This window comes from Aegilops tauschii, chromosome 5 (assembly GCF_002575655.3).
Source record: "Aegilops tauschii subsp. strangulata cultivar AL8/78 chromosome 5, Aet v6.0, whole genome shotgun sequence".
NCBI classification, from domain to species: Eukaryota; Viridiplantae; Streptophyta; class Magnoliopsida; order Poales; family Poaceae; genus Aegilops; species Aegilops tauschii.
The window spans coordinates 544,789,530-544,933,708 of record NC_053039.3 but is presented as its reverse complement, the minus strand read 5'-3'; the positions used below and the strand labels follow the sequence as shown (position 1 = coordinate 544,933,708).

General features: G+C 43.6%; 6 protein-coding genes, 1 long non-coding RNA gene and 1 pseudogene across 7 annotated transcripts; 5 read left to right on the top strand and 3 right to left on the bottom strand.

The window, feature by feature from the left end:
* Positions 1 to 56,141: 56,141 nt before the first annotated feature.
* LOC109767536 (uncharacterized) lies at positions 56,142 to 58,999 on the bottom strand. Its single transcript, XM_020326296.4, has 4 exons — positions 58,653 to 58,999; positions 58,222 to 58,332; positions 57,083 to 57,600; positions 56,142 to 56,803 (listed from the first exon to the last, which is right to left on the bottom strand). Exons 1-4 carry the CDS (start codon positions 58,932 to 58,934, stop codon positions 56,407 to 56,409), a joined length of 1,308 nt encoding a protein of 435 aa, XP_020181885.2. The 5' UTR covers positions 58,935 to 58,999; the 3' UTR covers positions 56,142 to 56,406.
* A 1,938-nt stretch (positions 59,000 to 60,937) lies between these two features.
* On the top strand, positions 60,938 to 64,207 carry LOC141022191 (uncharacterized; annotated as a pseudogene).
* A 2,536-nt stretch (positions 64,208 to 66,743) lies between these two features.
* LOC109767527 (alpha-mannosidase At3g26720) lies at positions 66,744 to 76,955 on the bottom strand. The gene is made up of 29 exons (XM_020326281.4): positions 76,430 to 76,955; positions 76,177 to 76,260; positions 75,755 to 75,843; positions 75,478 to 75,652; positions 74,427 to 74,546; positions 74,031 to 74,117; positions 73,878 to 73,949; positions 73,285 to 73,398; positions 72,666 to 72,766; positions 72,479 to 72,572; positions 72,196 to 72,363; positions 72,020 to 72,109; positions 71,875 to 71,940; positions 71,684 to 71,740; positions 71,293 to 71,512; positions 71,066 to 71,199; positions 70,791 to 70,859; positions 70,642 to 70,701; positions 70,467 to 70,538; positions 69,742 to 69,789; positions 69,485 to 69,604; positions 69,169 to 69,234; positions 68,427 to 68,539; positions 68,235 to 68,319; positions 67,956 to 68,066; positions 67,777 to 67,872; positions 67,445 to 67,492; positions 67,285 to 67,353; positions 66,744 to 67,196 (listed from the first exon to the last, which is right to left on the bottom strand). The coding sequence occupies exons 1-29, from the start codon at positions 76,649 to 76,651 to the stop codon at positions 66,978 to 66,980; spliced, it is 3,069 nt and encodes a 1,022-aa protein (XP_020181870.1). The 5' UTR covers positions 76,652 to 76,955; the 3' UTR covers positions 66,744 to 66,977.
* Positions 76,956 to 91,757: 14,802 nt separating this feature from the next.
* On the top strand, positions 91,758 to 96,452 carry LOC109767528 (uncharacterized). The gene is made up of 10 exons (XM_020326284.3): positions 91,758 to 92,092; positions 92,181 to 92,390; positions 92,478 to 92,544; positions 93,065 to 93,123; positions 93,573 to 93,651; positions 94,071 to 94,189; positions 94,265 to 94,344; positions 95,301 to 95,370; positions 95,628 to 95,705; positions 95,780 to 96,452. The coding sequence occupies exons 1-10, from the start codon at positions 91,829 to 91,831 to the stop codon at positions 95,843 to 95,845; spliced, it is 1,092 nt and encodes a 363-aa protein (XP_020181873.1). The 5' UTR covers positions 91,758 to 91,828; the 3' UTR covers positions 95,846 to 96,452.
* A 2,715-nt stretch (positions 96,453 to 99,167) lies between these two features.
* Positions 99,168 to 105,632, top strand: LOC109767534 (WAT1-related protein At5g64700). The gene is made up of 7 exons (XM_020326294.3): positions 99,168 to 100,631; positions 100,711 to 100,773; positions 101,425 to 101,541; positions 102,443 to 102,683; positions 102,796 to 102,954; positions 103,051 to 103,199; positions 103,286 to 105,632. Exons 1-7 carry the CDS (start codon positions 100,459 to 100,461, stop codon positions 103,476 to 103,478), a joined length of 1,095 nt encoding a protein of 364 aa, XP_020181883.1. The 5' UTR covers positions 99,168 to 100,458; the 3' UTR covers positions 103,479 to 105,632.
* A 314-nt stretch (positions 105,633 to 105,946) lies between these two features.
* LOC109767529 (pentatricopeptide repeat-containing protein At1g59720, chloroplastic/mitochondrial) lies at positions 105,947 to 108,026 on the bottom strand. The gene has a single exon (XM_020326285.4). It carries the CDS (start codon positions 107,905 to 107,907, stop codon positions 106,273 to 106,275), a length of 1,635 nt encoding a protein of 544 aa, XP_020181874.3. The 5' UTR covers positions 107,908 to 108,026; the 3' UTR covers positions 105,947 to 106,272.
* Positions 108,027 to 110,893: 2,867 nt separating this feature from the next.
* Positions 110,894 to 111,672, top strand: LOC109767530 (uncharacterized). Its single transcript, XR_012183786.1, has 2 exons — positions 110,894 to 111,307; positions 111,415 to 111,672. It is a non-coding gene; the product is annotated as an uncharacterized lncRNA (long non-coding RNA).
* A 10,510-nt stretch (positions 111,673 to 122,182) lies between these two features.
* On the top strand, positions 122,183 to 123,155 carry LOC109767531 (photosystem I reaction center subunit IV, chloroplastic). Its single transcript, XM_020326287.4, has 3 exons — positions 122,183 to 122,652; positions 122,731 to 122,796; positions 122,880 to 123,155. The coding sequence occupies exons 1-3, from the start codon at positions 122,380 to 122,382 to the stop codon at positions 122,985 to 122,987; spliced, it is 447 nt and encodes a 148-aa protein (XP_020181876.1). The 5' UTR covers positions 122,183 to 122,379; the 3' UTR covers positions 122,988 to 123,155.
* Positions 123,156 to 144,179: the final 21,024 nt, after the last annotated feature.

Sequence of the window (144,179 nt, the reverse complement as noted above, 5' to 3'; positions counted from 1 at the left end):
TTTCGGAACACCATTGGTCCACCCGAATGGGAGTGCGAGGCCATGGGTTCCGTGGTTTGGGTACAATGTGCTAACCTCTGTGGAGTGTCTATTCAATTTATCGATAGCCGCGCCCGCGGATAAGGTCCCAGTTCGTAGTTGGTCACACTATGGGTCAATGGTAATAATAATAATAATAATGTGCTTAATAACAACCCTGGTTCGACGATGAGAAAGAGGTTGATTGTGATCGTGAGATGATCACCGTGGTATCGAGGATACCGAGTTGTTGGATATTTGTGGTGTTATGCGAAAGTCAAGGGTTAAAGTCAAGCTCCTTGTGGTCATTAATGATTACTACGGTATGATAATACCAAGCTTGATTGGATCCTGAGACGATCGTATGATGTCCGTGATGGTAAGCTTATGCATGTGATGGTTATGAGGTAACCCGAGCAGAGTAAGTTGGTGCATGATAGCGTTATCATGTCGCATGCTAGTATCATCATGTTCATATGTTCATGCCATGATCATATTGTTCTAGCCGAATCATGTTCATCTTGTTCATGCTATGATTAATCTGATAGTATCATGTTAATCCTTGTTAACCTGTAATTGCCATGTTGTTGTTTGTCTTGATTGCTTTGGTTGCTGTGAGCTTGCAAGTACATTGAATGTACTGACCTGGCGTGTCATGCCAGTTTCCAGGTCATGCCAGATTAGATTGCTTGTTTGCCGTGGATTCCTTATTTGCGAGCTAGGATAAGCTTTCTAGCCAGAGTCCCTGCGGAGTGGAGTTCACCACCGTCGTCGTTGTTCCGCTGCTTTGTGTTGTTCTGGTGCTTTCATGGAGCAACCGTGGCAGGCGTAGTTTCGTCGTGCCGATGTAATCCCCTTGTACCCATATAGATTGTAATAAAGAGCTGATTTGTTCTATGCTAAGCAGTGCCGTATTCCAGAAGACTTCTCCTCGATATCTGGGCTGGAATACGGGGCATTCCGGTTTCTCTAAGCCGGGGTGCCACAGGCTTGGTATCAGAGCAAGTCTGGCTGTAGGATGCCCTAGCCTGCGCGAGCATTAGAAAGTGGTAGTGTAGAGCCCAGTTGGTTTGTTGCACTTGATTGCTGCATTTGTTTGTTGCATAGCATGCATATAGATTAGTATCGGATCGCTAATAGTAATCTTGCGTCTGTAGGTTGTATCGGTTTCAATCCACTACCTGCACCCTTCGTCTTTGCATACCCGCTCTTCGGTGTTTGGCGTCACCTCTGTCCCAGCAGACGGATGCCCTGGTACTGAGTGTTCCAGACACCATTTACAGGAGTTATGCCCGAATATCGCATCGATATCTTTCCATCATCCACCCATATTGTTTCGGTGGTAGACTTGCCTCTAGCCCGAATCGTGCCCTTCATCTCGTCCCTTTGGCAACCCTGTTTGATCTTTGTTATCAGAAAAGGGCAATGCCAGCAAGCCCGGCTTTCCACCATGATCTTGCCCTGTCATCCAATTCTTTGGACGTGTATGGTTCCCTTCCATACGCTTGATGATGATGTGGTCATGACCTTTGTGTCTCGCTACATGATCACCATGTCCGTCCTCCTTTCCACCGTGACCTCCGTATCCGTCCAGTTGCAACCGGTTTTCAGCCAGCGCTTGGTGTAGCCTTGGTTACGCCGACTCCTTCCACACATGGATTCACTTTCGTGCACACCGCCACAACATATTAGACCGCAATACCGGAGGTTCCGTGAGATTTTTGTGCTTAGGTATGCATGCATATTATTGTTGTGAGTAGCGGTAATATGTGATGTTGCTTGATTAATTCTATTATTTGTATGCTTTTGGTGCTTTTGTTTTTAGTCGTTTCTTTTGCTTCTTTCTTTGGGCCTTCGGTGTTACATATTTCCCCTTATTAAAGTTGCTCACCAACCGACACTGACCCAAAGAATCAGCAAGGAGTTCAAAATATTTGGAAACTCAGCAAAAACAGAATGGAATTCTCAGCCGACTGCAATGAAATGGGGAATATCTGATCTTGATGCTGATAATCAAGTTTACATCAGTGTGCCCTCCTCACAATAGTACAGATAATCAAGTCTCCCTTAGTGTGCACTCAACATAGCAGTACTGATCAAATCTGCAAGAAGATATATGGTGTGCACTATCGATAGTATATTATCAGTCAAAGGTATGGTTCAGATGCAAGGTTTGATTCTTCGTTGAGGATGATTTTGAAACACGAAATACCTGGAAGCAAGCGAGAATGTGCCATGTATTCAATACTCAGAAAGGAGGATAGTCCAGCAAACCCTGTTTCATGCAAGTAAACAACGGCAGAAATATTAAGATGGTATGCATATGTGGTAATCGGCCCGTATATCACAATGAGAAGTTGCTGGTGTAAGCAACCCAGTCTTCCCTCGCAAGCTACCAGAGAAGCTTCCAAGGAAAGATTCATCTATCTTCCCCAGTATGATACCTGGATGACTTCCCGTGCAAGATACTTTGTCTTCTTCAGTAAGCAATCGCAAAAGCTTCCGGCATAAGCATAAGCCATCCAATCGTCCTCAATACGGCATTGGTGCAAGATATTGCATTGTGAATTGACAGCAGATGGCAGTGCAAGAATCAGATCCGCAACAGTTGGCCAGAAGCAAGAATCAGTCAGAACACAAGTCTGCCTAGGAAATCAGATTCTCATATATATGCGGTAAGCATACCACCAAGGTCTTGCAAGTTACTTGAACAATGATGAATCTGAAAACCAGAGGAGTATTGCTAAAAGGAGGAAGCCAGATATACACCTTAGTGTGACAAAGGACTATGAAGATTGACGACAACAGTGAGCTTTGTACAAGTACCTGTGAACCTGGAATATGATCCTGATGACCCCTTGTCTACTTTTCTCCGGTAACGGCACCACGCCTATGTTCTAAGCTGTTTTTGGCCGACCGGGGTGGATGCCGACTTTATATTTCTCTATTCAACAATTCTCACGAGTTCTGAGCTGCTTTCCTGCCGTCTCGTACAGCTGTTGAGTTTGTTTTTGTCACAGTGGCCCTTTGCTCTGAGCTGCTTTTTGGCCGTCTTAGGGAACTGCCACGTTCTTCTTATCAACACGGTCTCATGCTCTGAGCTGCTTTTCGGCCAGCTTGAGCCGTGGTTGAGTTATTTCAGTGATGTCTCAGAGCTGAGTTGTAAAGGCCGTTCTGGTGGCTACTGATTTATTTGCCGATTTCCTGCAAGGGTTCAGATGGTCATTTCCCTACAGTTAAAACTTGAGAGATGATAAACCTGCCATTTAAAGGATGTTACCGTGTCAGGAGATGAGGATAAAAGTACCCCTGCCAGAATATTGCACCCGACAGTACCAATGGTCACACAAAGAAGCAATATGACCAAGCTCTTTCAGCAAAGGATCCATACAAAGAGAACAATAATGAAGGAGCAAGACCGGTGATGCGGGTATAAAAATTGTTGCATGAGCCACATGGTGTAGATACCCCGGACAGTCAGAGTCAGTATCGATCACCATGAATATTCACCTAAGGGGTTCTGCTCAATTTTGGTAAGGACCCCATATCCAGACAACCCGCTCAGTTAACAGTCTATGCTCAGATTTGACAGTATCAAATATCTGAGTCTGTCAAGTCCGACCAAGGGCCTATTCAACAATTGACCTCAGTGACCTTGGTACAGCATCACACGGCCTCCTATCCCCATGGACACACCGGCAGAATGAATAATAAAGATGATGAATAATAGTCTTGAGGCATGTGTCCTCACTTGTGAGAAGCATCAAAGGGTAGCCTGTCATGAACAAAATTCTTCTGTGAGAACCACCGTCAGTCAAGACTGCGGATACTATGCTGGCCACGACAGGAGGCAATCAAATATTTGGTACAGACCTGACACTCAAGACAGTGGAGCCAGTCAAGACGATTCAGAAATTCTGCGAGAAATCTGAACCAGTCAGAAGGACAGTTATGATCCACAGCACTGTTGTGAACCTGAATGACCTACAGTTAGTTTAGAAACCCAATGCAAGGAGTAAAAAGATTGGGTGTTCACCAGGAAAATCTATTCGCAACTTCATGAAAGGTTGTCAGTACTAGACGACACCTCCCTCGGAAATCACTCTCGGATTTGTGAGACGGACAGATATTTCAGTCATGATAACTTGTCACCTTCAGCTAAGTCGACAGATATGAAAAGAATTGGAGCCAGTAGAAGCATGAACATGTAAGGTAAGTTCTGTCAGGATGTGGATACAGTGAATCAAACCACCCTAGAGCCGGACAGTCTCGTCATATGAAGTTCAATGGGGAACATGTTGGGGAACGTAGTATTTGAACAAAAATCCTACGATCACGCAAGATCTATCTAGGAGAAGCATAGCAACGAGCGGGGAGAGTGTGTCCACGTACCCTCGTAGACCGAAAGCGGAAGCGTTTAGTAATGCCGTTGATGTAGTCGAACGTCTTCGCGATCCAATCGATCCAAGCACCGAACGTATGGCACCTCCGCGTTCAGCACACGTTCAGCTCGATGACGTCCCTCGAGCTCTTGATCCAGTTGAGGCCGAGGGAGATTTCCGTCAGCACGACGGCGTGGTGACGGTGATGATGAAGTTACCGGCGCGGGGCTTCGCCTAAGCACTACGACGATATGACCGAGGTGTGTAACTGTGGAGGGGGGCACCGCACACGGCTAAGACATTGTCTGTTGTGCTATTGGGGTGCCCCCTGGCCACGTATATAAAGGAGGGAGGGAGAGAGGAGGCCGGCCAGGTTGGGCGCGCCAAGGGGGGAGTCCTACTTGGACTCCTAGTCCAAGTAGGATTCGGCACCCCCTTTTCTTTTCTTCCACCGGAGGGAAAGGGAAGGGAGAGAGAGGGAGAAGGAAAGAGGGGGCCCAGCCCCCTCCCCTAGTTCAATTCGGTTTGGGCAAGGGGAGGGCGCGCCCCTCTCTTGTGGCCCTTTCTCGTCTCCTCCAATAAGGCCCACTAGGCCAAATACTTCTCCCTGGGGGTTCCGGTAACCTCCCGGTACTCCAAAAAATGCTCGAACCACTCGGAACCATTCCGATGTCCAAATGCAACCTTCCAATATATGAATCTTTATGTCTCGACCATTTCGAGACTCCTCATCATGTCCGTGATCTCATCCGGGATTCCGAACAAACTTCGGTCATCAAATCACATAACTCATAATACAAATCGTCATCGAACGTTAAGCGTGCGGACCCTACGGGTTCGAGAACTATGTAGACATGACCGAGACACATCTCCGGTCAATAACCAATAGCGGAACCTAGATGCTCATATTGTCTCCTACATATTCTATGAAGATCTTTATCGGTCAAACCGCATAACAACATACGTTGTTTCCTTTGTCGTCGGTATGTTACTTGCCCGAGATTCGATCGTCGGTATCATCATACCTAGTTCAATCTCGTTACCGGCAAGTCTCTTTACTCGTTCCGTAATGCATCATCCAGTGACTAACTCATTAGTCACATTGCTTGCAAGGCTTATAGTGATGTGCATTACCGAGAGGGCCCAGAGATACCTCTCCGATACACGGAGTGACAATCCTAATCTCGATCTATGCCAACCCAACAAATACCTTCCGAGACACCTGTAGAGCATATTTATAATCACCCAGTTACATTGTGACGTTTGATAGCACACTAAGTGTTCCTCCGGTATTCGGGAGTTGCATAATCTCATAGTCATAGGAACATGTATAAGTCATGAAGAAAGCAATAGCAATAAACTAAACGATCATAGTGCTAAGCTAACGGATGGGTCTTGTCCATCACATCATTCTCCTAATGATGTGATCCCGTTCATCAAATGACAACACATGTCTATGGTTAGGAAACATAACCATCTTTGATAAACGAGCTGGTCAAGTAGAGGCATACTAGGGATACTTATGTTTTGTCTATGTATTCACACATGTACTAAGTTTCCGGTTAATACAATTGTAGCATGAATAATAAACATTTATCATGATATAAGGAAATATAAATAACAACTTTATTATTGCCTCTAGGGCATATTTCCTTCGGTCTCCCACTTGCACTAGAGTCAATAATCTAGTTCACATCGCCATGTGATTTAACACCAATAGTTCACATCACCATGTGATTAGTTCACGTCGCCATGTGACTAATACCCAAAGGGTTTTACTAGAGTCAATAATCTAGTTCACATCGCTATGTGATTAACACCCAAAGAGTACTAAGGTGTGATCATGTTTTGCTTGTGAGAGAAGCTTAGTCAATGGGTCTGCCACATTCAGAGCCATATGTATTTTGCAAATTTTTCTATGTCTACAATGCTCTGCATGGAGCTACTCCAGCTAATTGCTCCCACTTTCAATATGTATCCAGATTGTGACTCAGAGTCATCCGGATCAGTGTAAAAGCTTGCATCGGCGTAACTCTTTACGACAAACTCTTTATCACATCCATAACCGAGAAATATCTCCTTAGTCTTCTAAGGATAATTTTGACCGCTGTCAAGTGATCCACTCCTGGATCAATATCGTACCCCCTTGCCAAACTCATGGCAAGGTACACAATAGATTTGGTACACGGCATAGCATACTTTATAGAACCTATGGCTGAGGCATAGGGAATGACTTTCATTCTCTTTCTATTTTGTGCCGTGGTGGTGTTTTGAGTCTTACTCAACTTTACACCTTGCAATACAGGCAAGAACTCCTTCTTTGACTGTTCCATATTGAACTACTACAAAAATCTTGTCAAGGTATGTACTCATTGAAAAATCTTATCAAGTGTCTTGATCTATCTCTATAGATCTTGATGCCCAATGTGTAATCAGCTTCACCGAGGTCTTTCTTTGAAAAACTCCTTTCAAACACTCCTTTATGCTTTCCAGAAAATTCTACATCATTTCCGATCAACAATACTTATCAGAAAGGTTGTAGTGCTCCCACTCACTTTCTTGTAAATACAGGCTTCACCGCAAGTCTGTATAAAACTATATGCTTTGATCAACTTATCAAAGCGTATATTAAAACTCCGAGATGCCTGCACCAGTCCATAGACGGATCGCTGGAGCTTGCACATTTTGTTAGCACCATTAGGATTGACAAAACCTTCTAGTTGTATCATATACAACTCTTCTTTAATAAATCCATTAAGGAATGCAGTTTTGATATCCATTTGTCAGATTTCATAAAATGTAGCAATTGCTAACATGACTCGGACAAACTTTAAGCATCGATACGAGTGAGAAAATCTCATCGTAGTCAACATCTTGGACTTGTCAAAAACCCTTTTCGACAAGTCGAGCTTTGTAGATAGTAACACTACTATCAGCGTTCGTCTTCCTCTTGAAGATACATTTATTCTCAATGGCTTGCCGATCATCGGGCAAGTCCACCAAAGTCCGCACTTTGTTCTCATACATGGATTCTATCTCAGATTTCATGGCCTCAAGCCATCTGTCGAAATCTGGGCTCATCATCGCTTCCTCATAGTTCGTAGGTTCATCATGGTCTAGTAACATGACTTCCAGAACATGATTACCATACCACTCTGGTGCGGATCATACTCTAGTTGACCTACGAGGTTTGGTAGTAACTTGATATGAAGTTTCATGATCATCAGCATTAACTTCCTCACTAATTGGTGTAGGCATCACTAGAACTGATTTTAGTGATGAGCTACTTTCCAATTTGAGAGAAGGTACAATTACCTCATCAAGTTCTACTTTCCTCCCACTCACTTCTTTCGAGAGAAACTCCTTCTCTAGAAAGGATCCACTCTTAGCAACAGAGATCTTGCCTTCGGATCTGTGATAGAAGGTGTACCCAATAGTTTCTTTTGGGTATCCTATGAAGACGCACTTCTCCAATTTGGGTTTGCGCTTATCAGGCTGAAAATTTTTCACATAAGCATCGCAACCCCAAACTTTAAGAAACGACAGCTTAGGTTTCTTGACAAACCATGGTTCATATGGTGTTGTCTCAACGGATTTAGATGGTGCCCTATTTAACGTGAATGCAACTGTCTCTAATGCATAACCCAAAATGATAGTGGTAAATCGGTAAGAGACATCATAGATCGCACCATATCTAGTAAAGTACGGTTATGACGTTCGGACACACCATTACGTTGTGGTGTTGCAGGTGGCGTGAGTTGCGAAACTATTCCACATTGTTTGAAATGAAGACCAAACTCGTAACTCAAATATTCGTCTCCGCGATCAGATTGTAGAAACTTTATTTTCTTGTTACGATAATTTTCCATTTCACTCTGAAATTCTTTGAACTTTTCAAATGTTTCAGACTTATATTTCATCAAGTAGATATACCCATATCTGCTCAAATCATCTGTGAAGGTCAGAAAATAATGATACTCATCGCGAGCCTCAACACTCATCGGATAGCATACATCAGTATGTTTTATTTCTAATAAGTCAGTTGCTCGCCCCATTGTTCCGGAGAACGGAGTCTTAGTCATCTTTCCCATGAGGCATGGTTCACAAGCATCAAGTGATTCCAAAAGCCCATCAACATGGAGTTTCTTCATGCGCTTTACACCAATATGACCTAAACGGCAGTGCCACAAATATGTTGCACTATCATTATCAACTTTGCATCTTTTGGCATCAATATTATGAATATGTGTATCACTACGATCGAGATTCCATAAACCATTCACCTTGGGTGTATGACCACAGAAGGTTTTATTCATGTAAACAAAATAACAATTATTCTTTGACTTAAATGAATAAGCGTATTGCAATAAACCTGATCCAATCATATTATGCTCAACGCAAACACCAAATAACATTTATTTTAGGTTCAACACTAATCCCGAAGGTAAAGGGAATGTGCGATGGTGATCTTATTAACCTTGGAATCAGCTCCAACACACATCGTCACCTTGCCCTCAACTAGTCTTTGTTCATTTTGTAACTCATGTTTCGAGTTACTAATCATAGCAACTGAACCAGTATCAAATACCCAGGGGCTACTATGAACACTAGTAAAGTACACATCAATAACATGTATATCATATATACTTTTGTTCACTTTGCCATCCTTCTTATCCGCCAAGTATTTGGGGTAGTTCCGCTTCCAGTGACCATTTCCTTCGTAGTAGAAGCACTCAGTTTCAGGCTTGGGTCTAGCTTTGGGCTTCTTCTTGGGAGTGGCAACTTGCTTGCCATTCTTCTTGAAGTTCCCTTTCTTTCCCTTGCCCTTTTACTTGAAACTAGTGGTCTTGTCAACCATCAACATTTGATGCTTTTCTTGATTTCTACCTTCGTCGATTTCAGCATCACGAAGAGCTCGGGAATCTTTCATCATCCCTTGCATATTATAGTTCATCACGAAGTTCCAGTAACTTGGTGATAGTGACTAGAGCACTCTGTCAATCACTATTTTATCTAGAAGATTAACTCCCACTTGATTCAAGCGATTGTCGTACTCAGACAATCTAAGCACATGCTCTCTGGTTGAGCTATTCTCCTCCATCTTGTAGGCAGAGTACTTGTCAGAGGTCTCATACCTCTTGACTCGGGCATGAGTCTGAAATACCAATTTCAGCTCTTCTAACATCTTATATGCTCCGTGGCGTTCAAAACATTGTTGAAGTCCCGGTTCTAAGCCGTAAAGCATGGCACACTAAACTATCAAGTAGTTATCACACCGAGCTTGCCAAACGTTCATAACGTCTATATCTGCTCCTGCAATAGGTCCGTCACCTAGCGGTGCATCAAGGACATAATTCTTCTATGCAGCAATGAGGATAATCCTCAGACCACGGACCTAGTCCGCATCATTGCTACTATCATCTTTCAACATAGTTTTTCTCTAGGAACATATCAAAAATAAACGGGGAGCTACATCGTGAGCTATTGATCTACAACATAGATATGCAAAAACTATCAGGACTAAGTTCATGATAAATTTATGTTCAATTAATCATATTACTTAAGAACTCCCACTTAGATAGACATCCCTCGAGTCATCTAAAGGATCACGTGATCCAAATCAACTAAACCATGTCCAATCATCACGTGAGATGGAGTAGTTTTCAATGGTGAACATCACTATGTTGATCATATCTACTATATGATTCACGCTCGACCTTTCGCTCAGTGTTCCGAGGCCATATCTACATATGCTAGGCTCGTCAAGTTTAACCCGAGTATTCCGCGTGTGCAAAACTGGCTTGCACCCGTTGTATGTGAACGTAGAGCTTATCACACCCGATCATCACATGGTGTCCAATTGACCTCAAACTTTTAGGACATATTTTCATGTCCATATCATTGCCTCATGCCAAAATTCAAATTAATTTGCCTAGTAAATATTCCTGAGCAATTTTTCATAGTTCCTGTCTGAGGGAATTCATTGTGAAGGAAGTACTAGCTAGGTTCAACCAATTGAGTTGGATTTTTGCATGGCCCTTCATATCATCAAATCATCACCCTCCTCAAGATTTGAGCTCATTCAATGCATCCATGTGAGCTTAGCATCAATTCTTTGTTTTTGTCCAAATTTTCAGTTAGTGAAGCAAGTATATTTTATCTTGCTCCATTATGGCTAAAAAAGTTTCCTAGGCCTTCTCCTACCCATTTAACCTCTCTCCACCTATTTTGGGACCAATTCATCAAGCCCTTATTTCACTAGAATTTTCCCAAGTTTCTGGACAGAGAGGATAGCTATGAAGGAAGTACCATTTTGGCAAGTCCAATTGGTATGAAATTTTACAGCCTCTTCATATGTCCAAATAACCCTGTCTTGCCACATTTCAGCTCAAGTGGCTTCATCATTTGAGTGCATCATCATAATCTCTTTTCTGGACCATTTTGGTCAGTTGCAAAGTAACTATATTAATTATTGGTCCATTTCTCCTCAAACTCCCCAGGATTGTAGTCCTTCCTTAGTTAAACCTCCTAGACAATAGCTTTGGCTCCAATCACTTTCCTGTTGATCACCAGTGCACAGCCAAGTTTGCAACAGCAAACTTCAGTGGAGTAATCCCATCGATCCAGCGCCTTCCTTGTTGATCTATCACCTCCTGTCTGCTCCCGGGAAAAGGGACTACACCTTAGACGGCGCTTGCCTGCCTCTCGAGTCTTCCCCATGCTATTCTGCGCGGTGACCACCGCCTTGGCATGCAGTGGGCGTGAGCTACCGTTGTTTTGCTCAGGCCCCTCCTCTGCTCAGTGTCTCAGCGAGCACGGGCATGTCTAGCAGCTCCCCCTCGCCGTCTTCTTCTCCCCGGACCCCTCTCCCCCTCCGATAGCTCGCTCGCTGGCGCTTGTCGCCGCACGCCCACGGGAAATGTGTAGCCGCCGTCGTCTTCCTCTATTGGCTTCTTCCCCCTCGTGAACTTTGGCCTTGCGTTGCTCCGTGAACCCCTCTAGACCTCTCTCATGTCGTCGTCCGAGCTTGGCCGCGAGCACACGCATACGCGGCCATGGACAAGCCACGGCCACACCTCCGCGGCCTTTCCCCTTGGACACGGCTATTTATAGCTACTCCCCTCGCCTCCCGAGCAATCCATCGCCCCCACCACACTCCACTAGCTACCCCGAGGTGCTCTCCTGCCCCTCCCATGGCCGAGCCATCCCCACTGGCCGCCACCTAAATTCGAGCTACCCCGAGCCCCTCCCTCTGTCCTACCACCTTCATTCCACTCATCCGACTCCGGCGGACCTCCCCAGTCCCTCTCCTCGACCGCTGAAGGCCTGCAGCCCTCTGCCTAGTAGCCAGCCGAAGCCCCGTCCGCCGCGGCGGAGGCTCTGCCATCTCCAACACTCTCCCGCGTGCGTGAAGCGTCCAGGCAGATGCGCCTCCCCACGCTGCTCATTCCGGTGGTCATGGTGTCGCCTGAGATGGCCCGAGTCGCCCGAACGAGCGTCGGCGCTGGCGACCCCCTTTGCTCTATCGCGGGCGTCGGGAGGGTAAAGAAAAGAAGGAAGGAGGAGAGAGAGATCCCGCGGGGCCCGCATGTCATCCTCTCAGCGTTGACTTGGCCCTGGGCCCGCGCCTGAGTAAGTGGAAGCGTACTCTGGGAAATACGCTTTCGCCTGAGAAAAGTGCAGTTTCTTTCTTCTTTAGCCCGAAGTACGTTTTCTCTGTTCTGAAAGTGTATTGTGTGAAATACGTTTTCTGTTTTTAGCTCAGGGACTTGTTTGTGATGATATTTTCGCAGAAAATTCCCTCTCCTTCATCACCTTATATCTCCGCGACCGTAACTCCGATTTAGGTGAAACCAACGCCCACTTCTTCATCTCATCGAGATCTTTCTGTTGGTACCATTTTCACTAGGTTGTCCCACTATGAATATGGCCATTTTACCCTTGCCCCTAATCAGCCCCCTCCGGGAGAAAAACTTTTCCGGCGATTCCTTCCGCGATCTTTCCGCACATCTTCCCGGTGGTTTATTCATCCCCGGGGAAGCCACAACACCCACTTGCATGATGGCCATGCAGTAGCCATGGTTTTCAACTTGAATATTTAATAAATGTCTGCTTGTTTTAATACGGTTATCGTTGTTTCGGTGGTGCTTATGGATTTGTGTTCACTTTCATGCTATGTTTTGATGCACCTAGTTATCATGTACTAGTTGCTAGTATTTCTGTTGTATGTCATGCTTGGTAGTAGTACATGTTGGTGTTGGTCAGGTTCTTCGGAGCATGACTATCGTCTGCTGCCGAGTACCATGACTACGCATGTTCCTTTGCATCTAGCTGGTTATATGCTTACTTGGTAGTATTCTTGATATATTCTTGCTTAGTATTTATTATTGATGCTAGCGGTCATGTTATGCTTTGAGTAGTGTTCTACTTATGATATACATGCTCGTCAGTATTTCGTGCTTATCTGGATAAATGTTTTAATGTTGTTGTTATGCTCGTTGATTATGTTGCAACCCCATGATTATGTTGATATCATGCTCATGCATTGTAGTTGCATCATGTTATTTTAATATGGCTCAACATCATTTGCATTCAAGTTTAACCGGACTTAAATGAACTTGAATAACTGTTGGTTGAGTCATGGTACCACCAAATCGAGCTGACAAGTGCAACCACATTTGCCTTTTATGGCGGGGGGTCCTAACTAGGTCTATTGTCATGCCTCTCGCTGGTGCCTCCAACGAGGGAAGGTTATGCGCGGGCGCTACCTTGGCCGGGTAGGATGGCATAATCCTGTGTGCCCGTTGCTGTGATTGGTATATATACCATTGTCCCCGTTTGGGACCGTTGGTAGTTTTGCCACGACGGTTGATATGTCTCAAACGTATCTATAATTTATGAAGTATTCATGCTCTTTTATTATTATTCTTGGACGTTTTAAAATCATTTTATAGCAACTTTATATCATTTTTTGGGACTAACCTATTGACCCGGTGCCCAGTGCCAGTTGTTGTTTTTTGCTTGTTTTTTACATCGCAGGAAATCAATATCAAACGGAGTCCAAACACTGCGAAACTTTTTGGAGATTTTTTATGGACCAGGACACCCAGGATGGGCCAGAGAAGCACCTCGGGGTGCCCCGAGGGGGCACAACCCACCAGGGCACGCCTGGGGGCCTAGGCGCGCCCAGGTGGGTTTTGCCCACCTCGGTGGCCTCCCGCACCCCCTCTTTACCCTATAAATTCCCAAATATTCTGAAAACCCTCAGGGTTAACCTAGGTCAGAAGTTCCGCCGCCGCAAGGCTCTGTAGCCACCGAAAACCAAGCTAGACCCTGTTTGGCACCCTGCCGGAGGGGGGAATCATCTCCGGTGGCCATCTTCATCATCCCGGCGGCCACCACGATGAGGAGGGAGTAGTCCACCCTCGGGGCTGAGGGTTTGTACCAGTAGCTATGTGTTTAATCTCTCTCTCTCTCGTGTTCTTGAGATGTCACGATCTTGATGTATCGCAGGATTTGTTAATATAGTCGGATCATATGGTGTTTTCCCCTCTCTATCTTGTTGTGATGAATTGAGTTTTTACCTTTGAGATTTCGTTGTTATCGGATTGAATACTTTAATGGATTTGAGAACACTTGATATATGTCTTGCAATTGAATACTCATGGTGACAATGGGGTATCGTATTGATTCACTTGATATATGTTTTGGCACTCAACTCACGGATTCCCAAGGTGACATTGGGGTAATCTATGCATAGGGGTTGATGCATGTTCTTTTCTTTGTTTCTCCGGTAGAAATCTTGGGGCACTCTTGAAGTTCTTTGTGTTGGGTTGAGTATTATGAATATGAATTTGCTTTGGTGTTATTTTAGTACGAACTCTAGGATAGATCAAACGGAAAGAATAGCTTTGTGTTATTTTAGTACGAACTCTTGAATAGATCGAACGGAAAGAATAGTTTGAGGTGGTTTCGTACCCTTCAAACAATTTATTCTTATGTTCTCTGCTAGATAGGAACTTTGGAGTGATTCTTCTTCGCACTTTGAGGGGTGGTTATATGATCCAATTATATTAGCATTATTGAGAGATTGCACTAGCAAAGTACGGACCCTAGGCCTCATTTTCAAGCATTGCAATACTATTTGTGCTCACTTTTGTTACTTGCTACCTTGCTGTTTTTTTATTGATCCTACTACAAAAATCAATATCTACTATCATTACTACACTTGTATCACCATCTCTTCGCCGAACTAGTGCACCTATACAAATTTCCATTGTATTTGGTGTGTTGGGGACACAAGAGACTTTTTATTATTTGGTTGCAGGGTTGTTTGAGAGAGACCATCTTCATCCTACGCCTCCCACGGATTGATAAACTTAGGTCATCGACTTGATGGAAAATTGCTGCTGTCCTACAAAACTCTGCGCTTGGAGGCCCAACACGTGTCTACAAGAATAAAGTTGAGCAGTAGACATCAAGCTCTTTTCTGGCGCCGTTGCCGACGAGGTGAGTGCATGAAGGTATATCTTTAGATCTTGCAATTGAATCTTTTAGTTTCTTGTTTTATCACTAGTTTGGTTTATAAAAGAAAACTAAAAAATGGAATTGAGGTTGCATCATATTATTGATCATCTTTGTAATATCTTTCTTGAAAATGATGGTTCGGAAAATTGTGCTCAATTGTTAGAAGAAGAAGTCAATGAAATGTTTGGCACAAAATATTTGAATGATGAGCATGATTGCAATGTTGTTAGTATGAATTCTTTGAATATCCATGATGCTAATGATATGCAAAGCCATAAGCTTGGGGATGCTATGTTTGATGAATATAATATTTTTAGTCCCCCAAGTTTTTATGAGAAAATTTATTATGATGATTGCATGCCTCCTATTTATGATGATTATAATGATGAAAGTGGATTCGAAGAGGTCATGACTTTATTTAGTGATGAATCCACCATTTTGGATGAGGCCTCAATTGACTATGATAACAAAGTTGCTATCTATGATGATCATGGTGATGACATGTATGCTATATTGAATAATGATAACCATGAAACTTGTCATCATGATATGAATTTCCAATCACATGATAGCTATTTTGTTGAGTTTGCTCCCACTACTATTCATGAGAATAAATTTGCATATGTGGTGAGTAATAAAAATTCTATGCTTGTGGATCATGAAAAGAATGCTTTATGTGATGGTTATATTGTTGAATTCATTCATGATGCTACTAAAAATTACTATGAGGGAGGAACATATGCTTCTACATATCTCAATATCATCAAGTTTCCTCTCTATGTGTTGAAAATCGTGAAGTTGTGCTTGTTTTGCCTTCCTATGCTAGTTGATTCTTGTTCCCATAAATTGTTTGATCACAAAATCCCTATGCATAGGAAGTGGGTTAGACTTAAATGTGATTTTCATGTGCTTCATGATGCTCTCTTTATGTTTCAATTCTTATCTTCTATGCAAGCATCTTTGAAATCATCATGCCTAGCTAAAAGGCATTAAAGAAAAGCGCTTGTTGGGAGACAACCCAACATTTTTACCTACTATTTTTGTGCGCTCACATGGTTATGCTACTGTAGTAATAATGTTTTATAGATTTTATCTCAATAAAGTGCCAAGTAAAGCCTTTGGGATAGTGTGGATGATAGTTGACTTGATTTTGTGCAAAAACAGAAACTTTTGCGTCCAGTGCAGAAATTCTTATATTTTACTGGAACGTGGAAAAAATCTGAAATTATTACAGTTGATGGGTATACAATTTTTTACATTGTCCTAATTTTTCAGAATTTTTGGAGTTAAAGAAGTATGACCTTAATTCAGATCTTTACAGACTATTCTGTTTTTGACAGATTCTGTTTTCAATGCATAGTTTGCTTGTTTTCTAGTTTCTATGGCTTATATTGCTCAATATAAATTGTAGAAATGATAGGGTACAATAAGCATTGTGTGGGAACAATTATGAATCTTGTCTTTGACAGTACCAAAGTGAATGATTTGTCTTTATCATACTAGCCCATCTTGTTGGGGAACGTAGTAATTTCAAAAAAATTCTACGCACACGCAAGATCATGGTGATGTATAGCAACGAGAGGGGAGAGTGTTGTCCACGTACCCTCGTAGACCAAATGCGGAAGCGTTAACACAACGCGGTTGATGTAGTCGTGCGTCTTCACGATCCGACCGATCAAGTACCGAACGCACGGCACCTCCGAGTTCAGCACACGTTCAGCTCGATGACGTCCCTCGAACTCCGATCCAGCCGAGTGTTGAGGGAGAGTTTCGTCAGCACGACGGCGTGGTGACGATGATGATGTTCTACCGACGCAGGGCTTCGCCTAAGCTCCGCTACGATATTATCGAGGTGTAATATGGTGGAGGGGGGCACCGCACACGGCTAAAAGATCGTTGATCAATTGTGTGTCCAGAGGTGCCCCCTTGCCCCCGTATATAAAGGTGCAAGGGGGAGGCCGCCGGCCTTGGAGGTAGAGGCGTGCCAGGAGGAGTCCTACTCCTACCGGGAGTAGGACTCCCGCCCTTTTCCATGTTGGACTAGGAGTGGAAGGGGGAAGAGGTAGAGGGGAGGAAGGAAGGGGGGCGCCGCCCCCCTCTCCGTGTCCTATTCGGACTGGGGGGAAGGGGGTGCGGCCCTGCCCTAGCCTCCTCTCCTCTCTTCCACCTAGGCCCATTAAGCTACCGGGGGGTTCCGGTAACCTTCCGGTACTCCGAAAAATCCTGATTTCACCCGGAACACTTCCGATGTCCAAACATAGGCTTCCAATATATCAATCTTTATGTCTCGACCATTTCGAGACTCCTCGTCATGTCCGTGATCACATCCGGGACTCCGAACAACCTTCAGTACATCAAAACATATAAACTCATAATATAACTGTCATCGTAACGTTAAGCGTGAGGACCCTACGGGTTCGAGAACTATGTAGACATGACCGAGACACCTCTCCGGTCAATAACCAATAGCGGAACCTGGATGCTCGTATTGGTTCCCACATATTCTACAAAGATATTTATCGGTTAGACCGCATAACAACATACGTTGTTCCCTTTGTCATCGGTATGTTACTTGCCCGAGATTCGATCGTCGGTATCTCGATACCTAGTTCAATCTCGTTACCGGCAAGTCTCTTTACTCGTTCCGTAATACACCATCCCGCAACTAACTCATTAGTTACAATGCTTGCAAGGCTTATAGTGATGTGCATTACCGAGTGGGCCCAGAGATACCTCTCCGACAATCGGAGTGACAAATCCTAATCTCGAAATACGCCAACCCAACAAGTACCTTTGGAGACACCTGTAGAGCACCTTTATAATCACCCAGTTACGTTGTGACGTTTGGTAGCACACAAAGTGTTCCTCCGGTAAACGGGAGTTGCATAATCTCATAGTCATAGGAACATGTATAAGTCATGAAGAAAGCAATAGCAACATACTAAACGATAGAGTGCTAAGCTAACGGAATGGGTCAAGTCAATCACGTCATTCTCCTAATGAAGTGATCCCGTTAATCAAATGACAACTCATGTCTATGGCTAGGAAACATAACCATCTTTGATTAACGAGCTAGTCAAGTAGAGGCATACTAGTGACACTCTGTTTGTCTATGTATTCACACATGTATTATGTTTCCGGTTAATACAATTCTAGTATGAATAATAAACATTTATCATGATATAAGGAAATAAATAATACTTTATTATTGCCTCTAGGGCATATTTCCTTCAGTCTCCCACTTGCACTAGAGTCAATAATCTAGATTACACAGTAATGATTCTTACACCCATGGAGTCTTGGTGCTGATCATGTTTTGCTCGTGGAAGAGGCTTAGTCAACGGGTCTGCAACATTCAGATCCGTATGTATCTTGCAAATTTCTATGTCTCCCACCTGGACTAAATCCCGGTTGGAATTGAAGCGTCTTTTGATGTGCTTGGTTCTCTTGTGAAATCTGGATTCCTTTGCTAAGGCAATTGCACGAGTATTGTCACAAAAGATTTTCATTTGTCCCGATGCACTAGGTATGACACCTAGATCAGATATGAACTCCTTCATCCAGACTCCTTCATTTGCTGCTTCCGAAGCAGCTATGTACTCCGCTTCACACATAGATCCCGCCACGACACTTTGCTTAGAACTGCACCAACTGACAGCTCCACCGTTCAATGTAAATACGTATCCGGTTTGCGATTTAGAATCGTCCGGATCAGTGTCAAAGCTTGCATCAACGTAACCATTTACGATGAGCTCTTTGTCACCTCCATAAACGAGAAACATATCCTTAGTCCTTTTCAGGTATTTCAGGATGTTCTTGACCGCTGTCCAGTGATCCACTCCTGGATTACTTTGGTACCTCCCTGCTAAACTTATAGCAAGGCACACATCAAGTCTGGTACACAGCATTGCATACATGATAGAGCCTATGGCTGAAGCATAGGGAACATCTTTCATCTTCTCTCTATCTTCTGCAGTGGTCGGTCATTGAGTCTTACTCAATCTCACACCTTGTAGTACAGGCAAGAACCCTTTCTTTGCTTGATCCATTTTGAACTTCTTCAAAACTTTGTCAAGGTATGTGCTTTGTGAAAGTCCAATTAAGCGTCTTGATCTATCTCTATAGATCTTGATGCCCAATATATATGCAGCTTCACCGAGGTCTTTCATTGAAAAACTCTTATTCAAGTATCCCTTTATGCTATCCAGAAATTCTATATCATTTCCAATCAGCAATATGTCATCCACATATAATATCAGAAATGCTACTGAGCTCCCACTCACTTTCTTGTAAATACAGGCTTCTCCAAAAGTCTGTATAATACCAAATGCTTTGATCACACTATCAAAGCGTTTATTCCAACTCCGAGAGGCTTGCACCAGTCCATAAATGGATCGCTGGAGCTTGCACACTTTGTTAGCTCCCTTTGGATCGACAAAACCTTCCGGTTGCATCATATACAACTCTTCTTCCAGAAATCCATTCAGGAATGCAGTTTTGACATCCATTTGCCAAATTTCATAATCATAAAATGCGGCAATTGCTAACATGATTCGGACAGACTTAAGCATCGCTACGGGTGAGAAGGTCTCATCGTAGTCAATCCCTTGAACTTGTCGAAAACCTTTCGCAACTAGTCGAGCTTTATAGACAGTAATATTACCGTCAGCGTCAGTCTTCTTCTTGAAGATCCATTTATTTTCAATGGCTTGCCGATCATCGGGCAAGTCAACCAAAGTCCATACTTTGTTCTCATACATGGATCCCATCTCGGATTTCATGGCCTCAAGCCATTTTGCGGAATCCGGGCTCACCATCGCTTCTTCATAGTTCGTAGGTTCGTCATGGTCTAGTAACATAACCTCCAGAACAGGATTACCGTACCACTCTGGTGCGGTTCTTGATCTGGTTGACCTACGAGGTTCAGTAATAACTTGATCTGAAGTTTCATGATCATTATCATTAACTTCCCCACTAATTGGTGTAGGTGTCGCAGAAACTGATTTCTGTGATGATCTACTTTCCAATAAGGGAGCAGGTAGAGTTACCTCATCAAGTTCTACTTTCCTCCCACTCACTTCTTTCGAGAGAAACTCCTTCTCTAGAAAGGATCCATTCTTAGCAACGAATGTCTTGCCTTCGGATCTGTGATAGAAGGTGTACCCAACAGTCTCCTTTGGGTATCCTATGAAGACATATTTCTTCGATTTAGGTTCGAGCTTATCAGGTTGAAGTTTCTTCACATAAGCATCGCAACCCCAAACTTTAAGATACGACAACTTTGGTTTCTTGCCAAACCATAGTTCATAAGGTGTCGTTTCAACGGATTTTGATGGTGCCCTATTTAGAGTGAATGCAGCCGTCTCTAAAGCATAACCCCAAAACGATAGCGGTAAATCAGTAAGAGACATCATAGATCGCACCATATCTAGTAAAGTACGATTACGACGTTCGGACACACCATTACGCTATGGTGTTCCGGGTGGCGTGAGTTGCGAAACTATTCCGCATTGTTTCAAATGTAGGCCAAACTCGTAACTCAAATATTCTCCTCCACGATCAGATCGTAGAAATTTTATTTTCTTGTTACAATGATTTTCAACTTCACTCTGAAATTCTTTGAACTTTTCAAATGTTTCAGACTTATGTTTCATTAAGTAGATATACCCATATCTGCTCAAATCATCTGTGAAGGTGAGAAAATAACGATATCCGCCACGAGCCTCAATATTCATCGGACCACATACATCTGTATGTATGATTTCCAATAAATCTGTTGCTCTCTCCATAGTTCCGGAGAACGGTGTTTTAGTCATTTTGCCCATGAGGCACGGTTCGCAAGTACCAAGTGATTCATAATCAAGTGATTCCAAAAGTCCATCAGTATGGAGTTTCTTCATGCGCTTTACACCGATATGACCTAAACGGCAGTGCCACAAATAAGTTGCACTGTCATTATCAACTCTGCATCTTTTGGCTTCGACATTATGAATATGTGTGTCACTACTATCGAGATTCATTAAAAATAGACCACTCTTCAAGGGTGCATGACCATAAAAGATATTATTCATATAAATAGAACAACCATTATTCTCTGATTTAAATGAATAACCGTCTCGCATTAAACAAGATCCAGATATAATGTTCATGCTTAACGCTGGCACCAAATAACAATTATTTAGGTCTAATACTAATCCCGAAGGTAGATGTAGAGGTAGCGTGCCGACCGCGATCACATCGACTTTGGAACCATTTCCCACGCGCATCGTCACCTTGTCCTTAGCCAATCTTCGCTTAATCCGTAGCCCCTGTTCCGAGTTGCAAATATTAGCAACAGAACCAGTATCAAATACCCAGGTGCTACTGCGAGCATTAGTAAGGTACACATCAATAACATGTATATCACATACACCTTTGTTAACCTTGCCATCCTTCTTATCCGCCAAATACTTGGGGCAGTTCCGCTTCCAGTGACCAGTCTGCTTGCAGTAGAAGCACTCAGTTTCAGGCTTAGGTCCAGACTTGGGTTTCTTCTCCTGAACAGCAACTTGCTTGCTGTTCTTCTTGAAGTTCCCCTTCTTCTTCCCTTTGCCCTTTTTCTTGAAACTAGTGGTCTTACTGACCATCAACACTTGATGCTCCTTTTTGATTTCTACCTCCGCTGCCTTTAGCATTGCGAAGAGCTCGGGAATTGTCTTATTCATCCCTTGCATGTTATAGTTCATCATGAAGCTCTTGTAGCTTGGTGGCAGTGATTGAAGAATTCTGTCAATGACGCTATCATCCGGAAGATTAACTCCCAGTTGAATCAAGTGATTATTATACCCAGACATTTTGAGTATATGCTCACTGACAGAACTATTCTCTTCCATCTTGCAGCTGCAGAACTTATTGGAGACTTCATATCTCTCAATCCGGGCATTTGCTTGAAATATTAACTTCAACTCCTGGAACATCTCATATGCTCCATGACGTTCAAAAGGTCGTTGAAGACCCGGTTCTAAGCCGTAAAGCATGGCACACTGAACTATCGAGTAGTCATCAGCTTTGCTCTGCCAGACGTTCATAACTTCTGGTGTTGCTCTTGCAGGAGGCCTGGCACCTAGCGGTGCTTCCAGGACGTAATTCTTCTGTGCAGCAATGAGGATAATCCTCAAGTTACGGACCCAGTCCGTGTAATTGCTACCATCATCTTTCAACTTTGCTTTCTCAAGGAACGCATTAAAATTCAATGGAACAACAGCACGGGCCATTTATCTACAATTAACATAGACAAGCAAGATACTATCAGGTACTAAGTTCATGATAAATTCAAGTTCAATTAATCATATTACTTAAGAACTCCCACTTAGATAGACATCCCTCTAATCATCTAAGTGATTACGTGATCCAAATCAACTAAACCATGTCCGATCATCATGTGAGATGGAGTAGTTTCAATGGTGAACATCACTATGTTGATCATATCTACTATATGATTCACGCTCGACCTTTCGGTCTCCGTGTTCCGAGGCCATATCTGCATATGCTAGGCTCGTCAAGTTTAACCTGAGTATTCCGCGTGTGCAACTGTTTTGCACCCGTTGTATTTGAACGTAGAGCCTATCACACCCGATCGTCATGTGGTGTCTCAGCACGAAGAACTTTCGCAATGGTGCATACTCAGGGAGAACACTTTTATCTTGAAATTTTAGTGAGAGATCATCTTATAATGCTACCATCAATCAAAGCAAGATAAGATGCATAAAAGATTAACATCACATGCAATCAATATAAGTGATATGATATGGCCATCATCATCTTGTGCTTGTGATCTCCATCTCCGAAGCACCGTCATGATCACCATCGTCACCGGCGCGACACCTTGATCTCCATCGTAGTATCGTTGTCATCTCGCCAACTATTGCTTTTACGACTATCGCTACCGCTTAGTGATAAAGTAAAACAATTACATGGTGATTGCATTGCATACAATAAAGCGACAACCATATGGCTCCTGCCAGTTGCCGATAACTCGGTTACAAAACATGATCATCTCATACAATAAAATATAGCATCATGTCTTGACCATATCACATCACAACATGCCCTGCAAAAAAAAGTTAGACGTCCTCTACTTTGTTGTTGCAAGTTTTACGTGGCTGCTACGGGCTTATCAAGAACCGTTCTTACCTACGCATCAAAACCACAACGATAGTTTGTCAAGTTGGTGCTGTTTTAACCATCGCAAGGACCGGGCGTAGCCACACTCGGTTCAACTAAAGTGAGAGAGACAGACACCCGCCAGTCACCTTTAAGCAACGAGTGCTCGCAACGGTGAAACCAGTCTCGCGTAAGCGTACGCGTAATGTCGGTCCGGACCGCTTCATCTCACAATACCGCCGAACCAAAGTATGACATGCTGGTAAGCAGTATGACTTATATCGCCCACAACTCACTTGTGTTCTACTCGTGCATAGCATCAACGCATAAAACCTGGCTCGGATGCCACTGTTGGGGAACGTAGTAATTTCAAAAAAATTCTACGCACACGCAAGATCATGGTGATGTATAGCAACGAGAGGGGAGAGTGTTGTCCACGTACCCTCGTAGACCGAAAGCGGAAGCGTTAACACAACGCGGTTGATGTAGTCGTACGTCTTCACGATCCGACCGATCAAGTACCGAACGCACGGCACCTTCGAGTTCAGCACACGTTCAGCTCGATGACGTCCCTCGAACTCCGATCCAGCCGAGTGTTGAGGGAGAGTTTCGTCAGCACGACGGCGTGGTGACGATGATGATGTTCTACCGATGCAGGGCTTCGCCTAAGCTCCGCTACGATATTATCGAGGTGTAATATGGTGGAGGGGGGCACCGCACACGGCTAAAAGATCGTTGATCAATTGTGTGTCCAGAGGTGCCCCCTTGCCCCCGTATATAAAGGTGCAAGGGGGAGGCCGCCAGCCTAGGAGGTAGAGGCGCGCCAGGAGGAGTCCTACTCCTACCGGGAGTAGGACTCCCCCCCCCCTTTTCCATGTTGGACTAGGAGTGGAAGGGGGAAGAGGTGGAGGGGAGGAAGGAAGGGGGGGGCGTCGCCCCCCTCTCCTTGTCCTATTCGGACTGGGGGGGAAGGGGGGCGCGGCCCTACCCTAGCCTCCTCTCCTCTCTTCCACCTAGGCCCAATAAGGCCCATTAAGCTACCGGGGGGTTCCGGTAACCTCCCGGTACTCCGGAAAAATCCCGATTTCACCCGGAACACTTCCGATGTCCAAACATAGGCTTCCAATATATCAATCTTTATGTCTCGACCATTTCGAGACTCCTCGTCATGTCCGTGATCACATCCGGGACTCCGAATAACCTTCGGTACATCAAAACATATAAACTCATAATATAACTGTCATCGTAACGTTAAGCGTGCGGACCCTACGGGTTCGAGAACTATGTAGACATGACCGAGACACCTCTCCGGTCAATAACCAATAGTGGAACCTGGATGCTCATATTGGTTCCCACATATTCTACGAAGATCTTTATCGGTCAGACCGCATAACAACATACGTTGTTCCCTTTGTCATCGGTATGTTACTTGCCCGAGATTCGATCGTCGGTATCTCGATACCTAGTTCAATCTCGTTACCGGCAAGTCTCTTTACTCATTCCGTAATACATCATCCCGCAACTAACTCATTACTTACAATGCTTGCAAGGCTTATAGTGATGTGCATTACCGAGTGGGCCCAGAGATACCTCTCCGACAATCGGAGTGACAAATCCTAATCTCGAAATACGCCAACCCAACAAGTACCTTTGGAGACACCTGTAGAGCACCTTTATAATCACCCAGTTACGTTGTGACGTTTGGTAGCACACAAAGTGTTCCTCCGGTAAACGGGAGTTGCATAATCTCATAGTCATAGGAACATGTATAAGTCATGAAGAAAGCAATAGCAACATACTAAACGATAGAGTGCTAAGCTAACGGAATGGGTCAAGTCAATCACGTCATTCTCCTAATGAAGTGATCACGTTAATCAAATGACAACTCATGTCTATGGCTAGGAAAGATAACCATCTTTGATTAACGAGCTAGTCAAGTAGAGGCATACTAGTGACACTCTGTTTGTCTGTGTTCACACATGTATTATGTTTCCGGTTAATACAATTCTAGCATGAATAATAAACATTTATCATGATATAAGGAAATAAATAATACTTTATTATTGCCTCTAGGGCATATTTCCTTCACATCTCACGAAGTTCCATTATGTTTTGTGTGATTGAGGTTTTCAAGTTTTGGGTGAGATATCGATATGAGGAGAATAAGGAGTGATAAGACCCTAAGCTTGAGGATGCCCAAGGCACCCCCAAGGTAATATTGAAGGAATATCCAAGCAACTAAGCTTGGGGATGCCTCGGAAGGCATCCCCTCTTTCGTCTCCAACATTATCGGTAACCTCACTTGGAGTTATGTTTTCATTCGTCACATGATATGTGTTTTGCTTGCAACGTCATATTATTTTACTAGGATTTTCTTGCTGTTATTTATAATAATGTTTTGCACCTTTTATGTCAATAAAAGTGGCAATGATAGCCTTTTCCATGCTTATTTTGCAAGTCTACATGTTGCTGTTTGAAAACAAAAAGTTTACCGCTGTTGCAAAAATTCCCTAGAAAAGTCAGAACGTGATAAAATTTTGAAACTTTTTGCACAATAAGATCTGATAAATTTTCTACAGTGTGTTAAATTTTCATAATTTTTGGAGTTAAATAAGTATTGATACTCTTGCATTCTTTACAGACTGTACTATTTTGGCAGATTGCTGTTATGTTTGCATTGTTTGCATATGTTTGCTTGTTTAATGATTCTATTTGAGGATAGGATTGTTAAATATGTAGAGGCATTTGGTAGGCAACATTTAGTATTAATTTTAAGTGACTTGCTCCAGTAGAGCATGATAAGGTTTTTGCATTGGTTTATACTAACTTATCTCACGAGTTCTTGTTGAGTTTTGTCTGGATGAAGCTTTTGAGATTTAGGAAAACCATGATATGAGAAGAATTAAGGAGACACAAAAGCTCAAGCTTGGGGATGCCCAAGGCACCCCAAGATAATATTTCAAGAAGTCACAAGCATCTAAGCTTGGGGATGCCCCAATAGGCATCCCACCTTTCTTCATCAACAATTATCGGTTAGTATCGGTTGAGCCTAAGTTTTTGCTTCTTCACATGAGTTGTGCTATTCTTAGAATGTCATTTTATTTTCATTTTCCGTGTTGTTTAATAAAATACTTAGATCTGAAAGTTTTTAAATAAAATAGAGTCCTCAAATAGTTGCCAGGGAGGCTAAGTAAGCGGCATTCACATCCCGTCAACGAAGCTCTTTTCTATGGAATTGCTCTTGTGCTTCACTTATATCCTATGAGTAAATTGTTGAATAAATTGAATGTCATGAAGTTGAAATCATATCATGCCTAGTGGTAGCTTCACATTGGGTTTAGAAAGTGAATCTTTTGAGGCTTGACAATCACAATATTGGTCATACAAGCAATTCACGAATAATTAGTATAAGGAAGAGAACTTTCACATGCAAATACACTATCTTGGAAATCCTTTGTGATTGTGAGACCCCATCAAAATATTATATGCCAAAATTGTTGATGTTGGACAAGGAAGACAACGTAATGGTTTATGTTTGTTCATATTCACATAGAAGTTATATTGTCATAGATCTTTCGACATGTGGTGCTTGCCCCCCATCTTTGCTAGCCAAAATTTCCGCACCAAGTACAGATACTACTTGTGCATCCAAAAACCCTTAAACCCAAATCTTATTTTCAAGAGTCCACCATACCTACCTAAGGATTGAATAAGATCCCTCAAGTAAGTTGTCATCGGTGCAATAAGGCAATAAAAATTGCTTCTAAAAGTGTTAGATCATTTAGTGTAAGAGAAAATTGAGCGTTGTACGAACTTGTGATGGCAAAGAATAAAAGCGACAGACTGAAAATAAATGTTGCTACCATAAGGGGCAATATAACGTGATGTTCTTTTGCACTAAGGGGTTTAGCATACAAACAAATAAGCGCATGGCAACCTCTGCTTCCCTCTGCGAAGGGCCTATCTTCTACTTTTCAGTATTTACTTTTATGCAAAGAGTCACAGTTTTTCTCTCTATTCCTTTTTATTTTTCTCTTCTGGCAAGCATAATGTGGCGAGGAAAGATCTAGGCACATATGTCCGAATATGGGTAGCATGAGTTATTATTGTTGACATCACCCTTGAGGTGAATACGTTGGAAGGCAAAACAATAAGCCCCTATCTTTCTATGTGTCCGGTTGAAACGTTTTGCTCCTATGTATGCGGTGAGTGTTAGCAACCATAGAAGACTATAAGATGTTGAATATGTGGAGCTCTTACTTAAACTCCGTTGAATAAGTTGAATTGCAATTTCTTGGTGACTAAGAACATAGGTTGTTGGGTTTCAAGAGAGTTCATTGTTTGAACCTTAACATGTGAATTGGTTGCTACTTTAACATGAGAAATAATTGTTGTTATGATGCTAGGAAAAGTGATTGAAATTATCATTGATCAAACTTATGCACTTTGCTAGCATTCACACTTCATAAATTATTTCTTTTATCATTTACCTACTCGAGGACGAGTAGGAATAAACCTTGGGGATGCTGATACATCTCCAACGTATCTATAATTTATGAAGTATTCATGCTGTTTTATTAAAATTCTTGGATGTTTTATAATAATTTTATAGCAACTTTATATCATTTTTTGGGACTAACCTATTGACCCAATGCCCAGTGCCCGTCGCTGTTTTTTGCTTGTTTTTTACATCGCAGGAAGTCAATATCAAGCAGAGTCCAAACACTGCGAAACTTTTTGGAGATTTTTTATGGACTAGAACACCTAGGATGGGCCAGAGAAGCACCTGGAGGGTGCCCCAAGGAGAGCACAACCCACCAGGGCGCGCCAGGGGGCGCGGGCGCGCCCAGGTGGATTGTGCCCACCTCGGTGGCCTCCCGCACCCCCTCTTTACCCTATAAATTCCCAAATATTCCGAAAACCCTCGGGGTTAGGTTAACCTAGATCAGAAGTTCCACCGCCGCAAGGCTCTGTAGCCACCGAAAACCAATCTAGACCCCGTTCTGGCACCCTGCCGAAGGGGGAAATCATCATCGGAGGCCATCTTCATCATCCTGGTGGCCTCCATGATGAGGAGGGAGTAGTCCACCCTCGGGGCTGAGGGATTGTACCAATAGCTATGTGTTTAATCTCTCTCTCTCTCTCGTGTTCTGGATTTGACACGATCTTGATGTATTGTGGGCTTTGTTAATATAGTTGGATCATATGGTGTTTTCCCCTTTCTATCTTGTTTTGATGAATTGAGTTTTTCCTTTGAGATTTCGTTATTACCGGATTGAATACTTTGTTGGATTTGAGAGCACTTGATATATGTCTTGGCACTCAACTCGCGAATTACCGAGGTGACATTGGGGTAATCTATGCATAGGGGTTGATGCACGTTCTTGTCTTTGTTTCTCCGGTAGAAATCTTGGGGCACTCTTGAATTTCTTTGTGTTGGATTGACTATTATGAATATGAATTTGTTTTGGTGTTATTTTAGTACGAACTCTAGGATAGATCGAACGGAAAGAATAGCTTTGTGTTATTTTAGTACGAACTCTTGAATAGATCGAACGGAAAGAATAGCTTTGAGGTGGTTTCGTACCCTACAAACAATTTATTCTTATGTTCTCGGCTAGATAGGAACTTTGGAGTGATTCTTCTTCGCACTTTGAGGGGTGGTTATATGATCCAATTATATTAGCATTGTTGAGAGATTGCACTAGCGAAAGTACGGACCCTAGGCCTCATTTTCAAGTATTGCAATACCGTTTGTGCTCACTTTTGTTACTTGCTACCTTGCTATTTTTTTATTGTTCCTACTACAAAAAACAATATCTACTATTATTACTACACTTGTATCACCATCTCTTCGCCGAACTAGTGCACCTATACAAATTTCCATTGTATTTGGTGTGCTGGGGACAAAAGAGACTTTTTATTATTTGGTTGCAGGGTTCTTTGAGAGAGACCATCTTCATCCTACGCCTCCCACGGATTGATAAACCTTAGGTCATCCACTTGAGGGCAAACTGCTACTGTCCTACAAAACTCTGCGCTTGGAGGCCCAACATGTGTCTACAAGAATAAAGTTGCATAGTAGACATCAACGGTGGTCGTTGATGCCTTTGGTAGGCACGGGGCCACCCATGACTCATCCCAGAGGGGAGTTCGTCGGAGTGGCCAGGAGAGTGTCATGGTAGTAGAGCGGTTTTGTCGGAACACCATTGGTCCACCCGAATGGGAGTGCGAGGCCATGGGTTTCGTGGTGTGGGTACAGTGTGCTAACCTCTGCAGAGTGTGTATTCAATCTATCGATAGCCGCGCCCACAGATAAGGGCCCAGTTCGTCGTTGGTCACACTATGGGTCAACAATAATAATAATAATAATAATAATAATAATAATAATAATAATAATAATAATAATGTGCTTAATAACAACCCTGGTTCGACGATGAGAAAGAGGTTGATTGTGATCGTGATATGATCACCGTGGTATCGAGGATACCGAGTTGTTGGATATTTGTGGTGTTATGCGAGAGTCAAGGGTTAAAGTCAAGCTCCTTGTGGTCATTAATGATTACTACGGTATGGTAATACCAAGCTTGATTGGATCCTGTGACGATCGTATGATGTCCGTGATGGTAAGCTTATGCATGTGATGGTTATGAGGTAACCCGAGCAGAGTAAGTTGGTGCATGATAGTATCATGTCGCATGCTAGTATCATCATGTTCATATGTTCATGCCATGCTCATATTGTTCTAGCCGAATCATGTTCATCTTGTTCATGCTATGATTAATCTGATAGTATCATGTTAATCCTTGTTAACATGTAATTACCATGCTGTTGTTTGTCTTGATTGCTTTGGTTGTTGTGAGCTTTCAAGTACATTCAATGTACTGACTGGCGTGTAATGCCAGTTTGCAGGTCATGCCGGATTTGATTGCTTGTTTGCCGTGGATTCCTTGTTTGCGAGCTAGGATAAGCGTCCTAACCAGAGTCCCTGTGGCGTGGAGCTCACCACCGTCGTCGTTGTTCCGCTGCTTCGTGTTATTCTGCCACTTGCATGGAGCAACCGTGGCAGGCGTAGTGTCGCCGTGCAGATGTAATCCCCTTGTACCCATACAGATTGTAATAAAGAGCTGATTTGTTCTATGCTAAGCAGTGACGTATTCCAGAAGACTTCTCCTTGATCTCTGGGCTGGAATACGGGGCGTTCCGGATTCTCTGAGCCGGGGTGCCACATTAATACTCTAGATGCATGCTGGATAGCGGTCGATGTGTGGAGTAATAGTAGTAGATGCAGAATCGTTTTGGTCTACTTGACACGGACGTGATGCCTATGTTCATGATCATTGCCTTAGCTATCGTCATAACTTTGCGCTCTTCTATCAATTGCTTGGCAGTAATTTGTTCACCCACCGTAATAAATTCTATCTTGAGAGAAGCCTCTAGTGAAACCTATGGCCCCTAGGTCTATTTTCCATCATATAAGTTTCTGATCTACAATCTTAGTTTCCAATTTACTTTCTTTGCAATCTTTTACTTTCCGTTCCATAAACCAAAAATACCAAAAATATTACTTTACTATTTATCATCTCAACCGTGAAGGGATTGACAACCCCTTTATCGTGTTGGGTGCAAGCTGGTGTTTGTTTGTGCAGGTATTCGGTGGCTTGTGCATTGTCTACTACTAGATTGATACCTTGGTTCTCAAAATTGAGGGAAATACTTACTCTACTTTGCTGCATCACCCTTTCCTCTTCAAGGGGAAAACCAACGCAAGCTCAAGAGGTAGCAGGGCACTCTTTGAGTTTCTTTGTGTTGGGTTGAGTATTATGAATCTGAAATTATTTGATGCATATCGCATAATCAACTCACGGATACTCGCGGTGACATTGGAGTATCTAGGTGACATTAGAGTTGGTTGATGTGTATCATATGGTGTTATTTTGGTATGAACTCTTGGATAGATCGGTTGGAAAGGATAACTTGGTGTTGTTTTAGTATGAACTCTTAGATAGATCGGTCGAAAAGGATAAATTTGAGGTGGTTTTGTACCCTACAAACAATTTCTTCTTATGTTCTCCGCTAGATAAGAACTTTGGAGTGATTCTTCATCGCACGTTGAGGAATGGTTATATGATCCAATTATATTAGCATTGTTGAGAGATTGCACTAGCGAAAGTACGGACCCTAGGCCTCATTTTCAAGCATTGCAATACCGTTTGTGCTCACTTTCGTTACTTGCTACCTTGCTGTTTTTTGTGTGTGACTATTATAAAAATCAATATCTACTATCATTACTACACTTGTATCACCATCTCTTCGCCGAACTAGTGCACCTATACAATTTATCATTGTATTTGGTGCGTTGGGGACACAAGAGACTCTTTGTTATTTGGTTGCAGGGTTGTTTGAGAGACCATCTTCATCCTACGACTCCCATAGATTGATAAACCTTAGGTCATCCACTTGAGGGAAAATTGCTATTGTCCCACAAAATGTGCGCTTGGAGGCCCAACACGAGTCTACAAGAACAAGTTGTGTAGTGGACATCAAGCTCTTTTCTGGCGCCGTTGCCGGGGAGGTGAGTGCTTGAAGGTACATCTTTAGACCTTGCAATTGAACCTTTCAGTTTTTTGTTTTATCACTAGTTTGGTTTATAAAAATAAAACTACAAAAACTGGAATTGAGGTGGCCTCATATTATTCGTCTTTATCATGTCTTTCTTGAAAATGATGGAAATGGAAATTGTGCTCAATTGATAGAAGAAGATTTCAATAAAATGTTTGGCATAAAATCTTTGTATGATGAGCATGATTGCAATGTAGCTATTATGAATTCTTTGAATATTCATGATGTTAATTATATGCAAAGCTACAAGCTTGGGGATGCTATGTTTGATGACGATGATATTTTAGTCCCCCAAGTTTTGATGAGAATATTTACTATGATGAAAGTATGCCTCCTATTTATGATGATTATATTGATGAAAGTGGATTTTGAGAGGTCTTGACTTTATTTAATGATGATTGCACTATTTTGGAAGAGGTTTCAATTGACTATGACAACAAAGTTGCTATCTATGATAATTATTGTGGTGACACTTATGATATAAAGAATAATGATCGCCATGAATCTTGTCATCATCATTTTAATGCTCAAATTGATTATGTCAATCAAGTATCACATGATAGCTCTTTTGTTGAGTTTGCTCCCACTACTATTCATCAGAATAAATTTGCTTATGTCGAGAGTAATAAAAATTTTATGTTTGTGGATCATGAAAAGAATGCTTTATGTGATAGCTAAATTGTTGAATTCATTCAAGATGCTACTGAAAAATTATTATGAGAGAGGAACATATGCTTTTACATATTGCAATAATATCAAGTTCCCTCTCTATGTGTTGAAAATCTTGAAGTTTTGCTTGTTTTGCCTTCCTATGTTAGTTGATTCTTGTTCCCATAAGTTGTTTGCTCACAAAATCACTATGCATAGGAAGTGGGTTAAACATAAATGTGATATTCATATGCTTCATGATGCTCCCGTTATGTTTCAATTCTTATCTTTTATGTGAGCATCATTGAAATCATCGTGCCTAGCTAAAAAGGCATTAAAGAAAAGTGCTTGTTGGGAGACAACCCAAGACTTATACATATTGTTTTTGTGTGTTCACATGATTAGGTTACTGTAGTAATCATGTTTTATAGCTTTTGTTTTAATAAAGTGCCAAGTAAAGCCTTTGGCATAGTGTGGATGATAGTTGACTTGATTATGTGCAAAAACAGAAACTTTTGGCACCCAGTAACAAAATTGTTAAAATTCACTGGAGCGTCGAAAAATTCTGATTTTTTTACAGTTCATGGGTATACAAATTTTCTACAATGTCCTAATGTTTCAGAATTTTTGGAGTTACAGAAGTATACTGGTTATTTAGATCTTTACAGACTATTCTGTTTTTGACAGATTCTGTTTTCAATGCATAGTTTGCTTGTTTTAGTGTTTCCATAGCTTATATTAAGTGATATAAATTGTGGAAATGATAAGGTACAATAGGTATTGTGAGATAACAATTATGAATCTTGTCCTTGACAGTACCAAAATGAATGATTTGCTTTATTACACTAACGCATCTCATGAAGTTCCGTTAAGTTTTGTGTGAATGAAGTTTTCAAGTTTTGGATGAGATATCGATATGAGGAGAATAAAGAGTGACAAGACTCTAAGATTGGGGATGCCCAAGGCACCCCCAAGGTAATATTCAAGGAAGATCCAAGCAAGGCATCCCCTCTTTCGTCTCCAACATTATCAGTAACATTACTTGGGGTTATATTTTTATTCGTCACAGGATATGTGTTTTGCTAGGATTTGCTTGCTGTTATTTAGATAATGTTTTATATCTTTTACTTCAGTAAAAATGTCAAGTATAACCTTTGCCATGCTTATTTTGCAAATCTATGTGTTGCTGTTTGAACAGAAAGTTGCACGCTAGTGCGTGAATTCTTGAGGAAAGTCAGAATGTGATAAAATGTTGAAATTTTCTTCACAATAAGTTATGATAAATTTTCTACAGTTTGGTAAATTTTCAAAAAAATTGGAGTTAGGGAAGTATGAGTATAATTGCACTCTTTACAGACTATCCTGTTTAGACTGATTACTATTATGTTTGCATATGTTTGCTTGTTTAATGATTCTATTTGAGGCTAGGAGTATTAAATATGCAGAGGAATTTAGTATGCAATGTTAAATAATAATTTTAGTGATTTTCTACAGTAGAGAATGATAAGGTTATGCATTGATCTATACCTAATAATATTAAAGGACGGAAGATTTCATAGTTCTCCTTCCGTCACCCCATCATATCTGTTGATTTTATGTTAATCATAAATATTAATGGTTGAGATTTTATAGATCCGCATAATATTTATGTCTATACCTAATATTAAAGGACGGAACATTTCATTTCTCCTTCTGTCACCCCATCATATCCATTGATTTTATGTTAATCATAAAAATTAATGGTTGAGATTTAATAGATCTGCATAATAGTTCAGACTCGAATAAGGACAAGATGGAGAACAGAACAAGCAGGGATCGATCAATGCGTTTTCTCCACATTGGACACGGACCCTAGATCTTATTGAAACTCACACGTCGCGTCTGCCTGCATCACGACGCCCCCATCACGATCGCACGATAAGCGCCTACGTGAGCCTCGCTCTCACGCCTGACCCGGACGCTCCGGCAAACCTCGTCGACCGGCGAGTCCAGGCTGCCACATCTGCCCCTCCATGCTCTTCTCTTTTTATCCCTCAAGCCCTCCTGGGTCGCCTTCCCGCCCACCATTCAGCCGCCGCGTCCGCCCACTCCCCTCGGCTGCCATGCAGCATGCTGCCCGTGGAAACCACTTGGACGACCGCTCCGACCGCCGCATGCCATCGCTATAGAGGAACTCGGGCTCCTGACCAGCCGCTCCGCTCATGGTGGTGGCATACCACGCCGGCGAGGCGTGGTTCAGCAATGGGTGGAGGCGTCATGGCAGGAGATGTTGGGTCATGGTCGTGGTCGCTCGCGCAACTTCCTCTCATCTTGAGCCCCGCTCGTTGTGGTGGTGGAGTACACCGGCGTGGCGTGGTGCAGCAATGGGTGTAACATCCCAAATTTTCAATTTGGAATGTTATACATAGATCATTCATGCATATCATATTTTATTGCATATTCGTTTCGCGATCCTGCAAATTCTAAGCAACTCAAGGACCCTTGGAGAGAGTTGGGGATTTCACTTTTTCATATTTGAATTTTATCAAATATCCAAACGAGGATCAATTTTTTTTTCTCTCCGAAAATATTTCATATAAAAAATATATGAGATGGGATAATATGACTTCCCCAAAAACAATGAAATATTGGAGGAAAAATACTAAAACAAATAAATATTTTATTAGGGATTTTATTGCTATTTTATTTGCATAGGAAAAATTCTCGTTTTCCAAAATTGCATTTTAGGCCCAAATAAATGTTCACCTTGTCCGGTAGATTTTTTAGAGGACGGGGAAAATTTATTTCGGGACTTTTGGCGTCCGTTTAGTATTTATTTTCGGTGTTTTTTTGCGCGGAATTTATTTTAAAAAAAAGTTTTTCCGCCGGACCGAACTGGGCCGAGGCCCAGTTGGCCAGCCGCGCCAGCCCACCCCTCGCCCCAACCGACTCCGACCGGAGTCCGGCCGGCGCACGCCGCCGCCGCCGAGTCCGGGGAGGACTCCTCCTCCCCCGGTCCCTTGCCCAAACCGCCGCCTCGCCCGGCCCTTTAAAGGCCGAGCCGGCCCCGCCTCGACCCCCACACCACCACCACCGCCGCCAGCCCCGCCGCCCCGAGCCGCAGCGCCGCCCCGCCGGCGCAGCTCCGCCCGCGCCGCCGCCGCGCCAGCCGACGCCGCCACCGCCGACTTCGCCGGAGCCGACGTCGTTTTTTTTTCTCTCGTCGGTTTATTTCGGTAAACCCTAGATCTAGATCCGGGTTTTTTAAAATTCTGGTTTATTCTTTTAGATCGGTTTTTCCCGTCGGTTTATTTATTTAGCGAACGCCTGTTCGTCCGTTCGTTTTAACGAACGGTTTTCACCCGTTACCCGCAGACAGCGAACTTTCGTTCGTTAGCCTGTTCGTCAGTTTTTCTTTTTCTCGGGTTTTTCGCGATTATTCTCGATCATGATTTCTGATACGATTTTCGTTTTAGTTTAACTTTTTGCTCCTTTGTCGGAATCAGGCGATTCAAGCGCCTAGATCTTCGTCTCGAAGCCCTCTTTCTGTTTAACCAACTTGAACAAGATTTTGGAACTGTAAAATTTGACTGTAGTCCAAATTAGCAAACGAATCTTGTTTCTTTCGCAGTTTGAGTTTCGTTGCTCCGTTTGATTTGATTCTTTTTGCAAACCGGAGTTCTTAAGTTGAACTTTCTGGTTAGATCTTCTTATTTGAGTTTTACCCATGCATCTTTGCTTGATTGCTTATGTATGCTATTGTTTGTTTGCGATAGAATTCCCGGAGTGCGAAGCGTGCTACTACGAGTCTCTATGTTTGGCGGATCATCAGCAAGGCAAGTAACACTTTGATCATATCCCATTATTACCCAGTTTTTATGCATTAGCTCCAATCCTCAAACACTGCATGATTAGGATGTGATTAGCTTGTGGGTATTGGGAAGTAGTTGATTAGGTAGAACCTATTGCCCTGTTATTATCAAACACTTGGGAGTTACTTCTACGTATTGCTTATATTGCTATGCTATGCTCGTAGACGTGGTTTGGGTGAGTGAATCCATGACAGATGTGAGATTGTTAACTAATGGTTCAACTTAAGGTGGCAACTTTAATACACATCTGGGTGGATTGCTTGTCGGGCACCTGGAGAATCCAGTCTTGTCCTAGGATATCCCGGAGTACCCGTGTGATAATCCTAAGGTCTGCCACCCAGGCTCAAAGGGAACTGAGATATTTCATGCTAGAAACTTCCGTGTGCAGCCACAAGCTATTATGGGCTCTAGCATAGTTGAGTAAGTTGCATGACCTCTTCCAGTGGTAGGCTAGCAGATGTAGAGGGATGTAGGTTGGTACTGTCTACCCGGGGTTAGAGTTAATGCTTCTGAAAGACTGTGTCTAGCTCATCCGTTTCTCAAACACCATGTAGTGCGAGAAATTAAACGGAGGCGATCGAGTCTTGTGGGGAAAAGTGCGCAAACCTCTGCAGAGTGTACAATCTAATCATGGTTAGTCGTGCCCCCGGTTATGGACATCTTGAGTATCTAGTACTTGGATTATCATATGTATCTCATCACTCTAATTTAATATTGTTGGCTTGATAATTACTTTAATTGGGATTGAGTTGGAGGAACCTTCTCAATGATGTTTCAACTACCATGATAGTTAAATAAAATTTATTCCTTTGTTGTAGGGAAAAATTGGCTTTTCGCAAAACTATAACCCTAGAGCTTTTCCACCAGCCAAATATGCATGTAGTGATAGCATTATTCTGTTCTTGCTCTACTGTGTTATATTGCCAGCATATTTAATGTGCTGACCCGTTATCGGGCTGCAACGTATTATGTTGCAGACTTTTCAGACGAGGAGTAAGGTTCGTTAGGTCGTTGCCGTGCAGCTCAGCTATGCCGTTGGAGTTGATGGACTCACTTTATCTCCAAGCCTTCCGTTGTTATCGTATTAGATGGCCTTAAGCCATATTTATTGTAATAAGTTCTCTTTTGAGACATTCGATGTAATAAGTGTGTGATTGCTACTCTGTTATAAATCCTTCGAGTACTGTGTGTGTCAGCATTACCGATCCAGGGATGACACAGAAGCACAGAGACTTGACCGTTTGAGGTCGGGTCGCTACAAGATGGTATCAGAGCACACGCTGAGTGTAGGACACGACCACTAAGATAAGCCATAGGTCATTCTTCTCTACTCATTTCTGACTCCTCTCCATTTTCTACTCTTAGGATGGCGGACTTGAGGAACAAGTTTGCACAACCGGATGAAGATGCACCCTTTGGACGACACTTGAAGGAAGTCACTAGGTACCTGAACATCGGAATACCAAGCTTCACTGGGACCTACAATGCCACTTTACCAGAAGAGGAGCGCTAGACGATTCGAGTTCAAGTTCCAGGAAGGACGTTCGCGCCAATCACTGAGCCCATAGAGTTTTCCTTTGATGCACCAACCTGGAGTCTAGGCAAGAGCATGGCAGCCCACATTGCCATGGGACGTATTGGAGAAGTCTACAGCAAGGATCTCAAGGACACTATCTACCAGATATGTGGACGCCGAGATGAGCAATGGGAGATGATCAGCACCAAGAAGGACAGATCCATTGCAGCTTTCATCCAGGAGTTAAACCAGCACATTCGACGCCAGGAGAATCAGATGTGCGCAGACATGATAGATTTGAAGAAGGCGAAGACAAGGATCACCGAGCTGGAAGAAGAACTCAAGTCTACACGTGATGGATATGAGGAGGAAATTGCAACACTATTGGAGAAGAATGACGACCTGATAAAGAAGATCGGAGTATTCATGGGAGACCCCGTGCCAGGAGGAGAGGACGACGATTCCACTTGCCCGGAGAACTACATCATCATCGACGACACCGACTCCGACCCAGTGAAGATGGCTTTGAAGACGAAGCTAGAGCACACATCATGGAGTCGTCCACCGATCAAAATTTCTAGATGACCACCAAATGATTAGTAGTATTTCCCCCATGTATATAGTAGTAGTTTGAGCACCTTTAACGATAGTTCTAGACCGTTTGTATGCCCTTGCTTGATTGATTGAGTGATATGATTGTGTTTGTCTCATGTGCATATGGGTAGTGCTTTCTCACTAGACCCCTTTTCTATTCTAATCTCTCCCTTCTAAACCCATCAGATGCCTCCAAGACGTGACACCGGATTTGTCTTCCCACCGGAGATCACCCAGTTGATCCAGCAGCAGAATGCCTTGATGCAGATATTAGTCCAGAACCAAGGCAACAACAACAACAACCCGCCTCCAGTTGACAACTTAGCTCGCTTTCTGAGGTTGCAGCCGCCGGTGTTTTCCAGTAGCACCGAGCCTATAGTTGCTGATGATTGGCGACGCCGTATTGGAAGGGAGTTGACCACTGCAGGTTGCACAGATGCTGAGAAGGTGCGCTTTGCCGCACATCAATTGGATGGACCAGCAGCCTCATGGTGGGAGAATTACAGGGCCACTTTCCCCATAGCCAACGTCACTTGGGATCAGTTTCAGCAAGCTTTCCGCACAGCCCATGTCTCAACTGGAGCTATGAGTATGAAGAAGCGTGAATTTCGCAACTTACGCCAGGGGAACCGTACTGTAGCTCAGTACGTGGATGAGTTTAGCAAGTTATCTCGCTATGCCCCTGATGATGTGGCCACAGATGCCGCGAATCAGGAGAAATTAATGGAAGGGCTGAACGATGAGATGAGCATGCAGTTGATGGTGGCAACATTCAACAACTACCAGGAGTTGGTAGATAAGGCTCTTATGATTGAAGGGAAGCAGCAGCAGATTGAGAACCGTAAGAGGAAGTATGGACAAGGAAGATACAACTCAGGAGCTCAGCAGAAGCCTCGTCTAACCCCGAACTCGAGAGGACTTGTTCATAACCATGGAGGTCATAACCACAACGGAGGAAGCTCGCATAACCACAATGGTTCCAAGAATGTGACTGGGAATGGAACAAGCAACAATCAGAACCGCTCCAATCCAGCCACACCCGCCAAGAGAGACCTAAGTCACATTACTTGCTTCAAGTGCGGGAAGACTGGACACTATGCCACGGAGTGCCCTGAAGCGAAGAATGGAAACGGTAATGGGAGTGCTAGGAAGAAGCCCAATCCATTCAACAAAGGACAAGTGAACCACGTTAACGTGGAGGAGGTTGAAGAGCAGCCAGACGCGGTTATCGGTAAGTTTTTGGTTAAGTCTTTTACCGCCCTTGTTCTTTTTGATACTGGTGCATCACATTCATACATATCAAGGGGATTCGTGGATAAGTTTAAACTACCAACTCAAGCCCTTAGGACCCCTCTGTTAGTAAGTTCACCTGGAGCAGAGTATATGGCTAGCTGATGGTGCGACCGGATACCCTTAACCATTGGTAGCCATGTCTTCCCGTCAGACCTAATAATTTTGGAGTCACAAGGATTGGATGTGATATTAGGCATGGACTGGATGTCAAAGTATGGAGGAAGCATTGACTGTGCTAGTAAGTCGATTTATCTCACCACCCCGGAGGGAAAAAGGATCAAGTATGTATCCAGGCATACGACAAGGAGAACTCAAGTAAATTCCCTCTCAGGAGTTGTTCAGGAGGAAGTGCCTGTTGTAAAGGATTACCCAGATGTATTTCCAGAGGAATTACCAGGCATGCCGCCAGATCGGGACATCGAGTTTTTGATAGAACTGTTGCCAGGCACCGGGCCTATATCGAAGAGACCATACCGGATGCCCGCAAATGATCTGGAGGAGATTAAGAAGCAGATCAAGGAGTTATTGGAGAAAGGTTACATCCGACGAAGTTCATCACTGTGGGGAGCCCGGTGCTCTTGGTTGAGAAGAAGGATGGATCATTGAGGATGGTTGTTGATTATCGGGTGTTGAATGAGGTGATGATCAAGAACAAATACCCACTGTCGATGATCAATGATTTGTTTGACCAGATGCAAGGAGCTAAGGTGTTTTCGAAGATCGATCTGCGATCAGGATATCACCAGCTGAAGATCCGAGAGAAGGATATACCTAAAACCGCATTTACCACAAGGTACGGGTTATATGAGTATACTGTCATGTCATTTGGACTGACTAACACCCCTGCCTATTTCATGAGCATGATGAACAAGGTGTTCATGGAATATTTGGATAAGTTTGTTGTGGTGTTCATTGATGATATAATGGTATACTCGAAGAATGAAGAGGAGCACAAGGAGCATTTGCGTTTAGTTCTCGAGAAACTCAGGGAACATCAGTTGTATGCCAAGTTCAGCAAATGTGAGTTTTGGTTGAAGGAAGTTGGATTCCTTGGACATGTTATATCATGAGCAGGTATAGGAGTAGACCCCACCAAGGTTCAGTCAGTCACTGAATGGTTGGCACCCACTTCAGTTAGCGAGATCCGCAGTTTTCTTGGACTCGCAGGATACTATCGGAGATTCATTGAAATTTTTTCCAAGATTGCAAAGCCAATGATGGAGTTATTGAAGAAGGATACCAAATTTAAATGGACGGAAGAATGGTAGGCGAGTTTTCAGGAGTTAAGGAAACGTCTGACTACAGCCCCGGTGCTGATTATGCCGGATATACGCAAGGATTTCCAAGTGTATTGCGACGCCTCTCGCTTAGGACTTGGAAGTGTGCTTATGCAAGACGGAAGAGTTGTTTCGTATGCCTCACGACAACTAAAACCGCACGAATTGAATTATGCCACGCATGATTTAGAGTTAGCAGCTGTAGTGCATGCGCTCAAGACTTGGAGACATTACCTTATTGGAAACCGTTGTGATGTGTACACTGATCATAAGAGTTTGAAGTACAATTTCACACAGAAGGAGCTGAACCTTAGGCAGAGGAGATGGTTGGAGCTTATAAAGGATTATGACATGAAGCTTCACTATCATCCAGGCAAGGCCAATGTCGTAGCAGACGCTTTGAGCCGGAAGAGTTATGCTAACACCCTCGTAAGCACAGGATTGCCAAAGGAGTTAGCAGAGGATCTCAGGGAACTTCGATTGGAGATTGTTCCTAGAGGTTTTGTTGCAACAATGGAAGTTCAGTCTACATTGTTAGGAAAGATTCGAGAAGCTCAGAAGGATGACAAAGAGATTGCCGAGATAAAAGAGAGAATGAGCAAAGGAAAGGCCAAAGGTTTTCATGAGGATGAGCACGACACCTTATGGTTTGAGGACCGTGTTTATGTGCCCAATAACAAAGAGATCAGGAAGTTAATACTTCAGGAGGCTCATGACTCACCATACTCGATACACCCCGGAAACACCAAGATGTATTTGGATTTGAAGGATCGTTTCTGGTGGACTGGTATGAAGAAGGATATTGCCGAGTATGTAGCCGTATGTGATGTATGTCAGAGAGTGAAGGCGGAACATCAAAAGCCAGCAGGATTGTTACAGCCTATGCCGATACCCGAATGGAAGTGGGATAAGCTTGGCATGGATTTCATCACCGGATTGCCCAGGACCAAATCAGGATATGATTCTATATGGGTAGTAGTTGATCGCTTGACCAAAGTGGTTCACTTTATCCCAGTGAAAACCACCTATACAAGTGCGAAGTTGGCCAAGATATACATGACCAGGATCGTATGTCTGCATGGAGTTCCAAGGACCATCGTATCTGATAGAGGAACACAGTTTACCTCAAAGTTTTCGCATCAGCTGCACCAGACTTTGGGTACAAGGCTAGAGTTCAGTACAGCATTCCATCCGCAGACAGATGGACAGACCGAGAGAGTCAACCAGATTCTGGAGGATATGTTGAGAGCTTGTGCACTAGATTATGGGTCTAGTTGGGATGACAATTTGCCCTACGCGGAGTTCTCATACAACAATAGCTATCAAGCCAGTTTGAAGATGGCACCATTCGAAGCCCTGTATGGACGAAGGTGCAGAACACCGTTGATGTGGGATGAAGTTGGAGACCGACAGTTGTTTGGACCAGATTTGATCAAGGAGTCTGAAGAGAAGGTTAAATTGATCTGAGATAGACTGAAGGTAGCTCAGTCCAGGAAGAAGAGTTATGCAGATTCGAAACGTAAGGAAGTAACCTATGAAATTGGAGACAGAGCATATCTGCGAGGAGTGAAACGTTTTGGAGTTAAGGGAAAGTTAGCCCCGAGATTTGTAGGACCGTACCGAATTTTGGAACGTATGGGAAAGGTTGCCTACAAGTTGGAGTTACCTGAAGGACTGTCAGGAGTTCATGATGTGTTTCATGTTTCACAGTTGAAGAAGTGTCATGCTGAGATGGCCGATATACCACTAAGAGATACAGTGCCCTTGGAAGCGATTCAGTTGGACAGTGATCTGACCTATGAGGAGAAGCCAGTCAGGATTCTTGAATTTGCCAGCCGAGTCACCCGTAGCAAGGTTATCAAATTTTGCAAAGTTCAGTGAAGCCACCATACCGAGGATGAAGCCACCTGGAAACGAGAGGACGATCTTCGCAAAGACCACCCACACCTATTTTCTAGCCAACCCGAATCTCGAGGACGAGATTCATCTTAAGGGGGGTAGGTTTGTAACATCCCAAATTTTCAATTTGGAATGTTATACATAGATCATTCATGCATATCATATTTTATTGCATATTCGTTTCGCGATCCTCAAAATTCTAAGCAACTCAAGGACCCTCGGAGAGAGTTGGGGATTTCACTGTTTTCATACTTGAATTTTATCAAATATCCAAACGAGGATCAATTTTTTTATTAATTTTCTCTCCGAAAATATTTCATATAAAAAAATATATGAGAGGGGATAATATGACTTCTCCAAAAACAATGAAATATTGGAGGAAAATATTAAAAACAAATAAATATTTTATTTGGGATTTTATTGCTATTTTATTTGCATAGGAAAAATTCGCGTTTTTCAAAATTGCATTTTAGGCCCAAATAAATGTTCACCTTGTCCGGTAGATTTTTTAAAGGACGGGGAAAACTTATTTCGGGATTTTTGGCGTCCGTAGTATTTATTTTCGACGTTTTTCTGCATGGAATTTATTTTTTAAAAAAAACTTTTTCGCCGGACCGAACTGGGCCGAGGCCCAGTTGGCCAGCCGCGCCAGCCCACCCCTCGCCCCGACCGACTCCGACCGGAGTCCGGCCGACGCACGCCGCCGCCGCTGAGTCCGGGGAGGACTCCTCCTTCCCCGGCCCCTTGCCCAAGCCGCCGCCTCGCCCGGCCCTTTAAAGGCCGAGCCGGCCCCGCCCCGACCCCCACACCACCACCGCCGCCGCCAGCCCCGCCGCCGCAGCTCCGCCGCCGCTGCAGCCGCCGCCCCGCCGCCGCCGACTTCACCGGAGCCGACGCCGTTTTTTTCTCTCGTCGGTTTATTTCGGTAAACCCTAGATCTAGATCCGGTTTTTTTTATTCCGATTTATTCTTTTAGATCGGTTTTTCCCGTTGGTTTTTTTATTTAGCGAACGCCTGTTCGTTCGTTCGTTTTAACGAACGGTTTTCACCCGTTACCCGCAGACAGCGAATGTTCGCTCGTTAGCCTGTTCGTCAGTTTTTCTTTTTCTCGGGTTTTTCGCGATTATTCTCGATCGCGATTTCTGATCCGATTTTCGTTTTAGTTTAACTTTTCACTCGTTTGTTGGAATCAGGCGATTCAAGCGCCTAGATCTTCGTCTCGAAGCCTCTTTCTATTTAACCAACTTGAACAAGATTTTGGTACTGTAAAATTTGACTTTAGTCCAGATTAGCAAACGAATCTTGTTTCTTTCGCATTTTGAGTTTCGTTGCTCCGTTTGATTTGATTCTTTTTGCAAACCGGGGCTCTTAAGTTGAACTTTCTGGTTAGATCTTCTTATTTGAGTTTTACCTGTGCATCTTTGCTTGATTGCTTATGTATGCTATTGTTTGTTTGCGGTAGAATTCCCGGAGTGCGGAGCGTGCTACTACGAGTCTCTAGGTTTTGCGGGTCATCAGCAAGGCAAGTAACACTTTGATCATATCCCATTATTACCCAGTTTTTATGCATTAGCTCCAATCCTCAAACACTGCATGATTAGGATGTGATTAACTTGTGGGTATTGGAAAGTAGTTGATAAGGTTGAACCTATTGCCCTGTTATTATCAAACCCTTGGGAGTTACTTCTACGTATTGCTTATATTGCTATGCTATGCTCGTAGACGTGGTTTGGGTGAGTGAATCCATGACAGATGTGAGATTGTTAATTAATGGTTCAACTTAAGGTGGCAACTTTAATACACATCTGGGTGGATTGCTTGTCGGGCACCTGGAGAATCCTGTCTTATCCTAGGATATCCCGGAGTACCCGTGTGATAATCCTAAGGTCCGCCACCCAGGCTCAAAGGGAACTGAGATATTTCATGCTAGAAACTTCCGTGTGCAGCCACAAGCTATTATGGGCTCTAGCATAGTTGAGTAAGTTGCATGACCTCTTCCAGTGGTAGGCTAGCAGATGTAGAGGGATGTAGGTTGGTACTGTCTACCCGGGGTTGGAGTTAATGCTTCTGAAAGACTGTGCCTCGGTCATCCGTTTCTCAAACACCATGTAGTGCGAGAAATTAAACGGAGGCGATCGAGTCTTGTGGGGAAAAGTGCGCAAACCTCTGCAGAGTGTACAATCTAATCATGGTTAGTCGTGCCCCCGGTTATGGACATCTTGAGTATCTAGTACTTGGATTATCATATGTATCTCATCACTCTAATTTAATATTGTTGGCTTGATAATTACTTTAATTGGGATTGAGTTGGAGGAACCTTCTCAATGATGTTTCAACTACCAAAAATTTATTCCTTTGTTGTAGGGAAAAATTGGCTTTTCGCAAAACTATAACCCTAGAGCTTTTCCACCAGCCAAATATGCATGTAGTGATAGCATTATTCTGTTCTTGCTCTACTGTGTTATATTGCCAGCATATTTAATGTGCTGACCCGTTATCGGGCTGCAACGTATTATGTTGCAGACTTTTTAGACGAGGAGTAAGGTTCGTTAGGTCGTTGCCGTGCAGCTCAGCTATGCCGTTGGAGTTGATGGACTCACTTTATTTCCAAGCCTTCCGCTGTTATCGTATTAGATGGCCTTAAGCCATATTTATTGTAATAAGTTCTCTTTTGAGAGATTCGATGTAATAAGTGTGTGATTGCTACTCTGTTATAAATCCTTCGAGTACTGTGTGTGTCAGCATTACCGATCCAGGGATGACACAGAAGCACAGAGACTTAACCGTTTGAGATCGGATCGCTACAATGGATGGAGGCGCCATGGCAGGAGAGGCTAGGTCATGGTCATGGTCGTCGTCACTCGCACAACTTTCTCTCAGCTCGAGCCCCGCTCGTGGTGGTGGCGGACGACGCCGGCAAGGCATAATGTAGTTATGGGTGGAGGCACCATGGCAGGAGAGGCTGGATCATGGTCGTGGTTGTGATGGCCCGCTCAACTTCCTCTCTAGAGGTCCACCACGGCGATGGTGCACGCGCACAAACGAGTGGCTTCCTCGGCGCCTTCAGTGTGAACGACAACAGCTCCGGCACGTCACCTAGCTCCATGGCCACGCGCATGCAGCATCTTCAACTCCACGCACCGACCTGAGCAGCAAGAACAAAGACCAAATACTCGTATATGGTTTGGGGTCCAGTCACGGATGCATGCATACGTGCATGGCTTGGCCATCCGCTACGGATCTAGTTATATAGCCACGCGTGTAGCCTGACTCCAACAGAGGTGAGCAATTATAGACGGGCTTGGTTCAGGCGACAGCGCGACATACTGTGAGCACCATCGATCAATAGTATATTGCATGACAGAGTTCAAATTCAGGCTGACCTCTGTAGTAACCAAGGGAATTTAAGTAATAGATTCAATCTTCATTTTTTTCAATTGTTTTTCTTGAGTAGTATACTATTTGCATAGTTTCTGCACAAGCCAGATGCAAGACTTTGTCACCTGTTGTCGATGTTTATGACCGACGTGTAGCATGGAGCCCAGCTAGGTACTGACACTGCTGAATTTTGCACTTTATTTTTTTCCTTGCACAACAGCTATCTCCCTTCGATATGGTTGAATATGATTTGTTTGTTACGTGAGCTTTATTCCCTCCAATGTTACTGAATTACTCATACAAGGTTCCTTTTTTCTATATCTTCTAATAGTGTCTCAACTCTCAATGCGGCACAGAAGATGATTGAAATGTGCATCTCTTATATGATGTTATGCTTCCTCTACAATAGCCAAATAGGTTCATACATGACAATTAATTCGTGAAATGTTATTAAATTGGTTAGCTGATAGTTTGATAAGATTCAGTTACATGGATATGGAATTTCTAAATTTCCTGTTGCACCAAGATATCAACTAATTCTTTGAGTTTTAGAAAATATTTTTGTTTCATCCACTACACAAGTTACTACTTGAGCAACATCAGAATTTGCTCTTACTTATCCACTCAGATTTGAAAGTAACTACACATGATATGAATTTTGGGTATGCGGAATGTTCTGTTTTTTATAAAAAAATATGTGGATGCTCCATTTTTATTTTTTGGGTCCATAGGTTGAATATGTAACGTCTTGCTCTTCCTGCCACTAATCTGATATCAGGATCACAACTGTCCTGTCAATATGGTCTTTCAGTGTTGTTTGCTTGCAACATTGGAATCAAGGAAACTCATTTTTGTTATAGTACTTATTCCTTTAGGTACCCTCTTAGGCTATAATAAAATTAAGCCGACACAATTAACTCGGAGGAAAAAAACATTTTACCTTTATTTATGATTTGCTGTCATGCTTTACTCCTCATCTCTAGATTATATATTTCGTGTTTTGCTAATTCAATTTTAGCCACATGGGAAGTTCACTATACGGCATGGAGAGTTGATTTCTTCATTTCCGATAAAATGCACACAGTGCCCGTAGTTCTTAGTTCATCTCACACATTCCATCCCTCGAAGTGTCGTTCCAAGAATCCTAACCTAAATCAATCCATCTTCAAAGTTCCTAGACCAGACCATCCCTGATTCATGCCAACCGGCATTTTCTCCATAGCGAAGCATTGGCGTTGTGGTAGGAATTACTCGTGGAAGGCGTCCCTCGCACCCTACTTGATGAGATTAGATTTTTTGAGTTCTAAACATTCTCTTGTCTTGGCGCGGTTCAATTACAGGTGCTGATTGATCTCATCGCCTTGTGATTGATCATGTTCAGACGTGTTATGATCTGGTGAACACCGTGGCCACTGTTGGTGAGCGTGAAAGGTAAGAGAAGCGGCGACAAAGGTGGGGTGCAGTATTGAAATAGAGGGAGTAGACCTATGCAGGTGTGGAAGGAGCTGGAGGAGGAGGTCTTGAGTCATACATATTGTATTACGGGTAGAGATGTTTTTTTCACCCGTTGCAACGCACGGGTATGTGTTTATACTAACTTATCTCACGAGTTCTTGTTGAGTTTTGTGTGGGTAATTTTTTTTTAGATTTAGGGAAACCATGAGGAATTAAGGAGACACAAAAGCCCAAGCTTGGGGATGCCCAAGGCATCCCAAGATAATATTCCAAGAAGTCTCAAGCACCTAATCTTGGGGATGCCCCGGTAGGCATCCCACCTTTCTTCATGAACAATTATCGATTAGTATCGGTTGAAGCTAAGTTTTTGCTTCTTTGCATGATGTGTGCTATTCTTGGAGTGTCATTTTATTTTGTTTTGCTTGCTGTTTTAATAAAATACTTATATCTGAAAGTTTTTAAATAAGAGAGAGACGTCAATTAGCTGCCCATTTACTTAACTACTCGCTTGAACTTCACTTATATCTTTTTGGAGTAGCTTGTCATTTACTCTTGTGTTTCAGTTATATCCTATGAGTAAATTGTTGAATGAATTGAATATCACAAAGTTGAAATTATATGTGCTTCACATGCTTGTATCATACCTAGTAGTAGCTTCACATTGGGTTTAGAAAGTGAAATCTTTTGAAGCTTGACAATCACAATATTGGTCATACAAGCAATTCATGAATGATTAGTATAAGGAAGAGAACTTTCACATACAAATATATTATCTTGGACATCTTCTATGATTGTGAATACCCATTAATTATTTTCAAACTGGAGCAAATTAGTTGAAGTTGGACAAGGAAGACAACATAATGAGTTATGGTTGTGTATATTTGCATAGAAGTTATATTGTTATGGATCCTCCAACATGTGGTGTCTGCCTAGGATCTTTTTCTAGCCAAAAGTTCGTACTAAGTAGAGATACTACTTGTGCATCCAAAAACCCTTAAACCAAGTTTCTTGCTATGAGTGTCCACCATACCTACCTATGGATTGAATAAGATCCTTCAAGTAAGTTGTCATCGGTGCATAAAGCAATAAAAATTGCTCCTAAATATATTTGATCTTTTCTTGTAAGGGAAAATAAGCATTGTACAAACTTGTGATGGCAAAGTAATAAAAGTGACAGACTGCATAATAAAGGTTGCTACCATAAGGGGCAATATAACGTAACGTTCCTTTGCACTAAGAGCTTGGGCATCCAAAAATAAAAAGTGCATGACAAGCTCTGCTTCCCTCTACGAAGGGCCTATATTTTACTTTTCAGTATTTACTTTTATGCAAGAGTCAATAGTATACATCCTCATTCAACCTCAATTATTCTCTAGTTGGCAAGCATCATGTGGTGGGGAAAGATCTAGGCACATATGGCCAGTCAAATATATTTGATCATTATTTATTATTGTTGACAATTATCTCTGATAAATGAGTTGGGAGGCGAAACATTACGCCCCTATCTTTCTCTGTGTTCGATGAATGCCATTTGTTCTAAAAATATGCTTCGAGTACTAGCAATCACAGAAGACTATATGATGATTGAGTATGTGCAGCTCTTACTTAGACTTTGTTGAGAATAAGTTGAATTGCAATTGTTTGGTGACTAAAAACATAGGTTTTTAAGTTTCAAGAGAATTCATTGTTTGAACCATAACATGTGAATTGGTCACTACTTTAACATGAGAAGTTTTATGAGAAAGAGTTGTTGTTATGATGCTAGGAAAAGTGAATGAAATTATCATTGGTCAAACTTACACACTATGCTAGCATTCACACTTCATAAATTATTTCTTTTATCATTTACCTACTCGAGGACAAGCAGGAATTAAGCTTGGGGGTGATGATACGTCTCCAACGTATCTATAATTTATAAAGTATTCATGCCATGTTTGCAACAATTTTATATGGTTTTGATATGATTTGAATGGAACTAACCCGGACTGACGCTGTTTTTAGCAGAACTGCCACGGTGTTGTTTTTTGTGCAGAAATAAAAGTTCTCGGAATTGGACGAAACTTTTTGAAAAAAAATTGGAAGAAAAGAGAGATAATGGAGCAAAGAACCACCAGAGGGGGCCCGTGCTGCCCACAAGACACCAGGGTGCGCCACCCCCTAGCGCGCCCTGGTGGGTGGTGGGCCCCCTGAGACCCATCTTCGTGCGATTCCAATGCTGAAAAATCCTATATTTTCAGAAACCCCCGAAAGGTAACCTAGATCCGAAGGTACACCGCTGCAAGCCTCTATAGCCATGAAAAACCAATCTGGACTCTGTTCCGGCACCCTGGCGGAGGAGGAAATCATCATCGGAGGCCATCTTCATCATCCTGGCGGCCTCCATGATGAGGAGGGAGTAGTCCACCCTCGGGGCTGAGGGTTTGTACCAATAGCTATGTGTTTAATCTCTCTCTCTCTCTCTCTCTCTCTCTCTCTCTCTCTCGTGTTCTGGATTTGACACGATCTTGATGTATTGTGGGCTTTGTTAATATAGTTGGATCATATGGTGTTTTCCCCTTTCTATCTTGTTGTGATTGAGTTTTTCCTTTGAGATTTCGTTATTATCGGATTGAATACTTTGTTGCATTTGAGAGCACTTGATATATGTCTTGGTACTCAACTCGCGAATTACCGAGGTGACATTGGGGTAATCTATGCATAGGGGTTGATGCACGTTTTCGTCCTTGTTTCTCCGGTAGAAATCTTGGGGCACTCTTTGAGGTTTTTTGTGTTGGATTGAGTATTATGAATCTGAAATTGTTTGATGCATATCACATAATCAACTCACGGATACTCGCGGTTACATTGGAGTATTTAGGTGACATTAGAGTTGGTTGATGTGTACCATATGGTGTTATTTTAGTACGAACTCTTGGATAGATCGACCGGAAAGGATAACTTGGTGTTATTTTAGTACGAACTCTTAGATAGATCAATCGGAAAGGATAACTTTGAGGTGATTTTGTACCCTACAAACAATGTATTCTTATGTTCTCCGCTAGATAAGAATTTTGGAGTGATTCTTCGTCGCATGTTGAGGGATGGTTATATGATCCAATTATATTAGCATTGTTGAGAGATTGCACTAGCGAAAGTACGGACCCTAGGCCTCATTTTCAAGCATTGCAATACTTTTTGTGCTCACTTTCGTTACTTGCTACCTTGCTGTTTTTTATTGTTACTATTAAAAAATCAATATCTACTATCGTTACTACACTTGTATCACCATCTCTTCGCCGAACTAGTGCACCTATACAATTTAGTATTGTATTTGGTGTGTTGGGGACACAAGAGACTCTTTGTTATTTGGTTGCAGGGTTGTTTGAGAGAGACCATCTTCATCCTACGCCTCCCACGGATTGATAAACCTTAGGTCATCCACTTGAGGGAAAATTGCTACTGTCCTACAAAACTCTGCGCTTGGAGGCCCAACACGAGTTTACAAAAACAAGTTGTGTAGTAGACATCAATCCTCCACTTGCTGTTGCCGGAGGAGGCCCATGGGCAAAGCCCCGCGATGGACGGCTGCGACGAGGATGCGTGCAGTCCGTGTCCACCCCCATTTCTCCCCTAGCTACATTCTCACGATGCCAGCTCTAGATCCAACCTCGTGCCCCGCGGCGGACGGCGGTTACGAGGGCGCGTGCGGCCCGTGGACCATATATGTTGTTCCAGCGGCCCGTGTGCCACATACATAGCAATAAACTCACAAAAACATCATATATGGTACACACAAGCTTCATCTGAAGTCACAAAATAGTTACTTAGCACAAGTGTCTCCTCACTAAACAACAATGTGGCCAATGAATGTTACATAAAATCACGTGATAAAAGCAATACCACAATTAGGACAAGCTGGAAGAGGATTATCAAGTTCTTGAACCCACTCAACCCGATAAAGTTTTCCTACACCATTGCCTACTTCATGATTGTTGTTCTCAATGAGCACATACTTGGTGTAATCATTCTCTGCCTCATTCCTACTATTGAACAATTTGAAGGAGCAGCATTTGCAAGCAATCACTTGCTCATTGCATGAGGACCATAAATCGTAGACTCCTAGACATGTAGCTATGTACATCACATACCACTTCATCTACAAAGAAATAGAATAAGATTTCAAGAAGCAACGCAACTTAAAAATAACAGATAACACATGTAACATAAGCCACATATGCATTCATGACTAATTATTACTCCTATAAAGGATGGTGGAGTACCCGCCTCCCAGGCTCTCCGCGGGCGAAGCAAGTCTCATGGCCGTACGTGGCGTGGTGGCTTGCCGCGGGAGCCACTCGGGAGCGCTCCGGCCCGTGTGATCTGCTCGGACGCACGTCTGGGCAACCCAGTTGAGAGGTCCATGAGGGTTGGACCGCCCGGCGCGCCAGGAGCCATCGCCATTGGGCCACGTCAGGCGTGCCCGTGGGGGAGGTACCACGCGCGCAGAGACCTGGCTGGTACGTCCATGACGGGTGACCTCACGCTTATGTCTTGCCGTTGGGGCTACTCATGGGCGATGCAAGCCATCGGATCTGCCCGGATGGCTCACGTCTATGCGACCCAGCTGGGAGGTCCATGACAGGTGGACCGCAGAGCACTACCGGGGCCACTATCATTGGGCGATCTTCGTTGCGCCCCACTGCTACTTGTGATAGGCGTTGGGATTCCCTCAAGAGGAAGAACGAAGTAGTGTAGTAGCAAAAGGTATTTCCCTTAGTTAAGAACCAAGGTTTATTGAACTAATAGAAGACACCACACAGACAAGATAAACGGTGCCTACACACACACAAAGCAAATGCTTGCACCCAACTACAACAAGGGGGTTGTCAATCCCCTCGTTCTCGCCAATTGCTATAATTAAATCTGATAGTGGTAGATAGATAAAATAAAATATAAATAAAAAGTAAATAAAAACATCGATGTATTTTTTAGGTTTTAGTAAATATAAAGTAAATGGACCCGGGTTCCATAGGTTCACTAGAGGCATCTCTCTAATAAGCATAGCAATGGTGGGTAAACAAATTACTGTTGGGCAATTGATAGAATAGCTCATAGTTATGATGATTCTTCATGGCATGATCAATATATAGGCATTACGTCCGTGACAAGTAAACTGTTAAACTTAATGACCCCTACTACTATTATTCCACCCTCGACTGCTATCCAGCATGCATCTTAAGGTGTTAAATTCATAACAAACAGAGTAATGCTTGGAGCATGATGACATAATGTAAACAAAGTAAAACCAAATAATATGTTCGAACCCCATCGTTTTACCCTTAGTAGCAACAATACAATACGCGTTATGCGACTCATGCTGTCACAGAGTAAGGACACCGCAAGATTGAACCTAATACCAAGCACCTCTCTCATTGAAGATAAATCAATCTACTTCGCCGAAGAAGACATATAGATCGGAGAGAATTACAAGGCTATAAAATCACATATAATAAATCTCAGAAAAGACTCAATTACTTTCAGTGAATAATCTGATAATAAACCCACAATTCACCAGATCCCAACAAACACACCGCAAAAGTTTACATCGCATTGATCTCAGATGAGATCATTGTATTGAAGATCAAGAGAGAGAGAGAGAGAGAGAGAGAGTCATCTAGCTACTGCTATGAACACATAGGTCCCGTAGGAACTACTCACACATCATCATGGAGGCAGCAAGGTCGACGAAGATTGCCTCCCCAATGGTTTCCCCCTCCGGCAGAGTACCGGAAAAGGGCTCCAAATGGGATCGCGGAAGAACAGAGCCTTGTGGCGGTGATAAAGGTGTTTCAGTACCTCTCATGGTGGTTTTTGGATATACGGGAATTTATAGCGCTGGGATTAAGTCAAACGGAGGCAGAGGGGGGCCACAAGGCATCTGGGCGTGCCCTACCCCCCAGGACGCGCCCCCTGCCTTGTGGCTCCCTCGTGTATCATCTGGTCTTCTCCCGAAGCTTCCATATCCGGGTTTATTTTAAGCCATGACAAACTTCGATACATGAGTTAACCTCAGGGTTAATACCCTGGAAAGGAAACCCGGAGGTTTTGCTTGACTATAAATACGTGAGGTGTTTTGTAGTGTTTGTGGAAGTTGCTTGGCTCCATGGCTGCAATTGGTCTTTGCGCTGCTCGATGATAGTCCCGTTGGATGTTCTGGTTGGTTGGTTCTGTTTTATTTTATATACGTGTGGTGAGCTCATCCAATAAAGACCAGCGGCAATGCCGGTCGACCACGTACCGATCAGTCAGGTCCCTCGCCGGCTCCACCAAACAAACCCCGAGTGCCGGTATTCGCGAGCCTCTCTCCTTTACGAGCGCGCTGCACCGGAGGCAACGTGCCTTGGCCCCATGTGCCGCAACGGAGGCAGGGGCTTTATTTATTTATTTATTTGCGATGGAGGCAGGGGCTTTGTTAACAAGCGCGACACCTCTCCTGGCTTTGCATTTTGCCGTCCTGCAGGCTAACCGAACCTTCCTCTCGAGATCCGCTATAAAAGTCCCTGCCCGGCGTGCCTTTGTTATCACGTCCACCTTCTCTTTCGGTTTTTCCCTTGGTGTGATCGGTTCTATCGGAGCGCTCTGCCAATGCCAGGTCGATGCTCTATCACTGGCAAGGAAGCGGTGGTGTTGCGCCTAGCTGCCCGCGTTGCTCGTGATCATTGCATTGGCGTCCCCTGCCAGTCGATATTTCGGCCATGGGTCGCCCTCGGCCACTCTCACGTCGTGCAGCAGCCGCGTGCATGTCTCTCCGGGTCCCTCCCAGCTTCTGAAGCGGCGAGAGGTCACCTGGGCGGACTTTGGCGCCGTGATGGAAAGGTGGGCACAGGTATTCGCGTCGAGCAGGCCTACCAAAGGTGAATCTGGGATGGGATCCCACATCTCACGCCCTTCTACTTGTTGTCGCGGGCTGCTAACAACGAAGGGCTTTTGGTAGGCCGCAAGAAATGCAAGGTGTCGATCAAAGGTCGTCCGGCTGGTGTTGCCATTGTCGGGAAGGTGAATTGTGCCATATAGCTAGGGCAAATTTGACAATTTTAACATGTGGATAAAATCATTTCACAAAATAGACTGCTGCTAAAAAAAATTCACTCAGCTGGCCTTTTTGAGTGGCGCCCGACACGAAGGCGTCTCACTACACTGTGCAGCGCCTGACTGACAGGCGCTACACACCTAGCCAGCGTCGCATCCGGGTGATCCGAAAATTACTAAGTCAGTGTGCAGCGCCTGAGAGCTAGGCGTCACGCTATACAGTGTAGCGCCTAGCCTCTAGCCGTTGCACTAGTGATTGGGCTAACCACTGGTGCAACGCCTAGAGGCTAGGCGCTACAATCTATAGTGTGGCGCCTTGCTCTTAGGCGCTGCACATTGACTTAGTAATTTTTAGGCAGCCTGAGGTGCGATGCTGGGCAAGCGTGTAGCGCCTGTCAGTCAAACGTTGCACAGTGTAGTGTGGCGCCTTCGTGTCGGGCGCTACTTAAAAAGGTCAACTGAGTGAAAAAAATTAGGGACAATTCATTTTATGAAATGATTTCATCCACATATCAAAATTATGAAATTTGCCTATAGCTAGCATGGGCGTAGGCTTCGAACGAGCCAGGTCGGATCGAAGTCGGTTGTATTCAGTACTCCCTCTGTAAACTTTCGTGCGGCAGTTACTTATGCTTTTACCTTATTCGTAATGTTCCAGTCTAAATCCAGGCCAGCTTTCGAGTTACTTCCCACATGCTTTTGCTTTTGAAATACATATACTGTTTGCATATCTTCAAGAAAATCCCCTACAAAATAAGAACCTAAGTAGTGTCAACGAAATGAACAGTTTTCGATCAATTCTTATATCTGAATAAGTATCTTATATACCGGCAGATTCATAAAAGGAAAACTGCAATGTAATCTTTAATCTACAAGTAGTTTCTTGGCAGAAAACTGCAAGGAAATGGCACTGGCACTCGCTAAGTGTACCACTGCATCAATGATAAACCACGGTCAGATGTCCATTTCACTGACTAACACAAATTATGGGGCCGACTATAGCTGGATTTTCTGGACCGTTGGATTATGATACAATTGCTGTCCTTTCTTCCACCTTGAATCGTTCCTCCTCCACTGCTTGTCTCCGGCTCACCTGATCAAGACCTTTCCTCCAGCTGCGACGGCGCGTCTCGCTGCTGCTCCCCACGCCATCCCCGCCTTCGAGTGGAAATCGATACTAAGAGGGCCCTACCCGCATCGGTCAATCCTCGAACTCGCCTCCTCCTGAGATGTTGCAATGTCTTCGATTCCAGCTCATTCCAAGCTCAGCCTCGCCAGTGGCCCAGCACCTCACTATCGCTCTGGCTTGCCTCCCTTCTTCCAAGAAATCGACTTATACCCAAATTACAAATTCAGACAACTTACCTACCGTCTTAACCAGACAAGAGTAATAGTTCCTGGTTACGGTTTGCACCCTGCAAAACCAACTCACAAGGGGATGGTTTTTGCGATAGGCGCCATGTGGCGGCAATTGGGGAAAAATTCCACTCCCGTCTACAATATGAAAATTATAGGGATATTAGTACCACCAGTCTAACGAACTAAACAGCAGCAGCTGAATCCTTCTATACATCATACCAAACACATCAGCAGAAAGGAGAGCGATATCATCTTTAGTCGATCTGAACTTCCAGTCCCTCGTCTGGGTAGAATGGTGAAACACGACAGGGCAGAGTAACAGCTCACTTGGTTCGGGTTGACCATGTTGCCGGAAAGACTGAATGGTGAGAGGGCAATCACAGGTTAGCCGGTGCAGCTGCGACGGCATACACCGATGGCGCAGCCTGAGTAGTCGCTGGGGCACCAGCATGGGAGTAGATTGCCGATGCAGCTCTTTCAGCACTGGACTGCGTAGTTTCTCCAGTTGCAACCTCGCTGCCTGGGGCGTACCCATAGTGCATGACAAGTTGCAGGTTCGTCCCGGCCACTTCATGTGGTGCAGCTGCGACGGCGTACACCAATGGTGCAGCCTGAGTGATTGCTGGGGCACCCACATGGGAGTAGACCGCCGATGCGGCTCCTTCAGCACTGGACTGCGTAGTTTCTCCGGTTGCACACTCGCTGCCTGGGGCGTACACACAGTGCATGACAAGTTGCGGGTTCTTCGCGGCCACTTCATGTGGTGCAGCAGCTCTGAAACACAAAAGGTACGAGGAAAAAGCACGATCAATTACTTGTGCATGTGGCAAAGGAAAAAAAGACACAGGAATAGATGGCGGCTTCCGATCTACACTGTCCCTGCAAGTAGTTCCTTTTAAGAAGTATCTAGAATAGCTGAAAATTACGGTTTTGAGACGTCAACGAGGTGGGCATTGACCTATATGTATAAAAATTGGATTGCAAAAGTAGCTTTGCATGTAGATATTAAGAAACAGAGAAGTACTAGACCCAACTGGTGGCTACCATACATACCTCCCAGAAGTAGTTTCCAGGTACTGAGACTTCACAGCATCAAATCGATACGGATCATTCCCATTAGCATCATAGTTGGGTTCAGAGGAACAGGCAGGGTCTGTAACATGTTCTGGCACAGGGTGTTGGGCTTGCACATAGACAAGTTGCAAAGGAGGCGCTTGGGTGTAGTGGTAGGTGGCAGGCGATGCACCATATGCTTGATAACCTGCTTGATACGGATGCGCAGTCGTGGTCACATAGTAAGCAGGCGTGGCAAATTGAGCAGTCGGAGCAGGAAGGTGAGAATCTGGGCATGCATAAGGTTCATTTGGCACCAGCTGAGCAGCTGGAGTGAGAACATAGGCGCTTGGGTGAGGCACATAAGCAGCTGGCTGTGTTGGGTCTGAAGATGAAGCCGAAGGAAGCAGAAAAGCAGCAGATGGAGCGGAATGACTGTTGCCAACATAATGCAGGGGTGGTGCCTCTGGCACTGGCAGTGAAGTAATTGGACGGAACAATGCTCTCAGTTTCTCAACCTACAACAGAATACCAAAAACAATGGAAATTCAATGCAGGTAAATGTACGATAAAGTTCACAGCTACCACTGATAAAATTAAAGACAGAGTAGAAAGATGGAGGATAAAGATGTTATCCCTGTCCATTCCAACTAGCCGATACACTGATATGATTATACCAGTAATTTCACCTAAAAACTCAAGAGAAGAAGTGATAGAAAGAAGAACATGTTCCCATTACACCCACTTTTTTCATCTCTATACCATGTTGCTATTTTCCCAGGAAAAGGAAATAATTTGATTACAGAGGTAGTACATTGTAATCCCTCTCAATCTCGACTTGCTTCTACATATGCTTACACCACAGCAGCAAGTTCTGAAGCACGCGGCTCTCCTAATTATTGCTTTTCATAAAATAGCCTTCCATCTGTAGTTAAACTAGGCACAACAAGATGAGAATTGACTAGTTTGATACTTTAATGTATACAGAAGGCCATAAATAAGCGAGCATGAGTGTTCATCTGGCAGACTGCCTTAAGTTTGAACCATTTTGTACAGGAGCTATCTACAAGAAAGATTCAGCAGAATTCGTTTCACCTCTACTCAAATACAAAACATCAATAAACACTGATTCCACTTACTTGTGCAAAGGTAAGTTCTGGCAAGAATTTGCCGGGATAATTCTCTTTTATGGTGTATCTTACGATTTTCCCTGGGACAGGCATGAAATCACCATCAATCATGAATTTGACCTGCACATACAAGAAGACTGAACATTCAATTTATGAGTAATAATAATGTACGGCTCGTCTATCAAGTTGATTGCTGGATGCCATTTTGGAAACTGAAGATCATAAGACGAGCCAAGATGAACTGAAATTTCAGAAAAATTAAAATTGACAGGACTCTTTTGGGAGATAACCATACAGATTTGAAATGTGGCACCAGGACCCACATTTCAGTCACGCATCGAGTGGCAAATCAGCACTGCATCCTTGATGGTGGAGAGATTCATACACGCACAATCACACATGACTCCAGGCCTGGAACGCGAGGGGGGCCGGGACGGTACCTGGGCGGGTAGGCGGCCCTCGAAGGCGGCGGGCTCGAGGTCGCGCCCGCCGTCGGAGTCGGCGCGGTAGGGCCCGTAGAGGTACCTGGCGTCGAAGTCGTAGAGGAAGAGCGCCGCGCCGCGCCTGATCCGGGAGACGGCGCCCAGCCTCCGCCGCGGCAGGCCCAGCACCCTGTACCTGAAGCACTCGGGCTTGGTCGCGCCGTCGCACCTGAAGATGAACCCCGCCGGCAACGGGGCGTCGCCCTCCGCCGGCTGAGGCCCCGGGTCCTCCTTCGCCATGGGAGCAGCCGGGGAGAGCGGGCCGCCTTGTTTTTTTTTTTTTTTAAATGTTGAGTTTGGGCCTTGGGCGAGCAGGAGTGGAGGTTTTTTTTTTCACGATAGGACCAGGTGCTTGACTAAGGGTTTTTGTTTTTTGAGATAGCTTACCAGGGTTTTTTTTTTTTTTGAATTTCATTTCAATTAGCCACGCCGAACAAGATCGTCGGCAATCAAGTCTCGGATAAAGGTAGGAGCAGTGCCCGGCCATACGGCTTGGGACACATGCACCATCTTCGATCCGTGCGTCGTTAGAGCATCCGCAACATTATTACAATCCCGTGGGCAAAAAGAGATAGAAAAAGAACTTAAATGCAACATAGCAAGGGCAATTATTTCCCTAAAAAGGACTCCATTTGGCGCTAGATCGTAGTTCTTCGTGTTAGTGATAGCTTGGACCAAATTCTGCGCATCCGTCTCTACCAAGATGTTGATCATTCCCCACTCCTGGGCATAGTTCAAGGCCACCACACTTCAGCCTCCACCTGTAGAACATCTTGGGCGTACTCCACCCTGCCAGCACCTGCACCCATTACATCTCCCATGTGGTCTCGGATCACAAACCCCCAGCCACCACACTTCTTGTCACTATGGAAACTTCCATCAGCGTTAATCTTTAGAATATCCTGTGGCGGGGGCTTCCACCCTTGCACTGTTTTTGGACTTGAATCTTTGCGCTGTGCAAAGAACTCTACATACTCCTTTGCATCAGAACCAGCGTGAAAAACAACTGAGTTGCAACAAAACTTTTTTCCCTCAAAATTCACCTTGTTTCTACACTTCCACCAGTTCCAAAGCAGACTAATGCATTTGGTTTTGGCTTCAAGGTCGGCACTTAGCAAGTAGTAACAGATAATCTGCTTTGGATCAGTTAAGTTCATACATTGCTGTCGGACGCTTTCCAATTCCATCAGGCTCCACACTTTCCTTACTACATAGCTTGCATTTAAAAAAAGAGATGGCCTCCATCCTCATCGAATCGTTGGCACATCGGGCACTTATTTTAGGACTGAGAGAGTATAATATATGACTTCATGTTTGTAAAGTTGCATGATGAAATATGTTTGTATGTGAGCCACAGATTAAAAAAAAAAAGTCGTCGCATCGTCAAAACTTACTTCATCCATGTGTATGTGTGTGTATTTTTTTCAGAAAATTTTCAAAGTTAAAAAGATGATTTCTAAATATTCCAAAAATAATAATTCAAGCCAGGGAGTCAAAATTCCACACTTGGTACTCAGACACTACCATACCATCACAACCACATACTCACTCCTATAATTTTTTTTAAAAAAAATTCTTTGTAAACTTTGAACAAAGTTATAGGTATAACATGAATATTTACGTTCAAAAACATATTTTATGATGAATCTAATGGTACTGTAAGTTGATAGTTTTTCTATAAACTTGGTCAAAATTTACAAAATTTGACTTTGAAAAATATTATGTTAAATCAATAATTTGGCGTCAGAGTATGCCCTCAAGTACTCAAGCAACTGATCTCACTAGCTGAAACTTATTTAAGATGTTGATGACGCTCCAGGCCTCCGTAGCCACATTATTTCTTATTGCTATTCACAACTCATTCGAGTTAAGCTTCAACAATACAACATTCTGATTCAAAATTACAAAAAAGTTACAACTGTTAGAGTTATAATATAAGTCATGTACCCCTTTGTATTTATCCCGTTGTATAAGGGGTTTCCTACATATGTTCCACACCTGTACATGTATATATATCGGCCTATGGCCTCATGGGAATACAAGTTGCTTATTCCTAACATGGTATTAGAGCTAGGTCAATTTTTTGCACGCTACAACTCGTGTGTTTGATCCGTCTCTACATCCCGATCGATCTCCAACCCCGCTCGATCTCCTCTTCGTCCGCTCGATCGAAGCAGGGGGCTCGTCCCGCCGGCCCCGATCTTCTGCTCCCGCCAGCCCCGGACTCCCGCAGGCGCCCCCGATCTCCTGCTCCCGCCGCTCGATCGAAGCATGGGGCTCGTCTCCAGCCGGCCCTGATCTCCTGTCGATCTCCTCTCCAGTCGGCCCTGGCCCCTGTGGTTCTTCAGCCGCCGACTGCCAGCTGCCCCTTGATCGACTGCCTGCCGCTCCCCGATCCCGTCCCGTTCCCGATTGGAAGCTCTCTCGTCGGATTCTGCTGATTTCGGGTCTCTGCTAAAAAAAATGTCTGCTGCATCGGGCTATGTTGTTGTCCCTCGCTGTCCGGTGATCTTCGATGGTACTAACTACACCGAGTTCGCTGGCTTCATGCGCATTCACATGCGTGGCATCCGTCTATGGGGTGTTCTTTCTGGCGAGGTCTACTGTCCGCCACGTCCGGTTCCTCCGGTGGCCCTACTCCGCCGACTCCACCGGTTCTTCCTACGGACGCTAATCAGGCTGCCAAGGATGCGGCTAAGCTTGCTGATGAGGCTGCTGATCGTGCTTATGATGAGAGGGTTTTGGCTTATGAGGAGGCTCTTCAGACGTATCATGGTGCTTTGTCTGTTTACACCCAGTGGCTTGATGATGATGATCGTGTTGCAGCTGTTCTCACTGCTAGTGTTCTGCCTCAGTTTGCTTCTGAGTTTCTGGGTCTTCCTACTGTATTTCAGATGTGGACCTGTCTTCGTCAGCGCTATGAGCCCTCTGGTGATGCCTTATACCTTTCTGTGGTTCGTCAGGAGCATGCTCTTCAGCAGGGTGACTCTACTGTTGATGACTTTTATGCACAGAGTTCTGCTATCTGGCGGCAGCTTGATTCTCTCCGCAGTGCTGGTTGTCGTACTTGCCCCTGCTGCCAGGCTGTCCAGGCCAATTTGGAGTTTCATCGCGTCTACGAGTTCCTGTCTCGGCTCCGTAAGGAGTTTGAGCCCCGGCGTGCTCAGTTGTTTGCTCGTGGCCGTATTTCTCTCATGGAGGCGCTTTCAGAGATTCGTGCTGAGGAGACTCGCTTACGTGGTGCTGGTTTGCTGGAGGTTCCCTCTGTGCTCGCTACTCGGGCTTCTTCCACTCCACCTGCTGCACCGACCCATTCTCGCTCGAGTGCTCCGCCGCTCTTGCCCACTCCTTCTGGAGGCTCAGGTCGGCCCCGTCCACATTGTGACTACTGCAACAATGATGATCATATTGAGTCCCAGTGCTACACAAAGCGGAAACACCTGCGCAAGGCGCAATCATCCTCCTCAGGGACTTCGTCATCTCCCTCGACAGCTTCAGCCATTGCTTTGACTGAGCAGGATATTCTGAGACTTAAGCATCTGCTCGCGGCTTCAGGTTCTTCCTCGACGGGTACTGCTGGTTCTGTGACTGCTGCTTCCCGCACTGAGCAACCGCCCTCTACACAGTCAGGTACATCCCCATGGGTTCTGGACTCTGGAGCTTCTTTTCATATGTCTTCTCATTCTTCCGCTTTGTCCTCTCTTCGATCGCTGGATTCTCCTGTTCATGTCTTCACTGCTGATGGTACTCCACTTTCTGTTGCTAGTAGAGGCAATCTTTCCACTCCTTCTTATTCTGTTCCTGATGTTGCTCATGTTCCTCGACTTACCATGAATCTGTTTTCTGCTGGTCAACTTACTGATTCTGGTTGTCGTGTCATCCTTGACGTTGACTCTTGTTCTGTCCAGGACCGTCGCACGCACACTCTGGTTGGGGCTGGCCCTCGCCGCCGTGATTCTCAGGGTCTTTGGGAGTTGGACTGGCTTCATGTTCCTTCCGCTGCCACCACCATCGCCAGTCCCTCCGCTTCTGTCGCCTTTGTTACTGGTTACCTTCAAGCAGTGGCATCATCGACTTGGTCATTTGTGTTGTTCTCGGTTATCGTCTTTAGTTCGTCGAGGTCTTCTGGGGTCTGTCTCAGGAGATGTCTCTTTAGAGTGTCAGGGTTGTCGTCTTGGCAAGCAGATTCAGTTACCATATTCACATAGTGAGTCAGTGTCTAAGCGTCCTTTCGATTTAGTCCATTCTGATGTATGGGGTCCGGCTCCTTTCGCTTCGAAAGGTGGTCATAAATACTATATTATTTTCATAGATGATTTCTCTCGTTACACATGGCTTTATTTCATGACTTCTCGTAGTGAGGTGTTGTCTATTTATAAGCGTTTTGTTGCCATGGTTCATACTCAGTTCTCTTCACCCATTCGTGTTTTTCGTGCTGACTCCACTGGCGAGTATATCTCTAAGATGTTGCGTGGTGTCCTTGCTGAGCAGGGTACTCTTGCCTAGTTCTCTTGTCCTGGTGCTCATGCTCAGAATGGCGTGTCTGAGCGCAAGCATCGTCACCTTCTTGAGACGGCTCGTGCGATGATGATCGCCGCCTCTCTTCCGCCTCATTTTTGGGCCGAGGCTATCTCCACTTCCGCCTATCTCATCAACCTTCAGCCGTCCGCAGCTTTGCAGGGTGGCGTTCCTTTTGACCGTCTTTTTGATCGTTCTCCCGATTATTCGATGCTTCGCTTGTTTGGTTGTGTTTGCTATGTTCTTCTTGCCCCTCGCGAACGCACCAAACTGACCGCTCAGTCTGTTGAGTGTGTCTTCTTAGGCTACAGTGATGAGCATAAGGGCTATCGTTGTTGGGATCCTATCGGTCGTCGGATGCGTATCTCTCGAGACGTGACTTTTGATGAGTCTCGTCCTTTCTACCCACGCCCATCTTCCTCGATTTTTTCAGTGGAGGATATCTCTTTCCTCACTTTTCCTGACTCACCTATCACCCCCGTCGTGCCTGTGCCTATTCGTTCCACTCCCTCTGCTTCTCCACCTCTAGTCGATTTGCAGCCACCATCTTCTCCGGTCTCCTCGCCTAGCATGTCACCGGATTCTACACCTTCATCACCGGTGACTTCTTCGTCGCCACCCCCCGATTCTACCTTGGCGATTCCTCCTTCTATTGTTCCATCTTTTCCTCAGCATTACACTCGTCGTTCACGACCTGTGGATGCTTCATTGGATGAGTCGTCCTCTTCCTCTCAGCCTACTTATGGCTTGCGTTCTCATCCTCGTCCGCCTGTTGATCGCTTTGGATTTCCCACCGCTGGTGCTGCTGTTCTTGAGCCGACTTCTTACCGTCAGGCTGTTGTTCATCCTGAATGGCAGTTTGCGATGGCAGAGGAGATTGCTGCTCTTGAACGCACTGGTACCTGCACTACTAGGAAAAGGGCTGCTAGTGGCGCACCTGTTTTCGCTACTAATGGCACACTACAGGTGCGCCACTAGCACCACGCCATTAGTATCTGGTATTAGTATCTGTGGTGCGCCTGTTTTTGCCATTAGATTTTTTTCTAATGGCGCACCTGTGGTGCGCCATTAGTATCTGGTACACTAATGACGCACCACATAGAAGTGCGCCATTAGTAACAAATTTTTTTCAAACTTCCCAGCACCACCTCACTTAACAGCCACTTGTTGATATATATATCATATCAATCCTATTAAACCTTGTTGATGTCTAGGACTTTGTTCATATTCATGAGTATGATGAAATTTCGAAAAATATTTCAAACTTCCCTGTCATATTACGAATCATTTTTTGAAAAAAAAATCCCAAAAAAAATCAAAACCAATATTTTTTTCTGTTACTAGTGGCGCACCTAGCAACCGGTGCGCCACTACTAAGTTTGAAAATTTTTGAATTTTTTTTGCCTCTAGATCTTGAAAGCCCCGTATTTTTTTTCTGTTAGGTTTTTGAGGATTTTGAAAATGTTTAACAGGGTTCCCCCGTTAAATTCGGATGTAACTTTCCGAGTAGATGATTTTTCATATAAAATTTTTTTTCATCCGAGTTCGTATGCAAAAGTTATGCCCATTTTAAGAAATTCCAGAGAGATTTTGCAAATAAAGTCGAAATTCATATTTGTTAATTTTCCCAACAACTAGACCACATATCACATGGGAAACTTATTTTATTTTATTTTTTTGACATTTCCATTATTTTCTTTTATTTTTTTTAAACTGAAAAGGCGGTCCGGGGGGTGCATTCGGTGGAATGGGCCAAGTTACTAATGGCGCACCACCCCCACGGTGCGCCATTAGTAGTTTTTCAAAAAAAAAATTTGTAACAAAATTACTAATGGCGCACCTGTGAGTGGTGCGCCATTAGTAGTTCAACTAGTAATGGCGCACCGTGGACTACTAATGGCGCACCACTCACAGGTGCGCCATTAGTAGTTTAAAAAAAATAAAAAAAATTGAAACATAATTACTAATGGCGCACCGTGAACTAGTAATGGCGCACCATCCCACGGTGCGCCATTAGTAGTTTTGAAAAAATTAAAAAAAATTACTAATGGCGCACCGACACATGGTGCGCCATTAGTATTTAGTAATGGCGCACCACATGTACAGTGCGCCATTAGTGGCCATTCCATCTATAGCCCTTTTCCTAGTAGTGCTGGGATCTTGTTTCTCTTCCTCCCGGAGTCCGTCCCATCACTTGTAAGTGGGTCTACAAGGTTAAGACTCGCTCCGATGGTTCTCTTGAGCGTCACAAAGCTCGTCTTGTGGCTCGTGGTTTTCAGCAAGAGCATGGTCGTGATTATGACGAGACTTTTGCTCATGTGGCCCATATGACCACTGTTCGTACACTTCTTGCCGTTGCCTCTGCACGCCACTGGTCTATATCTCAGCTTGATGTTAAGAATGCCTTTCTTAATGGTGAGCTGCGTGAGGAGGTGTACATGCAGCCACCACCTGGGTATTCTGTTCCTGATGGCATGGTATGTCGTCTTCGTCGCTCTCTCTATGGCCTTAAGCAAGCCCCTCGCGCCTGGTTTGAGCGGTTTGCCTCTGTGGTCACTACTGCTGGTTTTTCAGCAAGTGCTCATGATCCAGCATTGTTTATTCACCTTTCTCCTCGTGGTCGGACTCTTCTTCTTCTCTATGTTGATGACATGATCATCACTCGGGATGACCCCGAGTATATTGCCTTTGTAAAGGCCCGTCTTAGTGAGCAGTTTCTTATGTCTGATCTTGGACCTCTTCGCTACTTTCTTGGGATTGAAGTCTCTTCTACCTCTGATGGCTTTTTTATATCTCAGGAAAAGTATATCCAGGATCTTCTTGCTCGTGCTGCTCTTACTGACGAGCGCATTGTTGAGACTCCTATGGAGCTCAATGTTCACCTCCGTGCTACTGATGGTGATCCTCTCCCTGACCCGACGCGTTATCGTCATCTCGTTGGCAGTCTTGTCTATCTAGCTGTCACTCGTCCGGACATCTCTTATCCGGTTCATATTCCAAGTCAGTTTGTCTCTGCTCCCACATCGGTTCACTATAGTCATCTCCTTCGTGTTCTTCGATATCTTCGGGGCACGATCTCTCACCGTCTATTCTTTCCTAGCTCCAGTTCTTTACAGCTTCAGGCCTATTCGGATGCTACGTGGGCTAGTGATCCTTCTGATCGCCGTTCACTTTCTGCGACTGTGTTTTTCTTGGCGGTTCTCTCATTGCCTGGAAGACGAAGAAACAGATTGCAGTTTCCCGTTCGAGTGCTGAGGCTAAGTTGCGAGCCATGGCTCTTTTGACGGCAGAGGTGACTTGGTTACGTTGGTTACTTCAGGATTTTGGTGTTTCTGTCACTACACCGACTCTGCTCTTATCTGACAGTACAGGTGCTATTAGCATTGCACGCGATCCTGTGAAGCATGAGCTCACCAAGCATATTGGTGTTGATGCTTTCTATGTGCGCGTTGGTGTGCAGGATCAGGTTATTGCTCTTCAGTATGTGCCTTCCGAGTTGCAGTTGGCGGATTTCCTGACGAAGGCCCAGACTAGAGCACAACATGGCTTTATCTCTCCAAACTCAATGTTGTTCATCCACCATGAGTTTGAGAGGGGTGTTAGAGTTATAATATAAGTCATGTACCCCTTTGTATTTATCCCGTTATATAAGGGGTTTCCTGCATATGTTCCACACCTGTACATGTATATATATCGGCCTATGACCTCATGGGAATACAAGTTGCTTATTCCTAACAACAACGTCGGCGATCATCGCCATGGCGCTTACATCGGATGTGCGGCGAGTCGGTGGTCGAAGTTGATGACGAATGTGCGGATCTCCATGGGTGCCAACTCGACGACGAGCTTGGAGGGGTCCAAGGGCCCTCCACGGACCACATTTTCTTTTGGGGGAGGCCCTGCCACCTTCCACTTCAGCCTCTTCTTCTCCATGGCAGCGCGCTCTTGGTTCGCCGATAGGCTTGTTTCGATTATCTTGCCGATCTGGAGCATCAGGATTGGGAAGGGTGTGAGAATATTCATCAAGATCCAATCAAATAAATAAAACGGTGTAGATTTTAATGGAGGTTACCTTTTTATCTGGGAATACCCTCTTGAGGTCGACACTCGCCGGGGCCGAGAGATCCTTATGCTCTCCAGCCTATATGCACAGGACAATGTTTTACAAAAGGTACAAAACTGGATCTGATTGGAGCGAGAGAAAATAAATGAGAATGACCAAAGTATGAGACCTCGTATAGGTGAGCCAACCGAAGGAGAACACTTCCATCTTCGAGTTCCTGTACAACGCATAGGTATTTTTAACACGCGCAGCAAACGGATCCAGATACCATTTTCATCAATATTCTGTGGTGTTGATTACATTTGTTGCAGCTAACTGGCTGGTATTACTTGTAACCTCTCAAACCAGCAGGATTAAAAACTAGCTTGCAACATTGCAAAATAAACGGTACGGTACTCAGAGTTATCAGATCAGCACTCTCTTGCCCAGTACATACCGATTTTTTTCCCTTTTTAAGGAGATATGATAACAATGGTCCATTCTCCATAGACATACACATACCTCAAGAGTAAGCAACGCGACATTTTCAGGAAGGCTGTAAGTTGGATCCATTCCAGAGAATGATGAAACATGTGAATTCCCCCAGTTGCCTCCATCCTGGAAAAACAAGTAGGGGCATGTTCAATGCGACAAGAATAACTGTTTGATCGATCACGAGTGCAACAAAATTTATGCTGTACCTTTTCTGCGAACGCAAGAAGAAGAGGGGAGTACAGCTCCTGACCAAATGTACGACGCCACCTAGCTCCGTCACCTTGTGGGTCAATTTTGAGATAGTATTTTCCTTCAATCTGTTGATAATGTAATAAGTTGCTTTAGATAATGTTTCTGCACAACATATTGTGTGCTTGCAAATAATAGAACAAATTGATCTGCACAACAGGATTTGGTGATATATGCCAACATCTGGTTCTGAATTCCATCCAAAGCACATGGTCAGAAAGATATTCATTACTTACAACTAGTCCTTCACATTGATCATCCAAACAGACTTTTTCATCTAGTGCTTCCGCAACACCACGACCATCATCATTGAGTAGCCTCCTACACAAGGAGTAGGAAATATTTAACCAAGCAGAGGTAGAAAAAGAAAATTGCAACAGTATGAATGAAGCAAGAAAATACTGTGCAACTCTGAGTGTGACATGTACCTGTGTAGCATTAGCTCTATTTGTCCATCCTTTATGCTCGAACCTCCAACAGACCTGTCTACAAGTATAGACAACTCTTTGCTGCCATCTTCCACATAAATGCCAAGATTAATCTGAAAATAAATACAGATCTATCAATCTGTGTATAAATCAGCCCCATCACAATCTATAAGTGAAACTACAGAATAATTTGCAACTTTGGATCCTCCAAAGTTCAACTTCTTATGACCTCCATAATCACCAATAGCCCCTCGCCTACCAAAGTTCTCCAAATACGGCTAAATCTGTCATTAAATGATCAACTTCCTATGTCAACCCTCTCGTATGACACCAAATGGAGAGACTTGCCTTATCTGTCATTAAATGTCAAAATTTGTGTCCCCTTTTGCACTGCGAGATCACATCATCTCGTCTAAGCTACACAATAAAATCACTACATGTCGAGATCAGGTCTTATTCTTAGGATGCTAAATAAGTAAAGAAGAGAGCTACTTTAGCTGTCATTAGATATCTGTTTTCATCTACAGGTAGAGTCAATGACCAAAAACATATCAATTACAAAGTAAACCAAAAACCCTCCAAAAACAAAATATGTGCAAACTGAGGGGAAGTGCAAAGTGAACTCCTAACTACTTTCAGATGTCGACTCAATGATGGAAAAGGATGAAAGAAGCCATTTCTTAAGGATACTACTAAGCTTCCTTGTATAAAATATACTGTAATAGAGAAAACAAGAGCTCACAGGATAATAGTTTCCAGCAACAGGTTGGTTTACTTCAATCTTCCACTCCGAGCGATAATCCCGTACCTGAAAGAAAAAAGGGCATATTATATACTAAAATAAGTGATGGCATAACTGTGCACTGTTGCAACACTTAATTTATATTGCAGCTATCCTCTATAACATCACTAGTTTCTCCCCCCTTTCAAAACTACGACAAGAATCATTAATGCAATTGTCTGTGAACTATTTTTTTGCTTTCACTACATTTATTAGAAAGACAATAGACATTTTTTGTCTGGGGAAAGGGTCAAGTGCTAGTGGTAGTGCATCATACCCTTTTGATGAAATCACGCCCACTGGAATCAGTGTAAAATGTTTTGTTTGTTGCCATGCTAGTAATGATTTCAGTTGAAAGTTCTTTTCCATTTTCATCGTCGACTGGTATTGGTCCAACCTACGAATAAAAACAATTATTAATAAGATGTTAGAAATATGTAATGACAGAAAAGAAACAAGGCGAATGTATTGTCATGCAAAATGTGAAGGCCTCCAAGAAGAAATCAATGCAAGGTGCAATGACACAGCACTCACTATGAACTCGGTTTCCACATAGTCCTTTCCCTTGTAAACTCTAGTTATCTGCACAAAGATAAGAAAAGCTATATCAATTATCAAGAAAAAAAAAATTTAGTCGATTAACAAGGAATGAAAAAAAAGAATAAAGTCCATATTTTGGCACTATCAACCTCACTAGTGTCAAAAAACGCTCTTATATTGTGGGACCCCTTTTTTCCTAGTAAATAGTTCAAACCATTTCATCGACATATTTGATCCCTCACTTAACCAAAATTGTAAAAAAAAATACAATATCTATCTTTTAAAGATTCACTAAAAAGACAGTTGGCGGGTCTCTTTGTATGTCTTGTCCGGAAAGAGGACTTAATGATTATTCGTTTGCCGGAACGAGAAGTAAAAATTGTTGTGGATACATCATTTGTCAGGACTTTTCGGGGTAAGTTCTTTGGCTTGGACAGGACATTTAGTTCATGTTGCTATTCCTGCATAATCATAGGTGAACCGCACATGTTATACAGAAGATGTTGAATGGACAATAGTAAATCTACCGAGTCTAAGGTATATGATCATTTAGAACGAATAGTGTTACTATCAAAATTTGCAAACGAATAGCGCCATGTTGCTGTAGCAACAAAGATGTGTGCTAGAAATTCGTTGAGAACACGAAGATCAGGAAGAAAAAAGAAGCAAGTAAATCCTTATGAGTGGTGGTTCAGACAAGCAGTATACATATGATTAACCTGATATATCCATGGATTAATCTGCTGATGCACTTCATCCAATATGGGCCCACGCAGAATCGTGGGAGGAACCTTGAAGTGGGAAACATAAATTCGTCAGATCGACAATGCACCTTTTTTAAAGTCCCTTTGATCCATTCAGTATTTTAGAGATACTTTGATCCCTTCTTCATACCTGACCATCAGTTTTGATAGGAACAACGCCCTTAGGGCGAAATATGTATGCTCCAGAAGCCTACAGTCCAGGAAAAATTAAACAAATGCCAGTGTAAGTAATTGCTACTTTTAAGGTGAAATAGACTATTTGTAGAATCCCTAGTGCACCTGAGGATCATCTCCGCTTCCATCTTGTCCTAGGTAATACTTGTACTTCTGCTCAAAATTTGCTTCGACCTTGAAATATATTAATGATTCTTGAGTACAGGTGATTCTAGATAACAAGCAAGACTAAAAGCGAAATTCAATATCCAATACCAGAATGGACATATGAGCTGCTAGGGAAGATAAGCCTGGATAATCTTAGTGTATAAAAGATAAAAGCAAGGCAAGAGGTAAAACCGTTTTAGATTGAAAATAATGCTGGGCAATTAGCAAATTACCTGTGTCTTGCTATCGGAGTACTGGGATAATGCTCCAGCTGCATCATATTGAAGTTTCAAACGCCCTTGCCCAACTTGCAGATTCCTACTTTCACTTCCCTGAGAATTTAGAGTTGATGTCGAAGAGATAGATGCTGAAATGTATATAATGCAACAGAGTAATTGTCAAACTTTCGAGCAATCCTTTATATTTTGTTGTATATCAAGACGAAAGATGCGGAATTCACCTGATCTCTTTCCGATCGAGATAAAATAAGTGCTAAAACCAAGTGGTGCTACCGAAGCAGGAAAAGCAACCCAAAACTTAGGACTTGCAGCAGGCGATGTGCCCAAGTAAGCCTTGACATGTCTGTCCCGTAGGTGCGATGAGGCATTAGCTATAGGCAGAAGTTGCGATTCAATTTCTCTTCCTTCAGAATCATGGACAACAATCGAGTCACTCATGACCTATTAATTTTACAAAGAGGCACATTTAGTTTTCATTCCACAGTACGGGAGTTTCATGGTAGTGGCACTTTTTATAAGCACATATTATTCATAAAAAGAATGGATGGATGATGAATCAGCAATAAAAGACCAACAAAACATCTTGTTTTTTAGGGAACAAAAATTGCATACTGGTATGCGGAGGACATCCTCTCGTTTCCATCCAAGAGAGTTGTACACAAGAACAACCTGTAACAAATAGTTGAAAACAACATATTAGATGTTACACGGGTTTACTTTCCAAGAAAGTGTCATGGATTAATAAAAACCTATACAAATTTCATCTTGAAAAGAGCCATGCATGAGTTAAGAACAGAACTCACCAAGCTTTTTCCTTGAGATAAGTTCATCTCGGAAGGGGGGCAATAAGTAATGTTCAGGAGAGGACACTGAAAAAAGATCAGTAAACAGTAAATACACATTTTTAACTGAAAAGGCAAATTAGTTAGAGAAAACCTGCAAACCAACCTGCACAAACTTTGTCGTTGGGGACGAACAACGAGAATTTGAGCCTGACTCACTCAAGCAACCGAGAGAAGTCGAAACCAGTTCCTCCGCCTAGACAAGAATCAAACCAAATCAATCCATCGAATCGCAAAAGAAATCATCAAATATGAATTACAGCAATTTTCTCGAGAAGTTACTTTCTTATAGCCAATTGATAATCTCTTCGCATAATCATTTGCAACGTGTTGCTTCTCTGTTCCTGTAACAGCATCATGATGCTGAGCAAGAGCTAGAGCATCTCCTAAGCTATCTGTTGTGGAACCTGACTTGCTTCTCCCAATGAAGAACTCCAGCTGCCTAGCTGCCTGAAAGTGAAAACATATTGACCTTTAAGCACGACTCTCCACCAAGTGACAAAGGAAGTATATCGTATGGTGTTGGACATCTAGAGGGAAACATTAAAAGAGTAGGTAAAACTACCAAGTAATATCCACTCATCATGCGGACATATCGTTTTAAGGCAGGTCTGCTTGTGAAGTAACCTGTCCAGTATGCATTGGGGTTATCTGCATATCTGATCAAAGAAACACAGCCATACGAATGAGAAGGAACAAAAGTACAAAAGCGAAGTTAATTGTACTAATTATGTATATAAGATAGAACATACGGAAAGAAATCATTTGTCTTAAGAGGCCATGGCTCATTTGTAGAAAATTTTGCATCAGTGTAAATGGAAGGAGTGGAGTACAGAGCATTCACACGGCCATCCTGTGGTATAATCAAACAGAACAAGCATGGTGAGTTATAATGTGTTAATAGCTATCTTAGATAAAATTTCAGCACTATTTACTTATTTACCGATTTAAAATACTCAAATAAAATCAACTTGTATCAATAACAAGAAAAGAAAGGCATGGACCATTTTCTTAAGCATTTATGTCCTTATCCAATTATATGACACAAGAAAAAAACCAAATGCATCCCACGAAATGTTCCCATATATTAGTGTGAGAAGACTGAAACATTTCAAACGTATTGCATGATCCATAACTGAAACAATCATGATGGTGATAGCTCACGAGGTATGATTAAGTAGTGCTTCTAAGTTACTAAAGAAATACACCCACCGATTCACAATACAAGTAGTTTAGGACATTTATGGCCTTCAAAGTACCATTTGACCATATTCTTAAATATGTTGTTTCAAACAAGCATAATTATATCTTTCAAAAATATATGCCATGAAGATCTAGTATTGTTCGCCTTATTCTAGGCTCATCCTTTACCTTGTTCACATAATGAATTAATTTGTCCATCTGTCTGAACCAACTTTCTGCGTATTGATATTTGAAGTCTGTTCCCATTGTAAACATGATATGGTTTGTCCTTGTAACATTTGCCTACAAAAAGAAAAGAAATAAAGAGTATATATTACAATGAACACCTGTACTACCAAATAGAACAACAACTTTAAGTATGAAATGATGCGGTTTAGATAACGGAAATCTATTTGTAGAACGGTCTGTATTTGGCTTATTGGTAGAACCACGTGCGCGCTGTCCGATCGGCCTCGCTATCATACTCTCCACAAGCCACGCGACTCAGCGGTATGGCGGACACGGGTTTAGGACAGACAGTGTTACCTGTCGGGACGTTTCTGTTGCATCCTTTAAATTTTCAGCATGAAATGCTAAGGTCGAAGTAACATAGAAATCTGAAGCCGCATTTTTAGTGTTAGGTATGAACTTGTGAATGCAACCCAGATGGCCATTCTAATTAAATAAGAAATTTGTAGACAATGGATTTTCATCCAATGCATATAACTGGGCAAATTATGCACCAGCGTAAAAGTATGGACATATATGAGACCCTACTGTACCTGTGCCAGCGCTGCAGCAACAAAATCATTCACCCGTTGTTCAACATTGTAATCAAAAAGAAGGGGATCATCCTACATAGACAAAAGTAATGAAGAATAGGTTTATTCCTGGTGTTGATTAAATTAACATATCTGAAGTTCTCATTAGTTTACCTGGACAACAGGGGAAGTATCATCGACTTCAAAATAAAACTCACCAGGTGGTGGTTCATAATTTTTTGGGAAGATGCCAGCAAAAATCTGAAAAGAAAATGAGCAGATTTCCCGTCATTACATATGAAACATGTTTACCAAACTTTACGGACTTGAAAGTGATTGTTCTGTGAGAAAACTGGCAGGAGTGCTGCATACTCATTGACAATAAAGAAACTGTTACAATATATATGGTCATGGTTCTTATTTGGAGCATGCCACCTCAGTGCGGTGCAGACCACTCGCAGCGAGAAATACTGCTAAGACCCCCATGGGTGCGTCGCAGTGCAGGTCTACGCTAGATCATCAGAATGATTCACTGTATGTTACATTACGGAAAAGGAAAATACTACTTACATCAGCTGATGAGCCGAAGGTCTTGGAGCCCCTCCATACAACCTCGAGTTCTTTTGTCCCATTCCTCGTGTCACGATCTTGGTAATCAATCCGGAAAAAATATAAGGCATCAAATCCTACCTGAAAGACGGTAAAATGTGTTACACTAGTATACTTCTTATGCACAGTAGCCATATATCCAATCTAAGGCTGTGAGCTTGGGACAAGGTTGTATTGTGTCAAGAGCAAAAGATGGATCTTGTAGAGAGAATAAGAATAGCAGAGACAAAACAATCACGGCAAGAGAGGAAAGATTTGGGGAAATGGCCACACATTATTTAAGTATAACCTTGAACAAGTACAGGGGATTATCACTCCCTCACAACCTTTCAAATAATTTGCCTTGGGTCCATGCCCTATACAAGAATCTAGTGCTAACGAATAACCTAGTCTTTAATCCATTCTTGCACTCTTAACCGTACTTTGGATGAGATCTTGACCTCTCAGATTGCTAACTATGGCCATACCTAATGGTTATATATTGTCCCACACATATTCTCCAACTTCTCCTCTAACGAAACTAAAAGTCTCTAAGAGATTAAATTAGTATAGAAATCCCTAGTCATACATCTCCAAGTCCTAATAGGACATGAGTCACCTTTCTCAACTAAATGTTTATGCAGCCATCTCTACGCTGACAAGTCTGACATGTTTGTCAAAACACTGTAGGCGTAGCTGAAAATTCAATGAAGTGACTGAGTTGTGTAAATTATTTAGTTGTGTTAGGTGGTCAAGAAGTGCAGTCAATCACTTCACTCTTGAGAGCATAGCCCTTGGCATTCCTATTACGCATGCTCTATGAACCAACAGTACCACATCTCAACGTTCAGGTATTACTGTAACCAGTGATGACAGGTAGCCTACCATAATGGTATAGAAGTCAGCATCCTGAGTGTGAAACTCATCTTATCATGCAAATGAGATGTACACGGAAGTAACAGTGGACCATAAGAAAAAAAAAGTCACACAAAATCTGAAAGCATGACATAATAAAATGGATACAGTGAATTACTTCTGCACCGAGGAGGTAAGCCTGAACTGCAGAGTGCCCAAACGGATCGATCTGCCAACCAATCCTCGGAATCTGACCAAACTCCTCCTTGATGAACCTGTGCCCCAGCGTAGTCTGATCGATCATGTCAATGTAGTGCACAGTCGCCTCGTCGTGCATGCACATACCCCCATTTCTGCAACATCACAAGGAGTAATATGCCATCAATCAGTTATAGAGCATAGACATGATTGCTAGTACAGCCTAAAAAGGAAAGTTGTTCAAAGAGCCAGCATACATGAACTCCAACCGGCCGGAGCTGACGAGCCCCTTCACTGTATCCTTGATCATGTCGCTCTGCTGCCTCCACCATCTCTGGAAAAACGCCTGCAACCAACCATACATAAACGGTCACTGAAGATAAATCACAGCATATAGAACCCAAAAATGAACCCACATTGTAACACCATCCGTTCTATTTTGATGCAGAACTGCTGGTCCAGCTCCAATTCCGGAAACACATAGGAAAATTAGTATGACAGGCCGATAGATCCAGGGCAGACAGCAGGGGACAGAATTCCTATAATACTCTGACAGACATGAAACGGGTGTAAAGCAGCAGAGCGGTTACAGGTAACTGTTGTACAGTGCTCTGCAACCTCCCAATTCCAGAACTCCGAGCTTTTCAGATTGTCTAGCGAACATTGACGGTCTCCTTACCTGCTCGACGTAGATGAACTTGCGGTTCTCGTCCTTGAGCAGCGCCGGCACGAGCGAATCCAGCACGTTCTGAACGCAGGCATTCTGCGACCAAAAAAGACCCGAATTGAGCCTCAACGCTATGCACAGAGTCTGACGGCAAAAGGAAACGTAAATGAATCTACACCAAAACAAGGGTAACAAATCTGGAGGAAAGGGGGGAGAAAAAAAATCTCGCAGAAGCCCGGCGACAATCGAGCGGCGGAATTCGAACCTGGATGGAGTTGTTGGATCCGACGTAGTACTGGTCGACGGTCTTGAGCCAGCCGACGTCGTCGTGGGTGTGGGGGACCACGTGCACGTTCAGCTTCCCGTTGACCACCCCCGCCGACGTGTTGTACGGGATGTACACCGCCTCGCCGCCGCCGCCGGGGCCGAGCACGACGGCGGCGGCGGCGAGGAGGAGGAGGAGGAGGGCGAGCCGGACGGGGCCCATGGGCGGCGGCGCGGTCGTCGCCGGTCGGGAATCCTCCCACCCGGGGAGCGAGCGCGATGGGAGGGGAGGGGGCGGCGGCGGTCGTCGGGTTGCGAGAGTAACTGATGAGTGCCCCGGCCGGCGGGCCAAGTGGACTAGCTAAGAGCAGCGGGGAGCGGGCCCACCTGGCGGTGGGAGGGCTCGCGGAGTGGGCGTGCAGGTGGTTGCGCCCTCACTGTGCCACGTCGGCTTCGGCTGGATGCAGGATATGCTGCTGCAGTTATCCAGTAGAGCATATTTCAGTGTGGTCCTCCCGCCTTCTCACGAATTACAGCCATCTCCTTCTGACCTTTCTCTCCGATCCTCAGTGCTTCCTTTTCGTTCCGACTAGGACATCCATACCATACCACCGCTACACTACACCCCCGCAGCTAAACATACTCGTAGAACGACTCTGCGTTGTACGGGTTATAATGCATATAAATGAATCAAATAAATGATTAAGATCATCTTTAGGGTTGAAGCTCATTTCTCGCACGTATGTCATGGCGTGTACGAGTGCCCAACAGGCACCCAAAATTCAATCATTTGAACAGGTCGGGATCCCCCAAATCCAGACCATATGCGGTGGAGAAATGTGGTTGTCCGAACTATCCGCATGTTATCTCCAACACGCTGGCCCTACACACAAAAAAACCCACGACGCACCTTCCCTTCATGGTGGAGGCAACTTGATATAGAAACCCTAGTCAAGGGGCGGGGAGGAGTTGAGCGGCGGAGGCGCAACCTCATTTTGTAGGAGGATCCCTACACGGAGGGGAATCGGCCGTTGAAGAGAGAGAGACAGAATTGACACTTCCCCAAAAAAATCAGTAAACCTGATGGCAGGGAAACGATAAAAAAAGGGGCGTGCTACGCATCCGCCGGCTGAAGATCAGCCGGGTCGCGAGCCATTAGATATGTGATATGTGCCGCATCGAGCGCTCGGACGTGCCTTCATTATTGCAACGCATGCCTTGTTGCAGGATTACTTGTGCAACACAGGTCTCGTTGCAGGATTATTTCTGCAACATAGGTCTTGTTGCAGAATTTTTCTGCAACAGTTGTTTTGTTGCATTTTTTGCAACTGAGTTTTTGTTGCAATTTTTTTTTGCAACCGAGGTCTTTTTGCAGAAAAATTTTGTAAGAGATATTTTATTACAAAACGTAGACCCGTCGTAGACCATTGCAACGCTATATATGTTTCAGAAACATAGCTTCTGTTGCAGAAGCGCGTTCGACAAAGGATAGTGTGTGGAATCTCACTGGGACACGTGTGAGGTAGGGGAGGTGGCGGACGCAGACCCCGCGATCCGCCGGGTGATGGTAAAAGTTTCCCTAAAAAAATGGTGCGGTATCCCTTCGATCGGTGGGAGTCGTGGGTACAAACGAGGATTACTACAGATTATTATTTAACAATAGATTGCCCTTTAGTAACATAGAGAGAGATTATAGACATGTAATTGATTCCTTTCCATAAATGTTGCCTTGTGTTATCAAACATTGATTTTTTTCCCATAGATTTGGATTGTAAAGATTGATTAGAGATCACCGTGATTTGATTTCTTTACATGTATACTGAAGATCGGTCTACATGATTTGTGTAGATTTGGCAGATAAAAACCAAATTAATTAAGTAGATCAATGGGCTAAAAACTATTTAAATAAATTGGTGGGATAGAAAAAAATCGGTGGGGAGGTTTAACCGGAATGGAGCCGATGCTAGCACCTCACCATAGTGTATAGGTCTGTGTCAATTCTGATAGTATGCGGAGCACAAAATAATAGGTTGGTCACGGAAAATGAATCGGAAAAAGGAACCCAGAAAACGAAACTTAGAAAAAAAGACAAAAAAACACGCACACACGTCAAATGGGCCGGCGAACTTTGATTATAGTTAATGTTTTGGTAAGATTTGATTTGTTTTGGCCTTCTAGGTATGAGTAGTGGAAGGCGAGGAAAGTTTTGTTTTGTTCAGATATTGTTTAGATTTGATTGAGTAAATGCATGACCTTGTTTTGGGAAAGTGTCAATTTAATTGGATTTTGTTTTGGGGAAGTGTCTATTCTGGTAGTATGCCGAGCACAAAATAATAGGTTGCTCATAGAAAAATTAAATAAAAAAAGAAGCCAAAAATACTGAAACATACAAAAAAACAAAAAAATAAAAATGCTTGCACGCCCGGACAACTTTGATTATAGTTAATGTTTTGGTAAGATTTGATTTGAATAGTAAACAAGTATGGATTTAGTTGAGATTTTGTTAAGATTTGATTTGAATGATTTAAATGCATGACATAGTTTTGGAAAAGTGCCAATTTGCTTGAGTTAATGCACGCGTCAAATGGACCGGCCCAACTTGTCTACGCTTCAATGAAAGTTCGTCTGTATGATGCTCGTGGGCGTAATATCGAGTTTGCCGAGGGGTTGATGGGAGTAAGGCGGGACTACCAACTCCCCTTTAGAAGTAGAGATTTAAGTTTTGAGAAATTAGTTTGTTTGCATTGCTTAGAAGTAAAGGACCTAACATGGATAAGGACAAGGATTGAAGCATAATCAAGCATGAAGACGAATGCTACTTTGCACTTGACTTGTATGCAGGGCGGAGCCATGGTGCGCCATCAAGGGTCATGGCTCTCCTCATGCTGATTCTTTCAAAAGCACCTCTAAATTGTTAACTCGAAATAATCTAATTTATACGTTTACCTCCCTCAACATTTTCTCTCTTTCATGGACCCCTTGAATTCCAGGCTCTGTCCATGCTTGTATGCAATGTGAGAGTTGATGCTTAGATTGTCAGATGGTTGAAGACTATGGTGATGATGCTTCGAGTGTAGATTGATTTTTAAATGTGAAATGTATAGGCATTGTGCTTTGAATGCTCAGGTTTGGATGCTTTTTTTATTGCGGGGCTTCATTTTTTAGGGGAAGCCTACTATGCTTAAAATTGGATCTGGCACCGTTTACAATCTCCGCCCGTGTGCAATATGTGTATCATTGGCTCATTGCACATTGTTTTTGGTTGGTTAGCCGTGTGCAATGTATGTGGCATCACACGCTATTGGGGTGACATAACCATGTGTCATGATGGCTACACACTGCTAAGGAAAACCTTATACACAGAACTTTAGCAGTAGCGCTTGTTAAAAAAGCGCGCTACTGCTACACAGCAGTAGCGCGTGCAGAATAAGCACGCTGCAGATACATATATAGCAGTAGCGCGTCTCACTATAAAAGCGCTACTACTAAAATTCCCACCACTAAACCGATAGGCTACACATAGTGGTAGCGGTCTCGGAAACCGCGCTACCGCTAATATTGTTGTAGCAGCGCGTTTACGTGTAAAGCGCTACTGCTAACGAAAATAAAATAAAATGAAAAACAAATAGAAAAGTAAATGGAAATGGAAATAGAAAAAGGTGAAAGGGAAAAAATAAAATGTAAAGAAAAATAAATGACAAGGGGAAAAGGGAGGAAGGCATAGCAGTAGCGCGTTTACTGAAACGCGCTATAGCTAACTTAGCTATAGCGTGTTTTCAGTAACGCGCTACCGTTATGTTTCACTTAACCAGCGGTTTCCCTCCCCCCGGCCACCACTTCTTCCCCAAATCCCTCGCCCCACTTCGTCGTCGTCTCCCCAATTCGCCACCATCTCCCCAATTCGCCGCCGCCCCACTTCGCCGCCGTCTCCTGCCGGCGTCGACACCCGCAACCTCACCGTCTCCCCCCGAGGCGCGCTCATCCTCACCACCGCCGCCCGAGGCCGCCCTCAGCCTCACCGCCGCCGCCCGAGGCCGCCCTCGACCTCACCGTCGCCGCCCTCGACCTCACCGCTGCCCTCGCCCGCCCAGGACCGCCGCCCGAGCCCGCCCTCCCCGCCCCTGCCACCGTCGCCGAGCACCTCCCCGCCACCGTCTCTCCCCTCTCTGTAAGCCCCCCACCCCTCCTCTCTCTCTCTGCATTTTAGAGCAAAAATTAATTTAGAGCAAAAGTTAGTTTATAGCAAAAAATTTAGTTTAGAGCAAAAATTTTGGTTTACAGCAAAAGTTAGTTAGGGCAGTAGGTTTAATTAGGGTTTTTGTTTTCATAGATGTTTTTTTTAAAGAAAAAATGAAGAAAATGTTGTAGCAGTGCTGCTAGTAGTATATAGTGATACTAGTAGATGTTAATTAGGTTAGGGCAGTAGTGGTACTAGTAGATGTTAATTAGATGTTTTTTAGTTAGAGCAGTAGGGTTTTGCTAGGTTAATTAGGTTAGTAGTGCTGCTAGTAGTAGTGGTACAATAGGTTAATTAGGTGAAGTTAAATGAATAACCTAAATGAATGAAATTAGTAGTTAACTGAATTTTTTTCTTTCATCATTATAGAGCACTAAAGTTAACTGAATTTCGTTCTATTAGTAGTTAAATGAATTTTCTTCTACACTTAGTTTTTTAATTAGCTTGTGAAATTTGGACATGTATATTTGGACATGTGGTTGCTCGTGTATATTTGGACATGTGTTGCGGTGTCGAAGATGGATATTTGAACACTGTTTCCAGGGAATGAAGCCGAGTGGCCTATATTTTGCCGGAAAGTTGATTCATTTCCGTTCCGGCAAATTTCAGGTGCTCGATTTTTCAATTTTTTAGCAAAGGTCATGCCGAAATTTTCCATGAATTTCGGCATGACTTGTGCTACAAACTAGGACATATCGAGTGCCCGGGATTTGCCGCACCGAGAAGGAGTCAACGTTCCTGCAAAACATATGCCTTTTTATGTCATTATTCATTTTATTATGTCTAGAATTAATTCACTAGATTTAGTCGTAGGAAACATGGCTAGCAACGATGAAGGACAGGGTTATGTTGATTGCGACGACGTCTACCTGGCGGCAGACGAATTTTTGAGGGAAGCCGACGATCAACGGATGTTGTTGCTGGGCCCACCTGTCGCATCGGGGACTGATACCGACATGCAGACCGGCGATGAGACTGACACCGGTGCCGAGACCGGCGCCGCCACCGGCGCCGAGACTAGCGGAGCCGGTCTAGAACCGAAAGCAAAGAGGCCACGGTGCCCAAACCAGCTCATGACTACTAGACTGGTGGTCACGGAGATGGACGACGGCATTTTTAAGCCAATAGCGCCCGAGGAAGCGCGATCGTGCTACGGCAATCAAATAGGCTGCATCGTACGGACAACCGCCACCATCAATGATGAGAAACTACAGAAGATAGATAATATGAGGCCCTCCCTCCTAAAGAAGCTGCACCAGATATTCTTGTTCCCGGGCCATAATGAAAAGGATTATAGAGATCCAGATAAGGACCCGGCAAATGAAGAAGATAAACAAACACGCCATGACCAAGTTTAGCGACGCGTTGGCCGCCTGGAAAGCAAGGGTGAAACATCAGATCGTAAACAAAAAGGAACCATCGGCGACGTAACCCCGTGCACCATATTGTACACCATCGGCGACCAGAAGGTGGACGTGGGGAAGGCGACGATAATGAAGCCGAAGGAACCATTGTTCCACGGCCGACCGACCCCCCCGGACGTCTTCAAGGTTTCCGTGGCCAGTGTCAAACCGGGCCACGAGAATTGGGCTCCTCCGGTACTAGGGGGATGACGAAGAGACCCCGCGGTGGCTTGGTGATTGCAATGGGTGGGTCCTGTTGTGGCCAAAGAGTCTGCTTCGTCTGGAGGCGGCCGGGAGCACACCCACGAGCACGCAGTTAGGTATGAAAATCAACAGCCCACCTACCCAATTAGCGTCGGCTGTCGTGCTGGGTGATAGCGGATGGGGTGAGGAAGAGGCTCCATTAGTCGCTGGTGATGTCGCCATAGATGGGGATGAGGATGACGATGAAACTCAACAGTTTCTCAATACTGGTGCCTACTCAGGGTTTGAGCGTCATGAGTCGGTGCCTGAATTGCCGCCTCCGGAGGCTGAACGTATTATAGACGACCTTCCGGTAGCAAAGAAGCCAAGGAAGAGAGCGAGGAAAGACAACCAAGCTGCTTTTATGATACAGCCGCCTCAACAACCTCGGGTTCAAGACCGTATAGATATCCCCGGTGCGGCAAAATGGCATATCCCCGGTGAACCAATCCTACCTAAAGCAGTGCTAGGGGCCAGATTCGGCGATCTAAGGAGACTTCATGACGATGTGCCGCGGATAGAGAAATGCCTCATCGCCTCAAAAAATCCAGGATACCCACTCTACGTAGTTAACGTGTCGCGGCAATTGTCGTACGTCGACACATTCCCCGCGGAGAAGTTCTTCCTTCGATTCGATTACATCTTCAACATGTTTCACTTGAAGAAGCTGGATTTTACGTTTGTCCGCCTTTATGCCTTGCACATGAACTGCCTCATCGGGGTTGAGCAGTACTTCATGCACGAGGGCTTCTTGGGAGTCTGCACAAAGCACCGTGAATATGCGAGGGAGTACATCGCCAATTTCATGCTCGCCAATAAGGACAAGGAGGCGATTCTCGTGCCTTAATTATCATCCCCTGTAAGTCATCCGCGCAGATATCCTTCCTTAGATTTCAATCATTCATTTGCACGGTGGAGGCTAATTAATTTGAGGTGTACTTATTCTGCGCAGCGGCGGGCGCGCCGTCCTCATCATCCTCTACCCCCGATACTCCCACGCTCTTTACTTGGACTCGTCGAAGAACATTAACAAAAATGATTACACCCACATCAAGTCTGTTCTCGACAGTGCTATGTTTTACTATGGCGCACGGGGTGGAGAGGTCAAGGACAAAAAGAAAAGGGACGGCGGGCCCGCCTTCGGCCATAAGACCGACTTATGCTGCATCCAGCAACCGAGTGATTCTCTTAATGATGGATTCTATGTCCTACACCACATGCTGGAGTATAGACGGGATCACCAGAACCTTCGCATGTCACCTAGATCCGGAGATGCCCATATTCTGCAATGGGCAAAGAACTTAGGAGATATCGAGGATCATCGACTTCGAGCTGAGTTCTATCACATCCAGCGCGAACTTGCCCAAATCATCATGAAGGAGGTCGTCGAAAAAACAGGGATGTTCTACGAAGAAGGACAAAAGTCGCGGGAATACGTCCGAACACGCGTAGCCGCTCAGCTTCTCGACCTGAAGCCTTTCACTAAGCTCGGGGACTATCTCCCTGACTTGGATGGATGGCACGACATGTTGGAGTGATTGTCGATGTGTCCGTTTACTCCATACTTTATGTATGACGAAACTTTGAGTTATGCACGACGAAACTTTATTTGTGATGTAGTTAAACCGTCATCCTCGACTAGCGAAGATCACTCTAGTTAGGGCATTTTGGGTACGATGAACTTTGTTATTTATGCTTATGATATGTTGCTTCTATTTTTGCCAAGTCTGTATCTTTCTGTTGCTCAACTATATAAGTTGCATATCATCGACTCATGTGACGATGCAGGTGCATAGATCATCGATGGCGAAGAAGTGCTACGCCAGGAGTATACGACGAGTGGCCGGAGTGTCAGGCCCAGGTGTACCGGTTTCCGGTTTCCGAGCGACAGCCAGTAGTTAGTTTAGTTTAGATGGATGACGATGTTGTTGCAAGTAATCGAGACTTGTATCGCTATTTTTGAGATGATGATGATAGACCACTTTGTGTTGGATGATGATTATGATGATGACATGATTTGATGAGACTATTTGTATATATATGCTATATATGATTACATTTGTATGTGTATGATATGCTAAAGATTATTGTATAAAGCATGTTCAAATACAAAACAAAGATGCAGAAAAAAAACAGAAACTAATAAAACTAGCAGTAGCGAGGGGAATAAAGTTAACAGTAGCGCTCCCTTACCAGTAGCGCTTCCTGCTAAAAAGCGTTGCAGATATTAGCAGCAGCGCTTTGCACTAAAGCTCGCTACTGCTAGCCATGTATAGCAGTAGCGTTGGACGACACGCGCTACTGCTACATGTTAGCTGTAGCGCCTTATCAGTAGCGCGGCATCCCGCGCGCTACTGATAGGCAAAATACCCGCACTACTGCTAGGGTTTTCCCTAGTAGTGACATCACACATGGTTGGTATGGAAACCATGTGTGATCCACTTTTTTGACCGTGTGCGGTTGCCCAATTTGTACTGATGTGGACAAGTTTGTTGACGAATAATACACCTTCGACTATATCATCTACTGAGGTCATGGAAAACATTAGCGTGAAGGGTGGCATCTGAAAGGATCTCAATGACAATAGTGGTGACACAATGATTTTACTCAGATTCATGCGCCCTGTATGGGTAAAAGCCCTACTTCATGCAGAGTTTTATTGATTAGTTACAAAATTATAATGTGGTGGATCCGATCTAAATAGATCTAGGTTACGACCTTCCACCTTCGTAAATCAAATGATGCTTGACAGATGGTCGCCTCCCCCTTATATAAATCGATTGCCGCCACAATTCGCATAGTTATCTTCGGGCAGATCTAATACAATCTAGTGATCACACGATTACATGCAACATGTTTCATGTAACGACAAACCCCTGACTTATCACTCATGTGCTTATCCTTCCCGAGTGTCCTACTCGGGGCATGACTAGGCGCGAGACTAGAGGGGGGCGTACAAACTCACTGGTTGATTTGGTATGTGCACGCGCGTAGGGTATATCCTTCAAATTGTGTACTTGTACTCACTGGCAAGCCCCACGTTAGAATGTGGCCACTAGTAGAAAACGGAGTTTTATCACCGGCTCGTAAGGGCCTTTAGTGCCGGTTCTGCAACCGACACTAAAGAGTGGGGACTAAAGGTCCCCCCCTTTAGTACCGGTTCGACACGAACCGGCGCTAACGTGCCACCACGTGGCACGAGCCAGGCCCGGGTGCGTGTAGGACATTAGTACCGGTTAGTAACACCAACCGGTACTAAATGTTTGGGTGTGTTTTGGTTTTAATTTTTATTTTTCCTTTATTTTTGTGTTCAATTTAATTTAGTGATTGTTTTACATTATAATGAGTTGTTAAATCATTAGGTGAAAGTACCGCAGATTAGTTTTGACTGGATGCATGTGGATCCTAGCTAAGTGATCAAGTATATGCCATATCCATATTACTTGATCACTTAGTAATATGGATATGGCATATACTTGATCACTTAGCTAGGATCCATCCAGTTGAAACTAATATGCGGTTTCTTTCATAAATGATATAATAACTCATCATCATCATCATCATATTAATATAAAAACTCTTGCATCATATCATCACCAACAACAGTATATACTAGCTAGCAAGGATATCATCGAGTTCAACATGGTCATGATATTATAATCGTTCATAACACCACAAAAGCAAATCACTCTTTGAGATTAAGTTCAGGATGAAGAACACGGACACGCATGAGAGGACAACAAGTACTAAGAGCATGATAACTGGCTAAATCACTCCTGCTGCTCTCTCTCAGGTAAAATAGCATAGAACATGTATAGCTCTCCTGATTCATCATATTGGAGCATGCAGATGAACCTGTCTCCTAATCGTGGGCTGCGCTTCTGATTGCTGCCCCCTAGTACTTCTCTACGATCGTTAATAATTTTGCTCCAATCTTTCACTATTAAGCATTCATCGCTTTCAGAAATCCTGAATGCACTCATGTGCACTGTAGGATATCTTGGCTGTAAGCTAACAATTGACATGCGACCTTTAGTCTCGATCCACTGAGGCACAACTGTCATCGGGAATCCCTGTTGAAGAACATCGTATAGTAATTAATATACTTAGCAATGAAAGTTTAGCTTAAAAAATAATGTATGCAAAAGATGCACTGAGGACTAATAGTAAAAATCTTACCATCTTTCCTAAATACATGTGACCGTAGTTCAATACGATCACTATTGGTCGCACGTTTTGAGTACTAAGATTTTCAAATTCAGGAAAATGATTTCTCTTGACAACATCAAGATCCTCAAGCCATGAAACATAATGACTTATCTCCTCGCGGTTTAGTTCAGCCCCGGGACAGTGGATGATCCTATCTACCAAGCGTCGAACATGTTTGCTTGAATCAAAATAAGCTGTCAATAGAAATTACTTGTCAACTATATTTTTGAATAAACAATATCAAAGACATAAATATGGTTGAGAAACTCACATAATGGTAGAACTGGAGGTGTCTGCACATCGACCCAGATGTCTCTATTACCTTCAATATCATCTTCCGGACGAATATCAAAGGTGATAACCATATCAGGCTCAAATGCATAAGTCTTACATAGTGCTTGCCAAGTTTTGCATTCAAAATAGATGTATGTGTCTGCATTGTATAATTTGACGTTGAAAGTATAACCATGCTCGGTCTTCAGGTAAACTCTCTTTACCTCCATAGTTTCCATAGCACTGAAACCTATCTTATCCAAGACAAAAATTGTTGCATGGCAGGGGATGCGCTAGTACAATAGTGAAAATTAAAAATTATAAGTTGAAGCAAATGAAGCATAAGTCATGCTTAATTACGAAAAAAGACTTGTCGTTGTGACTTACTGTATCCACTTCGAAGGTCTCATCCAGCTTGATGCTAAAGCGCCTATCATCAACAAGGAAATTTCTGTCGCACAGGCCGCGCTGGTCTTCACAGTATTCGCACTTAATGAAATCTTTTTCGTCGTCAGACGACATTTCCTATGTTCATATAGGTGAAACATTAAACACTTACTGGTTCTATTAATTCAACTACTTCTATTAGTTCACCTAGTTCTATTAATTCAACTAATTCAATTAAGCATTTAATAAAAATAAACTTGTTCTATTCATTTTCTTACTAAAATAAAGTAGCTAGTTCTATATAGTAATATTTTAATTAGATCATCAAATCTCAGATATCTAAATTTTCTTACTAAAAATAAATTAGTTCTATTAATTCAACTAATTCAACTAAGAATTTACTAAAAATAAACTAGTTATATTAATTTTCTTACTAAAATATATAAAGTAGCTATATATATAGTAATATTTTAATTAGATCATCAAATCTCATATACCTAAATTTTCTTACTAAAAATAAACTAGTTCTACTAATTCAAGTAGTTCAACTAAGCATTTACTAAAAATAAACTAGTTATATTAATTCAACTAGTTCAAATAATCTCATATACCTAAATTTTCTTACTAAAAATAAACTTGTTCTATTAATTTTCATACTAAAAATAAACTAGTTATATTAATTCAACTAGTTCAAATCTCATATATATACCTAATTAGTATCTAGCTAATTCATCTAAAATTGACATTAATATTTAATATCTTTTCCATATAATTCATCTAACATTAACATTCTAACATTCTTATCTACGTAATTTATCTAACATTAATCTAAACAACAAAAAACAAAAAATAAGTAAAAACAATATGTGTGTGTACGAGGGGGGGGGCGCGAGACGGCGATGCGACGGGCCGGGGGCGACGGCGCGATCGAGACGGCGACGTAGTACGGGGCGGGGGCGACGGCGGTGACGGCGACGACGGGGGCGGGGGCGGCGGGGCCTGCGAGGGCGGCGCGCGATGGGCGACGGCGGCGGCGGCGATGTCGCGCGAAGTAGTTGGAGAAGAAGTGGTGGTCGATGAAACTGAATTTTTCGTAAGTGCCATATATATAGGAGGGGCCTTTAGTACCGGTTGGAGCCACCAACCGGTATTAAAGGCCAATTTTCGCCAGGCCAAGGGGCGGGAAACTGCCCCTTTAGTACCGGGTCGTGGCTCCAACCGGTACTAAAGGCCGGTTCGTGACTCCAACCGGTACTAAAGGCCCCCCTTTAGTACCGGTTGGAGCCACGACCCGGTACTAAAGGGGTGCGCTGGCGCTGGAGCGGTGCGGGCAAGTTTAGTCCCACCTCGCTAGCCGAGGGGCGCCCGCACCAGTTTAAAAGCCCCGGCGCGGCTGCTGTCTCGAACTCCTCTCTATAGCAGGCTTCTGGGCCTAACTTCGGCGCGCTGCCCTATGAGCCTGCTGGCCCTTTTGGGCTTGTATTTGCAAACCCTAGGTCTGGCAGGCCACTGAGCAGTGCCCCAACATTTTTATATAATTTTCTTCTATTTATTTCTGAGTAGTTTTTTTGCTGTATTTAGTTTCTTTGTGAATATAAAAAAAATTATATAGTTTTTTTCTTTTCTGCATTATTTATTTTGTGCTATTTATTTTTGAGTAATTTTTTATATAGTTTTTGTCTTTTCTGTTTTATTTATTTTCTGTTTTGTCTTTTGCACATCCTATGTGGGTGAAATGATGATACCATGCCAAGTTTCGACATTTTTAGAGTTCATTTTGTAGTGATTTTCAATTTCACGGTCATTTAGCTCTCTAAACAAATCGGTAAATGACTAAAAAATAGCAAATGATGTCAGAAAGTTTTGAAAATTGATGACGTCGCTTTGAATGGTGTGTACGGAACGCAAAAAAGTCTGGAGTTGTAATAAGTTTAAAAAAATGAAGTGCCCATGTAACAGATGAGTTCTCGTAGAAATCCTAATACTTCGAAAGAGATTGTCCAGTTTGTACACGAAGTGCGTCCAGTTTTTGCCGTAACCCTCTCTACTCTTTTGCACATGCAGTGTGGGTGAAATGATGATACCATGGTAAGTTTCGACATTTTCAGAGTTCATTTTGTAGTGATTTTCAATTTCACGGTCATTTAGCTCTCTAAACAAATCGGTAAATGATTGAAAAATAGCAAATGATGTCAGAAAGTGTTGAAAATTGATGACGTCGCTTTGAATGGTGTGTACAGAACGCAAAAAAAGTCTGGAGTTGTAATAAGTTTAAAAAAATGAAGTGCCAGTGTAACAGATGAGTTCTCGTCCGAAACCCTGCTCCGAAAGAGATTGTCCAGTTTGTACACGAAGTGCGTCCAGTTTTTGCCGTAACCCTCTCTACTTTTTGCACATCCTATGTGGGTGAAATGATGATACCATGCCAAGTTTCGACATTTTCAGAGTTCATTTTGTAGTGATTTTCAATTTCACGGTCATTTAGCTCTCTAAACAAATCGGTAAATGACTGAAGAATAGCAAATGATGTCAGAAAGTGTTGAAAATTGATGACATCGCTTTAAATGGTGCGTACAGAACGCAAAAAAAGTCTGGAGTTGTAATAAGTTTAAAAAAATGAAGTGCCAGTGTAACAGATGAGTTCTCGTCCGAAACCCTGATACTTCGAAAGAGATTGTCCAGTTTGTACACGAAGTGCGTCCAGTTTTTGCCGTAACACAAGAAGTCCTGAGTTGTAATAAGTTATTAAAGATAAAAAGAGGCACAATGCTCGTTAATTAGCTTCAAGCCTTTCGGAATATTGCAAACTGCACTGCACATAGCTCCGTGCAGTCTACACTATTCCTCAAGGCTTAAAGCTAAGCAACGTGCAGATGAGCATTGCGCCTCTTCTTCATCGTCTCTGCACTCAGGGCTTATAAACCGCTCCTAATGCCTCTCTCTTCGCGGGGTGGGACTAAAAAACAGCTTACTAAGAAACTATAGTACCGGTTCATGGCACGAACCGGTACTAAAGGTGCCCGTGGGGCCCCAGCCTGACCACAACCTGACGCAGCCTCATTAGTACCGCTTCGTGACACGAACCGGTACTAAAGGTTGCTCACGAACCGGTACTAATGATCTCCGCCCGCCTAACCGTTGGAACCGGCACTAATGGACACATTAGTGCTGGCTCAAAATCAAACCGGCACTAATGTGCTTCACATTTGACCCTTTTTCTACTAGTGGGCCACAGTTTCACTCAGGGGAGGTGAGTCACTTACAAACTTACTTGAGTCGAAACTATGACCTAGAGGAGATATTCCGAGTTGGAGATTTTTGAAGAGTCCCCTCGCATCTTGACGAGGGTATAGCCAACCATTAATTCGAGGGGCATCCACGACTAAAAATTGAGGTAAACGACTAGTTGGCAGGTACCCTCGCAAGGGGCACACGCATGTGCACTCCAGGCTAACGCATGACAGCAAGGGAAGCCAACAACGAGCAAGCGAGAGATTGGTCCTTTCCAGGGTTCCCTTTTTTGGTAGGTTAGTTTTTCCCAAGTTTGAGGTTGTTGGTTTGTTTTCTCGTTTCCCCTTGTGTTACTTTTTGTTGGGAGTACAAGGTGAACATGTTGCACTACGTGGCAAGTACAAGTTGTGTCGCACAAGTACAAGTTGTGTCGCACAAGGGGTACATGTTGCAGAGTTAAAAAAAGGTGTACATGTTGCACTTGGGAGTTAGGAGTACAACTTGTATTGTACATGAAGTACACATTGCGCACACGAGGTTGGGGGGATAGGTTGTGCCCAGGAGTACAAGTTCCACTACATGTAGAGTACAAGTTGCACTAGCGGGAGCATACTACCCATGAGAAGTACAAGTACGTGACCACATGACGTACATTACATTGTTGCACCAGGTACAAATTTGTTTTCACTGAAAATATAGGTTGTGCCCAAGGAAAACCCATTAACATATGATATAATTTTGAAGATACCAACATGCCAAACACATGTGTGAAAACAAATTTGTAATATGGACGCTCAATTTATTTCATAGGAAACCACACCAAAACTCTCTAATGGCGACAAACGTGCAGATGGATTACACCTTATGTCGTAACTAAGAGCCAATTAAAATATCATTCTCAAGACATACTCCTAACTAATTTTCCTTTTTGAGAACCAATAAGTGGTTAGACGGTTAGGTGGGCAGTGGTAGCCCCAACCCGCCAGAGTTTAAACCCCAAGTTTAACGCTTTGGTGTGGAAGGCGAGATTTACATCGCTAGTGAGTCACCCGTGGTGACCTGTCTTTAATAGACGATGTGTGCGTATGTGCCTATATTGTAATAGGTGTTTAAGAAAACCGATTTACCTTTTTTGGAATAAGAGTATAACTGGTGATTTCCAAATTCGGTGCGAATTATTGGTTCCCCGGTCATGGTCACATGTTTTTTTTTTGAGACAAGGTCATGGGCACAGGTAAAAAGGGAAAACAGTTCCCTGGTTATAGGCCGCCGGCTCGGGCCCGGTGGCCTGGTCTTGGGCCGACACGCACGGGTGGAAGCCACTCCCCAAAACCCTTTGCCGAGCCCGTTCTCCCTAAGAAAAAAAACCCCAAACCCCACAAATCCATCCCGGCCGACCGCCGCCGCCGCCGCCGCCATGAATCCGGCATGCGCGGAGGCAGCCGCCGCCAAGAAGTCCCGGCACAAGGACAAGAAGGAGAAGAAAAGCAAGCGCAAAGAAACCGCGGAGCACCTCGGCGGCGAGCCCGCGACGGCCGAGGAGGAAGCCGTCCACAAGAAGAAGAAGAAGAAGCACGCGGAGGAGGAGGAGAAGGCGGATCCGAAGCGGAGGCCGACGGTGAGCATCGCCGTCGCAGGCTCCGTCATCGACAACGCCCAGTCTCTCGAGCTCGCCACCCTCGTCAGTAATCCCGTCCCCTATCGCCTTCCCTGTACCTTGCATTTCTTACACTAGGGATGCTAATAAGAGCGCGCCTCTCCTGTTTCAGCTGGCCGGTCAGATAGCCCGTGCGGCGGCCGTATTCCGCATCGACGAGATTGTCGTCTTCGACAGCAGTCCAGCGGCGGAGAACGGCGGTGGCGCCGAAGAGGAAGAGGAGAGCGGTGCACGGTTCCTTGTCCGCATACTGGAGTATCTGGAAACGCCGCAGTACCTGCGCCGCCGTCTCTTCCCAATGCACAAGAACTTTAAATATGTGGTGAGAATTTTTGAGAAGGTGGTGGTTGCTTGATAGGTGGGGATTTCTTGAGGCTGCTAATTCCGCCGTGCTGCTTGTGGTATGCAGGGGTTGCTTCCACCGCTGGACGCGCCGCACCATGTGCGCAAGCATGAGTGGTCTGAATTTCGTGAAGGTGGCATATCTCTCTCTCTCTCTCTTTTGTGCTGTCATTGGTCTCAATTTCTGTTGCTGTGGTATGTGGTCACAACATGAAATGGAGTTTCAGTTTATTCAGAGAGCACTTTGATAGTAAAACATGAATTTGGCAATTTGTCGTGGCTCCTGTGATATATATGGCCAATTGACCACAACTAAGCATTTCATAAATTAGGGGTGCAGCCATGTAAGTCTTGCACTTATCCTTCTTTTCGTAACTTGGATAGCTTTATTCCAGTGTTCGATTGTTACTTATTGTATTTTGAACTCTATCAGTCATGTCATTGAGGGAATACTTTGTTTGGCTTTTGTTCTGGTAGGTACTCGGTAAGATGGTTATGTGTGTAGAATTATTTGCTTCAGCAAATGCTGCTTCTGTTATATATCTCTAACTTTTGTTAAAGATCAGCTATGTCATATCGAATGATGTTCTATCACAGCTTATGTTCCACATGTATGATTCGACATGATGCTTACAGTATACTGAACTTCGACAGGTGTAACATTGGGTGGGGATCGTTCAAAGGGTACACTTGTTGATGTTGGGTTAAGTCAGGTGTGTATGGTACTCTTATATGCTCATTTTGTTCTCCTGCACATGTTTGAGAAAAGGGTTTTGTTGAAATTTAAATTATGATCTATGATTGATGTATTCATGTACAGAGTTAACCGATTTTTACCATTGTGGCAAACTAGTAAATACCCCACTCTGTACAAGTTATTTGACGGAAACAATATATCTAACTTGATATGGATTATCCCCCTCTCTTCATGGCCCATGGCAGACCCATGATAGAACATGTAATTCTGTTGCTTCACGTACTAAACAAAATGTCTGCATGTCTTCCTTTGGACGACCCTTGATTTATTATTAAAATATTAAACAAAATTCCAGAATGCATACCGTCTCATCCACAGTTCTACACCTAAATTGCCTCTAGACAAATATCTGACCATCTTGATCTGATGGATTTGGAATTAATTCTAGTTATCAAAATTCTGCAGAACGTTCTGGTTGAGCAAATCGTAGAACAAGGAAAAAGGGTAACTGTAGCCATGGGAACCAACAGAGACCTTACACCAGGTAAATGACCGTTTCATTTACTCCAGGCAATACACATGGTTATGTTGATGTTCTGTGTAAAATTTTGGTAATACTTGTAGAATTTAGGAATCTTTTGTGTAATATAGATATCATGTTTAAGTACCACTAGTATTGGTTCACAATTTGTACAAATTTTCCATATATTAATTTTGAGCTCACCACATGTTCTTATTGCACCCACTTGGGCCAGTCACATTCCATTTTGAATATATATATTGGGGAACCAGAGCCATTTCGTTTTTCAGTGCCAAATATATTTAATCTAGACTCCATTTTATCATACCTGTGGTCTACCTTTGGCATACATCTTTCTCTTCCCATCTAGTTGTTTTTTGAGTAACGTAAACTGTACTTGTGTCATTTTGCCATTTGATTGTAACTTCGGTATGAACATCTAGCTTGTGTAAGGAAAGTCGTTCCCCAGTCCTCACCCAGCGAAGAAATGGGATCATATTGGGGCTATAAAGTCCGGTATGCTTCAAATTTAAGTGGTGTTATCAATGATTCACCATACAAGGTACTGCTTGTAAGGCTGTTATAATGCCAATGCCGAATTTATTTTATCATTACTTACTATTTTCACCACTTCTAGGAAGGATATGATCATATCATTGGCACTTCAGAGCATGGCGAAACCATTATTTCATCTGAGCTAATCTTACCTTCATTCAGGTATTTGGACCACCTTCTTGATGATAATAATAATAATAATAATAGTAGTAATAGTAATAGTAATAATAATAGTAATAATAATAATAATAGTAGTAGTAATAATAATAATAATAATAACAACAACAACAAAACAACAGATTTGGTTGTCTCAATGTGTAAATTTCTCTTCCTAGATGATATGGTGTTAGGATCTATGAAGCTTATTAATTTCCTATTCATAATTTTGAGGTATAACTGGAGCAGACATAAACTATAACAGTTCAACAAATAAAATGGCGGATAATTTCATTTTTTTTAAATTGGGTTATCTGGGAGAAGTTACACAAAAACACCAGTTTGCTGAACAAATAAATTGTGCACCTCTTTTGTGCCTGAAGTCCCAAGTCCCAATCCCCGTCTGTACCTCACCATGGCTGGATTCTTTTTTAGCACAGCAACAACAAACAATTTTTTTTGGGTTGATCGGTTCAAAGCAGACAAAACGTTTTGACCAATGCAATGATGATTGTTGAACATTCACTTGGAATGATGAACTAATACATGTTAGTAAAACCTTTTTATATTGATTCCTGGTCTGTATTCAGGGTTTGTTAAACTGGCGGTTACTGGCCTGTAAACCGAACCATGTCATCCTCTTTGATTTTTTAGAGGGCCTCGTTCACTATCTAAGCACCCCTAAACTGCACAGGTAAATAAATAGTTGTTTCTATGATATGTTAATTCTGAAACAATCAAAACTCAAAAGCTTAAAGCCCTGAACTGGTTGTAGCGTAGTTAACATGAAATCGCCAGGTTCTGTTTTTTTGTCTTCTGGTTCCCATGATCAGAAACCCTTGTTGTACTCATATGGTTTCCACATTCCAAACCTACGAGTTATGCTTAGAACCTGCAACATCTATGAAGTCTCTACTGCGGGAGTCTGTGCTGTTAGTAAAAATGTGCTTTTCATTGCACAGGCACCTTTTAATTGCGTTTGGTGGACTGGCTGGTCTGGAAGAAAGCATCGAAGAGGACCCAAATCTGAATGTATGGTTGCATTTTACAGTTTCCTATATTTATTCTGATATTTACTTTTGTCGTCAGACATGTCTCTATATTGTCCAATCATATTGTGCAACCTGATCACTTGTATGATAGCGAGTTATCGTCATGGCATGTATTTTTTTATATGATTGAATAAAAATACTAAAAGGTTGTTTCCATTGGATGAGATCTGATTCGTCATCGATTAGTGTTTGTACTATTGTTGTTCGTAGTATTAAAGTGACACATTCCTCTGACAGGGCAAAGGTGCAAATGATGTATTCCCATGTTATTTGAATACATGCCCCAACCAAGGTAGCAGAACAATAAGGACAGAGGTATGTGTCACTCGAGAGCTTGTGAGCTTATTCTTTATGTAGGCTATTTGCTGAGAGTAAGCAACCATTTTCAGGAGGCACTTCTCATATCCCTTCAATACTTCCAAGACCCCATCAGGCGAGCAGGGATGGCGAGTTAGAAGGTTTTATGCGACACATGCAAATACAACATTGCGCTTACCCAAGGATTGGTTTTAACGCTTGGAACAGACATGGAATGCTGGGTGGTCATGTCATGTCGAAGATGCACCTTGGGTTTGTTTTTGGTGGTCAATCGCTGGATTGTAGCACCTACAGGTTTTCTGCTCGGGTCAAGCACTGTAAATGCAAAGAGGAGGTGCAAGAATAGGCGATAGCTTTAACTTCTATTTTTGAAATGGGCAAGACACACATTTTCATGAATTAAGAAGAGAACTTGCCTGGTTAATTAGAGGAAAACCGGGCAAAAGCTGAGATAGCTTAAACATTGATGCTAGCATTGGTAGAGTTTTCTTAAGGGAGCATTGATAGAGTTGAGAAGAAGATCAGTGCCACACAAAAGTGTTTAGAGAGGGAGCATAATTATTCGTCGGTTTATTTGCTCCAAATTGGCTAAAACCAGTGTTCTATTTTATTTGCTCCAAGTTGTCTTATCTATGATGTATCGCCTATTTATTTTCACGCCTGGCAGCTTTGTACCACTGTATCAAGCTTCAGCTTACTGTATTTGGCTGGCTTAATTAATGACTTAGAAGGTTTCTATCAAAACATTGGTTTGGCAAGCAACATTGCTCTGACTTGTGGTGTTCATTTCTAACCATGGTCCTCTAGAGCCAAATTTGAATTTGAATTTCGTTACATTTTTATGCCAAATCAGGGTTTTATGATGCAAAATTGAAAGAAATATGGCTAAATTAAAATTGTACTTTATTGCTAAAATCTACACCGGTATTGAATTGCTGTTTTTTGGAAGGCGAGATTCAAGTTTTCCAAAGCAATAAATAAGATAAATTTTATTTCTTTGCATTCAGTCACATGTTCAATCCGAACCGGCTACCTGCTTTATTTTAAAAAAATATGAGATTCTGAGCCAACTTTTGGGATTGGTCGGTAAAAGAAAAAGAAACTCATACGAATGGGAATTCGCCAGATTAGGATTACTAGAGCTGACACATCCATAGGGACACATCATACGTGTACACAACGCCTGAGAAGTTCAGTCTTTGAGTCACTTTGTGCGATTGCTATACCAAATTGTAAGTTTAAGCACATTTGTTTACCAAGACCACCTTTGTCTACTCCACATAAAAATGGAATCAAGACCACCTTTGGCGAGATAACAAGGGGCTCGTAAGACCGTTATTTTTTTAACACACTGCAGACACAAACACTTATACATGAGCACACACGCTCACCCTTATGAATACACGCACATATATCCTATCCATATGAGCACCTTCGAGAGATTGAGCTGACACATCATCTTAAGATTGATAGTCGCCATAGACGTCTTCATAGTCGATAGAAACGTCTCCTGGAATAAATCCAGTAAAATGCGAGCACTAAGGTAAAATCTAGGACTTGAACCCTCATGAGCTAAGAATACCATTGTCCTAGTAACCATCGAACCACTTGTTGGTTCGCTAAGACCGTTCTTCTTGCACAGTGGGCTTTCAATGCATAAAAGCTGCCCTGCAATGCACCACCGTGTGTGACAGCAACACCAGCTAAAATTACACATGAACCTAGCGCGACATAAACTGAAATGCGGTATGTTTAGAGAAAACACCGTAACCAATCTTGCGCACCGTGATCAATGTACTCGCCACACCATAGAGCACCACATCAAACCCAACCCTGGAAGGAATCTCTTAGCACTAAAACCAAAATCAAGACGTTAAGAACAAACTGCTAAGGAGTGTGATATCGTAAATTCATCAAGGACGCTGACCTACCCATGCATAAGCCTCTATTTGGTACGAATTGCTTGAAATTAGCCAATTTCAAATTGCCTACAGGAACTGACCTATGGGTTGAAGGAGTCGATGAGGAGGGGGGGGGGGGGCAAAGTAGTGTCAGGTCCAGTGGTTCGAAGTGATGATTTTTTTTAAAAGGGAGGCAAAAGATTTGCCTCATCGATTAATTAAGAAGAAGAGAATTGCCCAGTTAATTAATGAAAAACCAAGCGAAAAACGATACAAACCCACCATATGTGGACTACACACAGAGCATGCAACCGCATGATCAGCCACGACCACCAACCCCACACTGTTGCATCGTAAAGAAACCCCCAATGATAGTACCTCGGCGGAAGACCACGGGCACCATCAAATCCACAGAGACAAGCCAGACCATAAGGACAACCCAAAAGGCTGATGACCATCCGTCAAGCAGCCGCAGACGCCTTTTCTATGGCGCCACACTTCTTTCTGCTTCTGAGAGCCTCCTCCACAATCGTCTTACCAGATCCAGAGCCAGTCCTCTCCAAACGTGCGAGCAAGCATATGGACAAACACAATGGTTAGTTGGTGGCTGAGGCCAGGTGGTTTCTGGCGTCACTTGTAAGTCTTTGGGAGAGGAAGGATGGCTCATGGTTGATGAGTGATTCTACTGGTTTGACATGAGTGCTTATGGCTGGCGATGATGACTAGATGCTGAAATGGTATGGGCTGTCCGGTCACAAAGCAACATCACAATTTTTTTCATATTCCATTTTTAATAGCAAAAGAAGTTCTGGCATTCTCTTTCTGTTTGTCAATTGTGGAGCTTCGAATAAGCTCTGAGTAACTTAGGAGCTAAGCTTTACAAAGGAGAACTCAAACCACTAGATTACTAGCTTTACTTATCTCAATTTATATCATGTTATAATCTCTGCATCAAGATGACTTTAACACCAATAATAAGATAAAATAAATTAACACTGAGGGAATAAAATATATTCCCTCCGTCCCATAATATAAGAGCGTTTTTGGTACTAGTGTAGTGTCAAAAACGTTCTTATATTATGGGACGGAGGGAGTAGCTCGTACCTTCTTATAAATGTACCTGAAATTTCATAACATCACATAAAAATTATGGTGGTTACTGGTTGTTTGCTAATATCTTTTATATTCCTCAGTTACTAATAATAATTAAATGAGCAGCATAACATTAATATATTAACTAGTAAGAAAAAAAATGTGTCCATTAGTGTGCTAGGACATACCACGTCCTTCTTTTGTTTAGTTATAATTGTATCATTTGAGTTATATTGACAAATTTGCTTCTAAATCATGTCTAAATTAACAGATGATGATTGGTTGTTTCCTCCATCTATTTTCCTTGATCTGTTGAAATTAGTGAGATTGTAAGCAGCAAGATCCATTTAAGCACCAATCATTGCCCACTGGTTTTGGATTTATGGCGCAAAGCTAATATTCATCATAAAACCAAATCAGTTTCATCATCAAATATATTTCCGTACTATGTATATTTGATGTTGTAGATATTAATGTATTTTTCTATAAACTTGCCTAAACCTTTAATTAATTTGGAACAGAGGGAAACGCATGCAAGCGCTATTCTGGATTTAGTGCCGTTTAGAAGGCAATATACACTAATACAACTCCTTCTCCTATAACCATTTTACTCTTTGTCCATAGCTGCTGCCCTTTACCTTCTCCACATCACGTGTCACTTCTGCCATTGATCCCTCTACCCTTCATAAAGATGCAGTTGTTTACTGCTGCCTGCCCTTTTCTTTTTCCACATCATGCATGTGCCACTTTTTCCACGTATCCCTCCACCCTTCCATAAAGATGCATTTGTTAACTGCGGCCAGTAAAAGGCCTCTTTCAAACGGAGTAATTTCTAGGGAAATATATAGTCCGAATTGACTCACTGAGCATTAGTCACAAAGTACTATTTTCTTGTAGAGAATGTCCTGAACGCATCTGAGTCACAAAGTTGGACATATTGAAACCGTTTTTTTCCTTTAGAAATATACATATGCTTTAGTTTCCCACGCAGCGCACATTCCACGCCATCTTGTTGTCATACCCATGCATGTTGTGCATGGCCAGGTCCCAGGGCTGCCTGGCTGATCGTATGGTGAGCATGTCGTCGCGCACTGGGAGCGCCGAGGGGACGTTAAAGATTCCCGTCACAATATTTTAAATCTTTTATCTGAGGTAAATGATGGTTGAAGTATGACCTTTTTTATGTTGTTAAATATACACGAGAAGTTATCATGTAATTCTTGACACCTTGACTGGGAAGTGAAGCACTTCGAAGTTCCTACCTCCTTTTCCGTAGTAAGATGAACCCTGAAATGAGTAATACTGCACATGTCTTTTCATTTGTGCCGCGACAATGTTTAAGTGTTGGATGCTTCAAATCTATGCCAATTTGCTGTTGGGTAGATGCATCATGCATTCATACAAGCACCTTGGAACTGATAAAATACCCAGTTTGTTGCAATTATTGTGTCTTGCACAGTGTAATATTTTGTTGTTGCGAAGTACTGTAAGATGTAACCAATTAACTTGTTAGACCTAAAAATTGTTGCTGCCATTTTTTAACCTTGATTAAAGCAAGCGACTAGTGTGGCCTCCACATAGTGAAACATACGTAAGATAATATTTCCTTAAGTGGATACCTATGAGTCCTATCTGAACAAACCTGATGACAGCAAAGGTTTGATGAGGTGTCCTGACAGTGTAGGTTGGATGACGTGTCCCGATGGACAAGTAGTAGTATTTAAGCAATCATCTTTGAAGTTCTAACAAACGAGAGTATGGGAAAGACATCACCTTATGCTGTTTCATTTCTCGTAAGGTTTATCTATGGGGTTATGCAGATACTCACCAAAGTTGCTTTTAACCAAGGTACAAGTACATATGTTCTTGTTTTCTACAGGCATGTAATAGCTACAATGTTGTTACTGCCCATTGCTTTTGCAACTGAAAGGTATGCAGATTTTTGGCTGCTTCTTTTCCTGGATCTGGATTTCATCTAGGAAGCATGAACTGAGATTTTATTTTTGCAGGAAAACCGCCCCACAACTGTCACACAAAGTCTGTCTGAAGCTATTTGTGCATGCATTATATGGGTAGGAAGTACAATGCAGAAGTGTTGTCTATACTTAATCATCTTGTTTATCAAATGGCATTGTTAGATAAAAAAATGGATTTGCAATGATGTATTATTTTCATAATTTTGTATTTTAGCGTGGAATGGGTGTACTCATGTGAGGAATTGTGACTTGGAGTTGTTAGACATCTAGCTAATACCGTAATTGTTTCATTCTGCTGGTTATCCAAACTTTATATGTTTGAAGTTCTTTTATGTGCACCATGTGTACCCTCGTGATATAAAAAAAATACTTTATTTTCATTAGGATCATCCCTCGGTCGTGTTGGTTTCAGTGTAGTATACCCATCACCTTCATCAATTGCAAGCCGGCCTTTCCGACAGAGAATTTCAGTTACATCATATTTAATCTATATTTCCAATTTTTCCTCTTTGTGGGAAAGTAGCTATGTAGTTAGGTTAACTGATTTACTTTCGACAGAAATGTTATGCAAAGCTAAGAATTATGTAAATAGTTATTGTGTAAAAACGTACCAGTTTTTTTTTTTGCTTACAACTGGACCTTGGTATTTTCCTAGTTATCTTAACTGTTTCGTTTTCTTTATAAATGTTATACATCTTATTCTGGCAAAACTTTTACCAATAATCTTCTTTCATTTCATTTCCCCAGGGTGTCTGCTTCTCTAAACATATCATTTGTTGGCCTCAATTATGCTTCAGCAACTTCTGCTACTGCAGTACAAAATCTCCAACCAGTGTTAACTTTCTTTTTGGCTCTTCTATTGGGGTATGTGTTTTTAATGATGATTGCATTACTTCCTTGAAGGCTAGGCCATTTTTTTCCTTTCCCCCTTGTGACAATTAAATTTTAAACATGTCATAAAGCTAATGTTAGTAAATTTGTATTTCGGATATCCATACGTAGGTAACATGAATATGTTATATACAGAAGAATAGCTTGCATAAACGTCTGATTATGAGAATCAGTGACGGACATAGTTGAGATTGTAATTTAGAGATGTTTTGCAGCCTAACGAAATGGTTATATTGTAATGTTTATAACTCTTCATGTTAAGATCACAGGAAAGCAAAATGTTCCTTTTGCTCTAGGAAACTACACAATTGTTCAGAGAAAGAAATATAACAACTAATTCAGTTCTACATGTTGTATCAATAGCAAGATCATCGTAGACCATACTACCAAACCCAACCTAGCCGGTCCTAAACCAGGCCCAAAAGCTTGCCTAACCATTTTTTGGCCAGAAAACTGTAGGGGGCTAGTCAAGCCTAATTGCGACGACTGGACTCAGCTTCTATCAAACTTTAGACAAAGGGTGGAGATAACACATTTGAGTGATAACTTTTTCTCTCATTAACTTTGCTTCAATAAAATAATTACAGAGATTTATATTTATTTATAGTGGGAGTGCTAATCAATTGCTATTGCTTATGTTCGCGTGAAATCAGTTGTTTAACGTGAACCATTAGTTGTTGATTGTTTCTGAGATTGCTAATGAACCATCAGTTGTGTAAACCTACTTCTGTGTAGATGTGAGTGCTTTGATGAACTTGGTGTAGTAACGATAGTGGGAGTGAAAAATAAGTTCGACTTGTTTTGTATACAATGTGAACTTTTATGATCAAAATTCCGTGGATCAGTGAGTGATTCGTCGTGCCACTTATGGTAGAATGGAGTCCTTGAAACTGAAGAGCTTCCATGGGATTGTGAAAGTTTCTGGTATAGTGCTTTGTGCCGCTGGTGTTGTCGTACTAGCGCTATACCATGGACCTCAGCTCAAATCCATCATCCAACACCCTCTTTTTCACCACACAAGTCGAGTTGATATTCATGCCTCAAGGAGCTGGCTATTGGGAATTCTCCTGCAGTCTCTCGCGACTGTACTGTTTGCTCTTTGGACAGTGTTTCAGGTATGCATCTTGCTCTGTGCGCACGTGTAGGTGTGTATGTGTGTGTGTGTGCACGCACATGTTCAGAAACTAATTTATTCATGCTAAATTTAGCTTGCATGTTGCCTTCTAGGGCCCTTTGCTGGAGGAGTACCCTTCCATGCTGCTTAACATGACCCTTCAGATTGTCTTTGCGACCGTTCAATCTTTTTTCATGGCTCTTGTGATGGAGAGAGATTTTTCAAGATGGAAGCTGAGCCTGGATGTAGGTCTTGTCGCGATCGTCTATTCTGTAAGTATAAGAATCCCATCAACAGAAGCAGATCATATCGATTGATTAGAAGACTGTTTTTTAATCCTGACCTTGGAAAACACTTATATGTTGTAGGGCGTGGTTGTTTCCGCATTTTCAAATTACCTGCTGGTCTGGGTAATTGACAAGTGCGGCCCGGTGTTCCTGGCCATGACAGTGCCCCTAACTTTTGTTATCACCATCGTTCTGTCACTTCTCATAGGAGAAGCAGTCACCCTTGGAAGGTCCATTGTCGACTTAAACGTTTGCTCGTTAGACAGAAGAGCTACATCAATTTTTATCTTCTTGAAATTTCTCTTCTGATGAACAGTGTAATAAGTGGCGCGCTGATGGTTGGTGGCCTGTACAATGTTCTATGGGGGAAGAGGATAGAGCAAGTAGCTCTCAGCAAGCAAGGAGGCATCGAAGCAAATGCAGCAAGCTTGGATTTGGAGGAACAAGAAAGCGGCACACCAGTTCCATTAACGCGAGATTCGATCAAGGGGTGCGAAAGAGAAGATTGATATCTGGCAAGCTTTAAAACTCTGAGCAGCAGGCTTTGTTATTAGGCGGCTGCCTCAAGCGATCCCCATTAGGCAGCTGTAGGATCGTTTGACTCGGAGATTGTGGGGAGTGGTAGAGCAATGGGTTCTCTTCCTATCTTGTTCAAGTGCATACATAGGCAGAGATACATGAACTCAAACTAATATCCACTTCATAGTCAAAACTCAGATAATTAAGTTCTAGCTTAAGTTTCATGGGTGGGTTAAATTTGTACTACTCCCTCCGTTCACTTTTGCAAGACCTTTTAGACATTTAAGACAGCACCTAAAACAGTTCAATTTCAACTGTCCTAAACGACTTACAAAAGTGAACAGAGGGAGTAGCATATCGCTTTAACGGATCTTAGTGGAATATCGCTCTGCATCCTTATCTGTAATCACGACAATCCATGCTTCCACTGTGAGCAACTGTAATCCTTTTCTTTATTAGTGCTAAATTTCAGATGTTCTAGATTCTGACTTTCTGCCATCTTGCACAAGTTTACACATCCAACGAAACACGAAAAAAAGGCAACTGTAATCCTTTTCTTACCTAATACCCTTGTTTAAGGATTTTTAAACCCCACCATAATTGCCATTGATTGACTGTTGGAGAAGAGTCATCCCATGGAACTGAAGTTGCCATTTATCTCTGAAACCAGAACAATATAGTTTACTATCTGAATAGCTACTACCATAATTTCACAAGGCATTGGACCTTTTCACATATGTCGCTGATCCTTTCTTCTTTAATTTTTGTCTTTACTATTCTCAACTTACTTCAGAAATGAGTGTAAATTATGCTCTGCATATACTTCGCTTGCCCACATAGTATATTTTTAGTTTTATGCTATCATACAACCCGCACTCAGTTAGGACTCCATATAAACATGAAACAAAAATGATGAAATATTTACTGCCATCAATTGCCTCAATGAAACACCAAAGCAACAGTCATGTTGTATAGAAGGTATACATGAAAAAAGTCATACCTTAAGAGTCAGTCCTCAGCCTGTCGGGAGTTATCTACCAGACCCATAGTGTAGTTAGTTGGCAAACTAACACGGCAGGGCAGATGGAGATACTCATGATTTAAAGGGGCTCTTTGCTGCAGTCTCGAAAAACAATGTCAAACCAGGAAGGACACCAACAAAAATGTAAGTAACATGAGGTTTCTGACAGATAGTTGTAAGATGGGTCCCTGGAAATGCAAAGTAACATGAAGCACTTATAAATAGATGCATAAGTATGACATAATAGATTCTATTGTTTTCAATAGTAAATTTTCGGACTGAGATAGTACTCAACAAAAAAAGAATTGGATTCAACATTTGGCATTCCTGGCTTGCTCAAAGGGCCCAGACCAATACTGTTTGATAATAAAATTCAACAGAAACTATTTTGTGAAGCAAAAAAAATAGATGTGTGGGCAATAAAAAATAGTACCATGAGGTTACCATTCTCAAGAAGGTGTTCCATAGCTGAAAGCTCCTTAATAAATCAAAAGAGAAATGTGAGATGGAACTGTTAGACCCAGTATAGAAGTTGACACATTCTGTAAGATCAATTATTGGATATACTCAATTAATGGCATATAGCATTTTCATGTCAGAAAATTATACAGTGGAAGGGGTCACCCCCTCCATTACATTGTGTATAATATAGATTTCCTCCTAGAACGTAAATAATATGAAATGTCTCTTGACATCCTGTTATAAAATGGTAAGACTAACTGAAGCTCAGTTTAGGCAACAATTGAGTCGCCTGCTATCATAACAGAACACTCATAAGGATATAAGGTGCATTTTGTTGCTCTCTTCGAGGTACATTGAGTTAGATCAAGATTTACTGTAGTATCCATAAGTAAAAGTGCACTAAATTTTTTGCACATGAAAAAAAGGAAGAAAATATTTGCAAGTTTAAGATATGAAAGAGAATGAAATCTGGGGAAAAATCATCTGAGTGAAATTGATAAAGTTACCAAACTATATTGAATAGAAACGTAAACTTTTAAAAGGCACACCGTTAATGTAGTTCTTATATTTTAATATGCCTGCAAGTTCCTATAGAGCTATAATCTGCCGTCTTGATAGCACATAGGAACACCTCTAGAAGAATATTGTCAGGCAGCAAGTCCTACAAAAGAAACCAGATGCCAGTTTAGAGAATATTTCCCAAAAACAGAGCTAATCAGATAATACATGTTCACGCAAGCAATTCTTATAACAAATGTTTTATCTTGTGCGGCATTTTATGACACAACTGACGAGTGCCACTCTGTTTCATCAGCCAAAGCGACCATTATGTTCTCAATCTTTCGATAGGTAAAAAGAAATGGTGGGATTACTTACCCCCTTGTAGTTTCCAGCAGTTTCATCTCTGATAAATTCGACTTTGTGTCTGAGATATATGGAGTGAGAACTTCAGTTCAACACAGGTGGGCTTAAGAATTACTCAAAATCAATCCGTGCAGAACAACGGACTGGCCGGCCTCGTATTTCTCGTGAGGTCAATGTAACTGTCATTACAGTATCTACCTTATAGTGTTTGAGTGAAAGTGAAGACTGAGAAGTAGAACATGTATCTAATAACATCCTGTTTATCTGACAAACCAGCTAATTTCGATCTGGACAACCTATAAAACAATGAAGAAGATACATGCTACGGTATACCCCCTATTTCATTTCGTGTCTTGAACGCCTGCAGAGATGCATTTTATGTTTTGCTAGGGCACTCTCAACAAAACGTCTGCAGCGCAGTCTCTTTGGCTCAAGTATCACCAGTAATCTTTGCAGGAACATGCTCCATCCTTGAAATGGTGAAACCGAATCCGGTCCCTAACAATGATCTCAACACCATAGAGCTCTGATATGAGCTTGCTGATAGTATGGCAGTCTTTGCACACCCTCAGGTTCTTCAGGATCCGAATAGGTGCACCGGGTGTCGCCTTGAGCAAACCAAACGATATGGCTAGCCGCTCACTGTGCAAGCGGAGGGCGGCGCCCTTGGTATGGTCCATGCCAGCAACCATACGAGCCTCTGATAAGTCTGGCTTGTATCCAGAGGACGCAAGCCTCTGCTCGATCTCATCCAGCTTCGCATATATCTCCTCCGACCAAGGGTGTGACGTGTCGCCTGCGACAAACTGATGAACCAGGCCATCCATTTCAATGGAGCTGAAACCTGGCTCCTTTTTGAGACCCTCGTCGCTCATCAACCGCCGGACCATGCCCACGTCGTTCCACTTCTGTGCGAATGCGTAGACCCTTGAGAGCAGGACGTAGACACCGCTGACAGCATCATCCGGAACATCAAGTGCCAGCTTGGCCATGGCCTCGCTAAGCTCTACCCCGGCGTTCTGCCTGGAGCATGCGTCCAGCAGGCTCCTCCAGATGATGGCATCGGGCCGGCAGTTCATGCCAGACACGACATCCAGAGCCTCTTCGATGAAGCCAGCTCGTGCCAATATGTCCACCATGCACCCGTAGTGCTCGATCCTCGGCCTGATCCTGTACTCGCTGACCATCATCTCGAAGTATCTTCTGCCTTCCTCCACCATCCCGCCATGGTTGCACGCGCTAAGAACCGCGACGAACGTGATTGCGTTCGGCACAACATTCTCGGCCCGCGTCATCCGATCAAACAGCTCCACGGACTCGCGCACGCATCCGTGGTTGGCGAGCGTGAGGATCGCCACGTTCCACGACGTGATGTCCCGCTCGGGCATCCGGTCGAACACCTGCCGCGCGAGCTCGACGGCCCCGCACTTGCCATACAGGTCCACGAGCGAGTTGTTGATGAGCACGTCACGGGACACGTCGCCGTGGCCCCCGAGCTGGCGCAGCAGCAGCGCGTGCGCGTAGACCCCGAGCGAGAGCGCGCCCGCGCCGGCGCACGCGCCGAGGACGCTCTGCACGGTGTAGGCGTCGGGCGGGAGGGTCGTGTCCCGCTGCATCTCCCGGAAGAGGTCGAGCGCGCCGAGGTGGTCGCCGTTGCTGGCGAGCGCGTCGATGGCGGTGTTCCAGGAGACGAGGGACTTGGCGGGGATGAGCCGGAAGAGCGCGAGCGCGGCGTCGGGGAGGCCGCAGGAGGCGTAGAGGTGGAGGAGGGAGTTGGCGACGACGGTGTGGGCCGGGGCGAGCGCGAGCTTGGCCGCTAGCGCGTGGAGCTGGCGGCCCTCGGGGAGCGCGGAGAGGAAGGAGGCGGCGGAGAGCGCCGCCGGGAGGGAGAAGTGCGGGGGCGGGGGCGACGGGGAGGCGTGGAGGGAGCGGAAGAGGAGGAGCGCGCGGTGGGCGAGGTCCGCGCGGCGGGAGCGCGCGAGCGAGCGGAGGAGCTGGACGGAGGAGGAGGAGGGGCGGCTGGGGTGAGAGGAGGTGGTGGGGAGCGGCGTGCCGGCGAGGGAGGGGGCCATCGTTGGCGCTGCGGCGGCGAGGCCGAGTCGGGCATGGCGACGGCGGGGGCAGGTGAGGTGGATATGGTGGTGGTTTGTGTGATTGTGTGGACGGCAGCGCGGGTTGGCTTTCTTCTTCTCTCTCTGTTTCTTTTCCTTTTACCGGAGAGGACCTTTCGTTCATTAGAGCATCTTTAGCAAAAATTACCGTCATTTCACAGTCCGGGGGCAGTTCCCGAAAAATGCCCTGTTCCGGAATGAGCGGTATATTCGAACCCGAGTGCTGCATATGTGCAGTTTTCGCCACCCCATTTTCAGTTTCCCCTATCGCTAGGAAATTTTGATGGGGCGGAAGTTTCACATCGCGCCCTCCATTCCACCGCCGCTGCTGCCGCATCTCCTCGTCGATTCTTGCTGCCCCCGGCCTCCTTGCACCGCCGAGTAGTTCTCACCGCCCTCCGTCGCATCTTGTCCACCACTTTCGGAGCTCGCGGCTGGCCATTCCTTCCCGCGGACGTGTGGCCACCGTCGCCGCCATGGATCCGTCGTGGAGCTTTGCGTGAAGCCTCATTGCGGGCGGAAGAGGTTGCCCCGAGCGCGATTGAGCCACGGATTCGTGCTCGCAGCCGCCGGCGCCGCGGGTTTGGGGTCGTGCGTCCATGGGGTAGTAGGGGTGGCGGATTTGCTATCGACCATCGGTGGGGAAGAAGCGGCGCCGCCCTTGCGGCCAAAGGTGATTTTTCTAGTGCTTTTCGTGGGGTTTAATTTTAAGAGACGAGCGGTATGTAGATTAAATCGTTGATTTAATTTTTTAGATGGATAATGATTGAAGTTCATGTTAGGTTGATCTCTTTTCCGTGTGGGCCCAACGGCCCACCGGGCCCCTGATCCGCGCCCTGATCGGGGGCGCCCAACCACAATATGGTTGACGGCCCCCTGTCACGCAGCGCTACATAAAGAGGTGGGGGCCGGCGGCACGCAGTACGAGGTTCACCGCGTTGCCAGTCTCCCCCGAAAACCCCGACCCGATCTAGGTCTAGCGCTGACAGTGACGGGAAGCTCCGCCGCCGCCACTGCCTTCACTTCGCCGCCACCTCCACCTTGCCCACTCTCCGCCATCGCCGTGCGCCCCAGCACCACGATGGCCTCCAGCTCGAGTTCATCCTCTGCTGCACAAGGTAGGTTTACCGGATCTAATCTAGCCTAGTGATCCAGAGGGTCTATCAATGGTATCAGGCCATCTTGGCTAGATGATTTTCGGTAAAAAGAGAAAGGAAAAGTACTCCCTACCCCCCAAAAGAACCCTAAACAGGGCAAAGAAATCGCGCCGCCGCACTGGCCGCGCCGTTCCTCTCGATCCCGAATCGCATCGGCATGCCGAGGATTCAGGAAGAAGAACCACCCCGAGAGGGGCAAAGTTCACCGGACGGCCACGCGGTCGCCGGCAAAGGGCGCTACCTCGCCGGAAAAGAAAAAAAGGGGGGGTAGGCACCGCAGCCAAACCGCTCGACGGCGGCGCGCTCACCGCAAGGCGAACGCGCAGCCGACGAAGGGGATGGCCACGGCGCCGTCGTCTCGCGGTACTGCCGCATCAACTACCGCTGCGGGGGCACGACGAGCGCCTCTCTCTCTGCAACAGAGGAAAAAAGGGGAGGGAGAAGAGCTCGCGGGAGCGGTGGCTATCAGCCCCGTCTCCGGCGGCTGGCCTGGTACCGCGCGCGGCGGCCCGGCGGCCCGGCGTGCGGGACAGCAACGCCCGGCGAAAGAGACGAGCGGCGCGCGAGGGGAGGGAATGGATAGGGTTTCCCCTCGCCCCTGCCGTTCGGCCGGTTTTGATCGCCCGCAACGAACGCGTGGCCGTCAGATCCAATCCGACGGCTGTGACGCTAACCCTAGCGGTGACGGGCCCTTTTGGGCCGAAAGTGGTAGAGGCCGGCGTCGGCAGTGCGGGCGCAGGAGATGGGCCGCATCGCCCTCTCCCGCAGTAGGCCCAGTGCCTCGGGCGGCAGAGCGCGCGGGGTGCAGGCCGTGGGCCGCTGCGGGCCTCCCGCGCCAGGCTGGAGCTGGCTATTTTTTCCTTTTAAATAGTCTTTCTGTTCAAATTAATCCAAAGAAATATTTTGTCCAGAAAAGGAAATGTTCACGAATTTTACACAGAAAATAATAAAGTTCATGATTTTTTATTTGATCAAAGAAAAGTTTCTGTAAAGAGTAAAAGTTCGTGAATTTTTATTCATGATTTTCCGCTGCGTAAATAATTAATAATGCTCTTTTACAAAGAAAATAAAAGTTTCCATAGTATTAAGTTTTTTAAGAGCATGTTAAAGTGATTATTAAAATGAATATGATTATGTTATTTTTATGACCAACGTTGTTAATAACATGATCATGTTTTATTTAAAGGTGCATTTATTTCTAATTTTTGCCCAACGGTAATATAGATTTAATTGCACAGACAGTTATATGTTTAATTTGACCAACGTTAGATTAATACATATGATTGTAATATTGATGTCATTTAAATTGTAATTTCAGGAGGCTTTCATTTGATGAGTTGCCTAAAAGAAGTTCCAACACTCAGAGGTGACAACCACACTGAGTGGAGGAAGAAAGTTGAACTGGCGTTTGTTTGTGCTGATCTTGACTGGGTTGTGGAGAAACCACAGCCGGTCAGACCCACAGAGCCAGTAAGAGAGGCTACTGACGATGATGCTGCATGGGCTAAAAAGAGAGGGGACTATGCTCCTTTGGAGCAGTCCTACCTCATAGATAATCAAAAGTGGGTCAATGCAAATAAAAAATGCATGGCCTTTATAAAGAACACCATTGAGAGCGCCATTGTGGGCTCCATTGCAGAGTGCACTTCCGCAGGGGAGTTGCTCTCAAAGATAAAGAGCCAGTTCACTGGCTCTTCAGAGATATATGCCACCCAGGTGTTAGAGCAACTGGTGACAGAAAAATACAGAGGTGGCAGTCATGGCATAAGAGAGCACATCCAGGATGAGCAATATGGCTGCAAAGCTCAAACCAATGGATGCGGATCTGGAGATCAAACCAGCGCTCCTGGTCCACCTTGTCATGGCTTCATTGCCGAAGGAGTTTGAAGCTTTTGTAGTAAACTATAATATGTCACCTGGAACATGGGACGTAGAAAAGACAATAGCAATGTGTGTTCAAGAAGAGGAGAGACTAAAAGCCTCACATGGTGGTACACTCAACTATGTGCATGGTCACAAAAGAAAGAATTACAATCTAAACAACAAAAGTTCTCCTTCAAAGCCACAAGGAAAAGTTTCCTATCAGCATCAGCGTCAGCAACAGCCTTTCTCAGTGGACAAAGACACTTGTCTCCACTGTAAGAAGACCGGGCATTACAAGAAAGACTGTCCCGTTTGGCTAAAGTCGATCATGGCAAAAAGAGGTAACAGTATAGTTTCATTTGTAAATGAATCCCTGTATTCACAGTTTTCAAAATCCACTTGGTGGATTGACTCTGGAGCAACTGTTCATGTTGCAAATTCTCTACAGGGATTCCATTCGACGCGGACTACGCTAAGAAGCGAAAGACGCATTGAAGTGGCGAACGGAGTTGAAGCTGTCGGTGATATCTCCTTGGAGTTAGCTGATGGATTCAATCTTCTACTTAGAGATGTTTTATTCGTTCCATCATGTAATAGAAACTTAATAAGTGTTTCTTGCTTGGACAAAGATAATTATGAGTGTTATTTTGGACATGGCAAGTGTGCCATTTGGTTAAATAATGCTTATGTGGGTGATGCTTTACTACATGATGAGCTTTATTTGTTATCACTTCGTGAAAAAGTCTATTCCGTTTGCAATGTGAAAGAACATGTTTCTGCGTCGAATAAAGTACAAAAGAAAAGAAAAAGAACATTTGACTCATCGAAACTATGGCACTGTCGCTTGGGCCATATTTCGAAGGGGAGAATAGAAAGATTAGTCAAAAGTGAAATTCTTCCTCCATTAGAATTTTCAGACTTAGAACAATGCATAGATTGCATTAAAGGAAAGTACGTAAAACAAATCAAAAAAGGTGCAATCCATAGCACAGGCACACTAGAAATCATTCACACTGATATTTGTGGACCATTTCCGGTGAAAAGTGTGGATGGATATGACTCGTTCATAACATTCACAGATGATTACTCTCGCTATGGTTATATTTATCCAAGCAAAGAAAGATCGGAAGCGTTGGATAAATTTAAAATATTCAAAGCTGAAGTTGAAAATCAGCACGATAAAAGAATAAAGATAGTAAGGTCCGACCGCGGGGGAGAGTACTACGGTCGACACACTCCATATGGCCAAGTCCCTGGACCTTTTGCGAAGTTCTTGCAGGAGACTGGCATAGTAGCCCAGTATTCAATGCCGGGCGAGCCTCAGCAAAATGGAGTAGCTGAAAGGCGCAACCGTACCCTTATGGATATGGTGCGCAGCATGATGAGTTATTCCAACTTGCCATTGGGATTATGGATGGAGGCGCTTAAAACCGCCATTCACATTCTCAATAGAGTACCAAGCAAGTCGGTGCCCAAAACACCGTACGAGCTATGGACAGGAAGGATGCCCTCCCTACAACACTTCAGGGTGTGGGGGTGCCCTGCTGAGGCCAAAATGTTTAATCCAAACATTGCAAAGTTAGATCCCAAAACAGTAAGTTGCCACTTCATTGGCTATCCAGACAGATCAAAAGGTTTTCGTTTCTACTGCCCTGACAGATATACAAAGTTTGTAGAAACGAGACATGCAGTCTTCTTAGAGGACGAAATGATGAGGGGGAGCTTGGTAGCTCGGAAAATTGATCTTGAGGAGAAGAGGGTGCATGCACCTAATCCGATGATTCAGGAGCCATTTTTCTCACTACCAGTTGCAACTCCACCCATGACAGCTGTGGGGAAAGACCCGGAACCTGTCCGTCAGGAGCCGACTGAACCCGTTGTTGAGCATGAAAGGGAGGTGCAACAGCAAAATTTAGAAGAAGTGCCAGAAGTTGAGGCACAAAATGTGCCAGAAACTGAGGCCCTTAGAAGGTCTACAAGACCAAGAAAGTCAGCTATTTCTACTGACTTTAAAGTTTATAACACAGAAATGGTTCATATGGAAAAAGATCCCACCTCATATGAAGAAGCCATGAGAAGCCCTCATTCATCGAAGTGGACGAAGGCAATGGAAGACGAGATGAAATCGATGAGTTCCAAAGATGTTTGGGACTTAGAGGAAATTCCCAAAGGAGCCAAAACAGTAGGCTGTAAATGGGTCTACAAAATTAAGTATGACTCTAAAGGGAATATAGAAAAGTATAAAGCACGACTCGTGGCAAAAGGATTTACACAAAGAGAAGGGATAGATTACAATGAGACATTTTCTCAAGTCTCATGTAAGGATTCCTTCAGAATCATAATGGCATTAGTTGCTCATTTTGATTTAGAGTTACATCAAATGGATGTTAAGACGGCATTTCTGAATGGTGATTTAAAAGAAAAGGTCTACATGAAACAACCCAAGGGTTTTATCATGGAAGGCAAGGAAAATATGGGATGCCGCCTGAAGAAATCCATTTATGGATTAAGACAAGCCTCTCGGCAGTTGTATCTAAAGTTTAATCAAACGATTAAAAGTTTTGGATTTAAAGAAAATATTGAGGATAATTGCATTTATGCAATGTTTAAAAATGGGAAATATATTTTCCTAATCTTGTATGTGGATGATATCCTGCTTGCTAGTAGTGATGTTAGTCTACTACAAGAAACAAAGAAATACTTATCCTCAAATTTTGACATAACAGATCTTGGTGAAGCATCATATGTTTTGGGCATAGAAATTCACCGAGATAGGAACAATGGAGTCTTAGGACTATCTCAGCAAGCATATTTAGAAAAGGTTCTTAAAAAGTATAATATGCATGCGCGTAAAGCCACACTTGCTCCAATAGTTAAGGGCGATAGTTTTGGGAAATTTCAATGTCCCAAGAACCAGTATGAGATCGATCAAATGAAAGCAGTACCATATGCTTCGGCAGTTGGCAGCTTACAGTATGCACAAGTGTGCACTCGCCCTGACTTAGCTTTTATCACCGGGGTACTCGGTAGATATCAAGAGAATCCAGGCCTAGAGCACTGGAAGATGGTAAAGAAAGCATTGCGTTATGCGCAAGGCACGAAGGACTACATGCTAATATACAGGAGAAGTGATTCCCTAGAGATAAAAGGGTATTCAGACGCAGATTTTGCGGGGGACAGAGATGATAGAAAATCCACGTCAGGATACATATTCACCCTCGCTGGGGGAGCTATTTCGTGGAAAAGCTCCAAACAGTCGATAGTTGCATCATCCACGATGTATGCAGAATTCATAGCATGCTTCGAAGCCACGGGGCAGGCGATATGGCTAAAGAAATTTGTACCCGACTTGAAAGTGGTAGATTGTATTCACAAACCACTAAAGATGTACTGCGACAACCAGCCCGCAGTATTTTACGCTCACAACAACAAGTCGAGTAATGCTGCCAAAACAATAGAGATAAGGTATTATGTTGTGAAAGATAAAATCCAGGATCAAACTATAAGTCTCGAGCATATAAGGACAAAAGATATGCTTGCGGATCCGCTAACGAAAGGCTTACCACCCAATGTGTTCAAGGAACACTTAGCCGGTATGGGTTTAAGGGAAAGCCTTATGATTCCTGGATAGGCCCAAAAGGAACAGAATTTGTTTCTGAACATAACGTATGTTGTAGCTGTATGATTCTAACGGCAATTAAGCCGTGACGATGAAACATGCTCTATGTACCAATATGCGATGAAACAAATAAACTAGAAAGTATAAGGTTAAAAGTAAAAGTTGAGATCAAGGGGGAGAATGTTAGGTTGATCTCTTTTCCGTGTGGGCCCAACGGCCCACCGGGCCCCTGATCCGCGCCCTGATCGGGGGCGCCCAACCACAATATGGTTGACGGCCCCCTGTCACGCAGCGCTACATAAAGAGGTGGGAGCCGGCGGCACGCAGTACGAGGTTCACCGCGTTGCCAGTCTCCCCACCGAAAACCCCGACCCGATCTAGGTCTAGCGCTGACAGTGACGGGAAGCTCCGCCGCCGCCACTGCCTACACTTCGCCGCCACCTCCACCTTGCCCACTCTCCGCCATCGCCGTGTGCCCCAGCACCACGATGGCCTCCAGCTCGAGTTCATCCTCTGCTGCACAAGGTAGGTTTACCGGATCTAATCTAGCCTAGTGATCCAGAGGGTCTATCAGTTCATTGTCAGAGTCGGATGATTCCGACATAGAGGATACGTTTTTCGACGACAATGTCGAGCACCTCGTCTTGTTGCATCTCGTTGATGAATTGGAGGCCGGCAAGAAGAGAAGACAGTTAACCGTCTTCACATTCCGCGCAACCGAGCTCTCAGCCATTTCATGCTCACGAAAGATTACTCCGTCGAGGTAACAACCTATCTGACTCACCTCTTTCGTAGCCATAATCTAATGCACAAATATCTTTTTCTTCGCATTGTGGAAGCTTGCGAGCAAAACTGTCATTTTTTTGACTCGCTCGAGGAATGCGGCTGGTTTGGTTGGGTTTAGTTCATACCAAACGATATCCGCGGCAATGAGAGTGATATATACCATATGGCATTCCGGCTGACTACACTGATGAGTATCTTCGCATTTGGAGAAAATAGCACACTCAAATGTGTGCGGGTGTTTGCCAAGGTTTTGATCCGGGTTTTTGCCCCGAGTATCTCCGAGCTCCCAATGAAGAAGACACAAAGAAGTTGATGATGATGATGAACGAAGCAAGAGGATGGCCGGATATACTTAGGAGTGTGGATTGCATGCATTGAAGGTGGAAGAACTGCACTACGGCTTGGCACGGGCTGATCACTTGCTTCCCCTTTGTCAGGTCCATCTTTGGATGCTGCTCTGCCCAACCCCGTGTTCTACCACTCAGATCTAAATCTATGTAGTGTCAAACATACATCTTGGTCACCCTACCTGTCTCAGGCAATAATACAACGTTTGATATTTCTCAGTGAAAGATTGCCCGTCAACAGATATTCTAGCTTTAAGAAGGTAAAATATAGGGCAAGTATGAAGAGTCGTGATGTTGCAATGCATCTAAATCTTGGGGGCAAGCTAATCAGCCAAGTAATTCAATTAGATAACATTTCCGTGCAGATAATGAAGGTGCAAGGCACAGAACATTTGCATGTTTAGAGTTCATACCAACAACAAGAATCATATTCCATTATTTTAAGCCTCACATGAGAATAGAATGGAGACAAACTCAAAGAAAGGAGTCTACTATCTTTCTTGTTTTTTAGGACATCCAACATTTATCCTACCCAGGGGCAAATACCTTCTTTTTGAAAAGGAAGTTAAACCCCCTGCCTCTGCATCAATCGATGCATGCAACCATCTTTATTAATTATTCAACAAAGGTCTAACAAGAACATACATCAATCCATCCGAAGCCAACACTCACACCTACAAACTCGATAATGTGAAGTGCTCTCACTCCCCATATCTAAAACCGGTGTTGTCGCCGATCCATCCACATAACTTATCGGAACCAATAGCCGGTGCAGCAGACCTAAAACGCACATCACATGCACACGTTTTAGAAGCCGCCATCATCATCGGACCACTGATCCATCTTCAGGAGAGAGATCCGCATTATACTTGCCAGTCCGGACATCCGTCGATGTCACCACGGCGTCCAACGGCGCCACCGCCATGCGCTCGTCCGTCCAGACACGAAGACTCTGAAAGATCTGTCGTGCGTAGCACCTGCCAACCAGGCATTACTCAGCGTAGCACCTGTCGGCTAGGCATGTCTTGACAGCTCCACCGAAGCTCCGTGCAAGACGAAGCTGCTCCACCTCCTGCCTCTGTCTTCCAGCGCTGCTCCACAAACGATGCTCCCAAGAGAGAAACGGCACCGCAATACCGCCATCGTTTGACGATCTAGAAGACAAGATCCTAGGATTTCCCCCGAAGCAGCACGAGTGGGTCGACAGCAGTTACACGACGATACCTTCATCAAGGTAACGACGCAAAACGTCGCCATCACCCGCCATCGGCTCGGTTTTCACCGGCAACTCTGTCTCTCTAACTCGCAGCCGGGACTAGATGATGGATCTTGAGACCCGACCACCTAGCCTCAGGCCGACCATCTCCGACGAAGGAGGGGCAAATACATTAGATGATGAAAATACCCCACTGCTTGTAAGTGCAGCTGGCCTATCCAAGAACAGAGCAGAACACTATGTTCTGTCCTTCATTTTAAGCCTCACATCGAAAATATGTAAATTATTTTTCGCAAAAATGATTTTTCAAGCTAAAATCGATTGGTCGCATCCATTTTTTTTGACCCAAATCAGTAATTTCCCCTAGTATATATATACTCCCTTTGTTTCTAAATATAAGCGCTTTTAGAGATTTCATTACGAACTACATACGGATGTATATAGATATATTTTGTAGATTCACTTATTTTGCTCTATATGTAGTCCATACTGGAATCTCTAAAAAGGCTTATATTTAGGAACGAAGATGTGAATCATTTCTAATCCCACAACAATAGGATTGGTAACTTAACAGCAAACAGATGCCTTCTATTTTCCTGAATATATATGCCATAAAGATGCAGAACTGCATTACAACCAAATTATTTACACAAGGAAAAGGAAATAAGAACAAGTTGAAAATCTCAAGCACAATGTAAGAAACATATTGTTAGCTTTAACAAGATGTATCCAAATTTTTGTGGGCGAAGCTAATCAGCCAAGTATGTTTAGAGCTACCTCTGCCGATCATGGAGGTACAAAAACACTGGACATTGCATGTTTAGAATACAATTACTAAAATTTCCAACAGGACAAAATTATCCAAGAAACCTCAAATTATAAAAAATCTGTGGGATTTTCAAATTATTCCTTTTTATCCCCCACTTCTCTTCTCTTTTATTTCTTACTTCTTTTTTAAAGGAATTATTTATTATCTGTTCTAATCCTCTATGACACTATGCTCCCTAGTTTTAAAGAGCCCACATTCAATTGAGGTCTCCAATTGAAATTGTGTCACCCGATTTTGACCGGGTCAACAATTTCTCAAAGCTTCCTCATTCAATTCTTTTATACTATACACTATGCTTCCTAAATTTAAGGCCTCACAATTAATTGAGGTCTTCAATTTAGGATTGGGTCACCTGATTTTGACCGGGTCAACAATTTCTCAAGGAGCTCTCTCATTCGATTCTTTTAATTCCCTATGTCCACTAATTTTGAAGCTCTTTCATTCAATTGAGGTATTCAATTTTGGATTTGATTTATGATTTTGAATGGGCCAACGATTTTCAAATCAATCAGCAGCAATCGGCCTATAAAAATATATCAATCCCGTGCACCCTCCCACCACCTAGAAAAAATAAGCGCCATCATGTGATACTATAGCATCAATATAGTAAATGTAGCCACCGACGCCGAAATTTCCCCACATAAAATGTTGGTTAGCGGATAACACAGAACCACACCACGAAAGGCCCGTCAAAATCACTGCATTATAAATAAAAATAAAACACACTCCCTCATCTTCCCCACCAGCCAAAGTAAATATTCCATCAGTTCAAAAATATAAGGGGTATTATTTTTTGGAAAGTCGAATTTCTTTAACTTTGACCAAGTTCAGAGCAAAAAATATAGACATCCACAATATTAAAAATAAATAAAAATCATTTCATGATTAATCTAATATTACTAATTTGATATTATGGATTTTGATATATTTCACAAATTTGATCAAACTTAAAATGAGTGACTTTTCAATACACCTTATATTTTGAAATAGAGTGAGTATTTTTTTAAAGAAATCTAACAACACCAATGGCGCAGCAAAGCGCGCCTAATCCTTCTAGTAAAGAGGAATTTTGAACCCTCCCCCTACCACCTAGAAAAAAAAGAAGCGCCATCATGTGATACTATAACATCAATATAGTAAATGCAGTCACCGACGCCGAAATTTCCCCAGATAAAACGCTGGTTAGCGGATAACACAAAACCACACATAAAAAGCCCGTCAAAATCACTGCATTATAAATAAACATAAAACACACTCCATTATCTCTCCCACCCGACAAACTAAATATTCCATCAGTTCCAAAATATAAGGGGTATTATTTTTTGGAAAGTCAAATTTCTTTAACTTTGACCAAGTACAGAGCAAAAAATATCGACATCCACAATATTAAAAAAAATGAAAAATCATTTCATGATTAATCTAATCTTACTGATTTGATATTATGGATTTTGATATATTTCTCTACAAATTTGATCAAACTTAAAACGATTGACTTTTCAAAAAATTAATACACCTTATAATTTAAAATAGAATGAGTATTTTTAAAGAAATCTAACAACACCAACAGCGCAGCAAAGCGCGCCTAATCCTTCTAGTAAAGAGGAATTTTGAACCCCTCCTATTTCCCTCAAATTATAAAAATCTGTGGGATTTTCAAATTATTTATTTTTATCCCCCACTTCTCTTCTTTTTTATTTCTTATTTCATTTTGAAAGTAATTATTTATTATCTTTTCTAATAAATAGTAATTTAAAAAAACCACAGATTTCCCAAACAGTTTTTCCACAATCAAGAAAAAAATTGAATTCACTATTTTTGTGAAACTTAAAAAAAGAATACCCGGACATTATTTCATAATCACAAAAAAATATCTGCAAACATTTTTTAAAAATGATCACCATTTTTTGAATTCGTGGACACTCTTTGGAGTGACGACACTTTTTGAATATGTGAACATTTTTTAAAAATCACAGATATTTTCAGAATCCTCATGTATTTTATAATTTCCTAAATAGTTTTTCCAAAATCATGAATATTATTTATATTCGTGAACAATTTTTCGAATTCTGGAATTTTTTTTCATAATCACAAACATTTTTGTATCTGCGAACAATTTTTTATTCCCGGAACAGCTTTTCGAAAATCATGAACATTTTTTGAAAAACAAATTTCTGATATTCATAAATATTTTTTAAATATACAAACATTTTTTGTATCTGTGAACAAATTTTTATTTCCTGAACAGTTTTTAAAAATCGTGACAATTTTTGAATTCTCAAACATTTTTTGAATACACGAACATTGTTTCAAAATCACAAATATTTGTTCGCATCCGCGGACATTTTTTGATTTCCCAAACTATTTTCCCAAATTCATGAAGATTTTTTGAATTCAAGATTTTTTTGGAAACTTATGAACATTTTTTCATAATCATAAGCATCTCTTGTATCCACGAACATTTTTTATTGCACTGTTTTCAAAATCGTTAACATTGTTTGATTTTGCGAACATTTTTGGATTCGCGTACATTTCTTCAATATCATAAACATTTTTTGAAACCGCAAACATTTAATTAGTTGCTGAACAGTTTGTCCAAAACCATGGATATTTTTTGGATTCGCCAATACTTTTCCCATTATCATAAACATTTTTTGAATACACGAACATTTTATTATTTCCCGAATAGTTTTCCAAAACCATGAACAGTTTTGAATTTACGGACATTCTTTTGAATACGTGAATATTTTTCTCATAATTACAAACATTTTTTGTACTCGTAATTTTTTTAATTTCCTGAAGATTTTTACAAAATTATGAACATTTTTTGGATTTGCGAACATATTTTTATTTTTTTCTAAATCACTAGCATTTCCGAATCCGCGAATATTTTATGATTTCTTGAATATTTTTTCCAAAATCATGAGTATTTTTTTAATTCACGAACCAAGCTCTATTTGACATCTCCTGAGCCAGCCAGCGCGGGGCCCGTGAGAACCATTAGGTCGACCATCTCTAGTGAGCTACTGTCACACCGGTGGCGGTGGTTGCTTTCGGGTACGGTTCATCGGTCACCCTTGGTGTAAACCATTGGCGGCCGGTTAGAAAGCTCGTAGGCATGTCAGCACTGTGTCCATGGTTCATCAAGCTTGGTGTTACCTATGCCAGCATGCGCCGATGTAATCAGAGTTGTTCGTCACGGTGATGTCCTACAAGTGCACATGGCTTTGTAGTAAAATTCGCAGTAAGGTTTATCGATCCCATAGATAGGGAATAGGAAGGCACAATAATCCCCAACTTGTTGTCACTTATGCAGTTTCGTATGGACCCAAATGGAAGTTTGAAAATAGTCTACTATAGTCTGTTTCTAGGGAAAAGGGAATAAAAAGGAGTTTTACTAATCTACGAACAGAAAAGTAAAAACAGGAATTGAAAAGACACTTAGTTAGAGAGAGTTAGTTACTGCTGGTTGTGAGCTGTTTTGGTACCGTGAAAGATCGTTCCGGTAGCATCCCACATCAAAACACATGGCGGCGACCAGGCCGAACATGGCGTAGTAGACGCTCTTTGCCGCATGGACCACGCCATTGTGTTGCCTCTACTCGGTGAGGTCGGCAGTGAGATTGCGGAGTGCTTGGCACCGCACAGGCATGTGCCATTGGAGCCGCGCGGGGTGGGGGATAGATGTGAGGTTCGGGCGAATGGCACGCCAATGCCGGCCTTAGGGTGCCGAGGTGATGTTCTGGTGTCAGCGGCTGAAAGACACGGGAGAGAAGGACGATGAGCGGTTGGAGAAGGAACCACCACTGCGCACTAGAAGGCAGTGCGCCGTCTTGCCCATGCCAGTGGGCGCGCTCTTGGGGAAGGCCGCCAGCTCACACGTGGGCGCCCCGCCGCAGACCGCGGCGCCCACACACATTATGTGTCCGGCGAGGGCTGGGCCATTACGTAGAACATGGCTACGGCGGACGCGTTGTCATGGGCGTGGGCTTGGCGCAGGTGGAAGACAGGATAGGTCGAGAGCATGCTGCCGTGCACAAAGAGGACGATTGCCGGCGACATTGTAGAGATAGAGAGAGGAAAAGTAGGAACCTTGATGCAAAAAAAGTGTCCATGTGTTTTTTTTTGGGTGCAAAACCGGCTCCCGACGAGCAGGATCTATACCGGTATCGAAATGCTCTAATCCGCCGATTAGTTGTTCACACAAAAAGCTTAACATAGACGTGGTATCTTTTGCCTTTTTTTTTTTTTTGTAAAAGTGTGTTTTCTACAAACCTACTAGTATTTACTCGGCGGTGACCAACGATAGCCGAAATAAACCAAGATTGCAATCTGTGTATGTGGGCGAGCAAGCAAGTCCATCGCATGGATGGGAGGTTATCCACATGGGAGGATAAGATATGCCATGTGGCGGCACCGCAGTGGCCGGCACAAATCACCCACTTGGCTGGAGATAGATGATCCGCGCCTATCTCCGCTCGCCATCCCGACCAAGGCCGTTTGCACCTTATTTCGCCTTACACCTCACCGTCGACTTACATACTTTTGCTGGCCGGAGCCACACGACCACAAGGAAGGAGCTAAGCTAGCACCGACAAACAACACTTGCTGCCGTCCCGATGGCAAGCACCAACATGGCGTCGGCCACCTCCAGATTCATGCTGGCGGCGGGCATCCCCAGCGGCACCAACGGCGGCGTGAGCAGCCGCGTCAGCTTCGTCCCCTCCAACCGGCTGGGCTTGAAGCTCGTGGCCCGCGCCGAGGAGGAGCCGACTGCCGCCGCGCCGGCGGAACCAGCACCGGCCGCGGAGGAGAAACCGGAAGGCGCCGTGGCCACCAAAGAGCCCGCCAAAGCCAAGCCGCCGCCGAGGGGACCCAAGAGGGGCACCAAGGTACGTCAGTACACTCCTTTGCTAGCATCGTTGTGAAGGCAATCGTGGCTCAACTCTTGCCTGAAATGAAATGATCAGGTGAAGATTCTGAGGAGGGAGTCCTACTGGTACAACGGGACCGGATCCGTCGTCACGGTTGATCAGGTAACCAAATCTTCCCTTCTTGCAATGGAATGCTTCTGTTAGTGGATTCGATTGCCAAATAATGATGAATGGCGCGTGTGTAGGATCCCAACACCCGTTACCCGGTGGTGGTGCGTTTCGCCAAGGTGAACTACGCCGGCGTGTCGACCAACAACTACGCCCTGGACGAGATCAAGGAGGTTGCTGCTTAAGCGAACGAGGCTAAGCTGCCGTGTGCTCCATCCAATGTTTGTATCAGTAGCTCGTCGAGTGACGATGTGAATGTTAGCCTCTCACAAATCTTATGTGTAATACCTCTGCGATTATATGTATTTGCCTGCTTCCTCATGGACCTAATAATCTCCTCCCGTTGCTTAAAATGATTGTATTCTTGCTCACTTTTGTACAAAAGATCGGTTGTTCATGTTGCCGGAAGGCTACACAGAGCAATACAGCATGGACAGCACAACAAGGTTCACAAAGACATATCCAGTCGATTACTGATTTCCTTTTAGTCAAGATTGGACATTATTGATCAAATCAATTACATCTCTAACCCACCCCCTACGATCCTTTAGTGGAGGATAATAGGCGGCTAACCACACCTAGCCGAACTCGCAAAGCGTTAGTGGATTATCCTCCTTGGCCTGAAAACTTCGGCCAAGTATCTCAAATATACTCGGCCGAGGCCACGCCGAGTAAAATTTTCTTTGCCCCCCTTCTCCCGCCTCAGCGGCTATCCCTTCCTGTCACGTCACCCCTACTCGCCGCAGACACGACCAATGCCCCCGATTCCGGATGGGATGGAGAGGCAAGACCCTTCCGCCATCGCCACCGGCACTTCACTGCCGAAAACGACCCCTGCGCCGCCGCCCGCACCAAAAAAGAGGTTGGGCACCAAAACCTCCTCACCGGCAGCCACCGCCGGTAGCAAAGTCGATGGCAAGGTTGTTGCATCTCCGGCGACGGTTGACCGCCTTCCTACTGCTCCAGCCATCGGCAAGAGGGCAAGGAAGTAGACAACCGCTATGTCTCCGGTGACGGCAGGCCGCCCTCCCGCTGCTCCAGCCACGGCAAGAAGGCAAGGAAGCAGACGACAACTGTGTCGGCGCTCGCCGATGACGTGGCGAAGAACAAGAAGGTGTCTTCGGTGCCTCGTCCTCGTCCGGTGCCATGGACCCCGTCTACGGACACCGCTACGGCTACTCCTCCTACGCGTCCGGCCGCTATTGTCGGCAACAAGGATTGTGGCTGCCAGGTGGTCGATGAAATGCCATCAAGGTAATAAAACGTCTTTTCATTTCGGCCAGTGCATTGTCTGGTGATTGCTTGTTGTTGTCGTAGTGTGGAGATGAACGCAACTAAATTCTTATCATTTTTAAGGAGCCACGTATGCTTGGGCTTGAAGATTTCAACTATGACTCAGTGTTTGATCATCAAGTGCGCAAAGAGGAGGCCGTGACCGAAGATGTTGACGATCACATGGAGACACAATCAACCATGAAGCCACCATCAAGAGCAAAGACTCACAACTATTCTCAAGATGAAGATGTACCTTTATGTTAGGCTTGGATGAACATCTCCCTTGATGAATTAGTTGGAACGGATCAATCAAAGGAACGGTTTTGAGGGAGGATTACCGAGACGCAACCAAGGCTCTCTTGGGCACCATTGGGGTACCATCCAAGACCAATGCAACTGATGGTCCAGTTGTATTGATCAAGTCAACCATGTGCCACCGGGCGGTGTGCAAGTCTCGGAGTATGGGCCTATCATCCAAGACCTTTTCAAGCAATGCAACAAGAAGCACGGCCACATGCCCTTCACATTTTACCATTGCTAAGAGAACTTTGCACCAATGAGAAGTGGATTAGAAGAAACTCCGAGACCACATCAAAGAGATCAAGGTTAAGCATACCCGTTGAGGATGAGACGAGGAGGATGAAGAACCACTAAGAGATCGGATGGCAACAAGACTGCAAAAGAGAGGAAGAGGAGAGGAGCATTTGACAACACATACAAAGTAGAGCTTGTGGCCATGATTTAGACCAAGAAAGCCTTGGAGGTTGAACGCAAAGAAGAGAGGGCGCGAGATGGAATGAGCTCAAGTTGTTGGTAGATGAGAAATGGAGGTCAAAGTTGGCCCCCGAAGAAAGAAAGTTGAAGGCGGAGGAAAGTAGGCTTGCACTCGAGGAGGAATGGATTTGAAACGAAATGTAGACCGGAGAATGTGCTATCATGTTCATGAACCCAACCACAATGGATGGCATGAAAAACAAGTTTTGGGAGCTCACTCCTGGAGAGATCGTGACCCAAACAGAGGTCTCTCTTCGAAATGGTGATGGTGCTATCCGTGTGGATGATGGTGGTGGTGGCCATGTGGATGGTGGTGATGGTGGTGGTGGTGGCCATGTAGATGGGGTGCCTATGGAGATGGTGGTGATGATGGAGGTGGTCATGATTTCTTTGGTGAGGATGGTATTTGAGTTCGTGTTGCATGTCTTTAGTTGGTCTCGACTGGCCACATAAAACATGCCATGGTGTGGTGATTTTGGATCAAACTTGATCGATGTGATGCCTTTTGGATGAACTATTCACGTTTTAATTTGAATTGCTCGATCCGTGCATGTTTATGCGTGTTCATGGTTTATATGTTGTGTATGTTTATTGTGAAATATTCGAATGGTTGATAATATACGGTGACATTATTTGAAATGTATGCGGCTAGGCAAAAAGAATTAAGAAAATATATATTCTACTCTAAATATAGGGGACCGGTTACATCCGTCCCTCGTTCGAGGATAGGTATCCTCCTCTAAAGACACTCAACCATATCCTCTCTAACAGATAGGGGGCTGGTTAGAGCTGCCCTAAGTAATGCATATGTTTATGTTACAGTCTTCGACCTTACTGAGCTTGGTCGTATGATAGAACTAGTAATTCTAAAATATGATCCATTTTGCAACGACGCTAGAAGCATCATTCACAATCTGCTCAAATGGCATCCATCACCTAACCATTTCAGGAGAAACTAGAGTATGCAGCTACTAGCTCCAGCATAAACTACACTCGATTTGGTCTCAAGCCATGATCGTCATCCTACTGCTCCCCCTTCTCCTCCTCGTCCAGCTCAGGCGACACCGCCGTTGAACCTACCTCTGGGGCCATGGTAGCTGGCGGTTATCGACAGCATGCACCACCTTGTGGGCGCGCTCCCGCACTGTCCTCCAACATGTGCCGCTCATGCTGCTCCGCATAGGCGACCTCCCTATGGTCGTGGCCTCGTTGGCGGGCGCGGCAAGGGAGATGATGAAGAGCCATGGCACCTTCTTGGCCATGCGGAAGTGCACCGACGCCATCGCCATGTTCATCACCGACAACCTCCGCATCGACCTCACACCCCGAGGTCCGTAAGCTCTATGCCACGGGGCTGCTCGGCGTGCGGTGGATTTGGTCATTCCAGATGATGTGCGAGGCCGGGGCGGCCGCCCTCGTACCATCCATGGCCACAACAATGTCGTTGTGAAACCACAGAGCTTATAAAAAACTTAAAAAATTTGGCCAAGCGAAATGACACAATTCTTGAGAGTAATGTCCATGATGTTCACCTTGGTGGACGAACTCAAATTCCCCAACCGACTAGGCCTGAATCAATGTTTTCCAGTGAAATGTTTCTCACCCTTCATCGAATATGAGGGTTCTATGCTATAGGATCGAAAGTATGTCTACAGGGAGGGGGTGATTAGACTACTTGACCAAATAAAAATCTATCATTTTCCCAATTTTAGTTGTTGGCAGATTTTAGCAATTTGCACAAGTCAAGCAATCAACCTACACATGCAATTCTAAGAGTATAGCAGCGAAAAGTAAAACATTGCATATGAAGGTAAAGGGAAGGTTTTGGAGAGTGCAAACGCAAGGAGACACGTATATTTTTGGTGTGGTTCCGATAGGTGGTGCTATCATACGTCCACGTTGATGGAGACTTCAACCCACGAAGGATAACGGCTGCGCGAGTCCACGGAGGGCTCCATCCCTGAAGGGTCCATGAAGAAGTAACCTTGTCTATCCCACCATGGCCATCATCCATGAAGGACTTGCCTCACTTGAGTAGATCTTCACGAAGTAGGCGATCTCCTTGCCCTTACAAACTTCTTGGTTAAACTCCACAACATGTTGGAGGCTCCCAAGCAACACCTAACCAATCTAGGAGACACCACTCTCCAAAAGGTAATAGATGGTGTGTTGATGACGATCTCCTTGTTCTTGTGCTTCAAATGATAGTCTCCCCAACACTCAACTCTTTCACATAGATTAGGCTATGGTGGAAGAAGGATTTGAGTGGAAAGCAACTTGGGGAAGGCTAGAAATCAAGGTTCAAAAGGTTGGAATGGAATCTCTTGATCTCAACACATGAGTAGGTGGTTCTCTCTCAGAAATTTGATGGTGGAAGTGTAGGCACGTTCTGATGGCTCTCTCCATGAATGAAGAGGGGGTGGAGGGGGTATATATAGCCTCCACACAAAATCCAACTGTTACACACTTTTGACTCATCTCGCTGGCGTCGATATGTAAACTCGGTGGCACCGATCAGTTCAAAAATGTGAACGTTAGGAATCTCGGTGGGACCGACTGGAACAACTCGGTGGAACCGATGTGCTAGGGATTAGGGCAAACATCATCTCCGTGGCGCCGATTGCATCAACTCGGTGAGACCGAAGTGAAGCAATAAGCAACAGAGAATCTGTCAAGCAAACTCGGTGACACCGATTGCAATATTTCGGTGAGACCGAAATAATTACAACAAGTCACAGGGAATTTGCAAGGCCATCTCCGTGAGACCGAGATCCGTATCGGTGTGACCGAACTGTTAGAGTTTCTTCCAGTGGCTATGTCAAGTGAACTCGGTGGGTCCGGATAGAAAGAATCTATGGGGCCAAGTTGGTATTTGGGTTTTGGGCATATTTGGATGGAAAAAGTGGCTGCGGGTTTTGGAGCAATATCACTAAGCATTTGAGCAACTAGACCATTAAGCAACACCTCATCCCCTTTTAATAGTATTGGCTTTCCTATGGGCTCAATGTGATCTTGGATCACTAAATTATAAATGAAGAGTCTTGAGGTTTTGCCAATCTTTGTCCTTAGCATTTTGAGGGGTCCACATCTCTTGTCCATGCCATGCCAATCATTGAACATCCTAAAATATTTATCTTGAATGGATATTAGTTCAATGAGCTATATGTTGTTATGAATTACCAAAACCACCTAAGGATTAGTTGCACTTTCATATGCTAATCAAAAACCTCCTCGTTCAAGAACACATACTAGCTACAACCCGTGTCCGTGTCTTGCAGGATTTCCTATGGCATGTTGGCCTAGTGTTCTTCCACCCTTCAGCAAAACCATGTACGATCTGAATGAGTTATCTTGTAGGAACTATTCTAAGACTGCACATGAATTGTTCAAGCTCATACACTCTATCCTTAGAGTTACGGTCGAGAGGACATTTGGAGCTCTGAGAGAATATATATATGATCCTGGATCATAAACCATTCCACCCTTTTCCGACACAAGTTAGACTTGTTCTTGCATGTTGCATTTCTCCATAACTGGGTCCTAAAATGCGGTTCTGATGAGCTTGTAACACAGGAGAAAGATGTGATAACTAATGATGTTGATAACCCCAGTCATTGTGTGGAGGCATATGACAATGAAGCTTAGAAAAGTAAAAAGGTTGGAGTGGGCTGATGATACGTCTCCGTCGTATCTACTTTTCCAAACACTTTTGCCCTTGTTTTGAACTCTAACTTGCATGATTTAAATGGAACTAACCCGGACTGACGCTGTTTTCAGCAGAATTGCCATGGTGTTATTTATGTGCAGAAACAAAAGTTCTCGGAATGACCTGAAACTCCACGGAACTTATTTTTGGAAAATAATAAAAATACCGGAAGCAGAATCCACATTAGGGGGGCCTCCACCTGTCCACGAGGGTGGGGGCGCGCCCCCTGCCTCGTGGGCCCCCTGACGCTCCACCGACCTCAACTCCAACTCCATATATTCGTGTTTGGGGAGAAAACAATCAGAGAGAAGGATTCATCGCGTTTTACGATACGGAGCCGCCGCCAAGCCCTAAAACCTCTCGGGGGGCTGATCTGGAGTCCGTTCTGGGCTCCGGGGAGGGGAATCCGTCGCCGTCGTCATCATCAACCTTCCTCCATCACCAATTTCATGATGCTCACCGCCGTGCGTGAGTAATTCCATCGTAGGCTTGCTGGATGGTGATGGGTTGGATGAGATTTATCATGTAATCGAGTTAGTTTTGTTAGGGTTTGATCCCTAGTATCCACTATGTTCTGAGATTGATGTTACTATGACTTTGCTATGCTTAATGCTTGTCACTAGGGCCCGAGTGCCATGATTTCAGATCTAAACCTATTATGTTTTCATGAATATATGTGAGTTCTTGATCCTATCTTGCAAGTCTATAGTCACCTACTATGTGTTATGATCCGGCAACCCCGAAGTGACAGTAATCGGGACCACTCCCGTTGATGACCGTAGTTTGAGGAGTTCATATATTCACTATGTGTTAATGCTTTGGTCCGGTACTCTATTAAAAGGAGGCCTTAATATCCCTTAGTTTCTGTTAGGACCCCGCTGCCACAGGAGGGTAGGACAAAAGATGTCATGCAAGTTCTTTTCCATAAGCACGTATGACTATATTAGGAATACATGCCTACATTACATTGATGAATTGGAGCTAGTTTTGTGTCATCCTATGTTATGACTGTTACATGATGAACCGCATCCGGCATAATTCTCCATCACCGATCCAATGCCTACGAGCTTTTCACATATTTTTCTTCGCTTATTTACTTTTTCGTTGTTACTGTTACAATCACTACAAAACCCAAAAATATTACTTTTGCTATCATTACTGTTACTTCCATATTACTTTGCTACTAAATACTTTGCTGCAGATATTAAGTTATCCAGGTGTGGTTGAATTGACAACTCAGCTGCTAATACTTGAGAATATTCTTTGGCTCCCCTTGTGTCGAATCAATAAATTTGGGTTGAATACTCTACCCTCGAAAACTGTTGTGATCCCCTATACTTGTGGGTTATCAAGACTATTTTCTGGCGCCGTTGCCAGGGAGCATAGCTCTATTCTTTGAGTCACTTGGGATTTATATCTGCTGGTCACTATGAAGAACTTGAAAGACGCAAAAACAAAAATTTATCCCTCAACTACGAGGGGAGGTAAGGAACTGCCATCTAGCTCTGCACTTGATTCACCTTCTGTTCTGAGTAAGCTTGCGACACCTAAACCGCTTCTGTTATTAATTCTGATATGTCGCATATTATTGATGATGCCACTTCTGCTATGCATGATACTTATGATGAAACTACTTCTATGCTTGATACTACTGTGCCACTTGGTGAATTTCTTGATGAACAACTTGCTAGGGTTAGAGAGATTGAAATTATTTAAACTGATAATATTGAAGATAGTGATGATGAAGACTCTCCCCCTAATAAATATGAATTACCTATTGTGCCTGAGGGTTATGTTCTGGATGAAGAATCTGCTAGAGCTATTTTAGCTTGCAATGATAGATATGATCTTAAGAAGTTATTAGCTAAATGGAAGCATCAATCTCTTAATGCTAGAATGAAACCTGACCCTGCTTTTGCTACTTCACCTATCTGTGTTACTGATAAGGATTATGAATTCTATGTTGATCCTGATATAATTACTTTGGTTGAATCTGATCCTTTTTATGGCTATGAATCTGAAACTGTTGTGGCACATCTTACTAAATTAAATGATATAGCCACCCTGTTCACTAATGATGAGAGAACTCGCTACCTTTATATCCTCAAAATATTTCCATTCTCATTAAAGGGTGATGCTAAGATATGGTTTAATTCTCTTGATCCTGGTTGTGTGCGTAGTCCCCAGGATATGATTTATTACTTCTCTGCTAAATATTTCCCTGCTCATAAGAAACAAGCTGCTTTAAGGGATATATACAATTTTGTGCAAATTGAAGAAGAGAGTCTCCCACAAGCTTGGGGGAGGCTTCTCCAATTACTTAATGCTTTGCCTGATCATCCTCTTAAGAAAAATGAAATACTTGATATCTTTTATAATGGAGTAACCGATGCTTCCAGAGATTACCTGGATAGTTGTGCTGGTTCTGTTTTCAGGGAAAGAACACCAGATGAAGCTGAGATTCTATTGAATAATATGTTGACAAATGAAAATAATTGGACACTTCCTGAGTCAACTCCTGAGCCTATTCCTAAACCAACTCCGAAGAAGAGAGGTGTTCTATTTCTCAGTCCTGAAGATATGCAAGAGGCAAAGAAATCTATGAAAGAAAAAGGTATTAAAGCTGAAGATGTTAAGAATTTACCTCCTATTGAAGAAATACATGGTCTTAATTTACCGCCTGTTGAAGAAACATATGATCTTAATCCATCACCTATTAAAGAAACTCATGGTCTTGATAACCCGACACAGGTAGTAAAGGTAAATTCTCTCTATACATATGATGAAGCTGAAATCCCTCCTACTAAGTTTGCCAGCCAATGTTTAGATGAATTTGATAACTTTATGGTTAAGCAAGAAGATTTTAATGCTTATTTTGGTAGACAACTAAAACAAAATGCTTATATGATTGAACACTTGGGTGATTATATGTCTAGAGTTAAAGGTGAACTTAAACTCATTAGTAAACATGCTTCTATGGTTACCACTCAAGTGGAACAAGTACTTAAAGCTCAAAATGGTTTGCTCAATGAATTAAATAGTAAGAATAATGATTATGCTGTTAGAGTGGCTACTAGAACTGGTAAAATGACTCAGGAACCCTTGTATCCTGAAGGCCACCCTAAGAGAATTGAGCAAGATTCTCAGAGAAATAATATAGATGCACCTAGTCCTTCTAAAAAGAAGAAAAAGAAAAATGATAGGACTTTGCATGCTTCTAGTGAACCTATTACTGAAACACCTGAGAATCCAAATGATATTTCTATTTCTGATGCTGAAACACAATCTGGTAATGAACATGAACCAAGTGAAAATATTAATGAAGATGTTCATGATGATGCTCAACCTAGTAATGATAATGATGTAGAAATTGAACCTGCTGTCGATCTTGATAACCCACAATCAAGGAATCAACGTTATGATAAGAGAGACTTTGTTGCTAAACATGGTAAAGAAAGAGAACCTTGGGTTCAGAAACCCATGCCTTTTCCTCCCAAACCATCCAAGAAAAAGGATAATGACGATTTTGAGCGCTTTGCTGAAATGATTAGACCTATCTTTTTGCATATGCGTTTGACTGATATGCTCAAAATGAATCCTTATGCTAAGTATATGAAAGAAATTGTTACTAATAAAAGAAAGATACCGGAAGCTGAAATTTCCACCATGCTTGCTAATTATACTTTTAAGGGTGGAATACCTAAGAAACTAGGAGATCCAGGGGTACCCACTATACCATGCTCCATTAAAAGAAACTATGTTAAAACTGCCTTATGTGATCTTGGAGCCGGTGTTAGTGTTATGCCTCTCTCTTTATATCGTAGACTTGATTTGAATAAGTTGACACCTACTGAAATATCTTTGCAATGGACGATAAATCAACTGCTATACCTGTCGGTATTTGTGAGGATGTGCCTGTTGTGGTTGCAAACGTTACTATTTTGACGGACTTTGTTATTCTTGATATTCCCGAGGACGATAGTATGTCTATTATTCTTGGAAGACCTTTTTTGAATACCGCAGGGGCTGTTATTGATTGCAACAAAGGCAATGTCACTTTTCATGTTAATGGTAATGAGCATACGTACACTTTCCGAGGAAACAACCTCAAGTCCACAGTATCAATTCTATTGGAAAAATTCCATCGATTATTTTTGGAGGATTTGAATTTCCTCTTCCTACTGTCAAGAAGAAATATGATATTCTTATTATCGGGGATGTGCATATCCCCGTTGAGGTAACATAGTGTCATTCGAAATTTCTCCGGTTTCATGCGATTCAGAATGAGTTTGTTAACAAGACCTGATCAACCTTGTTAGTGGATTCCTTTTGATGAGCATGAGATGGATGAAACTAGAAAGCACAACCTTCTGTACCCCCTTTTACTTTCTGTTATTTAGTTGAAATAAAGTAAAAATAGCATTTTCCTGTCTGTTTTCTGAATTATCCGTGCAATATAAAAATACCCTAAAAATAAAAGTTCTCCAAATGCCCTGAAAATGGAATATGATTTTTTTTCTGGAATATTTGAGAATATGGCACTGAGAACACAGCAGGGGGAGCAAGCACCTGGCCATGAGGGTCCAGGGCGCGCCCCCTGCCTTGTGGGCCCATGGTGGCTCCCCTCAACTTATTCCTGCACCCACACACTTCTTCTTCCTCCCAAAAAAATCATCATCCAGCTCAAGCACGAGTTCTAGCTCATTTTGCTGCGATTTTCGATCTCCTTGCTCAAAGCACCTCTCACAAAACTGCTTGGGGAGATTGTTCCTTGGTATGTGACTCCTCCATTGGTCCAATTAGTTTTTGTTCTAGCACTTTATTCATTGCAAATTTGTGCTGCCTAGGTGACCATGTTTTGAGCTTGCATGTCAAATTTATATGGTTCCAAGTAGTTCTAATGCATGATATAGTCTCTAGGCACTTGTAGGAGTAGTTGCTATTAATTTTGTTGAGCTTGGATCACTTTTATTTGAAGTTACTAAAAATTTCAGAATTTTTCAGAAAATAATGAAGAGATTTTTGAGGGGCTCATCGAGCCGGAGCTCGAAGGAAAAGCAAAGTGAAGAAGCAGAGAGGCCCAAATATAATCTGCCTCGCACAGCGGAGGTTCGGCCGTGTGAATGGCCTTCCAATGATTTCTTGAGAGCAGCCAGGATTTATGATGATTTTTATGAATTGGCTGAGAATGCAGGCCTCATCGACTTCCTCCGCGACCAACGCGAACAGTATCTCTTACTCATCAATACTTTTGTGCAAAACTTCTACTATTATCCTAAGGAATCACCTCCTTCAATAGAGTTTCATTTATATGATGTGGTTAACAAGATATCACTAGATGAATTTTGCAAGGTTTGCAAAATACCTTTCGAGGGTAGTTTAGAGGAACCACATCGTAAAGATGTCGATGGGTTTATTGACACTATTACTGTAGGGGAAACTAGGAAGGTTTCCGATGCAAGAATCACTAGCATACATTTTCCTGTTTTACGCTATTTTGCAATATTTGCTAGTCGTTGCTTAATTGGTCGCGGAAACTGTGGAAACCTTAGTGTTCCTGATATTATTATTTTGTTCCATGGTTTATTCTGTGATAATACTGTTAGTATGGGCGGTATTATTGCCAAACGGTTAAGTCTGAACCGTACAAAGGGCCCCATCTTTGGAGGTGTCTATGCTTCACGCCTTGCTGCATATTATAACATACCTATTAGGCACTATGAAAAAGAAGAAAAATTGCTGCCCACTGTTTATTTAGATTATAAGAGTATGGTAGCACATGACTTTATTGTTAAGAATAGGGAAGGGGCGCTTAAATACAAATTGTTCTTTGATAAACATTACCCTGAGACTATTACCTTGCCTGCTCCACTACTGGAATCAGCTAATTTGCCATCTGCCAGATCTTTGCCGTCTGCTAGCTGATGACAAAGAAGCTCTTTGCCATCAGCTACCCAAAAGCAGACGGCAAAGAAATGGCAGACGGCAAAGAAGCTCTTTGCCATCTGCCAGCTCTTTGCCGTCCGCTGGCGGACGACAAAGAGAGAGGTGGCCCCCACCCCCCGCCCGTTTGGAAAAAACTTAACGGCCCACCTCTTTGCCGTCTGCCAGCAGACGGCAAAGAGGCAAAAGGGCGGACGGCAAAGAGAGGCAGATGGCAAAGAGGGCACTACCTAACGGCCCGTACCCCCGCCCGTTACTCTGTTCTCTCCTCGCCGTTCTCTCGTCGCCGTTCTCTCATCCCACCCCGCCGCCGCCCCCACCGCGCGCCGCCGCCCCGGGGCCCCGCCGCCCCACCGCCCGTTGCCCTCGCCTATTAAAAGGGTGGATCCAACCTCAGCCTATTCAAAGGGAATCTCGCACCAGCCAGTGTTTCAAATCCAGTATCTTTGGATAACGAACAATGGCGGACCATTTCGTTGTATATCTTCAACAACCTGATAGAAGTGCGGCCGTACATCGAGTAAGTTCTCGGTACATAGTTTCGCAACTTCTATTTCCTTTGAACTGCTCTTATTCCTGGATATTTCATACAGTCGATATGTCGCCTTATTCTCGTATGGAGCGGTGATCCAAAAGGATTCTGTCGAAGAGTATGAGCTTCTCGCAAAGCAAGGAGGCGGCTATCCCGGTTTCATCTCTTGGTTCAAACAAACGGTAATTTCTATTAGACTTGTAGGCTAATTTGTAGGCGGCTATCCCGGTTTCATTCGCTAATTTGTGCGTAATGCAACAATCCTTTCATATTAAACTTGTAGGCTAATTCAGAGTCTATGGACGCAGAATTGAGACAAGTCGCTAATGGTTTTGACTATAAGGTCCGTTCATTTGACAAATACGACATCAACGGGTATCGCTTTCGTACCTATGGCAAAGAGCTATCTATGGCCGACCGAAAGTCTACAAATTGTTGTGTATCTGCTATCGGCGAAGGAGGTACCGAGTATTATGGGAGAGTTGAAGCAATTTATGAACTTCTATTCTATGGTGAAAACCCACCGAATGTCGTAGTCTTCAAATGTTATTGGTTTCAGCCGAAGGAGACTAGAAGGACTCATGAACATACAGGGCTAGTTGAAATCAACCAAAGCACCCATTTAGATGTTCCTGATGTCTATATTACGGCTCAACAGGCGACCCAAGTATTCTATCTACCGTGGGCCTGCCAAACTAATCCAAATCTGAAAGGTTGGGATGTCGTTTATGAAGTGCCGCCACGTGCTAGACTATCTCCCCCAAAGGAAGAGGAGTATGAACCTCACATTAACCCAGACACATATGAAGGAGAATTCTTCCAAGAGACACGTCTTTCCAAAAAGCGTTTCAAGAACCGCTATACTTCACCCCAAAACATTGAAGTAGACAGCGACAGTGAATCCGACATCACCCCAGAGGAGGAACAAGAAGAGCCGGAACAAGAAGAGGTTACTGTTGCGGATGACCTATCATTGCTTGACCGATTACGTCAAGGTGGCCTTCCACATGTTGATGCCACTGAACCCTATGCGCCCGTCATTGATTATAGTGATGATGATGATTATGCATTTATTGATGATACTGATCGAGATTATTAGTAGTGTCAGGTATTAAATTTTTTAATGTTGTACTTGATGATGATACACTTAAGTGATACACATATTATTATTCATGTCGGTCTTTTTTTTATGTTGTACTAATTTCGTTTACTGTTTGTCATGGCAGGTGTTGAAAGATGGTGGGCGCTGGTCGGGAGCGCGCCAAGGCCCCTTCTTCGTCGGCGCGTGGTCTGAGGTCTTCGATTCCAGACGCACCTCTCCGCCGAGCGTTGCTGGACAGTATGTCCACACCGCCGGGCCCTTCTTCGTCGACCACGGTGCCCAGCAGGGGATGAGGTAGGAAGAGAGGAGGTGGGGCACGTGGTCGCGGGAGAGGAGGTAGGGTGACTGCTACGGCGCCTTCCTCGCCGCCACCCCCAGCTGTTTCACCCGAGCACGTGACTGCTAGGGTCGACTCGTCCGAGGAGGAGGCTACACGGACTCCGGTCCACTAGCCTCGGGTCGACTGGCCTTCGGCCCACGAGAGTTCGGCCCACGAGACCCCGGAGGAGCACACGTCCGGATGGGGTACCTGGCCGGATCAGCCCGAGGAGCCGAGTGGCCATGCTGATGATGGCGGGGAGCCGACTGATCTTGAGGAGGAGGGTGGCACCGTCTACCAGCGTGGTGCTACACGGCTCCCGTCCGTGCCGGCGACCCGCGAGCAGAGGTGGTTGATTTTCCCTGATGGAGAGAGGTACGTAAGTGCATTTAATATTTTTGTACCTTCTGCATTCACGTTTCTTCAAATAACTAATGCGTTGGCCTTGTCATGCTGCAGGGGTTGGGACCACCATCATAGTGTCCGCCGGCCCAACTCCGTCCTTGGAGTTCTTTGCAGGCAAAACTTCCCGGGGTTTGTCATGTTGCCTGGTGAGGGTAGGCTTCCAGAGCTTGGATTGAGCTGGGAGCACTACGTGGCTGCCCCGGCCCCGCCGGATGAGATTATCGACGGTGTCGTGTGCGACACGAGGGCAGACATGGTGATCAGAAAGTTCTGGGTAATTTCTCCTTTACACATTTCAAAATCTTCAACTAGCTAGTTATTAATTGTACTAATCAATATTGTCTCATTTGATTGCAGACATTCTACAGGTGTGAGGAGGGATACGAGGAGGACGCGGCACATGTTATCGAGAACGTCTGCAAGCGCCTACTCCAGAACTTACGGCACGAGGCTCGGGTGCAGGCTGTTCGAGACTACTACGCCTTGCGTGGTATCAAGAAGACCAAGCCGGCGTGCCGCGATTAAAATAAGTTCCTGAGTAAGGAGCAGTACATGAAGGTAATTCTTAAGACCTTCTACTTAAGTTCCTTCATTTAGTAATTCTTAGCCGTAGCGCTCAAGTTTCTATTTGCTAACTTAGGCGCCTCCGAGATGGTGTGCGGATTGGATGGATTGTTGGGAGGTGTTGGTCGATGAGTGGTGCTCAAAAGAATGGCTAGCCCTCCACAACGAGGCCAAGGACAAACGTGCCCAAATGGAAGGTGTGCCACACCATCAAGGCAGCTCCAACTTATATCAGTTCGGGCGCAACTGGGTATGTGGTTTGCTTCATGATTCATGCAATTCATTCATCATGCTAGCTTGAGCCCTTTAATTACTAATTTTCATTGTTTCTCTCTTTCAGGCACGCCACAATAAGGCGGATAAGGTGCCAGAGGTGTACGACCTGTATGCCATGGCCCACACTGCCTCTTTCAAGAAAGTCAAGGCTTTCTCTCAGTCTGACCTCGATGATGCAAACAACTTCACCAACATCTCCTCCCACAACAAGCTCGTGAGATATAGAGATGAGGGGAAGGCGAGGAAAGGGGAGGACTTTAACCCGAGCCAGGGTCCCATTGATCCAGAGCTGGTGATGATATCTGGTGGCGGGAGGTCCCATGGCTCCATAGCCATTGGAGATGGACTTATCCGTTGTCCTAGCACTCTCCCGGAGATCAAGGTGCGCCAGTCGAGCTCCGCTCCTGAGATAAGGCCTCGTGAACGGCCAATGCAACTCGCCATCAAGGTTAGTGATACGTACTCAGTTATCTTTCTCCATTACATTGTGTGCGCTTCCATCAATGATTACAAATGGTCATGTGAGTGGTGTTGCAGGTTGCTATACAGACTGAGAGAGATAGAACGGAGAAACTTCTGGCGGAGGCGGCGGAGAGGCAGCGGGAGATGGAGGAGAGGACGAGAAAGATGATGGAGGAGGAGAGGGCACGGAATGACATGCAGGCAAGGGCCATGTACGAGCTCCTTGTGGTAAGTTTCTTCTGCAGATTACTTGCTAGTCTTAACATTTGAGTCTCATTACTAACTAGTATGACTCTGTTGTGAAAACCAAATGTGCAGTCTGTGTGCGAGAAGTCCGGTCAGCCCGCTCCGCCGATGCCAGTGATTGCTCCTGGGAGCACAGTGAGTTTAATTTGAATGGACATTACTTGCTAGTCTTAACATTTGAGTGTCATAATGCTAACGAGACATTGGAAATGATCTTTGGTGCAACTTAACTCCAGAAACGCATCGCACGATCCTTCTCCAGGTAGCGGCACTAGCCACCCCGCTCCTACACCTCCCTGATCACGGTAAGTTTCTCTAGTGTTTTGCTTAACAAATGCATAAAGACCTAGACTTAGCTTTATTTCCTCCAATATGCTTACCATAATGACCTAGAGTTAGCTTCTTTTCCTCCAAAATGACTTAATAAGCTTACTGACCTCATAAACCATCCATTTTACCTAAGTTAGCTCTAAAACGATATGTACTTAGCTAACTTATGTCAAAAATTGCATAATTAGCTCATAAACGACCCATTTCACCTAGGTTAACTCATAAACGACCCATTTCATCTAGGTTAACTCATAAACGACCCATTTCACCTAGGTTAGCTCATAAACGACCCATTTCACCTAGGTTAGCTCATAAACGACCCATTTCACCTAGGTTAGCTCATAAACGACCTATTTCACCTAGGTTAGCTCATAAATGACCCATTTCACCTAGGTTAGCTCATAAACGATCCATTTCACCTAGGTTAGCTCATAAACGATCCATTTCACCTAAGATAGCTCATAAACGATCCATTTCACCTAAGATAGCTCATAAACGATCCATTTCACCTAGGTTAGCTAATAAACGATCCATTTCACCTAAGTTAGCTCATAAACGATCCATTTCAACTAATTTAGCTCATAAATGATCCAGTTCACCTAAGTTAGCTAATAAATGGCATATACTTCTTCTTCTAGTCTTCTTCTTCTTCTTCTATTCTTTTTCTTCTAGTCTAATTCTTCTTCTAGTCTTCTTTTTCTAACTTTCTTATTTGTCATTTTGCAGGTTTCATTCACTTCACGGAAGCCAGCTTCCTATGATGGATTGCTTGTTTTTTCCTTTGATGCACTTCTTGTATTATGCTCGCTTGCTATGATGAAACTAGATTGCTATGATGAAACTTTGCATATTGTAATATGTATGGATCGATGGAACTATGTGCAACCTACTATGTATGTATGGATGGATATATATGTGCTGGATATTTATTATGTTGGATATATATGTGCTGGATATTTATTGTGAAAGAGTCCTGTGATATATTTGTTGTGATAATTGTTGGATATAAGAAAAACAGAATAAAAAAGAGGTAGTGCAGGCTCTTTGCCGTCCGCCCCGGACGGCAAAGACACCTTTGCCATCGGTGGCAGACGGCAAAGGGGGCACGTGGCGCCCACCTGTGCTTCCTGAGAGATGGGCCATTTGGCAAATTTGCCTACCGTGGCGGACGACAAAGCTAAGCTGATGGCAAAGACTTTGCCTTTGCCGTCCGCCGTAGCAGACGGCAAAAAACAGCGGGCGCTGACGCATTGCTGACGTCAACTGGCGGACGGCAAAGAGGCGCTCAAATTTGTCGTCCGCTGGCGGACGGCAAAGGCCGCCGTTAGCCGCCTAACGGACTAACGCTGGTGGACGTCCAGTATTTTTGCTGTCCCTCCTCTTTGCCGTCCGCCGCTGTAGGCAAAGGACTCTTTGCCGTCCGCCATAAAAAGCAGACAGCAAAGGACCTGTTTACCGTAGCCTACTTTGCCGGAGCCTTTTGCCGTCCGTGGCTGACGGCAAAGGACTTTGCCGTCCGCCGTTCATGCCTTTGCCGTCCGCCGTGGCAGACGGCAAAATAGCTGATTGCTGTAGTGCTCCTTCCTTGTTTGATTTATCTGCAGGTCCGTATCTCGTTCCGCTGGCGGCCATTCACGCCTACCGGAACCCTACATCAGCCACAGAGCCGGAGCCGGAAACACAATTTGAACCTCCACGACAGTCTAATTACCAGTGGGATCCGGAGATGATTGCCAACCAGTGGCAATCAGAGTCTTCTTCATCTCAGTACGACCCCAACTACAACTTTGGATATCCGCCAGGCCATCCGTGGCAATAAACCAACTTAGGCTAGATGTCGGTGCTCATACTCTTTCTCTGTAATATCCATGCTAGTTTATTTTCTTTTTCCTGCTTTCTTCTTGTGTGTTTGAAAAACCTTAAGAAAAACAAAAAAAATAGTAGTAGCTTTTTGCCAGTTTATTTTTCATGCTGTGGTAGTAATAATTAAAAGAAAACCCAAAAATATTTCCTGTTCTTCTTTTGCTTGTTGGGAGCTTTCCCGTGTAAATAGTTTTATTTCTTTTCTTTTCTTTGGGGGTCGATAGGAGAAGACTGTGATTAAATTGTTGAAGTGGCTCTTATATGCATTATTGTTGATTTAACCAAGAGCCCATATTGCCTTTTCTTCTCCTGTTTATTGAATGCTCGCAGATTCCAGCTTAGTCCAATGCACGTGCACTATTATTATTATTCACATCGTTCGGTCGTGCAAGTGAAAGGCAATTATGACGATATATGATGGACTGACTGAGATGAGAGAAGCTGGTATGAACTCAACCTCTCTTGTTTTTGTAAATATGATTAGTTCATCGTTCCCAATTCAGCCTATTATGAATAAACATGTTTGCAATGACAATTAGAGATCATATTTGCTCGTGCCATGCTTGATTAACTATGAGTTATAATGGTTTACCTTGCGTGCCAACATGCTATTAAAATGGTTGTGATGTGGTATAGTGGGGTGATATCCTCCTTTGAATGATTTAAGTGACTCGACTTGGCACATGTTCACGCATGTAGTTGAAACAAATCAACATAGCCTTCACGATATTTATGTTCATGGTGGATTATATCCTACTCATGCTTGTACCCAATGTTTATTAATTTTAATGCATGTTCATGACTGTTGTCGCTCTCTAGTTGGTCGCTTCCCAGTCTTTTGCTAGCCTTCACTTGTACTAAGCGGGAATACTGCTTGTGCATCCAATCCCTTAAACCCCAAAGTTATTCCATATGAGTCCACTATACCTTCCTATATGCGGTATCTACCTGCCGTTCCAAGTAAATTTGTATGTGCCAAACTCTAAACCTTCAAATGAAATTCTGTTTTGTATGCTCGAATAGCTCATGTATCAACTAGGGTTGTCCGTATCTTCCATGCTAGGAGGGTTATTCTCAAGAGGAGTGGACTCCGCTCCTCACTCACGAGAAAATGGCTGGTCACGGGATGCCCAGTCCCATGCTTTATGCAAATCAAATCAAAATAATTGCAAACAAAACTCCCCCTGGGACTGTTGTTAGTTGGAGGCACTCGTTGTTTCGAGCAAGCCATGGATTGATGCTTGTTGGTGGAGGGGGAGTATAAACTTTACCATTCTGTTTGGGAACCGCCTATAATGTGTATAGCATGGAAGATATCGCCATCTCTCGGTTGTTATGTTGACAATGAAAGTATGCCGCTGAAAATACTATTTATCTTTGCTTTAAAATCGAGCTCTGGCACCTCTACAAATCCCTGCTTCCCTCTGCGAAGGGCCTATCTATTTACTTTTATGTTGAGTCATCACCCTCTTATTAAAAGCACCAGCTGGAGAGCACTGCTGTCATTTGCATTCATTACTATTAATTTATGTTGGGTATGACTATGACTGGATCTCTTATACCATGAATTACAATGTCTAGTCAGTCCTTGATCTTTAAAGGTGCTCTGCATTTATGTTTTGCGGTCTCAGAAAGGGCTAGCGAGATACCATCCTGTTATATCATATTATGATTGTTTTGAGAAAGTGTTGTCATCCGAGATTTATTATTATTGCTCGCTAGTTGATTATACCATTGATATGAGTAAACATGAGACCTAAGAGTTATTGTGAATATGGTTAGTTCATAATCTTTGCTAAAAACTTGAATGCTGACTTTACATATTTACAACAACAAGAGCAAACAGAGTTTGTAAAAGTTTTTCTTTATCACTTTCAGTTTATCAACTGAATTGCTTGAGGACAAGCAAAGGTTTAAGCTTGGGGGAGTTGATACGTCTCCGTCGTATCTACTTTTCCAAACACTTTTGCCCTTGTTTTGAACTCTAACTTGCATGATTTAAATGGAACTAACCCGAACTGACGCTGTTTTCAGCAGAATTGCCATGGTGTTATTTATGTGCAGAAACAAAAGTTCTCGGAATGACCTGAAACTCCACGGAACTTATTTTTGGAAAATAATAAAAATACCGGAAGAAGAATCCACATCAGGGGGGCCTCCACCTGTCCACGAGGGTGGGGGGCGCGCCTGCCCCCCTGGGCGCGCCCCCTGCCTCGTGGGCCCCCTGACGCTCCACCGACCTCAACTCTAACTCCATATATTCGTGTTCGGGGAGAAAAAATCAGAGAGAAGGATTCCTCACGTTTTACGATATGGAGCCGCCGCCAAGCCCTCAAACCTCTCGGGAGGGCTGATCTGGAGTCCGTTCGGGGCTCCGGGGAGGGGAATCCGTCGCCGTCGTCATCATCAACCTTCCTCCATCACCAATTTCATGATGCTCACCGCCGTGCGTGAGTAATTCCATCGTAGGCTTGCTGGACGGTGATGGGTTGGATGAGATTTATCATGTAATCGAGTTAGTTTTGTTAGGGTTTGATCCCTAGTATCCACTATGTTCTGAGATTGATGTTGCTATGACTTTGCTATGCTTAATGCTTGTCACTAGGGCCCGAGTGCCATGATTTCAGATCTGAACCTATTATGTTTTCATGAATATATGTGAGTTCTTGATCCTATCTGTTGGAAATATGCCCTAGAGGCAATAATAAATGGTTATTATTATATTTCTTTGTTCATGGTAATTGTCTATTGTTCATGCTATAATTGTGTTATCCGGAAATCGTAATACATGTGTGAATACATAGACCACAATGTGTCCCTAGTAAGCCTCTAGTTGACTAGCTCGTTGATCAACAGATAATCATGGTTTCCTGACTATGGACATTGGATGTCATTGATAACGGGATCACATCATTAGGAGAATGATGTGATGGACAAGACCCAATCCTAAGCATAGCATAAAAGATCGTGTAGTTTCGTTTGCTAGAGCTTTTCCAATGTCAAGTATCTTTTCCTTAGACCATGAGATCGTGCAACTTCCGCTGTTGGTTATTGACCGGAGAGGCGTCTCGGTCATGTCTGCATGTCTCCCGAACCCGTAGGGTCTACACACTTAAGGTTCGGTGACGCTAGGGTTGTAGAGATATGTGTATGCGGAAACCCGAAAGTTGTTCGGAGTCCCGGATGAGATCCCGGATGTCACGAGGAGTTCCGGAATGGTCCGGAGGTGAAGAATTATATATAGGAAGTCAAGTTTCGGCCACCGGGAAAGTTTCGGGGGTTACCGGTATTGTACCAGGACCACCAGAAGGGTCCCGGGGGTCCACCGGGTGGGGCCACCTATCCCGGAGGGCCCCGTGGGCTGAAGTGGGAAGGGAACCAGCCCCTAGTGGGCTGGGCGCCCCCCCATGGGCCTCCCCCCTGCGCCTAGGGTTGGAAACCCTAGGGTGGGGGGGCGCCCCACTTGCCTTGGGGGGCAAGGCACCCCCTTGGCCGCCGCCCCCCCATCTAGATGGGACTTGGCCGGCGCCCCCCCTCCCAGGGGGCCTATATAAAGGGGGGAGGGCAGTAATATAACAGC

Coding starts and splice junctions, on each gene's coding strand:
- LOC109767531 (XM_020326287.4), top strand. CDS start 122,380: ATGGCAAGCACCAACATGGCGTCGGCCACCTCCAGATTCATGCTGGCG. Junction 122,653..122,730: donor GACCCAAGAGGGGCACCAAG/GTACGTCAGTAC, acceptor TGAAATGATCAG/GTGAAGATTCTGAGGAGGGA. Junction 122,797..122,879: donor CCGTCGTCACGGTTGATCAG/GTAACCAAATCT, acceptor GCGCGTGTGTAG/GATCCCAACACCCGTTACCC.
- LOC109767534 (XM_020326294.3), top strand. CDS start 100,459: ATGGGAAAGACATCACCTTATGCTGTTTCATTTCTCGTAAGGTTTATC. Junction 100,774..101,424: donor TTTGTGCATGCATTATATGG/GTAGGAAGTACA, acceptor TCATTTCCCCAG/GGTGTCTGCTTCTCTAAACA. Junction 102,684..102,795: donor CTCTTTGGACAGTGTTTCAG/GTATGCATCTTG, acceptor GTTGCCTTCTAG/GGCCCTTTGCTGGAGGAGTA.
- LOC109767529 (XM_020326285.4), bottom strand. CDS start 107,907: ATGGCCCCCTCCCTCGCCGGCACGCCGCTCCCCACCACCTCCTCTCAC.
- LOC109767536 (XM_020326296.4), bottom strand. CDS start 58,934: ATGGCGAAGGAGGACCCGGGGCCTCAGCCGGCGGAGGGCGACGCCCCG. Junction 58,333..58,652: donor AGGGCCGCCTACCCGCCCAG/GTACCGTCCCGG, acceptor TTGTATGTGCAG/GTCAAATTCATGATTGATGG. Junction 56,804..57,082: donor CTGGAAACTACTTCTGGGAG/GTATGTATGGTA, acceptor TTTGTGTTTCAG/AGCTGCTGCACCACATGAAG.
- LOC109767527 (XM_020326281.4), bottom strand. CDS start 76,651: ATGGGCCCCGTCCGGCTCGCCCTCCTCCTCCTCCTCCTCGCCGCCGCC. Junction 72,364..72,478: donor TGATGAGTGGATATTACTTG/GTAGTTTTACCT, acceptor TTTCACTTTCAG/GCAGCTAGGCAGCTGGAGTT. Junction 68,320..68,426: donor ATAGAGCTAATGCTACACAG/GTACATGTCACA, acceptor CTCCTTGTGTAG/GAGGCTACTCAATGATGATG.
- LOC109767528 (XM_020326284.3), top strand. CDS start 91,829: ATGAATCCGGCATGCGCGGAGGCAGCCGCCGCCAAGAAGTCCCGGCAC. Junction 92,391..92,477: donor ACAAGAACTTTAAATATGTG/GTGAGAATTTTT, acceptor TGTGGTATGCAG/GGGTTGCTTCCACCGCTGGA. Junction 94,345..95,300: donor CTAATCTTACCTTCATTCAG/GTATTTGGACCA, acceptor TTCATTGCACAG/GCACCTTTTAATTGCGTTTG.